The sequence below is a fragment of the Ciconia boyciana genome, chromosome 2 (genome assembly GCF_034638445.1).
Source record: "Ciconia boyciana chromosome 2, ASM3463844v1, whole genome shotgun sequence".
Taxonomy (NCBI): domain Eukaryota; kingdom Metazoa; phylum Chordata; class Aves; order Ciconiiformes; family Ciconiidae; genus Ciconia; species Ciconia boyciana.
The window spans coordinates 109,976,430-110,081,582 of record NC_132935.1 but is presented as its reverse complement, the minus strand read 5'-3'; the positions used below and the strand labels follow the sequence as shown (position 1 = coordinate 110,081,582).

General features: G+C 42.8%; 2 protein-coding genes across 3 annotated transcripts; one reads left to right on the top strand and one right to left on the bottom strand.

Moving 5' to 3' along the window:
* Positions 1-3,895: 3,895 nt before the first annotated feature.
* Positions 3,896-74,119, top strand: SLC66A2 (solute carrier family 66 member 2). Of its 2 annotated transcripts, XM_072853491.1 has the most exons (6): positions 3,896-4,034; positions 4,515-4,869; positions 14,662-14,795; positions 18,185-18,238; positions 50,399-50,615; positions 70,908-74,119. In XM_072853491.1, the coding sequence occupies exons 2-6, from the start codon at positions 4,667-4,669 to the stop codon at positions 71,113-71,115; spliced, it is 816 nt and encodes a 271-aa protein (XP_072709592.1). In that variant the 5' UTR covers positions 3,896-4,034; positions 4,515-4,666; the 3' UTR covers positions 71,116-74,119. The 2 variants fall into 2 exon arrangements, with proteins under 2 accessions (XP_072709592.1, XP_072709593.1); XM_072853492.1 differs by lacking the exon at positions 18,185-18,238.
* Positions 74,120-79,713: 5,594 nt separating this feature from the next.
* On the bottom strand, positions 79,714-103,330 carry KCNG2 (potassium voltage-gated channel modifier subfamily G member 2). Its single transcript, XM_072851400.1, has 2 exons — positions 102,575-103,330; positions 79,714-80,526 (listed from the first exon to the last, which is right to left on the bottom strand). The coding sequence occupies exons 1-2, from the start codon at positions 103,328-103,330 to the stop codon at positions 79,714-79,716; spliced, it is 1,569 nt and encodes a 522-aa protein (XP_072707501.1).
* Positions 103,331-105,153: the final 1,823 nt, after the last annotated feature.

Sequence of the window (105,153 nt, the reverse complement as noted above, 5' to 3'; positions counted from 1 at the left end):
CCTCCTAGGAAGTGGAGAGGGAGTTCCTTTGCATGCCAGTGGGTGCTTCACCCATGCTTATACTTAATGCTCTACCTTTATGAAGACCAGTGCAGAAGGAGAAAGAAAAAGTGGTGAAGATGCTCGATAAAAGTGTCTCCTGTTAACACTAGCTTGATTCTGTCCATCAGTTGCAAAAACAGGGGCTCATCAGTGTTTGAAGGGGCCAGGAGGTAGCTTCTGCCACCAGTTGCAGTGGGGTTGCTTTAGAAAATCAAAAGTGGAGAGGACAGCTGATTTAGCGATAATACATCTTGGTAGGAATGGCCAATTTCAAGGTACTTAAGACCTATTTACTTGTTTTATGAACAGTACAGTGAATATTTCTTTATAATCTCACTGTGGCTGTAGTTGTATAATGAGATATGTGATAATTGAAGGAAATTTGGCTGTAGGAATTCACATAATCCTTATGACAACATTTATTGTGCAATGTGTTCAGGCAGTGACTTAGAGCTTAGAGCTTATTTGCACTGTCTTTAGCCTACGTCTTGCAGGGACTTCCTATGCTTGCTTCAGTGCAACAGCATTTCTCTAATGTAGAATATAAAATAATTTTAATACTCATCTTTCAAAATCAATTGACAGAACAACAGACTGGTTAGAAGACTTGCAGCAATCTGCTATTTTTGCTACTGCACTAACTACAAGTGAAGCACCAACAGCCCCCCCCTCCTCCTGTAAAAAACTGCAGAGAAGTATCTAAGGCGTCAGTCTTGAAACTGGTCCAACTTGGGTGGTTGATTCCTGTGTTCTGTTGGCCCTAGTGTCCTTCTGTTAGGAATATGGCTACATGGAGCCAATTGTAGAAACAAGCCTCTGCTTACTCTTCTAATTCAGTGGACCTATTTGCAAACCAAAACCTTATATAATAATTTTTACTACCTCTACCAATGTTAAAATCCCTTTGAAAACATCCCATGTCCGTTCACCACTTTCAGGTTGCTTAAACTGTATCCAACAGTACTATAGGAACATTTCTTAACAGGTATAATATCTATCAGATTTCTTAATCTGGAATAAATCAAAGTTCTTGTTATGATTGGAGGTTTAGGGACTACACTGTCATCAAAATGTTAACTGCTAGGACCTAGTTTGTAACTGGGTGGCTAGAGCTGCTCACATACTCAATGTCAATTCTCTTACAGAAGTTGTCATAAAAAGATTAATATTAGCCTTCAAAGACCTGGTATGAAACATACCGCCTGCTTCTGTTTTCTGAATGGGTAATGCAGTTCTAGCAAATGGAGATTTTTTTTTTAAAGGGGGAATTTTGCCAGTCCGTGTGGAAAAATAAATGCACCTGTTCTTTTTCTCCTCACTCAAAAACACGAGGATTGCTGTCTGGCAGTGAAGTAGTACTGTTTCTATGGTAGGCTCTGCTTTTACACCAAGGAAGCACTCCTTTGAGCTCCCTCTCAGTTACTAACTACCAAACAAAGAAAACTAGCTTGATGTAAAGCCTCACAAGGCTAAGCATTCTCATCGGGCTGCACTCAGACCTGCAGATTGCAGAACTTTTCCTTGAGGAGGCAAGACTCTTCAAACACCTGTTATCTCCCAAGCTTTAGATAAATTTTCTCCAGGGTACTCTCCTACTGGAGTCTTGCTGGGTCTATTGTGGTTGGATATTTTGTGTGCTGGGCTGTATGTTATGCTGGAGCCAGTGAGCACCTCTGGATGGCACCACTGCCAAAGTTGCCCCTGGCTGCTTAGAATATTCTGAGACCTGAACGGTCCCTCCATGGTGCTGGCACAAGCTTTTGTGCAGCTGCTCAGCCTGAGGTGTTCAAGCCAACCTGTTGTTCCTCCCCCCACCCAGTGCCTGGCATCACTAGTCAGTTTAGCTCACATCAATGGATTAACTCCTAAACAACTAGGACATTTTTCAGTGACCAAAACTGAACTACATTCACACAGCAACATGTAGTAATTCAGCATTTTCACCCTTACAATTTCAAGTAAGGGTAAACAACCTAAGTTAAGGCAGTTGTCTGTTTCCAGTTGAGTACTTTAGAATCTTAATATTGTATGAAATTTGTTGTCACATAGACTTAAAAGTGTCCTGGAATTATTCTGGAAGCTAACCTGGAGAACTGGTGTCAGCCTGGGCAGTTTCTTCTACGTAGGTAACCATTACTTCAAAATATCTATTTTCTCAAGGTAATTTCTCAATGTTTTCTCAAAACACTTGTATCTACATGAACAAAAGTTGGCTGCCTAATCTGGGCTACTCTTATTTTCAGCCTGAGGCTTGTTTAGATCTTTGTGCTTAAGGAAAAATAATATGGCAAGGGCTCCCAATAAAAGTTTGGAAAGAAGTTGGCATAACTGCATGATTATAACAATGCACAAGTGATACATGGAATATGAGCCATTCAATAATAAAGTGTTTTAAATTATGCAGTTTATACATAATTTGCAGTTTATACATAACTGCATACAAAATATGCAGTCTATACTCTCTCTGAATGCATTAGATGCTCTGAAATCAAGCACTTCAGGCTCCTCATCCAAGAATCAGAATTAAAGACTTCCACTGTCTATTTTTAACTTTGACAATCAAACTTTCAGGTCTGTGGAATGAAGTAGAGCTTCATTCAAGTAGCAGAACTACTACTTCCCTGCAGGAAAGGTGAGTCCTAATGTTATCACTGGTCACCTCATCTACGTAGGAGAGTGTTTTGGATGTTTGTGTGATGGTACCCCAAAAATGGTCTTTGAAAAAATACACTCTGCAGTGATGTGCAGGTTCATCAGGTTCAGTGATGTGCTGCACGTACACAGCAAAAACCTGCCAGGTGGCAGAAACGGTTTGCAGTTGGGTATAGTGCTGCTATGCAGGAAGTAAACAAAAGGCTTCAGAAGCCCCAAAACAAGCATTTCTTTCTATTTTTAATTAGTTTCCTTTCCATTCAAGACTCACAACAAACCCTTACAGTTGCCGATATACGACACAAAAGAATACATCATTCAGTTGCAGGAAAACCCATCTCATTTCTCAACTGTGGGATGGGCAGCAGGAGCACATACAAGGAAGGAGGCAACACGGCTATGGAAGTATTATGGGAAGCCCAAGGAACAAGCTTCACAGTTGTGCAGCCACTTGTAAGGCTAAATGGATGAGCCATCCTTTTTAGTTTGCCACCACCTCAAGCAGCCATTTGAGGATCGGCTATCATCCATGCTATCCATCTCCTGGTAGCATCTGTGTGCAGCCCTTGTCCTTCCTGCTGGCCCAGCGCAAACAGCAGTAAAGACTTGCTGATCACTTTGGGTAGAAGACGCACGTTTTCCCTCCCCTGCCACCTTTTATCATTGTGGGGAAAAAAACCCCTCTCTCATAAGGACGATGTGCCGATTACAGTCGCGTGGCATACAGTTAAGGACCGACTGCAATTCTGAAAGCCACTGAAATGTAATTTTCAGGAAGCGTGACAGTTTCTCGTAACTCTTAAGGAAAAGGAAGAAGTCCGGGATAGGGCAGCAAGCTCCGCGACAGCGTCTGAGAACAGCGAGCGGAGAGAGAAGGGTCTGCAGGTACGGCCGGCGCCGCCTCTTTTCCGGGACAGCTGAGCACTCCTCACCCTCCCGGGGCGGGCGGGCCGCCTGCCGCCGCCGGATCGCCTTCCTGTGCGTGCCCGGGGAGCCGCACCAGTGGGGCGGCCAGGCAGTAACGGCCCAAGTAGCGGCGGCGGGGCCGGTACCGCCCGCGGGCAGCCTCCTCGGTGACACGGCGCCGGCAGCGACTGGTCCTCGGGGCTCGGCAAAGCAACGGGCCGCCTCCGCTAGCCCCGCGGCCGCGCGCGCTGGGACCCGGCGGCGCCGCGCGTGCGGAATCGGCGGGGCGGCCCTATCGCTCATTGGCGGGGGCGCAGCTGGTCATCGTGGCGTCACGGGCCGCCCGGGGCCCGCCGCTGCCGCCGGCCCGTGCCCCCAGTTGCGGAGCGGCGGCGGGCGGAGGGGGATGGCGGCGACCGGAGCTCGGGGAGCAGGTGGGGGGGCGGGCGGACAGACAGAGAGACAGACAGACAGACAGACGCGCGTGTTCGCGTGGCTCCGGATGAGCGGGGCGCGGCGGGCAACCGCCGGCGGGTGAGGGAGGCCTCCTCAAAGAAACGAGCCGGCAGCCGGGGGGGCGGGCGGGGGTGCCCGCCGGCGGAGGGGGCGTGTGTCCGTGCCCTGCCCGCCCCCTGCACCTCAGCCTGGCGCCCCCGGCCGTTGGCGGGAGGTCTCCTCAGCGGCGGAGCTGGGGCGGCTGCCACCCCCGGACCGTACCAGAGCCGGGGTTCCCCCTGTGGGGGAGCCCGTGTGAGGGCGGGAGCGTCGCGCCGGGTTGGGGTGGCGGAGCGGGGGCGGCCCGCGGGTCGCCTGTGGCAGGGCGGCGGTTTAGGTTCGCTAGTGCCCGCGGCTGGCTGGGAGCGGCTGGAGCAGCCCGCGGCAGAGCCAGGCTCACGTCCCCTCCCCTTCACCAGGTCCTGGCCCTGCGAGAGAGGGCGCAGTCATGGTGCCGCATCTCATCCAGGAGCCCGTGCGTGGCTAAAGCCGACCTCCGCCGGAGAACCGCAGCGGAAGGCGATCCCTCAGCGTGACTGCCCTCGGGGCAGCCTCCCCGCTTCCCCCCGTCATGGAGGCGGGTGGCTTGGAGTGGCTGCTGGTCCCAATGCACCAGCTGGTGTCGTGGGGTGCTGCGGGGGCCATGGTGTTCGGCGGCGTGGTGCCCTACATTCCCCAGTACAGAGACATCCGGCGGACGCAGAATGCAGAGGGCTTTTCCACCTACGTCTGCCTGGTGTTACTGGTCGCAAACATTTTGCGGATCCTTTTTTGGTAAGTTGGTTTTGTGTGTGTGTGTCTGCCCGGTTCTAAAGGTTCTTACTTGCTTGCTAGTTGTAAAGCTTTGATTTGGAATAGTTGAGGAAATAATGTGTTTTACATACTTTTCCCCCTCTCTTGAAGATCATGATACTGTCTTTCCTTAAGTGGGTGAATCTGCATTGAGTAAAATGAACTGGGCTCAGGAGCGCTGTCTGTTACCCTTGTCAGATCTGATTATCAGTGCTCTTATATTCCAGGATACAACTTTTTAACTTGTTGGTAAAAAAAAAAAGGGGGGTTTGTTCTAAGTCAGATTTTTTTTCTTGCGGACTGTGTTTTACATTTCCCTTGCCCCTCTAGCTCCGTTCTCAGAGTGAAGGCCCTGGTCTTGCACACTTATTCTAGCATCTAGTTGGTATTAACATCACTGGGACACTTGCCATATGTTCTTGCATTTTCCTGGGATGCCAGCTGGCTTCAGGGGGGTTCACTTTTAGAGCTCCATGCACAACTACAGATGAAAATATTCATTCTTTGATAAGCAGGTAAAAGGTGGGCTGTCTTTCAAAGCAAATTCTTTTTGTTTTCAACACCAGTTTCAATATTTAAAAGCAAGTCTGTTTCCGTATTTAGGTCTTGTGCTGCTGGAGAAAGAAAATGTTATTAGGGTGTGATTTCCGTGGATGAATTTTATTAACTTATTTTCCTCATTACTTCTCATAATATAGATGCTACAACACTGGGAGTGTACTTGAGAAACCAAAGATGAAATAGTCTGGGAAATTACTGCAACTAAGAACAGTTATTCTAATAATATTTTGACTACAAAATACTGCTTTGTAGTCCACAAAGAACTGATAGGTAACAGGTTACATCCTTTTGTTGGTTTCCAGTTTCTTTTTAAAGCTCCTCTGACTCTTTAAGTATAAGGAGCTTCCTGGATTCTTCTACAGCAAAATGCAACATGACAGGGCTGTGCTGGAGTGGAGAAAATGGGACCCTCTCTTGGGACCACAGCTGGCAGTCAAACTGAGGAGTCATCACTAGATCAGAGCTACTTGTTGCATTGGACCTATATTTTCCTGGGGAGAAGTGTATGGAGCAGCCGTTGGAGAAGGTGGAGAGCAGAAGGGAAGCAGAGGAACTGACGGGGAGGAGAAGTGAAAAGCCTGAGTTGACAGTTTGAGAAATAGAAATTGTCTAAATTTTTGTTTCACTGGAGGTAGTTGAAATATACAAATGATTTGCACCTGAGTGGAGATGCTGGCAGTTTCTAGGTAACCAGGCGAGTGCATCTGTTAAATGAGACTTGGACTGTGGAAGAACTGAAAGATCTTTAATTTGAATTGATTTTAAGTATATCTAGTTAAGAGATGTGCAAAAGAATAAATACTATGAGTAATGAAAAGTTATAATTTATGTCAATGTTAAGATTTGTCAACACTTCAAAAGAGAGAGAATGCAGTTTATATTGATAAGATTATATAATTTTTTACTGTGAGTATGTAAGCCACAGAATAGTATCACTCCCTGACACATACTAGCTCTGTGTAGGCTCTGGTCATCTTGGAGCTCAGTGATGCTTGGAGCACAGAATGGCTTCACACAGCATGTGCATAGGTGTGTCTGGCTACAGGGGGAGTGTAAGGCATGCTGCTGGCTTGTGGTACAGCCACTTCTATGGGGAAATGTTGCAGCCATGAGCCTGCAGAAACCTTTCTGTCTGTACTTAAAATGAATTGTCTCTTTCTAGTTCTGCTGAACTAAAAGACAGAAAAGAAAACTTGCATAATGATAATTCAGTGTTCCCTGAGAGAGAATATTTTGCTTCTTTACCTATAAAGATTAGGCATCCCTGGTAGTGCATTATAAACAACAGTAAGTCATGAAAGCAGCATTGAGGGTGGATATTACCCTTGGGTATATGGATGATTAAAGGAAGATAGCAGAGCGAGAGCCTCTGATTTCTGTGAACATGTTTAAAATGCACCCATAGAGCAGCTTGGCAGTCCAATTTTTGCGTTAGTTGTTTAATGTCACCTATGGCTGATGTATTATCTGGGACACAGCAGTCCAGATAATTTGACATAAACAGCAGAATTATTTTAATTGTGTATGTAATATTCATTGGAGGGAATCAGAAGGTTTTTGTTTATTTTGTTTTAAATCTATTAAATAATTTGATCCATTCTTCTGCCGAACAGAACTGTTCCTACAAGTAATTTTGTTTTGTGTATAATTTTTCCCCAATCTGACTTTCAAAGTACCAATTGATAAGATTACTCCTTCCCTTTAGCAAACCAGTCCAGACCTTAATCCAAGTCTCTCTTCTGAGAACTTTACCGACATATAGCTGCTGTTTTCAGTTGTTTTTAGTTTCTCCATTACCCCGGTTATTAAGCGTATGATTTGTGCCAGATTCATCCCTCCTAACTTCCTCTCCACCCTGATCCAAAGATAAGTACTTAAAGTGGTAGACCTTAAAAACTTTCAAGTTCTAATAGCGTTGCTTTTCAGGCCTTAATAATTTCTTAGGATGGCTCATATTTATTTGGGGGTTTTTTGTTTGTTTGTTTGGGGTTTTTTTTTAACTTCAAAGATATTTCTGTAATTTGTTTCTGTTGTTACTTCCAGATTTTCCCTGAATTTCATATATTCTTGAATTTGAGGCTCACTGAGTGGAATGTTACGTATTTCAGATGCATAGGCAACAGGAACAGACGGTTCCTGCCTTTTATGCCATATTTCCTCTGTATTTTCACTCTTGAGTAGTGCTGGTCTTTCTGTATCTCTGTCACTCATAACAGACCCATTCCCACCTTTCCCCTATGGCTCTACTATACTTTGTTCACCTCAGCTGTGGGGGCAATTCCCTCATTTCCTATTTGTGAATCGGCAGATTCCACATGTTCTAGAACTTTACTTCGTTATCTTAGAGGTTTGTGGTTTTGTGTTCTTTTTTTTTTTTTTTTAATGTCTGGTTTTGCAGTGGGTGAAGTTTGACCTTTCATCTCCCCTCCAAATAGAGTATTTACTTCGTAATCTTCTTGGCATGTTTTATGTGTCAAGAGAGTTGCAGCTGGTGTATTGTGCTGTGACAGTAGCCAATGAATGAAGTACCACTGAGATCAAGGATAACAATGCTGTTTCCAGTTACCTGTTTTCACAATTTCTCTTCCTCCAATTAGACTGTCTCCAATGGTAAGCCGTCTTTTAAAGTCAAGAGGACTCAGTGTAATGCCTCTCCTCCTTGTCTTCCTCCCACCTAGTCCCGCAGTTTCAGGGTGTGCTCAAAGAACTGTTTGCTAGTGATGACAGTAACACATTATCCATTAAGTAATTTTTCATGCTTCTCTGTTTCACAATGTCTCAAAATGTCATCTTCAAAGAGACATTTCTGCTTTCAGTTATGTGCGTTTGGCCTTGCTTAGTTCCAACAATGAGGTATATGCCAGAACTTTGTGGAAAAGCAGTGGGAGAAGACTGGTCTGCAAGAATGAAAACTGCATATAGATAGCAGTGGGCATGATTCTACTTTGCTTTGTTTATGCACACATGGCTTTTGTTTAGGCAAAAGAAAGTTTGACCATGCAAACTTGTGGTTCAGTGTGTTGACTGTGAAATCTTTGGCCCTTTTAAAGAGGATTCTGAAAAAAAAAATTTTTTTTGAGTAGACGGTCTGTGCTCACAGCATCACCAATGGGGTCTCCATTTACCAGAGTGAAAAGTAAATTTTGTGCTGTGACTAGACTTGATATCAAGTTAGCTTTATTTTTAGTAATAATCTAGTGTTATAATTTTATATAAAGCTTCAAAGCAGTGCTTATTTTGGGGTGCCAGTGTAGCTGCTGGTCATGATTCATGGTAGGTATCAGCTGCTCCTTTGTTCTAGTCTTCTGCCATTGTCACTGCTGCTTCTCCTGTCTGTCTTCTCCAGACCACATACGTCATTGTTTCTCACTCTCTAATCAGTTCAACTTCTGGACTGGTCAGCCTGGAGAAGTTCTGTGCTGTGGGTAAAGAGGAAAACTCAATGCCTTTGTGATTCTGGTACATACAAAGATGTATGGCATACTCCAAAAAACCTGATATCATTTTTTTCCCCTCTGCATTTTTAATAAAACACTTCATTACCATTTTTGTTAGCTAATGTCTTACTGTACTTGCTAGAGTTAGCTCTGATTTCTTGTTCAAGACTGGTTGTTAAAATATCCAAGGGATACCCCGAGTCTTACTGATGCTTGAGCTTTGAGGTGGTTAATCATCTGGTTAAGCTGTCCTAGGCTGTTTTGAAGTTGTGGGCTGGCTTCAGAGCACATTGTGGCACTTGAACTCAGTTGTGACTAAGACAGACATATCTTCTTGGTTCATGTGGCCTGCAGTCTGCCAGCTGACTAGCTTTGCATTGTCATGATCAAGAACAGGAACAAGAAGCAGGGCGAGAGTTGTGTAATCAGTTGCGGGTGGAGGATGCAGGAAAACTTATTTGTGAGTTCTCCCACTCCTCCCCCTCTCTCTCCCCCTTTCTGTTTTTAAAACAGAGCTTATGATGACATAAATTATGGCTTATTTTAATATTAAAATCAGAATAAATAGCTAGAGGAAAGGGAACTGCAGATTTCTTAGAAGTCAGCAGTAGGCATTTTTATTTGTATTTTGAGTCAGTTCAGCCAAAAGTACTTATGCTCCCTGCTATTCCCAGAGGTTTTTTGGACTTTTTTCAGTTTTGCAGTCCATAAAATGTTTTATGTAGTAGTATAATATGGTTTGTATATTTTCCAGGAAGACAATATTCTTTCCAAAAGTTTTGAGATGCAATTCTGTGGGCCGCTTGCCTAAACCTTGTATGGCAACAGCATACTGAGAAATCCAACAGCAGAAAATAAAACCATCCAATTTTGGAGCTGTTCTTACAAAATAGTTGCCTTAAGACAAATTATGGAAACAAGTTCTGACAGTCAGGGAAAAGGTGAAAACTATGGAGTGTGTTATTTTTGAGCAAAGGTAACCTTCTACTCATTCCACATCAGTTCACCTGAAACAAAGCAGGTTCTGAAAACGGTAATGTCAGTAGAACTGGGAGCTCTCTGTGCTGGAGTCAGTGGAAGAAGCTCCCTGTTATGAATAGAGGTTTACCGAGACAAGTATGTAGCTGGAGGTAATTTATAGGAAAATGTTGAACTTGCTGATGTCTGGGTAGATTCCTACATATTTATTTATTTTGCTGTAACACCTACAGTGCTACTCGTGGATCAGGTCCCTGCTGTCAGGTGTTGCTTTGGCTTCAGATAGTGGGCCAGTGGTGTCTGTCTGTAGGACTTCCTGTGGGAAGAAGAAACTTTTGCTTTTAAGACTTTTGTTACTAAAATGAATCTTGTTAGCTTTTACCATGTGGGAAAGGTGGGATGATGCTATAAACCAAGCTGACAGAATGACTACAACTTTGAAAGATTGTGTTACATATGGCCTGCTGGTGGAATCTTGCTCAGATACTGAGAGCGAAAGCATTATGCAATTCTCCTTCTTTATAAGAAGGAGTTTTTATAAATTTCTCACTAAATGCCAGAGAGCAAGGATAAAATGCACTGCTCTTTTGCACAAAAAGTAAAGATAAAGTAGGATTTTGTATGTCCAAGTGAGAAGCTTATTTTGGGTGCTCCATAAAATCCTGGAAGCTTACGTGTTAGGGAGAAACTTTCATATCAAGAGATCCTGTTGTAAAACTAGTTTGTTTCTTATTCTTCCTGCTGATTAAATTCTGTAATTGTATGGGCTGTCTTTCAAGACAGCTGCCATGCTGCTACACCAGGCTATCTGTCAGGGCCCTGGTGATGTGTGCAGTATCCTGCATTCTTTCCATCTTGCCTAGAATCTGTAACTGCCCAAAGAGCTAGAAAAGTCGATGCAGAGCGGTGAGGCCTGTAGTCACTTTGGTGGTTTCCACTCTTTGGTGAGTGGAACTGTCTCACTGAGCTGAGGCGGTGCTTTGTTAGGCCTGCCTGTGTACGGGCAGAGGACAGGCGAGAGGCCCTGGCCCAGGCAGGGCACCGCCTGAGACAGCAGCCAGTGGGTGGAAGCTGAAACGGTGTCCAGGAGTGTAGGAAGAAACAGTGCAGTCAGGGTGATGGTGATCTGGTTGCACCAACAGCGGTCAGTTTCTTTTCAGACATGCCTTAGGAAAGGAGATAAGCAAACCTTTGTGTTTGGTATAGCTCTCGCTTCTTTTGCACAATTGGCGTTTGCTGTTTTGAGTAGGCCCAGGACTATAGCAGGATTATTGCAAAAGGATTGAGTCGTACTGATGGAAGTACCTTGTTTTCTCCATGGCTACTTAGTCTCTGCTCTGACTTGAATGTTCACTTCTCTTGTCTTCATCAGCCTGACCATGCATTAATTGTTTTAAGGCTGTTGACATCCATTATTTGCTGTTGAGTATGTTGACATACTCCCCCCCTTTATTTGCACATTTGACTAGTAAAGGAAAAAAGAGTTATTTTGTTTTTACAATATTAAGTAAACAGTGAAAAACTCTTTGTCTCTTTTTAGTCTGACATATGAAGTCTAAGTTCCCTGAATACTGCAGATGTCATGGTTGCTCACTTTATGTCACATAACATTGTAGTTGTGGGGTGAAAATGCAAAATAATGATGGTGACCCCTTCATCCCCAGGACTTCAAAGTTGTTCTTTTCCACGAGCCTGTTCTAGTATCCTAAGGCTCTTAATCTTTCTCTTATAATCTACTTTAATGTTCCTCCCTTCCTGGCTCCTGTTTTGGCAAAGATAGGAATCACCTCTGCAAGGCAGAACGTAAACAGAAGATGGAACAGCGTGCTCTCCCTGCAGGGCTTGCATCTTGCAGTGCTCCTAGCTCAAGCTGGCATGAGGAGTCTTAAACTGAATTAGCGTTGCTTTAGCAGGCCCTAATAGTAAGCAGCTTGGAGTGGTGTTTGTTTCCATGATCCTGAGCAAAATGAGTGTTCTGGCTTTACTTTTAAAGCTTCAAGAACCTGATGGTGGTACTTGACACTGGTATTCCCTTCAGCCTTGTTGTCATGGTAGTGTGGTGTAGGCCATGTCCTGTTTGCTCTGCCTGTTGGTCTCCATGGCAGCTGTTTGATTTTCTATAGATGTGACCTAGCTTAGAGGCTTGTGTTGCCTGTGAGACTCAGTTTACGCATTGGTGTTTGGGGAGATGTATTTCACATGAGTATTGTTTTGTTGTGTAACCTTTGCCTTTGGCTGGAGGGTTGTAAAAAAAATCTACAGGTGTTCTGCATTGTTTGAAGTCCCTATAAGAATTTTTGAATTTCCAGTTTACCTCTCTTATGTGTTGTGAGTTTTGTTTTACTTTTTTTTTTCCCAATTTTTAAGGGGTAGAGGATCTGCAGCAATACTTCCAGTCTCATTTCCAGTAAGGCTGTGGTGATGGCAAGTTGTTATGATCAGGCAGCAGGTGGCCATGCTAATGTGTGTTTGTAGTGGATGGATGTTTATACTGCAAGCAATACTTTCATGAGGCACCCATTACTGAATGGCCACTAATCTCATCAGCAGGGAGAAAATAACCTTGCAGTGACCTGTGCTGGATTTACCATCATAATAGCTCCTAGCTTATTGTGCTGCTAGCTTAAATGCATTGCTATATTTTTACATGCAAATGCATTTGTAATTGGAGATGGTTTTTCTAAGCCTGATGTAAACAGTTTTAACAGCTCTGTAATTCTAAGTAAGTATTTCCCATTTTTTTTTTCCTCATTCCCTGAGTAAGAGACAAATATAACAGTAGTGTATTCCAGTAGTTCAGGGGAACTTGGCCACAGTCAGCAGCAGAGGCTGAATGAGCTTTGGGATCATGGGCATGGGGCATAGGTTGGGCCAAACTTTTGTTGTTCTCCTCTGCATTTTTTTCCTAATGCAGCGAAAGCCTTATCTAGAGAGCACTCTGCCTGTGATTACATGCATCAGTTGCGTTCTTTATTTCCTTCCTGGTAGTGTCCTCCACATTTGTTATAATAATAGCTCTCCTGTGGCCTACCACAAATCCATCAACAGTAGAAAGAAGGGGTGGGACTAAGGTACACGCAACTGCTGTTCTTCCAGTAGGTACTGGTGGTGTCTTTGGCAGTGGTGTGGAGGCTCAAGGCGTTGTCGAACTTCTCCTTAGCTGTATGCCAGTAGGCAGGAAATACTTGGCCGTTTTCATTGGTGTGGGCTGCTCGGCTGTTCTGCACAGGAAGATTTCCAAGGAAGCTAGTCAAAGACTTTCCAGTCTTTCTCCTGTTCCTTGTTAGTTGACTCATAACAAAAAAATCTCTCTCTGGTGAAATGGCTGTAGTGGAAATGCAGTATTGTGTGAGAGAGCATGATGGTGAACCTAGTTGGTTTTCACTAACACGGAGCTCTGCTATGAAAGTAGCCCAAGCATAAGAAATTATATTTTGCCAGGGTGCTATAAAACAGGAACTGTCAAGAAGAGGGCAGTGGTTGCCATGCCTGTGAGGCTGAGGACTCCAGCGGCATGATGTGCTCAGAGGATGGCATTAGTAACTTTGCTGTGAGGGAATTTAGGAGGCGTATGTGCCTAATGCTGCAGGCTGAAGGAGGTGGGGAGCATAGCAATGTGTTTTCACCAAATCCCTTCCTCAGCATCTCTGTCTTCAAAGCATGAAACCTGACAGAACTGAGCACAGAGAAGCAGCTCACTCACTGTGGTGTGCATGCAGCCTTCCTATTGTGAGTCTAATGTACTTTGAGGGCTGCACATGAAAAGCTTCCACCCTTTACCCTTAATGCACTTATTGAGAGTGTCTGGTGGGGATTGCCGAGCTTTCATCAAGTGATGCAGGAAGAGGAGCTTGGAGCATCACTGGTCTTCACTGAAGGGTCTCATTTTCCTGTGGGAGAACCTTGTGCAATCACATAAGAGTTAACTCTTCAGTCAAGCTTGGCCACAATCCACGTTCACCTCTCTTACGTGCAGGAAGGGCTCAGTAGTCCCCACCAAGCATCATCTGTGAGCAAGCAGAAATTACATTGGGGGAGGGAGGGAGGGCAGGAGAGGACAAATTATGTATGTTTGGTTCCCACATCTTGTGTATTTCCTTGCTTCCCCCAGCCTTGGTCCAAATTAGACACAAATTGATGAATTTGATTGGTGTGTTCTGCAGACCTGGTCTTTCCACTCAGTTGTCTAGAGGCAGACAAGGCAGGCAAAGCATAATACCTTTTTCTTCTCCCCCTGCCTCCCTCCCCCCCAGTAGGAAGATATTATATTAAACCTAGCAAGCTAATAGCTGTGGGTATTTATAGGGGAAATGCTCTTGGTTTTTATGACTTCACCTTAAAAATGAAAAATTGAGAGAGGTAAGTTTTGCACAGAAGTCCTTGGGAAATCTACAGAGTGTGTATGTGGAGAGGACACGTAACTGATACGAACACGATGTAACTCTCTGGTCTCTCTGTACTACCCTGACTGCTCAATGAATCTGCTTCTCCTTTCAAAATAATAGGTTTGCTGCTGGCTTTGGAAACAAAGACTTAACCTTCAGGTTTCAGAATTTCTAGGATCATTCCACAGGAATGTTATAGTAAGGTTCTGAGACACTCCTACAAGGGGATTGTGATTCTGAGCTACTGTATGTGCTGATGACTTTCTCTTTCTCAGCCTTTCATACCTGTTTCTGTTAGGACTTCCTTTTCCAGGTGCTTAGATAGGATCAAAGAATGAAAGTAACAGTACAACACTTGTCATCTTTGAAATGTTTTAATTATTTTCTTTTCTTTTTTTTTTTTTTTAATTTAGGTTTGGAAGGCGTTTTGAATCCCCTCTTTTGTGGCAAAGCATTATCATGATCATTACTATGTTACTGATGCTGAAACTGTGCACTGAAGTACGTGTGTCCAACGAGCTGAACGTAAAACGCCGCTCTTTTGCAGGTTAGTGGAGGAACTGGCTTTTGCAGGATAAATCTTTTTGAAAGCATGGTGCGCTGTATTTTGGACAAAAGTTCTGTCTAAATTGCAATCCAGTCTCCTTTCTTGATAATTCAGCGTAGCGCTTCCTGAACTTCTTTTTTGAAACTGCTTTTTTCCAGATAAATATGTAAAGCTGTAATTTTGTTTCAGATGGGCCTTGGTTCAGTCAAGAAATCAGAGTTCTCCTGTATATTCGGGGCGTGGTGTGAAATATTGAGCTGGCTGTTATGCCATTGTGCTAGCCTGGATTTTTTTTTAAGATCTTGGCCAGAATAAGTTATTTTCTTCAGCTGTACTTTCTAACAAGTTCTTAGGTATGATCATACACTGTTATCTGAAATTTTATTTTGCAATTGCAAACACTTGCTTTTGTACATAATTTATTTTCTACTTACTGAGTTATTGGCTGTCAGAATAGGAGATGCTGTCATATCATAGTTGCAAAATTATGTCTTTTTGTATACCATTTCCTTGGGCTTTAGTGTGGGATTAGTTGGGATTCATGGGAATTTTCACATATCTTTTTATTTCAATTATTTGTTAATTTTTAGGCACTGATAATTTCAGTCGGGTCCAGAGTATTATTCTTTATTTAATGAGTCGGGGCCAGAGTACTATTCTTTAATTGACTTAATTTAATTATTCAAGCTTTGTGGAAAGTCCCTGCTTTTTTTTCCCAGATAAGAAACATGAGTGGGGTAGTTTTTGTATTTCTCTGTGTTGACTTTCACTTAGAACATTTTATGTTACAGCTTATTACCAACAAGAACAGAATTAATGCTGTCAGCTTTTCGTCAGTTGTTTTGCCAATATGGATGTATAATTTATTCTCTCCATCTGTTCTCTTCCTTCACTCCCTAATAATTTGAGGGTCTGATCCAGTTCCAGATATCCACAGCCATCATTAGAAGGCAGCAGCTACTGGCTGTGCAGTAGGGTAATTTAGCTAATAGCTAAGGAAGCTACTTCCATTCCCGCTCATTGTGGAGTGTAGTGTGAAACTATTCAGGTAAGTGAATTCATGTGGAAGAGGAGCTGCAGTCCAGCTCCCAAACACAAGCTGCTGTGTTCACAAGGGTTGTTAGTCTGGCAGGATGAATGACTTAAAACCTCCTATCAGCCAGATTTAGCAGCAGTTAAAATCCAGGAAGCATTTGGGAGGGACATGTATGCTTTCTCCCTCCTTTGCTCTCTCTGCTAGCGTTTTGTGAAGTGGCAGAAAGGTTTCTCTGTTTGCCCTTTCTGAGGGGAAATTATTCTTGTGCACATTTACACACATGCTCTTGCAGGCTCCTTTGATAATTTTTGGACAAAAAGGGAGGCTATTTGGTTTAGTATCTAGCCCTCTTTAAACAGCTCTCCCTGAAAGACATACAGCCTCCTAAAGGATAATCAGTCTTTCCCTTACCAGGTAATGGAAACTCCTCAAGGTTGCGTTGTGTCATTTGATCCTTTTCCCTGAAACTCAGCTTGTCGTGTGTTTAATTAGCTAGAGCGACTGATTTTAACTACTTTGGGCCTTAATTGTTTTCATTGAAAGGCTTGCATCCTCCCACAAACTTTGAGAACAGCTAAAATCTTTTTCTTACCTGTGATTGATTTTTAGTAAGGCCAACTATAATGCGATGGCTCAAAATAAACATATAAATGCATACAAAGCTCCTTTCAAGCGAGGCAGAAAGATAGGTTTGTATTTCAAGCACAATATGAGTAGGAGCGATATCCGTGTTTCTAATCCTACTCCTAATCTTATCTCTTAAGTTTTACAGTGATCTAGGCAAGCTGATAAATCTGTGTACTTACTTTCTTTACGCATAGCTTACAGGGGCAGTGAGAAGCTAGGTTTGGAGTCAGTGTTTTTGATTAACCTTGCAGAATCCTGAGGGGAAGGTGCACAATTTCTGTATGATAATATAATTTATTAATTAAATATGAAGTGAGAGCTATGTGAAGGCGTCTTCAGATGAAATCAGCAGGTATGAACAATACCTCCTCATCTTTTATCCTTTATTTAACACCACTTTAATTGCATCTTGACTGTTTTAACACAGATCTCCTGGTACCATTGTTGTGGTAACAATAGCTCTCCTTATTCATTGCCCACTTTTAAATTGGTGTCCATGCAGCCATATGTGTGCTGTGTTGTTGGCTCAGTACAGAAAGGCTCAAGGTTCAGTGGTAGTTTTTTTTGTTCAAAGCGCTGTAGTATTTCTGGGGCATGATGGTGCTACCATGCTAGAGAGCTAAATATTGAAAAGCAAAATGTGTATGTGCCATGTCTTGACTCGAGAATCAAGAGGGGGCTGAAGCAAGGTGCTCACAGATACAGACAGCTAAAAACATCTGGTCACTCTTGAAAATGTTGGCAGGCCAGAGCAGTCTCTTCATATTCTTGGAGAGACAGACACTCTGTGAAGAACCCTTTTTTTCCCCCCAAATAAGCATTCCACCTGTCTCCAACAAAGATTCAATTTCAGTCATGCTGAAGACATTGTGACAGATTTCAAGCACACTGAATGTATGAACTATACTGAAAACCAGTGGACAGGTTTGTTAAAAACAGGGTCTTAGACGTCTCTTCTTATTATAGTACAGCCCAGGCTCCTTAAGTAGAACATGTGCTCTTGTGTTTTTACATGAAGATGATTTCCTCTGGTCATTCATCCAGTTTTGTCTTCCTTCCAACTGCTGGTTGGCTTAATCTGATTTATAACTTGTATCTTATTATAGCACTCTGATCCCTCGAAGACTGTTTTTGGCACTGGAAAGCACTCTTGCATAATACATGGTTTTCAACTGGCAGAGGAAGGCTAGAATGAAAAAATTTAGCATGCAGAATGGTTGCAGATGGGGTCTACTCTGTCCTTCTTGATACGATTGACTTAAGCTCAGGCTTTTTGAAACTATTTTAGAACAGCATTTTCCACAGGAGACAAGGCAACTATATTGTCTTAGTTGATTATACATACATATCTACACACTTAATGTTGCTGACGTAACAACTTGTTTTCTCTGATCATGAAAAGTATATAAAGTAAGAGTTAAGCTGTCTGTTTCACTGTTTTGAAGTCTTCCTTTTCTCCCCCTGGGTACGTTGCTCTTGGGTTGTGCATTGATACTGTTTGGGGACTTCCTACTGCTCGACCCTATCTTAACATCATGGGGTGAGAGCCTTGTAGAAAGCATGGAGACTAAACTTTCTGGCATGTTTTGCTTTGGCTATTATGTTTTTATAGGCAAACTGTACTAACTAACTAAACTGTAACTAAAAGACCCGTTGTTGCATTTAATCATACAAGTCTGTCTTTCCTTCCTTTTTTTTTTTTTCCCCTCAACTGTTTTTGATGTAGCTGCAGATAGTAAGGACGAAGAAATCAAAGCACCTCCCAAGAGATCCTATCTGGGTATGTACTTTACAAACCCATTCTGCATGAAGTTGTCCTCTCAACTACATATTTCATGCTTTGCTACTTTTTGTAACCATTTTTAGAAATGATTGCTTGATCATTTCTACAGAGAATGTTTGCATTACCTTTTCTTGACATACTAAAACCTGGTGCATGTTTTTGGTGTTTTGTTTTTTTTTTTTTTAATTTTCCCCTCCCCATTTTTAACTTTCATAGAGGAAAAGATGCTTTCAGCTCTATTTCAGAAAGCAGTTTTTTGAAGACAGTTGAATTCACTGCATTGTGTGTCTCAATGATACCTTCCTTTTTCCTTCCCCAAGCTAGACAAGCAAAATATTACATGATACAGGGATCCATCTCTTCAGACTCATATTCCTCTTCTTCCAGCTTTGACTCTGGAGGAAACTATGAAAAATACAGGAATATCTTTCAGCATTGTTCAGAATGCTAGATAAGAAATTTCCCACAACACTTGATGTTCAAGCAAAATGCCTGCATCCTTGTGAAATTTTCTGGCTTGTTCCTCTCTTTCATTAGAGCAGCCTCAAAATTGTTATTTGGGAATTAGTAGCACTTAAGGTGAGAGCTTCCAATCTTCAGTTTCAGAGTTGGAATCTATGTTCTTTAATTTGCATAAGGAAGAGGAACTATTAGGTGCAAACCAGCTTTGCAGTGTTTTCAACACCTAGTAGTTTGGAAAGACAGTTTTAGTCAAGTCATGGTAATTTTGTTTTTAAATTAGTTGGGGTATCGCATTAAGGAAGTTATACCAACTAGAGACACAGAAGTTCCCCAAAGTCAACTTGGACTGATTTTAATGGAACTGATTCAGAATCTCACATTGATACTAGTTATGCTCTGTTGCAATTCTCGAGTTAGTAAGGTCAACTGAAAAAATACAGGGTAAAGAAGAATATTACTGGTGCAAAAGGAGAGTCTCTAATTCTGTATTTGTAAACACGCACAGTTAATTAAACTGCAGTTAGCTCTGAGAAACACTGCCAAAGAGTAATATTAACCTGAGTGCTTTCTTGAAGCCCTAAGACCATTCCTGCTGAGGTTAAATAGGCTCTCTTTCAATGATTCATCTTCTGGATCTCCTCTTTCAGATTTAGGGGCAAAATGCACTCTTCGGGAAATTTACCTTTTTTGGTCTGAAACCAGTATTTTGCAAAGCACCTTTTCCTTTTGTGTTTTCAAAACATTTTTTTTCTGGACTTGGTGTCAAACTATTTTGTTTTCCTGTTTGTCTTTAATTCTAGTTTGTAGTCATTCTCACTGGCTTGCAACACTAACTGATGGAATGTGAACTTTTAAGCAGCCCTGTCTTTCTTGTGCCTATATTCCTGTTGTCTTTTACTAGTATTCAGCAATGCTTTATTTACAGCATCAGAGCTAGAAACAGCTGTCTGCTCCTAGTTATGATTGAGTGGATTATTTAAAAATGCTTCAAGTGGCTAAAATTAAACAGAAATAAATAACTTAATGTGACCTTGTAGTCATTTCAGATTTTTTTTTCCTTGTCTTTTTTTGGTTAAAAAGTCATTTGCTTGGTAGTTTGATAGCTTAAAAAGTTGAGGATTGTAGAAAAAAGCACTGTACCTCTTAATCCAACTGATTTAAGTCTGAAACATTTGGTTAATAATGTTACTTGAAGTTCATTTTGGAATTGCTTAGCAAAATGGGATGAATCGAATTATCACTAAGGAACAGTCTTACACTACTGCTCAGAAGTTTAAAGACTGGAGTGGACAAGTCTGTTGAAATGTGATAATTCTTACTGGTGTAAACCAGTTTCTGTTTTAGAAATGTTTTGAGATGTTCGTGTATAGTGTACATGCAGAAGTACGTCCTGGTGGTTTAAAGAGTGGGATGCATGGTGCTCTGTATTTATCTAACTTGTTAAATAAATAGAGAGGCATTTGTTTGATGCCTCTCTTTGAATAGGAACTGAGTTCCTGCTGTGCTCCCTGGGATTGCTTTTAGGTATGTTTTATTGTCAGTAATCCAACAAACCACTTAATGCCACTGTTTTTCCACATGTTATCTAAAAAAGCCTTTATCTGGCACATGACTCTGAAAACCGACTTTCTAGCAGTCAGTGCTGAGGGGAGTTGAGGGTGTGGGGAAAGGTTGCTGCAGTTTCACTGACCTAAGTAAAATAATTTACAGTATGATGGGCCCCAGAGTGTAGGGTTTCCTCAGTTCATACAGAAATAAAATTATTCCCCTCTTTTTCTAGGCAAAGGAAGGATTAAAAAGGATTAAGTAGCTCCAGTTCTGAAGGAATAATGCTTTATTCCCTTTGTTTTCTAATGCAAGTGTCTAGTTCTACGTAGTGCCTGCTAGCATTTGATGGCTATCACTGAGGCTGAGCAAAACTGCATTTGAGTGATGTTTTTTTTTTCTTGATGAGATGTTTTAGAACAAATGTGGATAAATGTCTTAATCTGTTACACTAAAATACAAGTTTCCTATATATATATTTTGAGCCCTGTGAGTGTTGGAGATTGTTGGGGCAGAAGTAACAAAACACTAAACAAGTCATTGCTCCAAAGAGGCTGTATCTTTTGAAGTTGTTTAGAGTGGTCTCGTTGGTGTGGCAGGCAAGTCTCAAAGTGAATGTGACTTGTTCGATTCCCCCCCCCCCCCCCCAGTAGATGTTTAAACATTTTGAAGGACACTTCTGGTAGATCACAAGGGTTTTCCTTCCTTCTCTGAAGCTGGTTTTAAAACTTGCCATATTACTGAACCTTGGTTTTAGCCTAAACAAAAAGTTATCCAAGTAACATTAAGTTTTAAAGCAGTAGTAATAAAATGACAAAAACTTAAATTCACCAAATACCTGTTGCAAAAATATTTAAAACTACTTTTTTTTTTTGAGGAAAAAATGTAAAATGTCTGTGTAGTTAACTTCACAGAGTTAGTATCTGCCTAATAATGAAGAGAAAATATTAATGTGAATTAGGCAGGTGCAGTCATCTGCTACATGGTTTCCACTGGCAGTGTGACAGCCTGGTAAATAACTCACACTTTCACCTCTTATTTTGTTCACACTCTTTATTAACTCAGGGCATCGGTTGGCTTGTGATAAATTAAGTGTTGGCATACTCTAGAACAGCACTAATACATTACATGTGCCATGAAGGATGTAAACTTTATTTAATTGGCTCTCTGGGTCCCTCTGTTCAGAGCGTTTAGTCTGTTTGGGTTCACCAGGGGCGTCTGGCTTGCAAACATGCAGATGTACGCTGTGATTTTCTGCGGGTGCTCTGTAAAAGTGCACAACGTGCTTCTCTGTCCAGGCCTTGACATCCTGAGCAGAGCTGAAGACAGAGCAGAGACACAGTTTCCTTTGGCCAGTTGTGGGCTGCACTTTGGTTTCATTGGAAGTATGTGACTTTTACACCATGCTCTCTAGTAGTTGAATTCCCTGTACAGCTGCTGTGCAGTTAAATACATAGAAAAAGCACGGTTGTTGCTGGGATACAGCTGCCACCACCTCTGTGCATAACTGCACATGGACGTGAAGGGATTTAGATCCCTTCTCCCCAGGATTATACATATCCTTGTTAGACTAACTGCAAAGTGCTTTTGTTGATCTTTTGGGGAGGCTGTTGTCGTGATTTAGCTTTAGTCGGCAACTAAGCACCACAGAGCCGCTCGCTCACCCTCCCCCTGCAGTGGGATGGGGGAGAGAATTGGAAGAACAAAAGTAAGAAGACTTGTGGGTTGAGATAAGAACTGTTTAATAATTGGGAAAAATAAAAAATATATAATAATAATAAATTGTACTGAAAAGGAAACAACGAGAGAGAGAGAGGAACAAAACCCAGGGAAAAAAAAAAACCAAGTGATACAACCGCTCACCACCCACTGACTGACGCCCAGTTAGTCCCCAAGCTGCGATCGCTACCCCCTGGTCAACTCCCCCCAGTTTATATACTGAGCATGACGTCATATGGTATGGAATAGCCCTTTGGCCATTTTGGATCAACTATCTTGGCTGTGCCCCCTCCCAGCTTCTTGTGCACCTGGCAGAGCATGGGAAGCTGAAAAGTCCTTGACTAGTGTAAATGTTACTTAGCAACAACTAAAACATCAGTGTGCTATCAACATTATTCTCATACTAAATCCAAAACACAGCACTATATCAGCTACTAGGAAGAAAATTAGCTCTATCCCAGCCAAAACCGTGACAGGTGTCCAGGAGAGAGGGTTTATAATCGTGTCTCTGTGTGAAACTAGGATGCCAAAAGGATTTTTTTTTTTGCTTATTAATGGAGTTTTTTAGGAATTCAGGTCTACTTTGCCTGAGGAAATGGCACCTGGCTGTAGTAGTAGTTCTGTATATGGTGGGAACAGTTATTTCCCCTCATCTTTCTCTGCATCAATATTTAGACCTTTTCAGGAGACAAAAGAAAATAAGAAATGGAGATTCTAAGGATGAAGTGGCAGTTTTCAGTCTCTTATAAGTAAATACTTAAGCTGAAAACTGTAGAATCTTTGGGGTTTTTTTACTACATAATTTTGGTTTCTTCTTAGTTGATGTTGCAGATGAAACAAGCAGAATTCTGGAAAATAATTTGTCTATCCAGTTATGGGTCTGTGCTGGAGGTCTAAATTACTATTCAGGCATTTCAGAATAATTCAGTCCAAGTAGAACACTATTAATTTTTTCTTAAAGGAATTTACAAATCTTTTGCATACTGAACAGGTAACTTTTTATTTTAACTACAGATGCAGACAGAGGGAATAGTTTCATTAAAAAGGTTGTTCTTTTATTTTCATGGGGAATTTATTTCCTGAACCATTGCAGAACCAATACTGAAATACTTTTCTTTCAGAAAACTTGAGAAAAATGGATTTGGGTCGGTCTGTTTTCTAGGGCCAATGTTATGTTTCTCAGTAGATACTCTCTTTCAAGCCTCAAAATTCCATTTAGTGTAAATCCTTCTTCAGCTCCTTGGGTTAATGGGCCTTGGATAAAAGTCGTACTGCGGCCTTTTCTGTCCTGTTGAAAAGTGTTGGAAGTTATTCAGGAGGACATACCTTTTTGCAGGCATGTCTAGTATTATTCAGAAGTTATAAAAGGAAAGAATAAGTTTATCTACTGAAATTCTATATTCCAGAGAGACATTTTCCTTTTAGAAAAGACAGCTGGGAAGGGAGGAACCCAAATAGTAGTTTATGATTGTTGAGGCTTCTGTACAACTATGATCCCCCCTCTGGTAGTTTGCCATTTCTTTACTGCGAGAGACCCAGAAACACACTCACATACCCCCCCCCCCCCCCCCCCCCCCCAGTGAGGTAGGTAGTGGGATGAGGCCAGTATATTTGCTGCATGCCTGTGTGCTTGTTACAGGGTGGAACATACAGGTCTATGTGAAAGCACATTCCTGGCCACAGTGCAATATTGGCTTTTCTTTTATTCCCCGATTTCCCCATGCTGGAGGCAACTGGGCCACATGGCTGTGTGGGGGAGCAAGGGAGGGCAGAAGGAGACTTGCGATAAATCTGTCCACAGACTTACAGATGCTGTGGTGAGGGATCCAGGTGGGCAGGTCTCTCTGGGAATGCATGGCATGTAGCAGGTTTATAGGTGAGAGAGAAGTGGTGAGATGCATGAGAGTAAAGGTGATCACCAGCTGTTTATTTTCATGGGAGACATGGATGAACTCGGCAATAGAAGGGGGAGAGACTGACATTACCTGCATGAGTGATACATGAAGTATGAGGCAATAACTTCTAAGTCTTAAGCTGATTTCAGATTTATTGCTCCATTCATGAACTACAGACATAACATTATTAGTTGTAGTAAAGCCACAGGGAATAACACACCTGTCCCTGTGTTGTGGGCTTACCCTGGTAGGCAGCTAAGCCCCACACAGCTGCTCGCTCACTCCCCCAGAGTGGGACGGAGGGCAGAATCAGAAGGGTAAAAGTGAGAAGACTCATGGGTTGAGATAAAGACAGTTTAATAGGTAAAGCAAAAGCTGCATGTACAGTCAAAGCAAAATAAGGAATTAATTCACTGCTTCCCATCAGTAGGCAAATGATCAGCCATTTCCAGGAAAGCAGGGCTTCATCATGGGTAACAGTTGCTTGGGAAGACAAACTCCATAACTCCAAACATCTCCCCTTCCTCCTCCTGAGTATACTGCTTACACTTTTTGTGATCACTTGATGAACATCTGCATAAAGGCCATTTGTCTAGACTGATTAAATACCAATATTACACTGAGTAGTCAGTTTTTAGACATTCAGGAATTCTTGCCTCAAATGGTTTGTCTTGAGTTTCCTCTTGGAGAAAGGTAAGGTGATGGAATGTGGTTTATATCCAAAAAAAGGTGGGTTCTTTCCAGAGACCAAGAAAGGCCAAGGACTCATGTCTTAATCCTGCTTTCTGCTTTATTAGTATGTGTGATCTGTGGAGAGCCTGTTACTTCATGCTAGCACATGGATCCTTCTTTTCAAGTTGCAGTCTTATACGGTTAGTCAGCACAGTTCATGCTGACTTCTTACTGGGCCTGACTGTCATCTGAAAGTGGAATGGCATATATCTGCCAGGTAGACTGCTCTTTTGCCTGCTGACCTGCTGTTCTTTTTGTGTAGGTAGCATAATTCAGGGAGGAGAGGGGTCTTGTTTGGGTGGTAGCACTTAATCCTATTTCCAGACTTTTGGTTAGCACAATGATGGTTGAACAGGTTCCTGCTGAATTCAGGCTTTGGTTTGGAACTTAGATATTTTATCTTCTTTTAAGATGAGACTAAGATTGGTAGGCAGAGAGGTAATGTCGTTTAACAGACTGCTTGGGGGAAAAATGCTTTCAGCTGTGCAAGCTCTTGTGCAGGTCTGAAACAGAAGCAGTGAGCTTCAAGCTCCATTCAGTTTGGAAGCTAGTTTTCTCCAAGTTTAACTTGTTTATTTTATCAGTTAGATCAGTTAAGTGAGAAGAATAGTTGCCACCTGTCAGGTTATTGTCCCCTGTGGGATGGAGAATGGGATAAACACCCACCATGGAATGTGGATGGGTGAGTTGCATTTCAGGAAATATTTTTAGCATGCAACAAAGCCAACGGTTTCAGAGTGTCTATAATTTTTGGTAGCCATTGATGAATTTTAGTTTCTAGGCTTGTCATTTGGCAACTTGACAGCAAAAATTTCTTCCTTGAGGCTTCCACTCAGAGATCAGAGATGGCGTCTTTGACAATGAAAACCTTATCTGGCAGGTAATGTTTCTCTCCTTTGAGTTTGTATGTGGGAGTTGGTGTATAGTGGTTGTTTCATATTCGCCACATGTTTTCCACCAGGCCATTTGATACACTGAATGAAATATTTTATGTTGAGTGATAAGTATAAGTAGCATCCCTGGACTTTGAGGGCTGTATTGGAAGGGTCATTGTAAAAAGTTTTTTTCAAAAGGCTTGAGAAACTGGAGCTGCCACCCACAACTTCTTTTGGTTCTTAAACTGAAACCTCCAAAGCCTTAAGGGCTGAAGGGATTATTCTTCTCTCATGCATAATGTGAGCAATAACATTTTACTTATATATTATTGTAGTGCACACAGTAACTTGTAGTTGAACTGGTTCATCATCATAGTTTTAAAAGTCTAGCCATTGTTGATCTGAAAGGTCCAAAGTACCACTTGGTAAAGTGAAATGTGCTCTGTTTTTAAATTTTAACAGGTTAGCTTTGAATAGGATACTGGACTAGACGTCCTGCAGAGGGCTCTTCCAATCCAAGCTGCTGTGGGATTGTAAATAAAATATTCTGCTGATGGTTTCCTGTGAGACCATTACATCCCATTTTAAAATACAGTCCTTTTGTTCCTTTTACTCACTTCGCCATTTCAGAGTAGGATATATATTTTATTAGCTAATGAAGACTACTTCTACAATAATCAGAAATACACTATCTTCTTAATTTTGTCAGCTGTATTAGCTTTGTAATGTTTTGCATCACACATGTTAATTTGTCTGGCTCCTGTCATTGGTGGTAATCAAACAGTATACATCTTCTCTATCTCTAGAACAGGGACTTAAGAAGAAGGTGTTACATGTGTTTACTAGTGATCAGGGCAGGGAACTTGGAGGATGGTTATGTTTTTGGGGCTACCACATTTTAAAATTATTATTTAGCTCCCTTTAAGTTTTCAGCTTACAGCCAGTAGGGAAAACAGCCAGCCAGAGACTTGTAAAATCTCTACTGAGTCAGAATGGTTTCAGTAAGATGTTATTTGGTGGTAGAGCAGTATGTTGAGTCCTGAGTTATGGGCCTTCTAACCTCTCCTTTTGCACAAGACTTGCTACTGCTTTTGAATGGCTTCAACATGAATGGCTTCCATGAAAATGGAAGCAGGCCATTCATTTTATTTACTTCTAATGCAGTTTAGAGTGCTTGTGTTTATAGTTTAAAATGATCTGCCAGGTTGAGTGTAGCAATTGAAGGGCCCATGCCTATTCTGAAAGCCTACCTGCTACAAGGAGAAAGAGCTGGGGGAAAGGTGGTTGGATGGGGATAGACAGGCAGGGCTTGGATCTAGGTTAGGTGGAGTGAGTGAGGCTTGTACAGTGGGGAGGCCTTTCCTTTGCCATGTAGCATGAAGTGCACACTGCAGTGGTTGGGGGAGCTGGGAAAGGAGTGCAGCAGTTGTTCTCTCAGCCTCTATTTATTTAACAAAAAAAAAAGGCAGGCAGGGAAAACAAAAAAATCCTTACCTGCTACCAGGAAATTATAGTTTTATCTTAAATTGAAGGAAAACTGTCCTTTAACGCTGGGAGAAAAGAGAGAGGTGGTAAAGGTGGCTCTCCAGCTTGGTGTGAGCAGTAATACCAAGAAGTATCATAGGAGGCAAGGCACAGCGCTGTGTTTCTGGAGTGTGCTGCATGGGGTTCTGGCTGGCTCTGACTGCTGATGCCCCTGCCCAGCCCTTCAGCAGTCCCTGTGAGGCCTATCATCCAGCTGTAGTCTTGTGGAAAGAAGACGACTTAAACAGGTTCTGTTGGAAGAACTGTGCAGCAGCAGAAATATTACTTCTGGCACAAGTACCACTTCTGGTCGGTGGTGTGGTGGGGAAATAAACCTGTGAATAAAATGCGAGTTTTGCTTGTGCTGCATGTGTTTTAACTGGAGGAAGGAGAGCTCATAGCAACATCTAGCCACATGAGGGTGCTCTTGGGTTTCCAAATCTTGCCTGCTGAGCCACGGAACTGGAATCTGGGAGGGAAGTCTGATCTTGCTTTTAGGGCTGCGGTGGTAACTGTAGAAATAGTGAATAAACAGAGATTTTTTGAAAAAATCTTTTCCTTCGTGGTGGAAGACAGAATAATGAGTTGCTTTAATAACATCAGCGATGAAACATTAAATGTTCAAATACAGCTGATTTATCTGCCCATCCTGCAGATCAGGGAATGCATAAGCAGTAAAGCTGCTGCTTCAGTTTGGTAGATGTGAGAAGCTTTTGCAGTTGTCTACTTCTTGAGCATGCTGCATGCTGTTGTATGCTTGGTCACGTCTAGATCCAAATGGTGAGATTTGTTCTTTAAACAAGGTCATAGAATAATTTGGCTTGGAAAGGACCTCTGACGTTATTTGGTCCATTTCCCTGCTTGAAACAGGTCCAATTAGATGAGGTTGCTCAGGGCCATGTCTGGCTGAGTTGTGAGTATCTCTAAAGCTGGAGAGTCCACAACCTCTCTGGCACCTGTGCTGGTATCTGATCGTCCTCATGGTGAGCTTTTCTTCCATCTAACTGGAATTTCCCTCGTTGTAACTCATGTCTGTTTCTTCCTGTCCTGTCACCATGTGTGTTCAAGAAGACCCTGTCACTGTCTTCTCTACACTCTCCCCTTAGATAGCTGTAGGCAGCAAGAAGTGTTTGCTTCTTAAAGCTGAACAAACTTGGTTCTCTTAGCCTCTTCATGTACACCACGTACCTTAGCCCTTTAATTATCTTCATGGCTCACTGCTAGGCTCATTCCAATAGGTCAATGTCTTTCTTGTACTTGGGAGCCCAAAACGGAACATATTACTCCAAGTACAGTCTTGCAGGTATTGAATAGAGAGGAATAAACACTTCCTTCCATCTGCTGACCACATACTTGCTCAACTGTACAGCCCAGTAAGTGATCAGCTGCCTTTGCCATGAGGACACACTGCTGACCTGTGCTCAAATTGTCTGCCAGGCTACCCTCCACTGGTCTACAAAGCTGCTCTCTAGTGAGTCAGCCCCCTGCACCTGTACTGTGGTATGGGTTAGTCCTTCCCAGCTGTGTGATAACCCTGAACTTCATGGTATTCCTGTCAGCCCATATGTCCAGACTAAGATCCCTTTGAATAGCAGTGCTGTCCCTCAGTTTATCATGCACTCGCCCTAATTTGGTATCATTCATGAATTTACTATCATCCAGGTTGTTAATAAAAGATGTTAAAGAGTGTTGGCCCTAGCATTGATCACTGTGGGCTGCCTTGTAACTGGTCATAAATTGTATGTCTTTCCTTTAAGAGGAAAAAGTCTTTGAGCCTGATGATTCAGCCAATTTTCTACCCTTTTTATTGTCCACTTACCAGTTGATATTTTGCTAATAAAGATACTGTAGGAGACTGTCAACAGCCTTGCTAGAGGCACTGTAAACAATATCCACTGCTCTCCTCTTGTCCTTAAAGCCGGTCATCTCGTAATAGAAGGCAATCAGGTTGGTCAGGTGCAGTTTGCTGTTGGTAAATCCATGCTGGCTGTTTCTAGTCATCTTCTTGCCCTTCCTGTGCTTTGAAATGACTTCTATGAGGATTTCTTCCATAACCATCCCAGGGATAAGGTTAGGCTTACTGGCCTGTAGTTCCCTGGATCCTCCTCCTTGAAGATAGGTGCGATTTTTTTTTTTCTTCTTTTCTTCCCTTGCCCCCGATTTTTTTTTTCTTCTTTTCTTCCCTTGCCCCCAGTCATAGAGAACCTCTCCCAATCACCATGACCTTTCAGAGATGATAGAGCAGCCTTGCAAAGACATCAGCCTGCACCCTCAACACCCTTAGATGCTTCCCTCTGTGTCCCATGATTTGCATAAATACATCAGTTTAGGTGCTCCCAAACTCTTACTTTCCTGTTCTGTGGGTATTGCTTCACTCCCTCAACTTTGCTAGTAGGGCTCAGGAACTGTAGGGGGCAGACCTTACCAGTGAAAGCACATTAAAGCATTATTAATATAAGAAGGCAATAGGTAAGTTTAAAGCCACGGTGAGAATTAGTTGGCTAGCTTTCATTGTGATATCCTACTTTTCTGCTTGTCTGATGTCTTTCAGTTTCTGTAAGCAAAACAGGTGAGAAGAGAAACGATTTTCTAGATTATGTCCAAGTTGCCAATTCAGTGCAAAAGGTATAAGTAATGAAACATTTAATGGGTAACTCGACTCCCCACAGACTTCAGAATAAACTTTCAAGTTGAGGTGGTTTTAGTTGTTAGATAAACTAACACTAACACAGATGCATTGATAGCTCACTTTTTTTTTTTCCTAAGTGGTTTGTGACACTGGATGACATGGTGTGTGCTTAAAGAAGTGCTGTTGCCCAGTGCTGCCTGCTCAGGGATAACGGATTGTCTAGACAGCTTGCTAGGCAAAAAAAATCTGGCTGCAGCACATTTTTAGGATTTTGTTATAGATCCTGGCACATTCACATTTTGTAGATTTCATGTATTTTTAAAGAATGTTATCTTTGCGTTTATGTAAGTGGTGTAGAATCAACAGTTCAGCACATGAAACACATCATCAGAGTCAACATATCAAGAATTATGTCCTGTACAGGAGATAGGGCATAGCTTGCACTCAGTTTCTGCTGCTGACTCTTGTAAATGGACTCCATATGAACGACAGACATACTGTCACTCTGGAAAGCTGCTTATTTCATATGTTGGGGCCCCGCGGGCATCATTTGCTCAGGACTTTTGCTTCTGTTTATAGTTTGTCTTTGTTGGAAATGAGCCCACTGAGATAACCATACCCACTGCAGTATATGGAGTGGGAGGAATGGACAATGAAGTGACCCAAAGTCTAATACTTAGAAGTGCTGAGCTGGGTGGCAGCTCTCATTTGGTCCCAGTTAAAATGGTGTTACAAGGGGCCCATGTGACACTAGGATGTCTGAGCTGACATAATATGCTCTGTGAACTATATGTGGAGGTGATGCTCAAGGTACAACCTGATTGTTGCACTCAGCCTGATTTATTTTTTCACTATATTTTATGTTCTATATGCTTTATTAGCCTTCTCTTCTTTAAAGTGCACTGGAAAAACAAAGTTACTGGTTTCTACTGAGCTTGAAATAGGGAATATATTTAATAAGTCTATGTTTCTAAAGATCTTGTTAACATGTCATTATTTATAAATAAGACATTTCCTTATGCTGGATATTGAAGGGCACTTATCACTGAAGCATCAGTGCTTTGCCATTTTCATTGCTGTATCAAGGGAAAACAAAATAAAATCTTTTCTATTTAGACACAAATGTCATGCTTTTAACCTGTAATGCACTGACCATTCTTGACTGAAAACAATTAGGGATAGCTTTATTTTACTGAAAGATTCCCACCTTGCCCGACTCCACACTCCCACTTTGCAAGCAGTGATGCACCAAAGATACATTTAGTAGAAAAGGGTTTTCAAGCCCTAGATGGACTTTTCAAGTGAGAAAGAAGAAAGATCTTTGCTACACTCCAGTTACCCAGTCTCCCTGGGCTGTTCACTTTTGGGAGATGACACAGGAAATTCCATTTTATGTCCCAGCTCTGAAGCAGGAAAACTAGGCAGTGGAACCTAGGTGCTCTGTATCTGTATCCCATGGGAGTGTTAAGCAAGGATGAATCAGGACTACACAGATGTCATGAGGTTATGCAGGGAGAAAATTAGAAGGGCCTAAGCCCAACTAGAACTTAATCTAGCTACTGCCATAAAAGACAATTAAGAATGTTTCTATAAATACATTAACAACAGAAGGAGGGCTAGGGAGAATCTCCATCCTTTATTGGATGCGAGGGAAACATAGTGACAAAGGATGAGGAAAAGGCTGAGGTACTTAATGCCTTCTTTGCCTCAGTCTTTAATAGTAAGACCAGTTGTTCTCTGGGTACCCAGCCCCCTGAACTGCAAGATAGGGACGGGGAGCAGAATGAAGCCCGTATGATCCAAGGGGAAATGGTTAGCGACCTGCTACACTACTTAGACACACACAAGTCTATGGGGTTGGATGGGATCCACCCAAGGGTACTGAGGGAGCTGGCAGAAGTGCTTACCAAGCCATTTTCAATCATTTATCAGCAGTCCTGGCTAACTGGGGAGGTCCCAGTTGACTGGAGGCTAGCAAATGTGATGCCCATCTACAAGAAGGGCTGGAAGGAGGATCCGGGAAACAACAGGCCTGTCAGCCTGACCTCAGTATCAGGGATGGTTATGGAGCAGATCATCTTGAGTGCCATCACATGGCATGTACAGCACAACCAGGTGATCAGGCCCAGTCAGCATGGGTTTATGAAAGGCAGGTCCTGCTTGACTAACCTGATCTCCCTCTGTGACAAGGTGACCTGCTTAGTGGATGAGGGAAAGGCTGTGGGCGTTGTCTACCTAGACTTTAGTAAAGCCTTTGACACTGTTTCCCACAGCATTCTCCTGGAGAAACTGGCTGCTCGTGGCTTGGACAGGCATACTCTTCACTAGGTAAAGAACTGGCTGGCTGGCTGGGTCCAAAGAGTTGTGGTGAATGGAGTTTACTCTGGTTGGCAGCCGGTCACAAGCGGTGTTCCCCAGGGCTCAGTGTTGGGCCCAGTTCTGTTTAATATCTTTATCAATGATCTGGATGAGGGCATTGAGTGCACCCTCAGTAAGTTTGCAGATGACACCAGGTTGTGTGGGAGTGTTGATCTGCTTGAGGGTAGGAAGGCTCCACAGAGGGACCTGGACAGGCTGGATCGATGGGCCAAGGTCAATTGTATGAGGTTCAACAAGGCTAAGTTCTGGGTCCTGCACTTGGGTCACAACAACCCCATGCAACAAAATGCTGGAAAGCTGCCCAGCAGAGAAGGACCTGGGGGTGTTGGTCGACAGCCAGCTGAATATGAGCCAGCAGTGTGCCCAGGTGGCCAAGAAGGCCAATAGCATCCTGACTTGTATCAGGAATAGTGTGTCCAGCAGGAGCAGGGAAGTGATTGTTCCCCTGTACTCAGCACTGGTGAGGCCGCACCTCGAATACTGTGTTCTGTTTTGGGTCTCTCAGTACAAGAGAGACATTGAGGTGCTGGAGCGTGTCCAAAGAAGGGCAACAAAGCTGGTGAAGGGCCTAGAGCACAAGTCTTATGAGGAGTGGCTGAAGGAACTGGGGTTGTTTAGCCTGGAGAAGCGGAGGCTGAGGGGAGACCTTATTGCTCTCTACAACTACCTGAAAGGAGGTTGTAGCAAGGTGAGTGTCAGTTTCTTCTCTCAAGTAACAAGCGATAGGAAAGAGGAAATGGCCTCAGGTTGTGCCAGGGGACATTTAGCTTGGATATTAGGAAATATTTCTTCACCAAAAGGGTGGTCAAGCATTGGAACAGGCTGCCCAGGGACATGGTTGAGTCACCATCCCTGGAGGTATTTAAAAGACTTGTAGATGTGGTGCTTAGGGACATGGTGTAGTGGTGGACTTGGCAGTGTTAGGTTAATGGTTGGACTCTATGATCTTAAAGGTCTTTTCCAACCTAAATGATTCTATGATTCTAGGGCAGGGGGCTTAGGTGCTCCTGCTTTCCTGTATGTTCTTGATCCCCTGTTGCTGTCATGAAAAGGATGCATGCAGTCGGCTCTGTTTTGCCCTCACTCCCCATTTAGTTTGTGTCTGCCTCTGCCCCTGAATGCTTTTAGCCTTGTAAAGGCTGGAGCTGAAACAGTATACCAACAGCTATAAGCCAGTATCATGGCACTCACATAGGTTATGACAGACTGAGGTGAAGGTTCCTGCTTGCACAGATAACTTGTAGTGTATCAGTCTGAGCAAAGGCTCTGATGGTCCCCTGGGAAGCCAGGCTGCAGGCAGGAGAGAGCGGCCGCAGTGGGATCCTGAAGCAAGCATGCTAGCTCTTAGGGTATTTACGTACTCAGGTTCCCTGTCTTTGAATGTGCATATCTGAAAGAGTGTGATTTCCTCCTGACTCGGAAAAGAGAAACATCTGAAATCTCAGTGTTTCCCATGAAAGAAAAAGGCCTCCTGTCTCGTTGTACCCTTGACTCCCCGAGTCCTCCACAGAAGCTGAAGGCAGGCCAGTCTCTCTCTATTGATTGCAAAGGGCCTGAATCCCTAGCTCAGGCTAGTGGATTGGACTCGAGATCTCTCAAGTCTGGCGAGATGAATACTGCCCTCTGTGGTGTTGAGATCAGCACTGCATCATGGAAAACTTCCCTTTGCCTCACTAAGTTTTACTCTAATTTTCTTTTGCGACAGTAAGTTTACAGTTCCCTTTATTTATGTTTAATTTTTTGAGTCTTTTTTTTATGAACCTGCAGGCTTAAGGCATGCTGAAGAACAAAAGCCAAACCAAACACCCTTCTGGTGTGAATGCCAAATTGTCACTTCTTATGTTTGGCACTTAACAGGTGCCCAAAGAATGACTTACAAATGCTGAAGAGAAGAAATTTGTTTATGAATTATTCATAGGTTCTGTTCCTGTGTGTTGGGGAGATGGGCATAGTTATGGAAAACAGCATAGACCTTGGCATTTAGTGCAGAGGCTGTTTGATGGGAATACTGCAGTAGCACAGACTTGGCCTATGTACAGAAGTTAATAACTAAACACTCTTGCTCTGTTGTACTTTCGACAATATAAGAAATTTGTTTCTTCTGAACTTTGTGTTTTAAGTGGCTTTTTCCTACGCCCATACTCTATCTCGTCTTCACTGAGACATGGTATCAACTTTCTAAGACAAGGCAATACATCATCTTCTCCCCCCCACTCCTCGCCCCTGGCTTGATACTTTTTACTATTGCAGGCACCCTAAATAGAGAAGAGGTGATTACGTTAGATATTGGGACAAATTAGACATTTAATGGTGTGACAGTGCAGAGTGTTCAGCAGCCCTGGCGTACAGCCACGTTCCAGATTGCAGCCTGGACTGCTGGAAGGTTGTACAGTTCATTGCGTCAAGGGAGAGACAGGATTAAGGTGGAAGGACTTTTTTGCAAGCCATATCAGTTCCTGAATTCACTTCAGAGTCTTGTCCCACAAGCAGTTATTCCTGCTTCAAGGCCCAAGCTGTCTCCCTTTGACTTCTGAAGACTCTAGTTCATTGAAGCTGTGATGAGGAAGTCTTACCTTGTAAAAGATTTTTTCCTCTTTCTTTGTGAGGGTGGTTGGGTTTGGAGCTGCCTTTGCAAATCATGATTTTAATTATCAAGTAAGAAATATAGGAATAAGAAAAATTATTTTGTATCTTTCATTTACTTTGCTAAAGAAAGCTTGGTTCATATGGTGATGTGTGTAGCAATATAGTAATTATGCTATAGGTTTTGTTGCTGATGAAAGAAATGTAATACCTATACATTCTAGTAATGATACAGCATAATATGTGATCTATTCAAATTACATTTCTTATCATGTTAAAAATACATTAAATGGTCATGTATTAGAATACTTTTACTTGTAACTTATATCAAGCCGTTTTGGTTGAAAATTGGTTTCAAATAGAAATGTGGAATAACTTACTTAAATTTTAAAAATGTAAATAAACTGCAGTGTTGTACTGAATTTCCATCTTGTGGAAACATGCTTTTTAAAAAAACAAATAAAGCAGGTATTATTCTTAGATAGATTTTTAGTAAAATTCATTTACTTTTTTTTTTTCTGGTCATCTCATCCTTTTATACTCAGTCATTGTTCAAAGACACAGAACAAAGCAGGTGTTACTCAGGTCCCAATCAGTTTCTTATTGTTTGAACAAATTAGATATTTTTATTAAGCTAAACTGAAAAAGTAAAAAATTGTTTTTGCAGAAGCAGACAAAGCTTTCTAAGCTCTGGTTCCAGTGCATCAGCCAGTAATTCTTTAGATTTAGTATTTGACTTGTTAAAGCTATGCAGTAGATGCTCAGTGATTTAAATGATATTAATAGATTGGCAAACACAGGCCTCATTAGAAGTGTGCCTAATCACATTTTAAAATTTTAATTTGTTTTATTTTTCAGAGTAAGTATTTTTAACTTCAAACTTTTATTTTATCTTGTTACTAAAATAATTATATACAGTCTCTATCTACATGAGAAGATTACATAATACTGACCAAAGTTGGGGAAGAAAGGATGTAAGTTAGCTGTTTATGAGAAGGTGCTTCCTGTATCCTCTTGAATCAACAGCAGAAAACGAGTAATTTTTTTGGTGAATCATGAATTTATAGTGAGGGTCAGGGTGTACGCAGTCTCCCTCCAGACACTCAGATTGCTAGTAATCAGCATGTTTCCCTCCTTGTGGAGGAACTATACCACCACTATTCCTGAAGTTACGAACGTCTCCTTTCATATGCGTTTATTATGTGCCCTACTTTCTCTTTGCTCTGCTCTGTGATCAGTATGCATTACATCTACTTCATCAGGATCCTATGTTCCCTCCCATGGGTAGGGGAAAAAATCCAAACCCCAGAATTCAGTTCTGGCAGATTTATTTTTACTTGTATTGTACATTTAAAAAAACGGGTCTTGTTCATCCTGGATGATTCCATGGAGACGTAGAAACTAGTGAAAAGAAGACAGAACCTGAGTATTTCAGGGAAACATTTCTTTATTTTTAATAGCTGCTTAAAGCGGTCTTTTTTACTATTACTCATTGCAACTCAAAAGCCTGATGAGAACTTGGGAGGTACAATATTTTAAATATTCAGAACATTGCTGTTTCTTTGCTTCAGGTATGAGTTTCAGGATTTTTTTCCCATCAAAATAATACACAGACTGCTTTGGTTTTTATACACACTTCAGTAGCCTTCACAAGCTTGCTGCATTTTCTGTATGTGCATGTGTGCACAATTAATCTTTAAAATTTGAAGTCTACCTTTATATTCATGATAATAAAAACTTTGCCATCCTCTCCTTACTTAAAGTGACTTTTTAGTAGGTTTCTTTGTAAATGTCACAAACTGTGCAGCTGTTGCTAGGTAATCTCCCCCCCCCCCCCCCAGTTTGTATAGCCTTTGAAAAGAAACGATGGCTGGTCTTGAAATTCTCTACTTGCTCTTGCCCCCAATTTTTTGTCCATTTATACAAACCACCAAAAACTTGGAATGACTCCTTGCTTATGTTAAGGTTTTACACTGCTGTCCTTTCTTGTCTTTGCACCCCTTGGCATGTAAAAATCAGGAGCAGTTATATCAGAAAATTTCTTTTGCCTTAAATTTTTTACTGTGTCTTCAGAGACACTATTTACTCCCTTGTGCCTTTCTTCACCCCCTTTTGGAAGCAGGTTGTAGTAGAAGAACAAGTAACTGCGCTCTCAGGGAACAGAGCAAACTTAATATCGAAGCGGCTTAAAATAGTCGTATCCGCAAGTTCCTAATTAAATTTCTGTGTACAGTAGATGTCAAAGAACTGCTCAGTCTTTGAAGAAATTTACTATTTCTTCACAGAAGAACACAGAAATTTAATGAGGAATTTGGGGATAGGACTATTGTTTGGCAGCTCATTGTTTATGGTTCACCTGTCATCATTCTTCCCCTCCCCTGTACTCCTGAGTACAGGATGTGTAAGGGACACAGCAACAGAGGGCAAATCTGTGCATCACTTAGCCAGGGAAAAAAGGACCATACCCTGTGGTGGCAAAGTCATCTCACTTGTGAACACTGCCAGTGCACTGTCTCCTGCCTGTTTTGGTGTGGAGTTTTTTTGTTGTCCTTTTTAAAACTAATGTTATTATAAAGGGACATAACAGCCAAAGTCTTTTGCCTCCGGCAGCAGCTGGGTGCCAGGATGTTTGGCAACAATGCCAGCCTAAGATATTCCTGATCCTCTTCCCCCCCCCCTTGCCCCCTGAGTTGTACTGAGAGAACAGTTTGTGGGATTATGTTTTGAACCAAATAAGGGAACAGATCTGGCTTAAAATACAGGCTTGTTCCTTTTTTTGTGTAAAATCTTAAAAAAAAAAAAAAGAAAAAAAAAAAGAACCCACGATTTGTGACTCCAGTGAGAAGCGCTTCAGGGAGCTAAACAGTTGTCTTGCTGTAGCTTGAGGGGGATGAGAGGGGGTTAAACCTCTGCTGGGAAATGTGAACAATTTGTGAGTGCACACCTATGTCACAACCAAACTCTTCATAACAGACCAACTTACTTAAATCTACTATCGTTACCTTTCTTTCCAGATCTTGAACATACGTTGACTATGGAGCATTACACTGCAGACATGAAGTGTTCAGAAACTGTGTGGTATGCAGAATTGCATCTTGCATAACAACCACTGCTCATGTCAAAGTAGGAATTTATCGTGGTCAAACTAAACAGCTGGGAAGTTGAAGGGAAAATTCTGTTTCAGGGTAGTTCTGTCTCATTTGGCTCCTCCAGTTACAAGTGCTGTAATCAGTAAGGCAGTCTGCAAGCACTCAAGTGAAACTCTGTACTGGTCTCCCTCCCTATAAATTCTTCCTGCTAATGCAGTGAAGTCATCTGTGTGGAAATTCCTCCTGTTTTGTTACTGTATACAGTAATTTAGATCTGTGCAGACTTGTTGTTGTAAATAGAGTGAGTTTTGGTTTAAAGGTTGTGAGAGAACACTGCAGGCATGTAGGTTCTGGAAAACGTTCTGCTACCAGAAGTCCTTTTTTTCTCTTTCCCTAGAAAGTCATATGGAGATTGAAATTATTCCCAGCTTCATCTACCTACATCTTTTTTTAAAAAGTGAATGAATTTCTGTAGTCAACTTTACAAATGTCAGTATGCTTAAATGATGTTTATGGTCGCAAATGAGAAATTACAAGTTGAGATTTTTCTGCTACTACTGGCCAGAAGTTTCTGAATTGATTGTTGGGGATAAGGGTTGTCGTTGGTGAATGGTCACATCTTCACAAACACACACATAAATTATTTCAATGAATTTGATCAAAATTGTTTTTTTGGAAAGGGCAGAATTTATGCTGAGAGGAAACGCTTCCTGACCTGACTGGGCAATAGCCTCATGACAGGGTGCTCCCTTAGGACATAGAAAAACCTAGGTGGAAGGTCCTTAATTCAAATCAGAGACATTAAAAACTTGAATATATTTCCCAAATCTCATCTGTGTGTTTGCCTCTCTCTTCATCCTCCCCCAGATTTTCCAAAGTCTTGCTTTTGTTCCAGCATAGAATAAAAATCCAGAAATACCAATTTTTTTTTTCAAAACAGGATTCTTGTTCACCAGTCTACCCTATTGTTCTTCACTACAATAGATATTTGAAAGGAAGCCCTATGAAATGGAGTAGATTGTGCAGTCATTTTGAGATATTAGTATCTTTGTAATGCAGTTCAGATAATTAAAGAAAACATGTCTGACATTTTTGTGTGTGTAGCAGGGACTGGGCAGAGGAGAGAGGCAAGTGAAAGAGCGAGCAGAAAGCTGCTTACAATTTCTTACATACTTGTGATAATTTTGAAGCGTTAAACTATCAATACTAAAATGGGTCATTTTGAGGTTAACTGAGGCAATTGCCAAGAGATGTTTAGCAGGCCACATGACATTATTTTAGCAAAGAAGGCAGCTGCACAAGGCATTATTCTGTTTGGATGCTAAATTAGTAGGGCCAGTTTGGGGGCTAGAATTTGTCTTGGCTGGTGGTGGGTTACCTAGGAAACAAGGATTAAACTTTCCCCAAAAAAATCCTAAATTAGGAGAGGAGTTTATATTTTTAGGAAGAGTGTTTAGCTTTGTGTTGTAGACATACTTACACATGCATGTATGCGTGCCTGACTTCAGTATCTGAAAAAAAAATCACATAAATGCTTTTTTTTGGGGGTGTCTTCACAATAGAGGAGAGAGGGTCTCAGGTACGTCAAGCTCAGAGAAGGCTGAAAAAGAGAAAGATCATTTATCTTTAGGCAAGTTACTGGCTATTCAGCATTTTCCCCAGAGATCCGCAGTTCAAAAGCAGCGGTGAAGTATTACCTGACAGTTACTTCCAGAGTTTCTGGGGGTAACTTGCTGTGTTATACATGCAACCTGGCATTGTAATCCCTGGCATGGTGCTATCTGAGGCAGCTTGCATCTGGGCTAATGCACAGCTTGGTTTTGTAATATTTAGAAGAACTTTAATTGCAGTCTTTGAATGAGAAGGAGTATGATAAGCGCATATTGTTTCTAGTATTATAGTAGTCTTGATATCTTTTGAGACTTAAACATTAAAGAATAAGTTTCAGTACTATTCAAAATAAATTAAACTGTTTTCATAGAGAGTTCATCACTCCCAACTACAAGAATTTGGAGCCAAGGCTGCCTGCTCTGCAGTGCTTAACTTACTCCATTTTAGTCTTTTGTCTGGAGGCCTTTGTGTACTGCCTGGTAGGGCTGTGGGTGATAGCTTAGATAAACCATGCTGAGGATACTGTAAAATATTGTTAAAACGATTGTAAAAATAGTAACTTGGTACCACACGTTCTTCTTGCTGTGACATTCTCACATCATCCCTGCTTAGCTTGCTGTCAGAAAAGGAAGTCTCTTTCTATAGTTAGTATAGGAAGGCGTATCTAGCCAAAAGAGTGAGCTTGGCTCTAATCTGCCGCCTCCATCATTAGCACAGTTGGGAGCAAAGGCCTTACTTCAGAGCTGTGCTTGCAGGTGAAGGGTTGGGGGATTTATTTCTTTAGTTTGACTTGCTTTGGGATTTTTGATGCTTTTGGCATAGGACATGAGCAAAATCAGGAGTGTTTGTAGTGAAAGCATTGGCCTCCCAGAGTCATCAAAACTCCGCTGTGGCGCTTCCTGGGCTTCCCATTTCACTCCCCATGCTGTGCCTTGAGAGGAGGACTTCCTCCTGAAGTCCATGCTCTCTCTGTCTCACATGGTTTCTAAAGCTGTTTATGCTGCTTTCACTCCACCTTTCAAATACATAGCTTATTTTCTGTAGCACTAATTCCTTTGGGCCACAGCTACCTCCTTCCAGTGGCTTTCTTAGCCTCATGGTCTGCCTAGTTATTAGGCTGTTCTCCTTCATCAGTCATCTTGTAAGTCAGCTAATAGCTGCTTTTGCCAGCTGTTGAGACAATCTCATGGAGACAGTGACTAAGAAGAATGGTCGATACATTGGAATAGAAAGAGGAGAAACTTCTGTACTGAACAGGCAAAAGTAGCAGTAACACAGTAGATAATTTCAGTAGTGATGTTGCTGAGGAGGCCAATCTTCACAGAGGAAATACAGTCCTATAATTACATTGATTTAGATATATCGAGGCTTAAGTTAAGAGCCTTCCCTAGTACCAACATTGGTATTTATCTGTGGTGGTGGTTGTCTTGTCTTTTTTCTTCTCCTAATCTTACTGGCCTGCTCTAGGCGTACAGACCTGGTGTTTCCTCTCAGCTGGACTTGGGAAGAAAACAGAGTTTGGGTGGCATATATTGCACAAGGTAAATTGGTAGGGGGTGGCAAGTGTACCCCCTGCAAGATTGCCTTGAAAGCGTCTGCCATCTGGAAAACTCCAAGAAATGTCCTTGCTTTGGAAGAGACTAGTCCAGAGTACACTTCTGCAGGCTTTTTTGGGGGGGGGAGCGGGGAAGGAGTTTGCTTCTGGCTCACCCAAAATTGGTTACACTTGTTCTGCAGTAATGTGCAGAGATGGCTGGGCTGAGCTGTACTGCTCCATGTGGATTTCCCAGCTCAGCTGGCATTTGCTAGCAGTCACTGAGCCCAACAGTTGGAGCCTTGTTCACAGATACCATACTTGCTAAAACTTCCTCTGTATTAGAACAAAAAAACTTTGTTCTCCCCTGCTTGCTTTTGTAGTTTTGCTTTCTTTTTAATGCTTATAACATTAGCAGTTGTACTGTGAGGAAGAGGTATGTATGTGTATGCAAGCATATTTAGGTGTATATATAAACACACAAATTAAAATTTTGATAGGGGCTGGTAACAGTGCAGTGCAAGTGATGTCAACAATTCTGCATTCTTTTGTAAGACAATGGAAGATGTCAAAGATGAGTTAAAGGTCAACCTAATTTTGTGGGTTTATATAACTTGCATTTTGCTCTGAAATGTTTTTTTCTCTTTACTGTGAGACTCCCATAAACTGAAGCTGTGTACAAAGCAAATTACACTGTGGATAGCGCAGCAAAGGCTGTCAGCTGCACAGGAGGTGCCCAGGGTATGAATATTGTTTTAGGTTTTCATTCTTACTTGTCCTGTGTGTTGTTAGCAGCAGGGGTAAAACTTTCAGACTAAGTGTAACTTTTCAATTGCTGTTCTTTAAGGTTCACAAAATGGTCAATATAGCTGTTATTGCTAATTATCTGTGGTCAAGACCACTGTGCTATGTGGTATTCAAAGGTTTCTCTTAAATCAAAGGCTGTAAAGTTAGGAAAGTAGCAAATTAATGGGAAAGGCAGGGTGTTATGAAATAGAGTGTGGATTGTTTGACTTCTTTATATATGCCAGTGCATTTGTATGTGGTTTTTTTTTAAGTAGTTGTAACTAACGTATCTCTTAACCTTGCAATTACTAATTCCATTTGGTGAGGAGGTAGAGTGGACCTTGTAGGACCTGAAGGGGGAGGGCAGAGCACTTTCTGATGCTTGAAGGTATGTTGTGCTGGGAGACAGTATGGAAGATGAGTGAGAAGCCCTGAGAGGGGGACAGTGCTGGAAAAATTTCAGCCCACTTATGTATAATTTTTTTGAGAAGGAGGAAGAAGAGTGGGTAATACCCTGATGGTGGGGAAAAAACATGAACTTGATGTGACAAAACAGAGACCCAGCATAAGAGATTTTAGAAGCTGGTGACACCACATAAAATGAGGCAAAGAAAACCAAGGCAAGTACTTGCCTTCAAACTAGAGGAAATGACTGAGGAAGACAGAGACAATGTTGATGTAGAGGAGGTTTCATCAGACTTGAGCTTCTAATCTCAGGTGTTCAACAGTCCTCCACCAAGTACCAAAACCTCCAGTGAGCTTTTAAAAACAAAGGTTCTTTGTATGAATCTTCAAGTTTTATTTGGGTCAGGCTTTCAGACTTTTTCTCTGCAATTAAGATTTGACATTTTTCCCCTCTCACATGAAAATCTACTGGTTACTTTTCATTAACGAAAAGAATTTGTGCTGGGCCTTTGAGGAGAGTCGAATACTAAGAGGATTGGCTCTATTGAAATTCTGACATCAGTCTAGATGTGGCCAAGGAAAGGCACTGTATGGGCCAAAGGATGTCAAAAATGGATTTCATTAAATGACAGTAATTTGTTTAGTATAGGCTGGGGTGATATTTTCAGAAAGTTCAAGACCCTTTGGAATATTTTGCTCCCATGTTAGAGTGCTGGAGAGGAAGAAGTGACAGTGTTTGGGTACTACCCCGTGTGAAGGCCAGATGACAATAGCCTGTAGACGGGAATGTTGTAAGGTAAAGGCGCATGGAGAGATGCTCAGGTACTGTGGTGACAGGGCTGTGGAGATACTTAAAAGTACACAGAGATGCAGAAATTCCTAGGTCACAGGCCTGAAGGAATGGAGATGGAGAATGGTGATATTAGCGTCTTTATAGAGACTATGCAAGATGGTGGATTCCTTAATATTTTTTCAAAAGGAGAGCGGTTTGGATCAGAGCCAGAAGTTTTTGGTGCTAAGCTCTCATTTCTTCTCTTTTGTACCATGAGTGAAACATAACAAGTCCCTTTTCAGTCCCAGTGAGTGTAAAAGAAATGCTGGCTTCAGACAGCATTTTGCAGGTTTCTATCACTTCTTAAAAAAAGGAAGAAAGAAAATCTAAATGTATCAGTTCTCACTGCCTGTCTTTAATGCTGCTTCCTTCCTTCTTTCTGGAAGGAAAGAAGAAAGTGCCTAGCTGGATATGTAGTTGATGAGAGTGAGAGAACAAGTTATGGATTGCCTGGTAACAGTCATGCAGAGCCTTCCTGCTCTTGTCACCCCAGTTATTTCCTGGGTGCCCTGTGGGATACGCAGCAATTTCAGAACAGAGGATCAGAGAAACCCACCTGCTGGCTGGGAGCTGTTCAGAATGAGCAAAGTGGGGAGTGCTAGCCAGCATGCTTCTCTGTAATCCTGCGCTGTCTTGAGATGAGGCATCTGAAATCAGGATTGCCAGGGAGACAGATAACGCCTGAGGCAAATGCCTGAGGATTTGCTGCAGCTGGAGGACTGCAAGTGTAAAAGTCTCCTTTTTCAGAATCCACTGCCTGGGCTGCACTTCCTGTGGCAGATGCCTCCCAAGTCCTCTTCAGAGGATGTGGCAAAATTTATTTATTTTAAGATGCTACTGCTGAGTCCAGTGCCTGTGCGTAGCTTAGAGCACTCACTCAAGGTGTTAGAGGTCTGAGTTAATTTCTCTTGTCAGCCTGGAGATACAAGTCTGCGTCTTCCAACTATCCAAAGAGTTGCCCTTGTTGCCAGGCTGGGATGAGGAAGGGCATTGTATTTGCCTGCTGCTTAGAGCTGAACTCCTTTTACAGCAGAGACTACAAGCTTCTTGAGACAAGCAAAAGAACAAGCGAGGGGGAGCCTGCCGCACTGTAGCCCAGTGGTTAAGACCCACAGGCAGGGCAGAGAGTTGTAGGTTCCAGCTCCTGTGTCTTTGAACTGCATGTACGTTTTACAGTAAACAGACCATGAATAATAACCTGAAATAATTCCCAGCCATTACTGCATTTTGTAACTGCTCCAGGTTGGCTGAATTACCATTATTAGGCTCTTTCACAGCATCTAAGCCCTCAGGTTTTGGATTCCAGTGTTGTTAAGGGAGGTGTTGGACATCTGACTGCTCAGGCTGGACTCCTTTGATTGTGTGCAGAAATAGGCTGTGACAGGAACAGTCAGGTCAGGTGAGCAGGCACCGTGGTCCATAGTTAGACGATGGAAACTGGAGGTTCTTTGAACAGTAGTTTCCCAAAGCACAAGACTTAGCTGTAACCTGGGGGGGAGGAGGATTAAGTAGCCAGGCATCTATTTAGGAAGGTGCTCAGGAGTAGAGACTGTCCAGCATGCTCTTAGAATGAGTTAGTAGTTTTAGTAGAATGAGTAGTGTTTTTTGTGCAGGAGGTCAAGGGTTTGATTATGGGACACAGTTTGGGTGAATGGCTATGAATTGATGGTGTTTATAAGGAGCAGGAGGGAGCACAGTAAAAGAAAACCAGTAGCCTTCATAAGGAAAGAGTTCATTTATTTGGTGAAGCTGTACAAAGGGCTCAAATGCAAACTCTCCCACCTTGAAAAGACAGGGAATGTAAATTGCAAGCTCTTCATTGAAGTCAAATGCAAGAAGGAATGAAACAAAAGTGGGAACTGGGTCAAATGACTAAAGACAAGTATGAGTGAATGTAGCACAAGGATGTAGGTACAGAATTAGAAAGGTCAAGGCACAAAATGGGATGCAACTAGCAAGAGAAATTGAGAGCTACAGTAAATAATTTTTAGGATGTCAAAGTCTTTGCTTCACTTTCCCAAAAGGAACTAACATGGTAGCTGACATGGTATTAAATGCTTCTTGACTAAAAATAATGTAACTGTTTGGACCTCTGTGTCATCCTTAAGTGAAACTTGATACTATGGACTCTTCTTTGTGTTACTTGGCATCTATCCCACACCAGAATCTTGAATTTTCTACTTGCATTTTGGCCTGACTAGTGCTAACCATGGTTATTTGCAATGCTGTTTCTGCCTGCTTTACATTTTTCGTATGTGACATGCAATGTGCCTCCCAGAGGAGGTGTTTTAATCTCATCTTTCTTCACCCTCAAGCTGTGTAGACTTTTCTTCAGTCAGTGCACAAAGAACCTACTGAGCTTCTCCTTCCCCGAGCATCAATAGGATTTTCCAGCGTAAATCTCTCATCTATCAGTGGATTAACATGTTTAAAATGCAACTCACTGAGTGGATTAAAGAGCTCAGGCATGGGTAATAAGATATAGTACCTTTCACTGCAGTAACGCCAGTTCAGATCAATCCAGGATGTTAGTGACTGGGAGTTACCATTTGAACTGCATCAACTGAGTATGGTTACAAAGTCATGTAATGAATTTCTCTCTGGGCAGGGTGGGGAGCTAGTGAATGGAGTGAGCTGTGCAAGCAGTGCCTTCCCATTTCAGGGAATAGAAAGATATGCATCCAGATTTAACTTGGACAGATTTTGAGACGTTTGATAGAAATAAATTGTGGTGTGGTGGGATTTCTTGCTTTGTCCTTTCTTAAAGGGGTGATGTTTGGGGGGGAGGGGCAAAAATCCCAATCTCGTCTTTACTAGTCATAATTTTCTTCAAATGTGAACAATGTTTGCCATAATATTTATAACTTTGTTCAGTTCTGCACCTCAGGTGACATGGCCCAGGGCACTGATTGGTGTCCTCTGCCTACCTTCTTGGGACAGTTGTGACTACATCTGCCTCTCCCCTCTGCTGCAGATTGCTCTGTAGGGAGAGGGGCAGGACTGGTCTGCACACACGTGGATTTTGTTCTGTTTTTAAAACTCCTCCTTTTTTTTTTTTTAAGGGACAGTTCCCTTTTGTTTTTAAGCATTTAAAAGCCTTTTTTGCATATATCTGTCCCAGTACTCAGCACAAGCAACATTTTTTGTTGCTTTGTGCTTTGTGTTGCTTTTGTTGCTTTGAATGTATATAGCTCCTGTTACAGAACTAATGTGTTTGGACCCCCTTGAGAAGGGAGCCACTTGGAAAAATGAGTCAGAGTTTATTTCCAGACCTTGAAGTGACGGGTATGTGATTCTTTTTCCCTCTGAATTTTTGAAACCATTTGTCAGAGAAGATAAGCTTCAGCCTTGGTTAAAAAGAAGCAATAATGTGGCAAAACAGTTTAGAAGTTCAACTAAGGGCCAGAGAAACTATGACCCATATGAAAGGTCAGGTGTGCTGTTCTCTACCTTTCTTTTTTTTTTTCTTTCTTCTTTTTAGTTCAGTCATTCTTTTACTTCTTCCTGGAAGTAGTTGGTAATGCTGAGTTTGGTGATGTGTAGTGTTCTAAAATAGACTTCTGCATGTCAAAAATACATCTGTTAAGTAGAGCAATTAGTGATTATGTATTGGGTTGTTTTTAAGATAATTCAGATGTTTTTCTGTAAGGCTATGTCCTTGTTTTGGCTGGGATAGAGTTAATTTTCTTCCTAGTAGCTGGTATAGTGCTCTGTTTTGGATTTTGATGAGAATAATGTTGATAACACACTGATGTTTTAGTTGTTGCTAAGTAGTGTTTACAGTAAGTCAAGGACTTTTCAGCTTCCCATGCTCTACTGACTGAGAAGGCTGGAGATGCACAAGAAGCTGGGAGGGGGCACAGCCAGGACAGCTGACCCAAAGTGGCCAAAGGGATATTCCATAACAATATAATGTCATGCTCAGTATATAAACTAGGGGAAAGCTGGCTGGGGGACACTGCTCAGGGACTGTCTGGGCATCGGTTGGTGGGTGGTAAGCATTGTGCATCACTCGCTTTGTGTATTCTTTATTATTATTATTATTATTATTACTACTACTACTACTACTACTATTACTATTTTATTTTATTTTATTTCAATTATTAAACTGTTCTTATCTCAACCCACGAGTCTTTTTTTTTTTTCACTTTTACCCTTCTGATTCTCTCCCCCATCCCACCAAGGGGGGAGTGAGCAAGTGGCTGTGTGGTGCTTAGTTGCTGTCTGGGGTTAAACCACAACAGGCTATTACCAAGGTTATAATTGTTCTCATCTCATTTTGTCTTTCTTTCTTTCAGGAAAACATTACCAAGGAAAATTTATAGCAGAAACTAGAACTTATTCATAATTAGTATAGTGAAATGGAGACTATATAGCATCATGATAGTTTTGAGCAAAAGAGAATCTCAGTCTTTTTCCTGTACTAGTAATTAACTCTCCTGCTTCAGCTGAAGTCCTATTTCACACAATAGTTTTCTCATCTGTGTATGTTATTATAATAGAAATAATACTTTAGATTTTCAGACAAAAGATGATGAGTAAATTATCATCATTATCAGATTTCTTGGCTGCCTAATACTAGGTTCAGGGACATTAGTGCTTACGTGAATGGAAATGGACTTCAATGCAGCAGTACTGAATACACGCATGAACAGCTGGCGTAGCAGGAGGTAATTGCATGTTTAAGTGTTTGCATGGGTCCATGGATTTTGTAGCTGACCTCACGGTAGCTGTGTGAACATTGACTGTTTTTGTTCAATGAACTTCTGAAATTTCCACACCCCCATGTAGATTTAATTCTTTCATTTCTATTATGAAAATGAACTTGGGGAAATAAGGATTTGGTGTGCAGGGATGGGTATTTTAAAAAGGATCCTTGAGCATGTGGAGAACGCAGGCGGAGAAACGCAGTGTATGCAGGGCAGCCCTGACAGCTGGTGGGAGGGTTTAATGAGTGAGGGGCCAAGGGTCCTGCATGGCCAAGGCAGCATGGCAACCAGATTGAGACTAATGCTGTCCAGTCCAGGATTAGACATGTAATGACTATATAGCTATCTTGAGAGCCAAGAGGGTCTCTTCTAGGGCTGGAACTGTCTGGAAGAGTGCGCTTCATGTGTTCCTGTCTATGGTTGCCACCAGTTGCCACCATAGTTTTCAGGTATTGGTCTGAGACAGTATCTGTTGAACAGTGTATCAAAGTTGAATGACCCTTGCTGGAAAATAAATGCAAGTTTTCCACCCAGCATATTTGAATGCGAGAGCTCTGAATTAAAATGAAACACTTTCCTTTTTAAGGGTTGAAAGCCAGTGCTTTAGGTGTCTGTGAAGAAACTAAAGGCTGTGTGAGAACATCTCAGAATCAAGGTTTAAAGAAATAATCTGGTAAAAGTAGCAGTTACATCTTACTGAAAAGCCATCAGTAGCTCTCCTTTTCCAGAATGGAGGTTGCTTTTTTAAATGGCCTGTAACCTCACCAATTTTATCTTTCTCTTCATCCTCTTTTCTTCTGCAGTTCATTATTCTGTCCCCATTGTAAGCCCAAATGCCTCTGTCCCAGAGAGCATCTCTTGCTAATATAACAGTTGTGTAGTGTCAGATTTGTTGTGTTGGGTCCGGTTATTTGCTTGGTATTGCTTATGAAGCTGGCAAAATTAGTGTGAATTTACTCTGTTATGCCTCTTGCTATTTTTTATTATACAGATGTAGGTCAGGCAGAGTGAAAGGAATGGGAGTTTTGGGTGTCTCTTATTCCTTCTACCTTGTCAGATGTTCTCATTGACTGCTCCTCTTCAGAAAATGCAATAGATATAAATTAAAATCGATAATGTTTTTCTGGCCTTTGTGGTTGTGGTTGTCTTGTGCCTTCTTTTTTCTGCTTCATTCTGTTTTGTTCTCCCTTCACCTCCACAAAGGAAAGCCTTCACAAAGCTCCAGAAATGCGTGATGCTCACATGCTGTGTAGGCTGTGCCAGCGCTGGGTCTACCTTTTATTTAGTCTCGTGTCCCTGAATTCTGAGGCTGAGGACCCAGTCCATAAAATACTGAAGGTCAATGTTACATTGACAGTGGCTTTGCCACAGATTATGTAATTCAGTTCTGGGTGATGGCTGACAATGCTACAGGTTGGCTATGGCTCCTGGCCAATTTTGCCTTCGTCTTTGTGTGGCAACGTAAAATGATTCAGCTGGTAATGATTCAGCTGATAATGATACGAAAGTGTGAAAGGATGCAGAAAATGAAACTATTATTTGGCATGTGTATGTATCCTTAGACAGCTAAGTGCCTGTATAGATTTATTCCCATTTCACTGAATTTGTTGTTAGTGTTGGTCAGTGGAGGTCAATGTCTTCCTTGCCTGAGTTAACAGTAGGACTTTCTTGTAGCATTCTGTACTTCTGCTGAGGAGGCAGCAACAGAAATCTTCTAGTGATGTGCTGGTGTGTTGCACATATTTGGGCTGTTAGAACGATGGTTCATCATTTTGATAATTCACAGAATCCAACTGGTCCGAGGTAGGTATTTTTAACTTCACGTGCTTTAAGAAAGGAAGACATGAACAGCATTTGCTAATGAACAGTTATTTCAGAGTTCTTCTTATTCAAAATGATGTTGTTATTTTGCTATACAGTCAATGGTAATGGGGTTGTATATTTTATTATTCATCACAAGATAGCTACATATCTTCCAGTGGTATGCTGTTAATGTGCCAAGCAAATGGCACAGTTGGTTTGTTCTTTCTCTCATTCTCTCAAGAGAGGATATTGTGTTTTGTGGTGTAGCATTTTGTTCTGATGGTTGTAGAAATGGGTGTGCACCCTGCGCTCATTGGTACTGGCAAAGGCAAGAGCGAAGTGCATTTTGCCTGTGGAGTGAAAAGTGGTGACATCTGTGGGAGGTGTTGTTCCAGGGGGGATTCTTGTCACAGTCTTGCAGCTATCTCAGTAAAGCTGTACCAGCTGCACATGGCAGCTTGCCCTTCACCACAGGCAGCTGCACTGCACCAGGGAACAGAGCTGTGGACTTTAGGTGACCTTCTAAGCAGCTTGGATTGAAGCAGTTTGAAGGTAGAGATAATGACCTAAGAGAGAGAGCACTTCCATTGATGTGCTTGGGGCCTGTACTTAGTATTGCGAAGTGTTTTGTGAAACACTTCCTGTGCCAATTCTGCTAGAGTCATATCCAGATTTCTTCATGTTTGATACCTGAAGGTTAATGCTTTCTCTTTAAAAGTCGTCTTCATAAATATTTTGGTAGTTTGCAAGTCTTTGTTTTATTGTTTCTTTATTGAACACCCCCACCAAAAAATGTTTTCCAAATCAAGACTCCTCTATTTTTTATTTTTCTTGCTTGTTTTGAGTTCGGGTGGTTTTTTTTTTTTTTTGGTTGTTCGTTTGTTTTGGTTTTATTTTTTTTAATCCCTCGTTTTCTACTTTCCCCTGCTCCCAAAGACTGACAGTGGCTCCCTCATGCTTCCCAATTCTCAATTCCACCCTGATTAACTTTGAGTCCAGTTGGCAAAACATATTTTATTCTTCTTCCATTCCTATTCTGTTGCAGATTTTGACTTGAACTATTTTTGGCACTGGAGCAAGTTTACAGACTACGTGCAGTGTGTCCTGACCTTCACTGGTGTGACCGGTTACATCACTTACCTCTGGCTTGACTCATCTCTCTTTGTGGAAACGCTGGGCTTCCTTGCAGTGTTCACTGAGGCTATGTTAGGCGTTCCCCAGCTCTACCGTAACTACCAGAATAGGTCTACAGAAGGAATGAGGTATGGTGTTTCTCTTAAGTAAAACAAGTGTGTGCATGTGCATGTAGGTAAATCTTTGTGTAGTATGGGAATACTTTTATAGGCAGGGCAATGTCATCTTTCTTTCTAAATTTTACTTGAAAATACAACAGCTGTCGGAGTACATTCTCTGTCAGTAGGAGCTGGTGCAGCACTGCTGAAGGCAGTGGAAGCTCCATTAAACCTCTGAGGTCTGACCCATTGTCCAAGTCCAGCTGGACAGTTCCAAGGTGAAACATGTTTTAGTAAAATAATAATGTAAAATTACTGCTGTTGCCATTAGCAACATATTGGAGTTCAACTCAAGCTGTACTACACTGGTAATTAGAAATGGACTAAAGAGATCTTGCATATCGAAAGTAATAAAGAGGAAGAAAATATTTTGTGCCTGCAGCAAATAACTCTTGTCAGTCTAACTCACATATTAGCTCATCACTTTTTCTCACATATCTACTCATCACTTTTTCGTAATACATTATTATGTATGTAGCAAATGACATCAGTATTTGTTTATGTGTAAAAGCTTGTAACTGTCCTTTAAAAAAGCTCAAATGAGATGTTTACAGTCATGACTGGGAAACCCTCTGTAAAAAAGTGTGGGACAGAAAACTTTAATCTTGTGCCCACTCTTGGGGCGTTAAACTAGATTATATTTTCATACTGTTTACTGGATATCTCAGTCGTAACACTAAGATTTCCAAATTGCAAAGGCAACTTGTAAAGCTTTTTAAGAGAGAAAATGTTCACTGTGGTGCATCAGAAACAGTACAGCAGCAAATTCAGTTCACGGAGTGCTGTGATCTTTTGTGACTGTAACTGTCTTCTCTTTCATTGTTTTGAAATGACTTCTCTTTCATTGCTTTTAAACTTTCTGGGATAATTTTTACTTTGGTCAAACAAAAAAAACCTTCCCACCACCCCCAAACCAAAGCAATTCTGCCCTTTGTCTGTTGACATTGTTCCCTTTACCTGTTTGGCGTGGAGACGCTTCTGCTAGCTACTTTAAGTTATTTGCTAGCTTGAAATGTTGTTGAGGGAATGTTCAGAAATTTGCTCTGATGCTTAAGGCATTTTTTGATTGGGAGCCCCTTCGGTACAGAGTGAGTCAGGATTTACTTCCAAAATATTGGGGTATTTTTCATGCACACACTGCCTTGGAAAATTCTGTACCTGTGATATCCAGAAGGCAGTTTACCTACTAGACCTTCTTTATGCTCTGGTTTGACTTTTCCCTTTATGTTTTTTATCTGTGAATCATAATGCCATAATGCCACATTACGGTAGCCGCTGCCAGATAGTGTTTTGCTTTTCTTTAGCTCCTCTCTGGGGACCTGAGTTTCAGTTTTCCAATTTCCTGTATATGCTATTTAGCAAAAGGAGAAAAAAACCCTTTGTGCTTCACAACAACACTTTCTTTGTAAAGCATTAAGCACAGAATTGCAGAATTCTTATCTAGAACTGCTTGGCAAGAGAGTGCTGTGTTTAGTCAAGAGAAAATAGCGTAAAAGCTCTTGTTCCCTTGCCATCAAACAGAACCAGGTCCAGGGATAGCCACCCTCCTTATTGGCTGTGCCCACAGGTTTTCCAGAATGCATTCCCCTCTCTGGTTCTACTCTTGAAGCAGTACTTTGTGTGGCATTGGACATCAATGGGTCTGGGTACTGATGAGACAATATACAGTTTATGCTGCTTTACTGCAGTTGGAGTATGTTCATGCAAATGCACATACTAGTACTCTTTCTTTTTTCAGGTTATATTGCAGTTTTATATATGTTGCAGGTACTACATATACTTTCTAGCACCATGCAATACTGAGTTGACTTGATGTTCTCTAAGCATTACCGGGCTGTTCCTACAGTGAGAGTGACTCCTGCTAGTGTATTACCTTCTGTTGAAGGAGCTGTTGGAAGTGTTTCCTCTGAACTTCCCTTCCTGTGCCTGCTTCTCTGTCTAAAAGCACATCAGAGAAGAGACTCCAGTCCTGGAAGCACTGAAGGGAGCATGTAACAGTCCAGCCAGGCTACTCATAGGACTAAGTTTATTAACTTGCATGGGTATTTACCAGATGGGGGCTAGTTGATGCCCACTGCTCTCTGCAGTTATTTACTGCTCAGTGCAGAAACAACGTGTATGTGGATGCACTGTCAGAAGCAATTGAACTGGTGATCCTCTGCCCATCAGCTGGGCCATAATGGCTGGCTGCCAGACATGCTCTTAGCAAGCCTTAGTGGCAAAGTAAAATAGATGAGTTTCAAGTGTCTTTGTGGCTTTAAGCTTAATGGGGAGAGCAATAAGAATTAAGCTGTTCTATTTAGTGACATTTTGGACAATTATCACATCCTGGTTGGAGACGGTAACTTCTTAAACAACAGTAGTTTTGTCACCTGTAGTCCATGAGTGGAGCCCAGGTCCCTGATAAACATCACAGGCTTTACTACTGCCAGAGAAGGGGTTGTTCAGAGGTCCTCATGGCTTGGCTGAGAAAAGCAGCAACATGCATCTGTCTCTCAGTTGGGGCAGAATGGGACACAGCAGCTGATATGTTAAGTCTGTTTCTACTTAGCAAATAATTCCTTTCCTAAATGTAAACTGACAAAATAGAAATGGAGACTAAGGTTACAGTACGTGGCCACATCTGATCAGGGTATCCTGCCAGACTGCTCAAACATTGTCTTCTTTCTGAAAAAAGGCGGCAAATAACCCTACAACCTCCCACCTCCCCCCAGTCACCCCTTTCTGTTTAAACGAGAAGTTGAGGATATCTCATGCTTGAGGTAGCAGTCATTTCCTGATAAACAAACTTGGAGACTAGAGGCCATGAGAGAGGTAAATGGGACAGGTGGCTGTGGTGGCAGGCAGGATAGCTGTTGTGAAAAGGGTCCCATCATGTTGCCTCTATTGCAGTCTGCTACTGCCTGAAAAGTCCCCTACTGAAAATGTGCTCAATGTAAACATCCAGAGGACATCTGCAGCTGAGTCAGTTATGTTTATTGTAACAGGGCATGGCTGGAGTGAAAGAATCACAGTTACATGCATTGTAGTACTCCTGAGAATGAGTCTTCCAGTTCTTTGGTATCTCTATTCTGATGGATAGAGCTCCTCACTTCTTATTTTTATTTATGTCTTCATTTCTCCCTACTTCTCTCATTTTCCTTCTTTTTGTACCAATATCACTACTAGGTCCTTTAGTTTCCTCCTCTGTTCTCTGAGAGAGCAGAGACCAAGGGAGAAGTTGGAAGGAAATGGAAACAATAAAAGCAGAAAGGAGATGTATGCTGAGTAACAGCTTTTATGGAGGGAAGATAGTGTAGTATGTCCTGGTGGGCTGATGATTGAAGGGTGGAAATTCTCCCATGATTAAGTAAACAGAACTAAGCCAGTCAAAGGAACAGAAATTTTCATGATGTTCTCTTTGGCAATTCATCTGATTACTTTTGGAATTAGTACTTCATAGAAACTTAGAGCTCTGTTCAAGCATTTAAGTACTTTTGAATAGTTGCAAACCTAAATAGTACAGTCATAGTTCTATTAATTATGGTACTAACCTTGAGAGAAGTGCTTTTGTAATGAACTGTGGTACAAGTTAATACCTATCAAGAAAATAATCACTTAATTTAATCTCCATTCACTTCAAGAACTAAACTAGTTCTGTCCTGTCACCTAGTAAAAGAGTAATTTAATGACAGTAATTGTTATCGGGATGGATTAGAATCATGAGTATGATTATGTTTGCATGGGTTAGAAAAAGGAGGAAAGCAACCTCAAAACTTAAGAGCTTTGGAATATAGGAGGCATCCTGTTATATGGGAAAAAAGCATTATGATATTAAAAGGTTGCTCATCACTTGTAAATTTTTTTTATATTATGTGGTAAAATATTTCAAGATCTTTATAGCAAAAACACCCCCCACCCCACCCCCACCCAGTCTTCCAGGACGCAGAGATGCTGACTCTGTTACAGTTGGGATCTGATGCTCGTATTGCTAACTGCTTTTGCTTTGTGACGAAAACCATACAGACAAGAACTTCCTCTGTCATTTATCTTTGTGTCCCTACTCCTTCTAAGATACTTGCCTCCTAGTCGCTTTCCCCTTTTAATAAACTGCGGTCATGAGAAAAGGTAGTGCTCAACGTGAGGCAGTGGAGATGGAGGGAAGGTTGGCTCTGGATCTGGCAGCAGCGCTGCTGCACACAGAGGTAGGGACCTGCTGGTCAGTTCACTGGGAGAATTGCATCCTTGTGGGGACAACAGCTTCTGTGGAGCTCCTGCAGGGGGGAAGCCTGTGCTTTTGTGCAGGCGTGGGGAGAACCTCGCCTCTGTGGGAGGCACAAGCTCATGCAGGCACTGTGCACCCTGTGCAGGTATTATGAACCCTTCATAATCCCATCAGATCTCCCTCCACCGAAGGAGGAGGGTGGAGAGTGTACCTCTGTGACAAAGCTGTAGGTGTGCTGTCCTACACAGGGATGTGTTAACCCTGGGACTGCACAAGGGTGGATTTCCTCCAGGACAGTCTGTTCCATTGTGCTCCTGTCTGATGCCCTGCCCTGCTCTGCTCTAGAAAAAATAACTGCCCTTTGTTGAAAGTTTTTCACAAAAGCTCATCAAAATCACCTGGCGGTGACCCTTTTTGACTGTCAGCTGCTGCTCCAACCCCATGGAGCAACGGTTTCTTTTCAGTCAGTACTTGGGGTTCAGAGCTGCTGGATGGCAGAATCTCCCCAGGTCCAAGAAAGAGGTCTGGCAGTAGGACTGAGCTGGGCCGTGTATCTTGAAGTCTCAGAAGCCACATTCCAGGTGATACTCAAATATGCCCATCAATGGTTAGCTTGGAAGCATGTGGGTCCAAAAAGCAAGGTCCCCTTGCAGCGGTTGTTGAGCTCCTGGTGTGCACTGTTGTCTCTTCCCCAGCTGCATGCTGGGCGCAAGGCAGCATGTGCTGTGCCTGGCTCAGGGCTGTGTGTGCAGCTGCAGGGTTGGAGGGACAGAACCAGGGAGGGGCTGTGTTGTCCCTCTGCGAGCTGTTTCCCAGGTCTCTCTTCTAGCCCGTGGCCAGTTTTCAGTCTGCTTGAAAGGAACCTCCTTTCTGCACATCTTCTGTCTTTTGTGTTTGGCTGACATTGGGTCAAAGGCTCACAACTTTGCCACTCAGAGACAGCTGGTACAAGTGCTTAAGTGTTGATATGAGCCTGTCTTGAGAAATCTGGCCTGAAAAGGCTGAATGAGGAGAATCTCAGTATTGCATTCAATCAGATTATTGTGTGATGAAATAAAGGAAATATTAATTTAGTCCCTCCTGTGGCAGTACTGGATCGATCATTGTGATTTCCTGTTTTAAAAACCACAAGTCATTGAAGGAGAAACAGTCGGCATTTATTGTCTCAGAAGCTGCTGGAGCCAAGAGTTGCAAATTTTAAGAATGCTTTTCCATTCAGAAGTGTTTTATAAGGTGTGCTGCAGCTGTGAGCTAGTTACGAGCAAGCGTTTATCTGAAATGTATCCAGTGAAATAAGTGCAGCGTAAAGAGATATGAAAGAAAGAAATGATATTAAATTATCATTTTAGAGAAATTATTTCCTCTTTTCCCCTATAGATAATATTAAAAATACTAGAAGACAGTATTTCTTAGGGAGATAAAATTTTGTTGTGGGGTGCTTTTATTTAGTACGGCTCTATAGCTTTTTCCTTTATGACACATGCAGCTCTTTGTATCATTTTTTAAGAGAAGCTTTTGACTTCTGAGGACAGCATTTGTCCCAGAGACAAATCCTAGCTCTATTCAAACTCTGTGAAGATTAATGTGAGCTTGCTAGATTTTTCTGCCTGTATTGGATTAGCCAGGTGCTGTGATGAACAGATGTAGAAGGCTTTATTCAGGACTGGCTAACCAATGTCTGGCTACCTCCTCTAGTGAGATTTTAGATATAAGGACATAGGGCAAGTGCTCTAAAAATGCCACTGCTGTGGTTTCTTGGGGTTTTTTAGCCTGAGGGAATTTTTGAATAGTGAATAGGTAAAACAGCTCCAGTGAGTTGCTTCCTTTGGAGTTCTGCTGTTTAAAAGAAAACAAAACCCTAAGCTAGAGAGAAGTAGCAAGAGTTGTGCATGTTTCTGCTCAGGCACTAACTATGCATTAGCTTCTTGACTAGAGAATAAATTTAGTTCCATTCAAAAGAGATGTTAGATGCAATTGACATCTGTTAGAGCAACTTTGTTACATATTTGTGCTTCTTTGAGGAGGTTCAGTAAAGGAGAAAGAGAAATTAACTGGTAAAGAACTTTAAAAGTGCTAAAAAGAAGGAAAGTTAAAAGAGGATGATGCAGGCAATGGCAGTATTGATTTTTTTTTTTTTTCCCAGCTCCTGTTTCTCACTGACAGAAATTGCATGGATGAGAGCAAAATCAAAGAAATAGGAGCAGGGATAATGGATGCCTACATGAGAGATTTCTTTTGCTGAGTATGCCATACACATAAAGCAGACACTGGCCAGTACAGTGGTGGCCTGAGTTAGTAGTGCATTGTGGCCGGTCCAGGACTAACACCGAGGAAGCTGCTGAAGAGAGAGAACTGTTTGTCTCAGGCTTTGGAATTGTAGCCTCCAGATGCTGATATAACAGTGCCTACTCTTATTCTTAAAATAGTAGCTGCTTATATATTAAACAGTCAAAATAGAGAAGGTAGAAGAGGGGTATGGGAAGTGGGAGCCATTTAGTTTAAAAGAAAAAAAAAAAAAGGCAGAATGGCTTTGTGGGTTCCAATCACCTGACCCAACTGAGAAGCAGTTTTTCATTACAGAAAACATTGTATAGACAATCATAAGGGACTAAGTTATAAAAGAGAATGTGGTTTTCAAGAGAATTATTAGGAACTAAAAGGTAAATCTGGGACCCTGGTAATGGAGAAATCAAGGTCTTAAGTGTGAGCAAGAAATACATTGGGTAAATGCAAAATTATTAGTGCTACTTAAAAGTGGTTTGTACTTAATGTTGTATAGGCCATTCCTTAGTTTCACTGCCTTTCCTATTGCACTAAGTTAATCAAAACTGTCTGTCAGTGTGCTTACAAATTGCCTACTTTAAACTATTCTTATAATTTACTGTGGTTCTGTGATTGTATTCATTTGTCTTCCTAAATGCTCTTTCTCTCTACTCAGATCTTTAGTTTTCTCTGTGGGCCTGCAAAAATTGTTGTCATTGCTTCTGAGGCTCCAGCCAGCATTCATACAGTTTTCTGGGGAAGTTTTACTTGTTTCATTGTTTTGCTTTGGTGACATTTCTTCTTTCACTACTGTGACACTGATCAGCTGCTTACTGTTGTCCTTTATGGTGGCCTTCATATAAAATAGTCTGGGGTTTCTCATTTTTGGACTTTGCATGCACATCCAGGTTTGCAGGAGTTTGGGGAGTAGTCAGTAAACAATTTTCATGACTGGATGGACCAGGTTTTGGTACAACTGTAAGGCTTACCACTTACAGCTTCTCTTCTATCTTACCCTTTTCATAGTGGTTGTAGTGGATACCAGGAACATCAGATTCCCTTCCTGAATCTGTCTGTTTTAAAGTTAAGAGGTTGAAGAAAGCGATCTCTAGTCCTCAGAAGTTTCCTGGTTTCTTCTCCCTTTGAAGTGTTACTACATCAGGAAAGTGAACAGGCTTGGTCTCTCTTTAGTGCATTCAGAATGAGGGCAGAGTCTGGTCAGCACGTGAACAGATAGATTGAAACCATTTTGTTCTGATCCCAGGAAGCAAACAGATTCTCTCCTCTTCTCCACACCCTCTTTTCAGTTACAGCAGACCTGTGATCTCTCTGCCTTTAATGCCATGTTTTTTCCCTTCCCTGTTCAGTGCTCCAGGTTCAAGGACCTGCACTTTCTGCTTGACTCTCTGCGGCCGTGTGGCCTGCGGGTTGCTGTGCTGGGGTCAGCACCGCATTCACCACCATGCTTGCCTGCTGTGTCTCCCCAGAGCTGTTCTCTCAAGGCCTGCAGCAGCACACTATGAGGCTCCAAAGACAGTTCTTTGTGCCCTATGCACTCAACACATCTGAGAATTTCAGGAACTGAAGGGAGAGGCAGGTGGAAAAACCCAGGAGGGAGTGGGAGACCTTCCTTCCCTCACCTTCCCAGCACTTCTGACAGTGTGAACAGCAATAGCCACTTCCCCTAAGCATCGTCCAGATTGTAGCACAGTGTGGACTGCTAACTCTCTTGCACATATTGAACCTCTGTCTCATTTCTCTTCCCTTGGCACCTCATCCCATCAGCTCAAAAAGTAAATTCAAAGCAAATTACTTCAAACCAAAAGCATTCATCTTCTACAAATAGTTTGGCTTCTTTACAGTAACAGGAATAAAGCACTGCTGGCATGTCTAATCAGTGCTCTCTTCAGTTGGTGCTTTTCTCTGTGCCCTGAAAATTTGAAATACAAGAGAAAATTTATTGTACTTCTGTTACAAAAACATTCCATTAAGTTTGGGCACTCCGTTTTCTGCTGGCAAGGAAGTGTCATGCAAGGTATTTTGCGTAGTTAAGGTCAGGTCTTGCCAAGTCATGAAAGGTCAGAGTTGAACTTATCATGAAGGCACCTGAGAGATGAAAGTTTTCTAAAAATGTCTTTTTCCTCTGTTACCTAACAAATTTGGGAACAAAAGTGCCTTGATTCTTGAAATTCCAGCACCGGTATTGTTTTGTCAGAGTTCACTGCAGCCAGTTGTGTGAGTGGGATAAGTTCTTATAAATCTACTTGATGTGGTTGCAGAATTGTCTCCCTCAGTGCAGTAGGACTGAGTGGGAATAGAAATATGGAGGTAAAATGAGATTTGGGTTTGGAGAAATGTAAATTGAGATGCAAGGATACAAATATCCATAATGGTAATACTGGTTGTGATGAAGATCTGTAAAGTGAGCAGAGTGGTGAGTAATTTAAGTGGTTAATAGATGAGCTAGAACAGCAGGAAAAAGAGGTTGGTGGAACTTAGGCGGGGATGTGACTTTGCAGGATGGTCCAGAAAGTTGGGAGATTTTCTGTTACAAGTTGACCTGCAATGGTGCATTTGGTCCCCTGCTCCTCAGACACAGAGGGACAAGCAAACAGAAGAAGAGTGGGAAGTGCAGTGGCTAACCTGTTGGATGATCTGCCTGAAAACTGAGACAGGAGAGGAAGTGCTTGTAGCATTTTTGAGTGGGATGTAGAAAGAAACGAAACTTGGTGTCAGAAAAAGATGTTTCAAGAAGTCTCAGAGGTAGGGTTTTAGTTTGTTCCAGGGAGGATGGCTGGGAATGATACATGTCCACATAAGGGAATGGAATTATATGCCAAGCAAGATGTGCTGGCATTGTCAGGTAAGCTTTCAGGGTAGTGGTGGAAGCCCTGTCCCTTCAGATACTAAATCTTGTATGAGAGAACTTCCTAAAACGGGATTCATAGTGTGCAAAGGGGCAGAAGGCAAGAGTTTGGGAATGAAGATAGGATAGGGGATGTCTGTCCTTTTTGAACTGCAAAGACCCTACTCGGGCTGAAATTTTAAGATTTGTGTCATGCTAGTGTGTGTGGGATGTGATTGTGATGCTTTTATTTCCTCCCTACGGCATTCAGTTCTTTCCACAGCAGGGCTTTAAGCACTGGTCCGCAACCACTGTGGATCAGTGGTAATGCTACACATGGGAAGTGGCTCAGAAGGCGTTGGTTTGTGGTGGCAATTTCTGACAAGGCACAGCTTTCCTGCTGGGCTTTGCTTTGAGAAACAGCACACACGTGTACGGTGCCTCACTGTCACCATGAACTTCACTTCTGTACCTCTGTGCATGCATGTGCATGTGGAAGGAAAGGGGAAAACCTGGCATTTAATATGAAGACTTAGGTGCTTCATATAGAGCTTGCCAGGGTTTATTTCCTTATAACAGTAAAGCGTTTTTGAGAAGAATGTGAGCTTTGTTTCTTGCAAAAATGTTACCTTATTTCCAGGCAGTAAGCTGACTGGAAGGTAGGACTTCGTCCCTGAGTGATCACTCTTATTTTACACACTAGTGTGTTTGGGGTTTACATTTCTCCAGTGTTTTCTTAGAATGTGAGAAGCATTTTACTAGCTGAAGGATGTGGTTCATTCATGAAAAGTAATGACTGTAATATAATTAGATTTTGTCCTCGGGGGTGCTGGCGTTGGAGACAACCACTGAACGCTAGTCATCTAGAACAAAGTAAGCGCTAGAGCTAGGACTGTTATCTTGTGTATGTTGACCGAAGTGATAATTGCAGTTATTGAATTGGACTACTAAAAGCGCGCTCAGGCTATGTACAGGTTACCATATGAAGATGAAGGGAAAAATGTGCTCAAATTACCTCAAGTTAAATTGGATGAAAAGTCTGATGATTTCTTTGTTGTCTAGGGCAGGAAGAAAGGAAGATTTAAAAGCGTTATGATTTGAGCCTTGGGATACACAGCTGTGCTGAAACAAAGGTCTATTCCCTCCTGTCTTTTTATTACCTCTCAAATTGAATGTGTCCCAAGTTATTTAGAACTAGAGAAGGAAATACATTGAATGGTGTTACACAGGGACATTATTTTGCCACCTCTTAGCACTGGCCTTGCAGGGTGTGGCAGTTGTGTCCCTCCTGGCACCAGGCAGGCTGCGGCAGCCATGGTGTGGGGGGCCAGTTTCCCCTGCAGGGAGGTGAGCCATGGGAAGGAGTGCTGCTTCCTGGGATTTGCTGCCGGCCGGCTGCATGGCAGCAGGGGCGTGGGGACGGCCCTTTCAGCATCCGCCTTTAGTGGGTGGTGTAGGGCTCCGGGGGTGGCAAGATGACTGGTTCAGCTAGCTGTGCCAAGTGGCTGGAGAGTAGATGGGCAGCATGAGAGCATCTAGAGCAGCATTAGCCAGCAGCTGTGCCTACAGCTCCATTGATTGTAATGCCTTGAGCAGGCGATGAGAGACAGGGAAAGGGGGACAGATACTCAAGAACAACTTCATGAGTGAGATGCTGAAAGGTGCTGTCATTTAGGTGCACTCTGCACCATTTCCATTAAGCTGACACTACTGTGTGCATTGGCAGCTGACTGTATTACTGCGAGCAGTGCAGGGCGTGATTTGCTGCCCCAGCACCTGAGGAAAGCTGCTCCCTGTCATGGCAGCAGGTCTCGAAGCTTCCAAATCCGCCAGCAGCAGAAGTAGAGTCCGTCTCATACATGTTTGTACGACATGTCTGAGCAGACCTCAGCTTTGCAGTCTGGCCAGCATCCATTTGTGTCTCCTGGCAGGAAGGGCACCGGTGTGAATTGCGGTTCAAGTCTTTCCTCTGATCCACAGAACAGATTTATTTGCACACCTGCTGCACAGACTTAGGGTGTTTGAGGCTGTTGAAACCTGTTGCCCTTCTTTCTGCAGCACAAATTGTACAGTACTAGAAATATTTTGTAGCTGTTAAGGGTTACCAGTTTCTGGACCTGTGCAGTCTAAACTTTAGGCATAGCTGCTTGAAATAGCCAGAGGCCATACCAGAGACCCTGAACTATCCACCACCCCCAGCCCCGTGTTGCATGTCTTGTAGTTTCCCCTTGACTCTCCTTTGACAGACACGTTCTAACAAATACTGGCTTTTGGGTGGGTGTGCTAAGCATGGTCAAAATGCCTGACACCCTTGGGAGTTTAGAAAACAGATGTTCATGACGAAAAAAAATTTACAAATACCTGTTTACCCTGTTTTTCCATAAAACCTTGTTGTTTATTTGTGAGTCTGCATAAAATGCATATATTAAAAAAGGAGCCACCAACAAACAAGCACTTTAGACTGCATCTTTCTGGATTTGTTTCCCTGACGCTGTTCCAGAGTGAAATCCTCCATTTCATCTTTCCTCAGTGATGTGTACAGTCCCTGAAAATCACAGGAGCTTTCAGATAGTTTGCTCTTGTATTGCAGCCCTCTGTGGTATCCATTGCTTGTGGGTGCGGCTTTAACTCAACTGCTTTAGCTCAGTTCCAGAGATCCAAAATAAATGCTGGATCTCTCTTGCTTGCATGCTCCTCTTAAAACCCGCTAGCATTGTGGGGCTGGACAAATGGCTCCCTCTGGAGATGGTCAGTGCTGCTCCAGCCTCAGAGGAATTGTTGAGAAGTGAGGTAAGGCACTCTGGCCGAGGCAGAGCACGTAGGACTGGTGAACAGTTTCATACTTGGATTCCCAGCTGGCTGTGCAGTATTTAAAAACAAGATCTATGCTTGCTCACACAGAAGGACCTGTCTTAGAGTATGCACGTTTAGTTTCCAGATTTTCAGACTTCAGACACTTTGGATATCTGATCCCAATGCTTTCTTCTTCTTCTTTTTTTTTTTTCCTTTGAGTAGTTTTTGGCAGGCTAAACAATTTTGTTAGCATCAGGAGAACTCCTTTTTTGTTAAGCCATATGGCTTTTTGTTAGGAAAAAATGCTCTATTTATTAATTTTTGTTTGTTTTGTGCAGTGTTAAAAATACCATAGCATTCAGGTTTCATGTTTTCTGGTCTGTGTTTCAGTGTTGAAGGCAGGCCAGCCTCCGATTGAAGTGCAGTGTTACAGATGCTTGCTGTCTTCTCTAAGTAGACTATTTTGGAGCTGCAAATGGGAGCTGAAAGTTTTCCAAAGTCAGGATGTTATAACTGAATCTGCTTTCTCTTACAGACATTCCCATGCAAATGGCTTGTGGGAGGTAACAGCTTAAAAGGTTGCAGGAGAGATACCTTCTGTACCCTCTTCCTCACTTCCCAAAACCAAATGCAGTGTTCAAAATACTCATTGACATGCTGTTTCGATGTGGACCTTTTTCCTGAAGGAAATACTAGCTTATCAGCTCTTAAATGATTTTATTCTGGTTTTATATCCTCAGTCATTTAAAGAACTGTCACCATTTTTTAACATATATAAAAGTGAAGTGCTCATATATGAAGAAATGTCTGAAACTGTGGCAATCTAAAAAGTCAGATTTTTGAATCTGGCATCACCTGTGTCTTGGTCTAGCACTTGGCCATGAGGTGGAGAAGTTGTGATCAATTTCCACTGATTCTTGAACAAAAAGAGTCCAGGCTAATTATCCTCCTTTCAGTTCCAGTTGCCTGGGATAGAAAGGAGAAAACAGCAACTTTCAAAGTAGATAAAGGTCAATAAATTATACTCATTTTTCTGTTATTGAAAATAACTTAGGATTTTTGAGTTCACTGACTGTCTGAGCACAATTAGCACTAAGTTTGTGGCTGTAGCAGGATGTAATTACATCAGGGCAACATGTACCCCCTGTTGCTATTTGTGCTGAAATGTCTGGTCAAACCACTACAGAATTTCTCAACGGAAGTCACTGTCTAATGTCTGATTCTCTTTGTGTCTTCCAGCTTGCAGGGTATTTTTGGGTTGTGTGTTAAGCTACAAACATGCAGAGTCATAACATCAATGTGAGAAAATCTGCAGTGCAAACAGGAAGCGAGTACTGCTGTGTCTTTCTTCTTGTGTAGGTTTTGTGCTAACTACCAGTGTGTGTTCTGCAGACTGCTGCTCTGCAGCTCTGCTAATATGCTACTGTTCGTAAGTTATTTTGATGGATGGTTGCAACTAGTCTTAAGACAGACTACCAGGTTTACCAGGGAGGAGGAAGAGGGGGCTTCACATCTCATGTTTTTTTACAAGATCCTTTTTTTGGTAGTTTTTGCTCTTTCAGATGAAGGAAGAAGAAAGGTGTAATGACTGAGAAGTGACTAATGCTGAGCAGGGTGTGCAAAGATTGCAATGGAAAATCAGAGACTTGAGACTGTCGCAGCCAGGTTTTGAGCAGAAGGAATGAAGATGCTGAAAAGCTTTGATTCGAGGAGCTCTAGTCCTGGATAAGGGGGGGTGAGCCTAAATATCTGGCTAATCTCATTGTTCTGTAAATTACTCAGCCTCTAGTACAGTTCCCCAAAGAGAAGCAACAGACAGTTTGGGTTTCTTTTTTCTTTTGAATGCCCTTTACAAGCTGAATAATTTCAGGATTATTCTGTAAAAATTACGGTTCATTGACTGCAGATATGGTGTACTAATAGGTGTTTTTTACCTCTAGTTGCTGTCACTTCAGAATTAATACACAATATACAAGGAACCTGAATGAAGTAAACTGTACCTTGAGAAAAGTGAATGCTGTTTTCCAGCATGCCATTTGTTTATTTAGCAAATGAAGATTGGTACAAAGTGTCTTTATCTACTATCAATGGTAGAGAACAGCAGCACTGTAGGGCATTTTTATATTACCATATTAAAAAATAGCTTTTAGCAACCCACCCCTAGTCTAGTGTCTGATCAGAAGTGATGGTGTCCTTCTGAGAATTAATTCCAACAGCAGAATAAATAAGTGCTCTTTCAGATTTTAAGACCAGTTGAAAAATACCAGCTTTTCCTCTTTGTGGTCAATTGCAATTTACACAGACTTGACACTGACTGTTACTACATTAGCAATTCCTTGTAATGAGCTCAACTGTAAGGAAGGCACTTGCTTTTAGGAGGTTTGTTGTCATTGGATACTGCAGTACTGATTTACATTACTGGGAAGTGCTATTTTTACCGCAAGTCTGCTTCAGCCTCTGGCAATACCAGCTATTTCAGCGCAGTTCCTGCCTCCTGCCCCTCCAGTTGGCATCTCTGTTGTCACACAACCAAATGCTGCCATTTGTTTATTTCTGCCTCCCCAAATTGCTCTGTGGCACTGCTCACCCCTAACCTGCTCCCTCATTTGTGCTAAGAGCAGTTGTGCTGTCCTCCTAGACTGTATCCTCCATATCAACAAGGTGAGCATTTCCTGCCTTCCATATCTCCCCAGCTTAGCTTTGGGCTATTTCAGGAAAGATGTCAATTTACTCCTAAATCCTGCTTTGCTGTGTAGCCAGTGCTGCGCAGAACAGCTTCACTCACGTGGCTTTGCAGATGTCAGGAAGATATAGCGTGAAGTTTGTGAGATAGGCTGGGAAATTTTTGCTGCATGCAGCCTCCTTGTGCTGTGCTGTCCAGTGTTGATGGTGGGCCCTGACTGCCTCTTGCAGCAAAGCCTCATCTACATTAACAGTGCAGCATTTTCTCTTGCGCCGTGAAGCCAAGAGCCAGACGTACGTGATGGGCTGTGATCTGCCACCCGGCGGCCCCTGGCACATGGCACTGCAAAGGAGCAGAGCCATGCAGAGGGCTTGTTCACCACTGTTGGCAGCCTGCATTTGAGCCGCTGCTGCGTCATGTGGCTTTCTGGGAGACTCATGCTGTTGCTGTGATCCCACAGATTTTCCATCACATGCCATGCAGAGTCCTGCAGGGGAAGAAAGCTGAGACTAGAGGGTTGCCCCCTTTGGTGTATTGGTAGCTTGTTAAAAATGAGGCTCACGTGTCTTACAGGGAGGGACTGGAGCTTCATTCAGCAAATGGAGGTTACGTCAGAGCAGTGGAAGGAGGGCTTGGGTGTGCTCTCTCCTTTTTCCTCTTCCTTCCCCACAACCAACTGAAAACTCCATTTCTTTTAGGCAATAAAACCTTCCCTTTCTGCACAGACACTGCTCTTTTCTCCTCCAGGGCAGGTAAGAGGCAGCTATCTGCCCAAGATAGGTTGGTTTCTTTCTCTTCTATCACAAAAGTAAGAATAAATACAAGAATTATCTCTCCTCCCCAAGTGAGTGGGTGAAGTTGAGAAGCTGCGGACAAAAACTGGCTTTTCTCTCCTGTGTGGCATCCTGAAGTGACACAATAGCTGGAAGTATAAGAGCAGTAATGGTGTATCCATGCGATCAGTCACGCATAGTCATGCACGCACCGTTGCATTATTGCAAATGGCATCTGCATATGTAGCAAGGACAAGGCAATTGCACAGCCCAAATAAGGGGGAAGGACCATTACTATTGTACCTGAGTGTCTGGAAATTAGGACGTGGCAGAAGCCATGCTGATGATGTAAACTTCATTCAGCCCCTCTCCCAGCCTCCTGAAGCACAGGCCTGTGATGTGGTAGTGGTGGCAGGGGCAGCTCTGTTCCCCCCTGAGATTCCATGCAGACACTTAATGGGTTTCTCACCAAGCTGAAACTTTCAGGCTGTCTGTGCAAATGGATGCTGGTTGAGATGGGGGAGAGCCGACAGCAGTTGTAGCTTTTCCCCTCCCTAGGGTGGGCACTGGAGGAGTGAGACACACCTAATTGGAGAGGGCACTGGGGGCATTCAGGGGTGCTTGCAGACATGACAATGATGAGGTGGGGGTCCTGGGCCAGCACACCCCTCTTCTGCTCATTCTCTAGTTTCACCCTTGTGATGGGTTGACCTTGGCTAGATGCCAGGTGTGCACCAAGCCACTCTATCACCCCCCCTCCTCAACTGGACAGGGGGAGAGAAAAATATAACAAAAGGCTCATGGGTTGAGATAAGGACAGGGAGATCACTCACCAATTACCATCACGGGCAAAAGACTCGACTCGGGGGAATTAATTTAGTTTATTGCCAATCAAAATCAGAGTAGGATAATGAGAAATAAACCCAAATCTTAAAACACCTTCCCCCCCCAGCCCTCCCTTCTTCCCAGGCTCAACTTCACTCCCAATGTCTCTACGTCCTTCCCCCGAGCGGCACAGGGGGACAGGGAATGCGGGTTGCAGTCAGTTCATTACACGTTGTCTCTGCCGCTCCTTCCTCCTCATGCTCTTCCACTGCTCCAGCGTGGGGTTCCTCCCACGGGAGTCAGTCCTCCACAAACTTCTCCAACGTGAGTCCTTCCCACAGGCTGCAGTTATTCAAGAACTGCTCCAGCATGGGTCCTTTCCACATGTCCTTTCCACGGGGTGCAGTCCTTCAGGAACAGACTTCTCCAGCATGGGTCCCCCACGGGGTCACAAGTCCTGCCAGCAAACCTGCTCCAGTGTGGGCTCGTCTCTCCACAGGTCCTGCCAGGAGCCTGCTCCAGCGTGGGCTTCCCATGGGATCACAGCCTCCTCCGGGCATCCACCTGCTCCGGTGTGGGGTCTTCCACGGGCTGCAGGTGAATATCTGCTCCACCGTTAACCTCCGTGGGCTGCAAGGAGACAGCCTGCCTCACCATGGTCTTCACCAGGGGCTGCAGGGGAATCTCTGCTCTGGTGCCTGGAGCACCTCCTCCCCCTCCTTCTTCACTGACCTTGGCATATGCAGGGCTGTTTCTCTCACATATTCTCACTCCTCCATCCCGGCTGCTGCTGTTGCGCAAGCAGTTTTTTCCCCCCTTCTTAAATATATTATCACAGAGGCACTACCGCCGTTGCTGATTGGCTCAGCTTTGGTCAGTGGCATGTCCATCTTGGAGCCGGCTGGCATTTGGCTCTATCAGACATAGGGGAAGCTTCTAGGAGCTTCTCACAGAAGCCACCCCTGTAGCCCCCGCACTACCAAAACCTTGCCACCCAAAACCCAATACCCAATACCAGTAACCCTGAACGTCCTTGTCCCAGGTTGTACTCCTCCATCTGTCCACCCCAAATTCAGGTCATTTCCAAGGTCTTGTGTCCCAGGTTCCCAGTTCTCTTCCATTCCTGTCATTCCCTGTCCTGCTCCAGCCTCCTTTTCCTACCCTCTTCTCATCTGACCAACCTCTCTGCTCCTCTGACGTCTCCTCAGCTTTCCTCTAGGGCTCTTCATTGCCTCTTCTCACTTCTTGTGTGACACTTGTCCCCATTTCCTAGCCAAGCTGTTTTCAGTTAGCCCACACACCTTTAGGTCTGTGCTGGACGTGCTCCTTTTGTCCAGTCCCAGCGTCTCCTCTGGAGAGCAGCTGGCACTCCCACAAGTCACTGCTTTGCATTAACTCTGGGCTTTGAGAACCTTGGTGCAGCTGCAGTACTAAGGTTTTGTGGAACATCAAGTGTTTTGTATATTTTTATTTTGCATTTTTATAGTACCTTGGTGTTTTGCAGGTTTTCTCTGCTGTTTTGTCCAACCTGCTGGACAGAGGAGCTGATTCAGTGACAGACCGGTGGTGTTAGCTCTTTAAACTATCAGTTACATTTTTTTATATCATTTTTGCCAAGGACAAGTTGAGATTTTCCTGTGTATAGAGCATTGTCATGTCCTAGTGAGAACCCCAGGCATGATGCTGATTTCCTTGAGTGTCTGATGTACGAGCTGAAGAGTGGGGCTCTGGAACTTGAAAAGGCTATTGGAGAATGCACCAAGTTAACCAGTTGGTATTGCAGGCTGTTGAGTTTACAGGTGGCTTCCTAGCAAAACCCACAATTGCTTTGGCAAACTGGGCACAGCATGTGACACAGCTAGAGGTGTGCTTCTAGTGCTTGGCTCCTACGGCGCTGCTGAACTGCATGTGTCCATAACGTTTCCCCCAGTGATTATTCTTTCTTTGAGGGACTAAACTCTTTTGTAGACTCTGCTTCTTCTGACAGTGTGTATTTTCTCCTCCACATCTGCACTGCACCATGGGGTCACTTCTAAAACCTAGCTAGCTTTCTCCATGGGCAATATGTGACAAATATCCTTTGCACATTAAATTCCTATTCAGATATTTCATGGCATCCCTGAATTGCCTTTCTGTCAACAACGAGCAGTTAGTTTGACCTGCCACGTTTAGCATGTGCTTTTAGTGAGGGTCCCCAGCCACGCCAGGACAGATTCACAATTAAATTGTGATCAGTTGCCCAGCAAACACTGATAAGCTTACAATCAGAGGATGAGGAATGTTGGCTGCCTGCAAGCAAGGTGCCAGTTTTATTACCCTCAGGGTTTATCGCCCTTCCTAATTAAAATCCCAAACAATCCCCTCCACCGCCTATGTCTGTAAACCTCCTGTAAGTGTGATGTAAGGTGACTTGGTGTGACTGGGAACATGCACAAGGCAGGTGTAGTGCAGGTTGTTTGGTCCGAGCACAAATGACACTGTGGGTTCAGCAGTTGTTTTCCTTCTCCAATTATTTATTTACATTTTTAGAATGACCCTGGGTAGGGAATGACTGCTCACTCAACCCCATGTCCTTGCTTGCACTTCCACACAGAGACTTTCTTTGGAACGTCCATAGGATTGTAGACCTGTTTTATGCTCTCAGTAATGTGACATGAGTTAGAAAAAGGCTTGTGTTTCTGTAGTGCAATGGGGCAGTATAAACTGATGCTCTTAGCCACCCTTCCCCTATGGGGAAAGAGTGGGCTGCAGCATTTGGCTTGCAATAGCACTATGTGCTTGTGTCCAAAATACAAATTGTGCTAGCTCCCTGCCTGAATGTTTGAGAAATGAACATTAAGTCCTACCCTGCTGCATGGGCGTGACTGCATTTGATGAATTGGAGTCAGTGCTGGCAAAACGTAATTGCTCACAATTGTGACAAATCATGTGCAATGCTCATACTGTGAACTACAAAGTGTTTGTCCACTACTGCTTATCCAGCTGCTTAAAAAGCTCTCCTGTTAAAGTGCATGAAGCTTGGCAACAGCCTTCAGGATCTGGTGGTTCACATTTTGTTGAGGGCACTGAAAAAAATTTGGTCTGTTTGAAGAACTTGCTTTTATTCCCCAGAGTTTCTCCTGATGTGGGGAAGCAGGAGCTGGACTGGGGGATGGCTCAGCAGTACAGCAAGATGAAAGCAAGGATGGCTATTAAAAGGAAGTCTGACCATTGCTCTTGATCTGTGTCCTTGATAAAAATCCCTAGTGATGTTCATCCTTCCAGTAACAGCTGCAGGCATGTCGTTTCCTCTCTTTCTGTATTACTGGACGATCTGTCTTTCTGGTTTTTTTTTGGTTTTGCATCTTCTGCAATAAGAAATGGTTTCTTGTATCTATCAGAAGCATTTGTTTCAGCAGATGCTAAAAAAATGTGCATGCATGAGAGAGCGCAGTCTATGTGTTACTTCACCTTGCGCGAGCACAAAATTGCACGCAGAAGTAACTGCTAGGATGAATTGCCTTTGTTTTCCATGCACTGTATTAACTTTGGTTTATGGTCAGTGCTGTCAGCATGTGGCAGTCATGTTTACTGGGCACCGCTGAGTCAAATATCCTAGCTGGATATTTTAAAATGTTGGATACCTTCATAGCCACAGGCATTTGGTGCTGTAATTGCTGAGATAAGAGTGCTTCAGTTTGTGGGGTACAGAATTTGATCCTCCCTTCCAAGTACAGTGCTACATGTCTTGGCTAGGCATGCTGTCTGCCCTCATCAAGGGGAGTCCCAGCCCACTGTTGAGTATAAACCCTCGCTGAAGTAGGTGGGATCACAGCAGGTCTAATCACAAGCCAAGTTCTTCTCAATAAATACTCTTCCCTTCTTTTCTGTCTTTTAGTGTCAAGATGGTGCTGATGTGGACCAGTGGGGACACGTTCAAGACTGTTTACTTCATCCTGAATCAGGCCCCTTTCCAGTTCTCCATCTGTGGACTCCTGCAGGTTTTTGTGGACATTGCTATCCTGTTGCAGGTTTACTTGTACAGCTACTACCCTCAGAAGCCCATGTCCCACACTGCACACCCAGCCAGCACCAAGGCCCTGTGAGGCACTTAGCTGCACAGGTTGCAGGTCAACGGCGCTGCGGAGTCAGCCATGGCAGCTCCTCTTCCGCTTGTAAATACTCCTGTGTTGCCAAGTTGAAAGCAGCAATGAGAACAAGGATTGAAAATCTGGCTGCACTTCCAGCTCGGGAGGTTTTATTTTAAATAACTTGCTCTCTCTGTTTTCAGACTTAGCTGTACAGAACTGTTTCTTGGTGGGGGGAGGGGCACTTTATTTTTGCATATGTACCTATGAGCCTTATCAATTCACAAATGTTTGTATGTTTAATCACAAGGGCTGGATGGTTTGTGTTTTTAATGCTATTTAAAAATGTTACACCACAGAAATTATAGGATATTTTGTCTGAAACTTTTACCTATTTATATAATATAATATCTATATATTGGCAGGAAGTTTGTGGCATATGCTAGCATTCACTATCTCCACGATGTAGGAAGAAGTATTGAAGAGCAAATGCAGGAGCTTTTTTCTTGTCTTTAAGAAGGTGCCTGGTGAGCAGAGAAGGTGCGGGCAGGAGGCCCTGCAAAGAAGTGAGTAGCCAGAAATGAACCAGTCATACACAGTGTAAAGCATCAATGTGCTAAAGAGTGAATGGCAGGTGTTCATCCCTACTGTGGGATCAGTGTGGCAGGTGGACACATCAAGGAGATGATGAAGGGGGTCTGAGTATGGACGATGCTGGAGCCATGTTTAGAGTAGGCACATCCAGTCAAGCAGTCAGCCAAAAGGAGGAGCTAACAGGAGACTGCAGGTAACTTAGGTAGTCGTGCTTTGAAACGATGGGGTTTGGGAACAGCCCGCCCTGCACTCAGGGGGCAGCACCGCTCCTGCAGCTGTCCACAGGACAGAGCTGGGCTGTAGGACGTCTTTCACAAACCAAGGGGCCAGCAGGTGCGTGTTGCCAGTATTGCCAGCCAAGTATTTCTAGATGGCGATTGAGCCACAAAGATAGAAGCAACTCCACTTCCATTGCCTCAGAAGAGGAAGTGAAAAAGTTTGAGACAGAAAAAGCCATATCCTATGGAGTAGGATTAGCATCTGACAGCTTGATTTGTTGAGGCTGAGATTCATGTTCATGTTGCTTAATGCCAAACAAGAACCAGTTTATGGTTTGGGGTGTTTCTTGCATTAACCCAAAAAGGAAGGAGTCCATGTTTTCCTTTTTCTGTTGCTTAAGATCTTCTAGGCTCTTAGAAGAATCAGCAGCCTATACTTAGAGGGACTGAGAAAGCTGAAAGAGCGGAGAGTTTATTTATAAATATAGATGTTGTCTATAATGGCTGTTTGCCAGCGTAGGTCACCATGCCCTTTCTGAGAACTGCACGTGTCTAGCAGCTGCAGGTGGTGTGGACCTGCAGGGGGCTGTGACCAAGCCCCTGGGCTTCTGCCAGTTGCCGTCATTAAACCACCCTGGTTGGAATGAGGTAGCCATAGCAAGATGCTTAGTCCCAGGAACAGCTATGCCTGCACTGCTTTCATCATGAGGCTCCCTCCCTGCTACCGGGTGAATGCCGTCTGACTGCAGGTAAGGTGTTAGATCTGTGACAGATTTTTGAGAATCATTTTTTCTCCAAGATTAGCCCAAGACCTTACGTTTTCTTGCTGATGGCAGCAAGGCTGAGGTTTAATAACTTCAGGGTGTAAATCAGATACTTCCCCTACCCTGTTTTATTTGGGAACCTCATGATTTGCTTCTGGACTGTCTTCATCAGTGGCAAACTGTCCTCTGGAGGGGAAGCGTCAGCAGGCTGCAGCAGTGGTTGCGTGACGCTTGGTGGGGAATGTCTGTCATAAGACAGGAAAGAGTGGGCTGTCCCTTCGCTGCTTTACAGACTTGTGCCCCTCCCACTCCCCAGGTAGCCCCAGGCTGACATCGGGGCTCCCACTGCATGTGCCGTTTGGTTTTGGAGCTGACATGTTGGTGGCGGAGGGCTGAGGCCTAAATCTGCAGGCAGAAGTCCTTCCCTGGGGCCAAGCCATCCTGCCCTTTGGCGGGGGCACTGCTGGAGGTGGAAGGAAGGGTGTCCTTGGGAAGTCCCTCCTGCCCCGGCAGATCCAGTCGGATCTGCGTGAGTAAAGCAGAGCTGAGGAGAGCTGCTGTTTCCGAGGGCTGGGCACAGAATGCTCTGCCTGGCCACTGACTCCACGCTCTTTGTTCGATACCATACTCTTTTAGGCCTGAAGTGACCTTACAAAGATGATGTACCTGGCATGGCAGCCTATGAATGTATCGTTCCTCTCTTTTCTCCAATGTTCTGGTTGTGTTACAGGAACATCTGGGCTTTTGTCTTTTTTAATTGAAAACTTACTTAACAACTGGCTTCTCTGGTATGCTGCTTTAATGAGGATTGTATTTCTACTGTATGCAAACAAACACTTTCTTGTGTGTTTTAATGGTCTGAAGGTTTTTTTAAATAACTTGTAATGATAAGATTTTTGTATATGGTGGTCTTTTTCTAATATTCTATGAAACGGGGATATAAGAAATAAATGGCTCTTAAGAAATATACTTCTGTATGTTATAGCTTCACCTGGGAGTGCACACTTTTGGCCACCTCTTTGGCTTTGAACTACAGGTATTACTGAGGATACAACAACTGTTGTTTTTCCTTTTGGGACTCTTCCCTGGGCAGATTCTTGAGTCTGTCATCAGCACCCAAACCAGCAAGCTCTGCAGCCCAGTCTTATTCACACCAGAGCTGCAAATGCTGGAAGAGAAGCCAGTGAAACCATGTCTAAAGTCATCTTCTGTATGTGGCATTTAGCAAGACAGGACTCTTGGCCAGGAACTCTTGAACTTCATCTTGCAAGATACTTTAGGGACAAAATGTTACAGAACTTTGTGTTTGTTCTTTAATTGTCAGGAAGTATCTGTATCAATGATCACCTCAGAGAATAAGAAATCAATTACTTTAAATAAATCTCTGAATGTATGGCACATTTCGTGGAGTTTATTTTCTCTGTCAGTTGCAATGGTTTTTTTAAAATAAAAATTACCTATTATATATAAATTGCAGTGTTGCTTTGTTTTGTTCAGATATAAGATGCGTGCTTCTTAACTCTTATTATAACTCGTCTTTAGAGCATCGTCTATAGGAATAATTAGCGTGCTTTTTCCTACTGATGGGTGGGTAAGCACAAGGCATAAATTGTCCTGAGGTCATGATGCACAACAGGGATTCTGGATTTCTGTCCCCCGCTCTTCCATACATCCTGGGGTAAACTTACCCTCATGACCACTTAACTCTTTTATGCTTGTGATGCTCACAGTAAAAGCAAATTACTAACAGATTATTATGTAGCTTTAAAAAAAACCCCTGTATCATGCAAACTACGTAACGAGGTTAAAGACAGGACACAGCTGAGGGACATGCTCTTTGCAGCCTCTGCACAGCAGATGAGGAAACTAAGTGTTACATCTGTGTGCCTCATCTCATGGCCAGCCGCTGTGCCAAGAGGAGTCTTGACCTCCCTCCCTGTTGATTCAGGATGTGAAAACAAGCCAAGACAGTCAGGACCAGCCTTGTGGCCGATGTGCGGATCCTGGGCCCTGCCAGGCTGCTGTTGCAGGCTGTTCGGCTGCTCCGGTGCGGAGACAGTTTGCTGTTGCTGTGTGCAGTGGCTGCGGAAGCTGGAGGACGGGAGTTGGTGAGGAGAGAGGGCTGGGGGCACAGGAGGGAGGGTCAGGAAGGGCAGGAGGACAGGTGGGAAAGACTGAGCTTGCTCAAATAATGGACTGAAGGGAGAGACTCCTCGAGGGGAGGGAATGAAGGAAAACCAAGACCTGGAAGGGCAAAGGTAGGTAAATCAGTGAAGTGGGTGTAAAGGAGGAGGAAAACGAGGGTGGGGAGTAAAACCTGCCTGCTCTGTTACAGTCGGCCGGCAGTGGAGACCATGGAGGGCAATGGCCCAAGCAGTTCCCACAACAGCTGAGCCTGCTCATTACTCATAGGGTACCATCTATCCCAAATAGTACTGGTGTTACTGGCTGCTGCTATGGCACTCACTGAGGGGAAGCTAATGGTGGGACTGGCCCTAAATGAAACAACGGGGAGCCCCTTCAGTAAACGGGAGCTCTCACAGCCACCTCTGGACACTGCAGCAGCCAGAGCAGCAGCAGGGTCCTTGTCCTGTTGGCTGGTGCAGCACTGGCCCGGGCTTCAGGGCAAAGCTCTCCCTCGGCCGTGCAAGGCAGGCAGTGTTCTGTGCCATGGCTGCATAGAGACAAATGTCATGGTTAGATGTTTGGGTGCATGTATCTACATATGTAGTTAGATGCAATTAAAAACATTTTAAGACAAAAAGCAAAGCTCAAATTCGGCACTGGGTAGTAAAGCAAAAGTTGGCCCACAGATGCTGTTTGTTAAATTTGGTTGTGATCCTTAGCTTGGGCTTGAGTGCCAAGAAGGCTTCAAGGACCTGACTGACAGCTGTAGCTTTGTTGGTGGCTTTCTATAACAGGAAGAAGCCATTAATGTGTAAGTCAACAATATGCCAATAAATAAACACTGCCAGGATACCTGTGCCAACAGCAGTAAATAAGAGACACAGACTAGAACAAAATGTGACGTGCACCCTGGAGCAGGGGCAGATCACCCTGTAAACAGCCTTGTAAAGCAGCCAGGTCCCAAGCGGACGTCAGCATCTGGAAATGCCCTGACAGCAAACACACACTTAGGACTTCAGACCCCCATCCTGCCGCTTCTGTATCCCAGTTTACGTGGATTTGGATCTTGTAGGTGCTGGCTTAGCTGTCCTGGGAGACCGAGGGGCTTTGCTCAGCCTCAGATGGGCCAGCAGAACCACGCTGGATTTCCCTACCCATCAGCCCCTCCATCCGCCTCTTTCCCCTTCCACCCCAAAGCTTCATACTCTTGTAAGGCTGTAGCTTGTAGGCGCCAAGCCCTGTGAGAGCCAAGGATACTTCGCCTCCATGAAGCATCTGCTGTGAGGCTGCCTTAGACTGTGCCTGTTCTGGCTTCATCAGTGTGAGACAGCAACCTCCATCCAGCTTACTGCTGAGGGGATGACACCAGTGTCATAGTTTTCTTATGATTAGTGCTTTTTCCTTAATTGAGGTTGCTATGAGGTAGGAGATGGCTGTGCACATGTGCTGTATGAGCTGAAAGAGTTGTGTTTGACTTTGTGCCATTCCCTCTAACTCTGTCCTTTACCAGTTACTGCATCCTTAGCTCTCAAACATAGTTATGGTTTTCAGATGATTATTGTTGCCAACTGCCAGAATTTGTATGTCCAGGCCCACGTGTGCTGCCACCAAGACGGCTGTGTAGAAGAGGCGGCTTTGCTCACATGTGTTGTGAGTGTCTGTTCCATAGAAGAGAGGAATTTTTTCTTCCTTGGGGCACAACCAATGTGCTACAATCATGAAGCACTAGATTGTGTTTCAAAGAAACAGGTGTAACTACCCACTGGCACCGGCATGCATGCAGACAGCAGTGTAGCATTTATTATAGTTAGAGATAAATGGCCTTAAATCATGTGTGTGCTGTGTCAAAAAAACCCCCAACAACCATACAAGCAAAACCAACACTTCTCCAGTGGCTGATCAAAAGTAATAAGCATCACCAATAACAACAGCTAACTCTGGGTGAAACTCGCTCTCCTCTGGGTATCTTTTATGTCTGGCAATGTGCGCATCATAACTTTATACAGCTTCCAAAAATAATTTGTTTAAAAGGTTCCTGGTTTATATGTGTTTCCTCATCTGTCATCTCAATAGATAAAATGGAACTTTATTAAAAGCCAGGCCTTGACTAACAGACATAATGAGTGGGTTTTGTCACTTTATTAAAACTGTGCGTGCTGGAATTAATTATGTGCCTTTTGAAAAATATAAAGAACTCACTGTTGTAGAACAATAGCAAGTTGATGGAGCACAGCAATAATATGGTGTGTGTCATCAGTCTGTTTTTCTACACAGCTGCTGAGCTGCAGTTAGCTGTGCCGGTGCTGGTTTTTTCATGCTGTGGGGCCAAAAGTGGCATTCATTCATGGTTATTTGCTAGCACTGCAAGTGTGAACCTCTTCATTCTGCATGGATGTCTACTCCAGCATGGCTCGTCTCAGAGTAAGCTAATGCTGCTGATCATTCGTGGGCCTCACCGCCTTGAGGAGATGTATTCTGCACCCTCCACACACACTAGCCATGATCACTGCATTCACACCAGAGATGTAGTGCTAAACAGCACTACATGCAAGGAACCAAAGTACCATGAAAGGTGAACTTGTGGGTTCACCTGGTGAATCTGTTGGGTCCCACCTGAAGACTGAGCACCTGAATGCCACCATAAAATGCACTGCTGCCCCTCAGCACCATGCCACACTTTGCTCCCACACACTGCTCACTCTGCTGGTTTGCATTTAGCTGGCTGCAAAGCTGTATCCCTGATGCCAAACCTTAATGCAAAAAATGCCTGCATCAGGATTAAAAAAATAATAAAACTATCTCATGAGTCACGGCAACCCAGTGCTGGTATTGCTTTGCCAGGAGTATGAGTCAGCCCAGGTGCCATCCTCCAGCCCTTGGCCCTGCTCACCTGGCACAAGGAGCGGATGCACTCCTGGTGGTGGTAGGCTGTCAACGATGGGCAGAGCCCTGGCATGTGTGGCTGCATTCGGTTTGCTTGTAGTTCAATACAGCTAGGGGTTTGGAGATCCAGATGCAGCCTGCAGGGTAGAGGGGCTCAGTTTTGCTACCTCCATCTCTCAGCACTCACCAGCGAGTGGTGTGTGTAACACACCTGCTGCTTCGAGTTGTGTAACCTGGCCCAGTGACCAGGCTGCGGTGCTCACAGCTGTCTGGCCTGGCTATGGCCAGGATCAGTATCAGGGAGCAGTATCAGGGCTGCTATGGGCCAGAGAGGGCCAGTGGCATGGGACCCTGGCTGGAGCACCAGCACGCATGGCTTCACATCAGCATGGTGAAACACCATCTCCCCCCGCACCCGAATCATCAGAGGCAAGCATTCAGCAACAAAGCTTCTAATTTTTATTAAAATAAAGTGTAACCTTTTACTTTCCCTTGCTCCATTCCTATAAGGAATGGCTTAATACTGGAGTTTGCTAATGTAGGATTGGTGTTACAACATATGCTGAGGCAAAAAACCCCCAAACCAGACAAATCCCATCTTCAATACATTGGCTTTTGTTCCCTTCCTGGCAGGAGGCGAATATGGAGGGCGACACTACATGGCTTTAATACAAGTGCAGGCATAGATACAAGACAGTTGTGCTCCACTTCCCTCCATCCCCTGATTGTATCCCACCTGTAGGAGCACTGAAAGACCCACATAGCACGCTGACTTGGACCAGCTACACAGCTCCTCCAGGGAGGGGGCTAGAGAGCTCATGGGGCTGGCATCGGTAAATGAATATGTAGATGCCACCATATGATTCATTTTCCCTTTAAATTGACTTAAATCTTTTGAGAATTAGGGAGAAGAGCAAGAACAATAATTCTAATTTTTAGATGACAGGAATGTCTTTTTCTTAGTAGGAAAAAAAAAAAGACTACTCCTAATGTAGAGCACAGCTGCTACGCTGCAGCTCGGGCCAGAGCCCACTGAAGGTGTCCATTGACTTCACTGGGTTTGGATTACTCCTGTTTGCACGACGGCAGTCAGTGCAGCCACCACTGCTGAGGAAGAATATGGAGAGCTGGGAGTTGCTGCTGGTTTAACAGCACCCTCCCCTTCTTGGGCTGCGTGTAGTTCAGGTTTAGTCATCTGTTAAACACATTTTTTGATACATGAGAGCTGGAAATAGATGGAATAGAAACAGAAAGTGGAGAAATGGTGTGATTTGTAAAGATATTTGTTATATTCAACTGTTAGCAAAGGAAAAAAAAACAAGTTAACATTCAGTACCATAGTCAGGAAGATTGTCTATGTATATTTCTGTCATGGGGCTAAGATACAAAGCTTAGGGTGGTAAATATGCATATTTACTAAATAATGCATACTGTGCTATGACACAAGTCAGAGCTGGCAGCTGGCAGCCCAGGCTGCACTGCCTGATCTGTAAAACAGACAAAACCAAGCCCCTGGGAAAGGTGAAGGGATGTTTCTGCTCTTCTCTTGCCCTCACACCTTTGCTTGTCTTGAGGTTTGCATTCCCTGGTGGAGCTGCTGAAACAAACCCCCTGTGCATGGGGCATCGCAGCACGGGGAGCTCCCTCATTCAGCCCCTCACACATGGAGTGTCACCGAGCAGGGAGAAGGTGGCACACTGGCTGCTCTGCCATATGGCACCCCAGCACAGGTTGTGCTTCACATTACGTTCTCCCGGCTGTCTACGTTCAACGGCTGCTCTTTGGGGGCTGCCAAAAATACTTGTTCAATAGAAAAGAAAAGCCCTACGAAAAGCGATGGAGCAGAGCTGTACTTGGTAGAGTTTCTAGGGGCACTTTTCAGAGGGCCCTTAAGATCAGAAGTTGGTCTTTGGAGACAACCTTGTGTGTGTCTGCTCCTCATTTATGCAGTTCAGGAGGTTCTTCTTGCAGAACTGACCCTCCTTGTCCACTGCTTCTTGTGCTGCGAACATATGCCTTCAGCTGTTGAGTCAACAACTTCTCTTGGCTTCCTGGTCCGCTGCGGGCTGACCCTCCTGCCCAGCAGCATCTGGTGGGAATGTGACACTGAGCCCCTGTGTACTGTCACCACCTGGGAGTTTGGTGGTCTCTTCTAGCTGGCGCATCTGCCTGCTTGCTGCTCGTTGCTGCTGCTCCTTCAGCTCACTGTAGGAACGGGAAAAAGTATGAAAGATGGATGTGACTGGGAAAGCCATCAGCAAAATCCCACTCAAGATACTGCTCAGGGCTACCACCTGTCCGGGGATGCTACGAGGCACCATGTCCCCGTAGCCAACAGTTGTCATGGAGATCACAGCCCACCAGTAACTGGTGGGGACGCTTGTGAATTCTTGCTTGGCTCCCAGTTCGCTCTCAGCCAAGTACACCAGCGGTGAGAAGAGGGCCATGGCGACACAAAGGAAAAGCAGGAGGAGCCCAAACTCCCTGGTGCACCGGCGCACAGTGAGCCCCAGTGTCTGCAGCCCCAGCGAGTGCCGTGCCAACCTCATCACGTACAGGATGCGCAGAGCCCGCAGGAAGCGCAGCACCAGCCCCACTCGTTCCAGGTACTTGTTCCCAGCTCCTCCACCGGGCTTGCTGCTGTTTTTTGTGGAGACCATATCCACAATGAGAGAGATATAGAAAGGCAAGATGGCCAGGATGTCAATGATGTTGAGCGGGGTTTTCAGGAAAGCACACTTGTTCTCTGCCTGGATGGATCGCAGCAGGAACTCAAATGAAAACCATGCCACACACACCGTCTCCAGCACAAAGATGTTATAGCACTTCCGTGAGCATTCGCCCTGAGGAGAAGAGGAGGGGGAAACACAGAAAAGGGGGGAGAAAAAGATTTAGCCAGAGAGTGAACCAAAGAAACAGAGAGTGGCAGTTCTGAAAGCACCACGTGAAATCGATATGAATTGTGAGGTACCAATGTAAATTCATCACTGCTAACAGCAGCTGGAATGGATAACTAAAACCAGAGCTACTAGCTACATGTTTGGCTGCAGGACAGGTCAACAATGCTCAGGAGTATCCCAAGGCTGCCAAGAATTTCGTGTGATCATATCAGCTGTCGGCCAGACAGCCCACTGCTGAAAGGCCAGTGTCTCACACCTCATTTCTAACCAAGCCTTTAACACGCTTTAGAAAGGATTAGTACAGGATTCATGGATTTTAATAAATGGGTGATCCCTCCCTCCCTTCCTGATCAATAATAAATTGCTTATAAATGGCTCATAAACACCTACAGCATTTTATGTTATGTGCTTGGAGTCATCTATAATCTATTATTCACAGAATATAGAATATTTTTTATATTCCAGTGAGCATTTATTAACACACTAGCCCTATAGTCAGAAGCTTATATAAAGTACTGTTAAATGTAGGTATTTCTAAAAGAAAAAGTACCACTAGAGGGAGGGTCTGGAGAGATAGGCATTTTTAATTACATCACCTGTAACAACTAATGACCACGATGCCCTTCCCAAGCATTCTGAGGCACTGGAAGAGGTGCTCTTCGCTGCAGGCTCACTTACTGGAAAATAAAGAGAACTCTGGTTCTTTAGTTATGATGCCTGTAAACAAGCCAGCCTTGGTGCATTGGAACAGCAATACACAATAATGCTGGTGATGGCTGCTCTTTGATTGTTAATTCAACAGCACAAATACTATGGCAATTCTCTGCTACATCACTGTTAGTAACTCCAGCTGAATAATAATCAGCTTCTCTAAATAAACAGTTTTTGATGTGGACAATTATAGGGCTAGTACTGTTTCCTCTGTAAATGCTCATATAAAAGTGTTAATGCTCTGGGGGCTTTGAGCGGAAGACAAGTGTATATTTATTTAACGGAAGTGTGTATTTATTCAGTGAGCCAGTTTGATTCCAAACAGTTCATGAAAACTCTTGTAAGCATGTAGGAGTCCCTCCATGCTAGTGGGGTGTGTGACTCCCACTGGATGCAACAGGTATTAGGTACCAATGTAAAACCTCATTTTGCTCACCTATGCTAAATTATAGCAATAAAATATCACTCAAGAGTGGCGAGTGTCAATCTGGTCCCCATTTCACCACTGGAGAATCTGAGAACTTGGCACATCTATAAACAGTTCTGCCCACATGCCCACCACAGGTGTCTTTTGCTAGGCAGAGCCAAGGAAATTTTTACTGCACAGCACCACATCCTAACTTCATCCCTCTCTAAGTGTTTATGCACAGTTTTTTCCCTGCTGTGAAAGAAAACAGCAAAGGAGTGATGAGACTTTCTCTCTTCGCTAACTACAGCTTTCCCCAAAATGTTGGGGAGTGACTGGATACATGTTTCAAGGGCTGCTGCACCGCCGGCAGCAAGAGCAGTGTCATCACATCGAGTATAAAGTCTTGAGTTACCTCAATATGATAACCAAAATGCTGAGGCACCCTCCTCATTTAACATTTAAGAAGAGATTGAGACAATGACTAAAGAGATGTCAATAGGAAGAAAAAATGTGAAAAGGAAACCTTAGAGCTGGCGTTTATGGTCCTTGTATTAAACACAATGAAAGGTTGTAGTGCCTTGTATTTATAGATTTTTTTTGTATTCCACGTTCAATTGGCATATGATGTTTCCCAGGGGGTCATGCTGATACAGAGAGAAAAATTACTTGTCCCATTGAAATTGCTGTCAAGATTTAAAGCATATTGCACGGAGGAAGGATAATCTTGTTTTACTAGTGTAGTAGCTCAGATAGCCTGTCTTTAACTTCCTAATTTTGATAGGTGTGAAGACTAGAAGGAGCTTAATTTATAACTGCCTCACCAAACTCATTTGGTCAAAAATAAGTATTTTTGTCACAATCATAGCACATAGGACAAAATATTTGGTTTTAGGGGCTTCGCTCCTATCACAGCATAATTAAGCTGTCAGGCTCTCCCATCAGATACGGACCCAAGATGCTTTCACACCACCGCACAAATCTGGCTCTGTGGGCCAGGGCCAAAGCTCACAAAGTCAGTGGAAGGACTCTTGCCTGTGCCACTGTAACTTCTCACCTTATTACCAAGAAACCAGCCATCAGACCAATACTGTCCCAAAGCTCTGCTGCCTGGGAATCTCTCATCGGGATATGCTTGATCTCACACCTAAGGGCAATGGTTGCAGGTGATCTGCAGCTCCTGATACTATCCTTGCACGTGCGCAAAAGGATCAGGCTGAGACATTAGGAAGAGAACCCATAGAAGAATAGCTATGGCTTGAGCAAAGCAGCAGCAATGGCAAGAAGGAAAAAACTCCAATGTGCAAATTTGCTTTCTCTGAAAGGTACATTACTACTTGGACCACCATGTATGGAATCTAAGATGTAGCTTGCCTTAAGAGACCTATCTGGCAGGAAGCATTCTAGATTCTGATGTGCATGTATATAATTTTTGTGCCACTAAAAATTTAAGGAAAGTCAGTGAAGCCTATGGAGAATTTAGCCTTGGAATAGACCTACAAAGACATTAAGGTGTTTAATAGCTAATTTGGCACCTAATTCCCCCAGCACTCTCTATTTGGTGCATAAGGAAAGGAAACTCTCCAAAGTCCTTCTGTGTATGAGTTTTGGTGTGGGAGCAAAGAGGAGTGAAAATTGTTCCTCATTAACGGACTACCAGTAGAGATGACTTTCAGAAGACTCCATCTGCCCTCCCACACTCTGACATGTTTATCCTGTGTAGGTTCACAAACCTACAGCTTTGCTATTTATGTCTCCCATCTTCCTGCAGAACTACATCAAAAACGCAGGCGCGAGAGCAGCCTGGCAACCTTCGCTCAGCTGAGCATAAGAGGCTTGGCAGTATCTGAAGCTCCGGTCATCCAACACAGAAGAACCAAGCTGGCATCTTTGCCTGCCACTGTAATGAAGAGCTGAAATACACACCATCCAGAGCTGATGGTGGGCTCTGGCTTTTCTCCACTCTTCCCACTATCAACAGCTGACAGCTAACATTGTGAATGCTGAAATGTTTACTTTCAGTAGAGTGGAGCGATAATGCTCTGCTACACAGAGTTCATTTTAATGGGATGAAACAATCCCCTCTTTTAGCTAATGCACAATTATTTTCAGCAAAGTGCTAGTCTTTCTCAGTATTGTTATTAACCTATTGCAATCTGAACAAGCCAGGCTCTGTCCGAAGGCTGTCCTGAGAATAAGAGGGTCTGAACAGGCTTTTAGAAAACAGATCTGTGTATCAATTAACCTGCCAGAGGCCTTTTTTTCACTAATTAAATGTCTTCCTGTCCCCTGGACCATGTTTCAATATCATCTAGGTATGACCTATTATTAGCCTCACATGAAATCAAAAACAGTAACAGCAAAAACATGTTTCATACTCTTTGCACTTTGCTTCTTTCAGCTGCAGCTGCTTTTCCTTGCAGTTTTTTCCCCTTGATTACAGCATTGTAAAAATAAACACCAAAAAAAAAGGCAATTTTTCTCTTTCTGAAACTTTTAACTATGTATTTGAGTCCAACCGGATGCTGTAACTCTGCTTAGGGTTTTGAGGTTTTTTTTCCATTCAAGAAAACAAAAAAAAAATGTGCAGAAAGACACACACACAGATGGAAAAAAGCAATCAAGAATTAATCAGCCATTGGAATAAGAGAAAAACAAGTCCGACCAGAATAGGATAGCATCCTGCCCAAAATCACAGAATCACAGAATCGTATAGGTTGGAAAAGACTTTTAAGATCATCGAGTCCAACCGTAAACCTAATGGTACCAAGACCACCACTAAACCATGTCCCTAAGCACCTCATCCAAATGTCTTTTAAATACTTCCAGGGATGGTGACTCAACCACTTCCCTGGGCAGCCTGTTCCAATGCTTGATAACCCCTTCAGTGAAGTAAAATTTCCTAATATCCAGTCTAAACCTCCCCTGGCGCAACTTGAGGCCATTTGCTCTCATCCTATCAAATAGGTCTCTATCAAAATAGGTCTGTATCAAACCTGTATATTCTCAAAAAAGATCAACCTATACCAACTCATGGCCATAAACATGTACATTAACAACTGCATACTGCTTTTTACTTTTTGTAAGCAAAATAGCTAGCTCTCATACTAACTAACTGGATTTCTTCATCTTGTAATCTAACAGATACATTTTTATGATTACATTTTCCTATGTAGCTTTATGAAACTGGGCCACAGGAAAACTTTTTTTTAGTTTTCATAACAATTTGATTTCTTTTTGTCTTTTAGAGTTCTAAACAAAAAATAGTATGAATGGCAATCACAAAGGACACCCCCATTGCACTTCTCTAGTATTAAAAGACTAGCATTTTTTTTTTAATGTGTGTATAACCATGCCATTAAATAAACAATATCTTAGGCTTTTGATTACAAAAAGCAGTGGTATAATGAAAATATATGGAAACAGTTGTTCTTTACAAGATGTATATGTTTATTTAAGTGTGTATATGTGTTTCTTTCAAACAGCAAGTAGATTTTTTTTTTCCTGTGCAGAAATTACTTGAGTATGGGGAAATATCTGCAGTTGCAGAGGATTTTGGGGCCATATACTAATGTCAACTCGGGGCACAAGACAAGAAACGAAGGAAGGTCTCAGTGAGTAATTCTATGCGGTCAAATTAAAGTGAGTCTCCTTCACTAGGATTTATAGAAATTTGCTGTCGAAAAGCCAACTGCAGTATCTTTCTTCTGGAGAAACATTTTCTTTGCCAAAGGTTTCTTTGGCAAAAGGAAAATTTCAAAAAGAAATGCTGGAGTTCAAATCCAGCTGGACTCGTTGAACTGTATGGTCTGTCTAAAAATTGCAGGCATCTTTCAGAAACATTTTGGTTTGGCTTGCAGGGTCCCTTTCACTGGTACTTCCCTGTACTGCGTACAGGGTCCCTTTCACTGGTACTTCCCTGTACAGGTACTTCCCTGTACCTCAGAAAAATTCTCCACTGTGTGTTGTGTGACTTCTTGACCCTGCCTTTGTCCTCTGGTCTCCTGAGAAGAAATTCTGACTCTCCTCTAGATTCTTGCAGGCTTTGATGCCATCTCCCTGCTCTGGCATTAGATGTCAAAAGCCAGATCACCTCTAAACACCCCAGTTCTTGTGTTGCTTTGCACACATATTTTTGTATGGTCAGCAGCTCCACAGTACTTTCAAGGAAGAAGTTTCAATGCTGCCCACTTCCCCCTGTAGTGAAGATTTCCCTCCCTGTCAAACGTATATGTTAAAAAAATAAAAAACCCTAAACATGAGAGGCATTGCATACAAAGATACTTACATAAGCTTCAAAATAATTATATTTCTAAAATTTTATTTTTGTTCTTCTCCACTTGGTCCTTGTTACTTGAGCCTTTTGGGCCATGTATTTCAAGTGTTTCTCTGTGCACATCAAATCAAACTCTTTCTTAACAAAAATGTGGAACTTGAAATTCTGACATAACCGAGGTCTCAGCACGAGAGATCAGCATTAAGGGACCTGCAGACAAAGTCCCTGAGACTGCTACACAAGGTCTGCCCACAGCCCGGGCACAGTGCTGCAAAGAGCGAGACAGTCCCCAGCCCAGTGGCTTAAGGTGTTCCCCTCGGATTTGGGCTTGAGGCTGAACCACCTGTTTCAGTGAATGTCTGCAGAGAGATTCAGAGGACAGACCTCCCACTTCCAATTATTCAGCAGCTCAGCACTTGGAGCACTTGCCTGTCTCGGGAGAGACCCAGCTCCTGCTCCGAAGCAGGCACCTGGCTCTGTCCCAGCCTGTGGGAGTGCCTGGAGCACCGGGTGCTGGGTCACTGCCCTCTCTTGTCCCAACTATTGCTGTGAAATGAAGAAGCCTTCCCTGAGAAAAATTCCCAGAAACGTGCCTCCCCAACAAAAACCCAAAGATTTTGCTCACACTGGCACTTTCTGATGAAAACCAATTTTCTGATGAAAAGTGGTTTTCTGATGAAAGCATCCAGCCAATTTTCACAGTAAGGATGAGTGCATGACTCTTGCGATGTGACCCACTGTTGGAAGGGCAGCGTCACACCCTGCCCTCAGGTGCAGGCATGCTCCCCTTGCCACTGAGGACCTACAGACTTGGGTGATTGTAATTCAGTACATCTGCCATTAAAGCTAGGGTCATGCTGAACTTGCTGCCAGCTTGCTCTGAGTATTTCTTGTGCTCCTGAGCAAAGATGATTCAGCTACTGCACAGTCTGTCCTCAAAGCTGGCTGGCTGTGAATTCAAAGTAACGGTTTCTGTTTTTAAAGTCGCCAAGGGGCCATGAAAGAGCCCTCTCCTTCTTGCTGTATACACTTTGATCTGCAAGTAGAGCCTAGTTCATGCTTCATCTTCAGCCCAGCTGCTAGATAAAGGTAACCAGAGCCTCACCCTCAGTGGGGAGGGTTGTCACTAATGGTTTGCAGTCATATTACGGTTTGCAGTCATATATCACAAGATAGCTCTTCTACAATTGTTCCTGTACAACTTGTCTTTGTTGAAGAGAAAGGGCAAGGAGGCGGGCAGGAGCTATACCTACTTTAGACTTATCTCTCTGTATTTCCTTTGATCATGAGACAGCACAGCCCCAAATCACCAGTTTTCAAAACCTGTCATTTTTATTCTGCCAGTGAAGGTGCAAATAAACATGGAACACTGACAGGAACAAGGGAGATGCCAAAAGACTATGGTAGCTGCTAGAAGGTAACTTCAGGGTGTGTTAAAATCCACAGCCAGCGTCTAATCAGCTCATAAAAATTACATGCTATGCTATTCAATTGCAGTCATGTTAGTCAAGGGGTTATGGAGATACAGCTACCTTCACGTGCCTTGCATTTCTTTCTTAAAGTGCTCTTCTGACATGCAACTACAAAGTCAAATGGCTATGTTCATGGAAAGCTCAGAAAAGGGTCTGGGAGTCAACGGGAGGGAAGAGAAGACCACGTGCATGAGGAGTTTACCCGTGCACTGTGGTAGCCTATGACCACCCTTGCAGACTAAATAGGTGGGAGACAGATGGCACTCATGATCCAGGAGGTTGCACAGGGAACCAGCTGTGTTTCCTTGAGTTACTCTGCCCAATCCACAAGCAGCCTGCTGCTTTGGGCCATCTCAGCCCCAAACTGCATGACCAGAATTAGATACTGTAGGTAGGACTTGGGTTTCTAAGCCATAAATACTGAGCCTTGAGACTTGTTCAGCTGTCACCTGTTTCCCTGCAAATGCTGTAGATGTCTTAACAGCTGTACTCTGCATGGATTTGGCATATACATCTGATTGTGGAGAAAGACACAGACACAGGGTATTCAATCACTTACCCACCAGGCAAGACTGTTGTTGCAATCCTAAGGGTGTCCTCCATTTCCCTGCCTCCTTCACTTACTGTCGCTGCCACATGCAGATATATTCTTCAATCTACTGTCCTGCTTCTTTTTGCCCCAGTAGAGTTGCTACAGATGCACAAAATGCCCTCTCATTAATATCATCTTCTCAACCAGCTTTTCTCACACCTCCATCCACTTTTAGCACACACTTCTCCAAAAGCAACAGTATTTGTTAGAAGGAAACAAATGTTGTCTGTCTCTACTTTATGGAATGTGACCAAAACCTAAAATCTGCAAGAAGCAAGAAACATAAAAAGAACAAACCAGACCATAAATACCTATGAAACAGAAAACCATCAACTTGCCTGATTTTCAGATGCCTACCAGGAACAGCACAGTACCTCACCCGGAGAAGCTTGGGGGGGTGCAAAGACATCTAACGTCTTAAAACTCCTCAGACTCTATGACTGCAGCTGGGACGAACTTGAGGGAACAGTATGCACTCCAGCAACCATCTGCTAGTATCTCCCAGTCTGATCATACCACACACTAGGAGAGAGGGGCTATACTATAACTTAGGGAGGAGCAATGTACCCTGGGTAACATTTTCTTTGAGGATACTTCTTAAGGCTCTGCTGCATTCTGACTGCCTAGTGACCTCCTCATGGGCTAGTATTCCCTTCACTTTGTATTTCTTTGGTTTTCTCATGTTTGTAATCTGCTTCACTACAATGAGTACACATAGCTTCTCACAACCTGTAGTTTTCACCCTTGAAACAAGCCTTGACATCAATTCCTTCTTGCTTACCAAATACACACATACAAAACAAACAACACTTGTATTTGGAGCTCGCTGATAGGTCCCAAACTATAAGTGAAGGATTTGTCCAAGAATCACCCATGTTCAACAAGGATGATTCAAACTGGAATGAGTTGGGAGAGTAACCCAAGGTTACTTGGGTGGCTAGTGGAATGGAAAACCTATCTTAAAAACAGACAATCAAGTGCATTTGACTTGTTTACCATCATCAAATGAAGACAGAGAAGAGGCATGTTTGCTGTCTGTAAATAAACCAAGGGGATGAAGAGAAGCACCGTTTAATGGCATGGTCAAATGTTCTCATTCAGGTCTGTCTGGATGTGCTGAAAGTACTGCTTTGTGTGTGTGTGTTTTACTCAGAACACTGATGTTCTCAGTGTTTCTGAGTAAAAATTACCTTGGAATTTCTATTTCCAGAATGTTTTTCTTGGTTTTGGCCCACTTTTTCACTGAAATTGAAAGTAAAAAAACCCCAAGAGAATAATTAAACACCAGAAGCCTCCTTGCTGACAAATGTCCCCCTCTCCCCCTGATTTCACATGAACTAGAAATCTTCCTCCTCAGCCCACTCTCTTTTCTAGCTCTGATAGAGGCATCATATCCCCCGAGGCTTGGAAACTACAATGCTTTTTTTAAAAATCCATTCTCTGTAAACCTAAGCAAATGCTTGATCCTGAGCTTTTACATGAAAAAGCCCAGTTACCTTGCAAATTAGCAAATCTCCTGATTTCTAGAGAATAATCCTCACTTGTGTTTTCTATCCTAGCGCTCGGAAAAAAAGACAGACTCAGTTCTTGCTTGAAAAAACTTGAACAATGCCACTTGGCACTTACAGCACACCTGCTTCTCATAAACATGGCAGGACTGCAAAAATAAAGATGGGGGTTATCTCCCATAAGTGACAGCATAAATCAAAACACTGCAGAACCAGAGCGGGGCTGAGTTCTCGCCAGGAGTACTTACGTGCCATTGGAACAGTTTCCCCAGGGAACTACAACACCTAGACCCAACAGTTTCCTCTGAAAGGACCAGCCCAAGAGCAACTGGGCTGTGTTACAAAGCAGTGGCATTCCCAACGCTTTCACACCTACCCAACACCTGGGAAAAGATGATGCTGTGGTGGCACCTGGCTGTGCTCACAGATACATGCAGATATACGGTATCTAGAACTGTGATCTTCCTAAATCCAGCGTCCTCTTTTCTTCTTCTTCTCCTCAAGCTTGTCTCACACTAAAAAAGAATCTCAGTCTTGTTTTCTCTCTCTCTCGAATTGTATTAAAAAGAACAACTGATTCTTAACAGCATTTTAAAGCATATTTCCCCTCTTATTTCCCCCAGTTTTCCCCTTCTTTCAATCCCTGTTTTAAAGGCTCTTCTCCTCCTCCTGCCTCCCACTCATTGCTGGTTTTATTTTACTGACCCACCCACATTAGTTTTACTGGTTCCTGCAACCCTGTAACCTGCTATAAAAGTGGGGGTGTCTGTTTTTTCTCTTGGAGGAAAGGAGGACAGAGTCAAGCTTACTCTTTTCCTCTTACATTTTTTTCCAAACCTGTTTTTTTCCCCCTCTCTTTCCCTTTATCCTATTATCTGAAAGCAAGTGAAGGATTTGCCTATGTTGCCTGTGGGTAGATTTGCTCTCCTGCTGGTAGTGGCTCAGTCGCAGCTGGCAGTCTGCTACCGCATTGCCCTTGCACTGAAATGCTGCAAGCTGGACTCCTGCACTTGCAAAGTGGATGAATTTTTGCAAGGTGGATCTGACCACTGAGAACCCCTGCACTCCCTCATGTTCTCTCTTTCTGCTCAGGGCAACAGTAACTGTTTTCTGTGACAGCAGTGCAGAATATAAGAACTGCATGATTTACCTTAAATTAGCCAATATTTCTACTGTGTACGAAGGCAACTAGCTGTGGACTGGGAGAAAATATCCACAGCTTCTGCCCACAGACACTTAGTGCGTGGACCTTTCAGGAGGGTGCTGCAACTTCTGTTCTGTCATCGTCTCTACCCAGTGCAGTGTATGCCAAGTTTCCAGTACAGCTCAGGATGTATTGGACGGCTGGGACCTTCACACTATTCTCTGCATTTCCTATTTGTATGCAGGCTCAGAAAACAAGCTGGAGCACAGGGAAAGGGAGTGTGTGTGTGTGTGTGTGTGTGTGTGCATGCGTGTGCCTGCATGGGAAGGAGAGGGTGCGAGGGCCCTGCCAGTGAATGGCGAGAGGTCTGGGCTAGCACGTATCCTGGTGAACAGCCTGTTCCGGCTGAGGCATCCTGCTTGTGAGTGACCCGCAAGCTCAAGTCTGAACAGCAGCTAACACTGGGACTAAGCCCCGCTGGTAACATGTCCCAGCCCCTGCAGCACCCCCTGCAAACCCAGTCAGTGCTGGACAAGATACCTTGGTCAGGGTCCTGCCTTCATGGGGCCAGACTCATGCCACGTCACTCCTCTCCAGAAAGCTTCCAGGCTTCTGAGGTTTTCTGGCTGCCCTCACCTTTAATCACAATTATGAACTGCCACTGCTCATTTCATCTTACTGATGACTTCAGGTCTGAATATACATGAGGGCCAAGGAAGTCTCAGATGTACAGCATCCTTGCTGGCACCTCTGGCACAGGGGGACAGCACTCCTGCACAAGTGAATTGGGGATGGGATGGCAATTGCTCACCGACCTGTAAGGCCAGGAGGGGCTCTTGAGCTAATCCCCTGCAGAGCAGAGGATCTCACCAAGTGGCTCATGAACCACATGCATAGTTTCATCTAAGCTGAAATGTAATGTTTAGAAGGACTAACAGAATGTATTTAAAAACTATATGAGATGTACTCAAGCTTCTCTAGATAAATCATTTTCATTGTTAATTGCCCACACTGTAATACACCTTATTTAGAGCATGAGTTTGTCTAGCTGCAGGTTCCAGTTATTGTTCACTGTTGTCCATAGGCATTCTCTTACTCTGCTGTTCAGTGCATTAAAAACTCTTTTAGTCCCACTATAAAGCAGAATTTTCAGATTTTAAATAATTCTTTTAACTTTTTTTTCAACTTACCTGCTTAATGGATACCAATCTGGACACAGTACCTGAAGCCTCATGTTTTGCCTCTTAACTAGCACGTCAGATGGGAAATCGTGTACAGCCAGTAGTTCACCAGGGTCTCTAAATCCTTTCTGAGTCCCCATTTTCCAAAAGAGTATTTTGTCCTGGGGTCTCTATGCTCTCTACACTTACAGGTTGCAGTCTCTGCTGATGAACATGCAGTTACCTGCTCAAATCAGTTCACCTTACTGTGCCAGATACTTCTGGTCCCTGACTAGTGTGTCATTTCTGTGCTACCTGTAAATTTAATTTGCAGTTGTTCTATGTTTTCTCCCAAATCACCAGCAAAACACCTAAGTAGCTCTGGGCCAACACCAGAGACACTTGCATGCCTTTCTGCATACACTGTCACCAGATGATGATTTCTCATGTTACTTTTCTGCTACTTCAAGATCTAAGAGAAATTTTTTAAAGATTTAATAAGGGAGGTAAGTTTTTGAAAAATGCAATTTTTATTAAGGAAGGATGTTGTGTGGCACTAATTCAAGTATCTTACAGAAGTACAAGAACCTACATCAAAAGTTATTTTTTTCAGAAAACTTTATAACCTCATAAAATTTATACTGTTTGACTAATGACTGGTGTTCTACATAGACTAGAATTAATTATGCTGTTGTCCTCAAAAATGTTGCCAATTACACTCAGTACTATGTTTTTCATGGTTTTACTTGGAACTAATATCATGCTTAACTTCAGAAAATCCAACAACCTTATAGTTTTCTCCTGGTCCTTTCTTAAGCTTTTGTTAAAAAACTATTGCAAAAAATTTTTTAATTTTTTTTTTTTTTCATTTGTATACCACTCTCCTGTCTTAATTTGTCTAGAATCTAAATGTCTCCATAGACATTGCAAAAAGTCCCTAATTTCAAAAACTTCTATATGTCACCTCAATCACCACATTTTAAGCAATGAAGATGTAAGCATTTATAATGTTAAATGATTTAATGCAATTTTCTAAGTGCTGTACACATGAATCAGCTCATTACCTCAGCCTAGCTATATGAGGTCTAGCCAAATGTAAATCTGGTTGCTTTCTTTCATTCCAAACCTCCAGAATTGATAGCAACATATCCTGGAGCTCTGAGATGAAATTTCCAGATGATATTTTTATTACAAATAAATGAAAGATTTCTCTCTTTCAGAACACCAGGACAGTACTCAATAAGCCCATACAGCACAAGCTCTCTTGCAAAAGGCAGTGGAGGAATCTATGGAGTAAAGAAGCTATGCTGTACCCTAAGGATATTACAGAGCAGGCTATACTGAGTAGTGTAGTAATTTTACAAACATGACTGGAGGCCAAGCAACTACTACCATGAGATTGCTTCAGAGACTCCGTGGATTATTTACCTGGAAGTTAGGAGAATAAACCCACTGGTAGGTATAGATAGTTATGGGGGTGGAACCAGAGAAATATTAAAATGAATTAAATATGGAGCATATTTTGCTGGGTGAGCCACATCGCACCAAACATAAACCAGTTAACAACGTGACAAAGTTACCAATGCTTTTATGGAAGAGTCTTAGCTGTTTAATTATTTATCACTAATGTTATATTGCAGCACATTTATACAATATTTAAAAGAAGACCTGGGCCTGCTATTTATTGATGAGAAGATATCCTGTACACTGAAAGCGTTCATTAGCACAGCACAAAATTATTAACAAGTCAACAGGAATTTTATCTTAGCCAACTCTTGCCTCATCCCCAAGCTAACAGTGCAGAGAAATAATCTCTCAATTTTTTGACTTCTAAGCCTAAAACACTGCATAGATTCTCGGGTGTTCCCAAAGTCTGTATTATAACCTACCATCCTCAAAATCTTCTTTGGGAAAAGCAGCTCAGGAAAAGATGCTGCAGTGAGACCCAAGGTTGCTAAGAGCCATAGCATGAACAGCTCAGGTGGTAACTTTGCTGAGATGGGAAATTTTGAGCAGAGGGTCTGCAGGCTCACTGTGGGACTCTGTGCAAACCTGTTCCACAGTGCCATGTCCCCACCCTCCAATCTAAAGGCAACTCTTAGTAAAAGAAAATACAACATTCCTCCTAACCCTCCTGATACAACAGAAAAAGATTTTCTTACTGGGACCATGTTTCCTTTATCTTCTCTTGAAGGAGCTGCCATGACAGAACAACTAGATATGTCTGCTAAAGTTTAAATAGCTTCAATCAAGCAGGAAGGCTGGATTTTTTTTTTCCTAGGGGAGGGAGGACTGCAGAAAGTAAATTCCCCCCCCCCTCCCCCGAGGAGCAAGCAAGCCAAGGAGAAGAAATGGCGAGAGCTCTCTGAAAGTAGTCATGACTAAATACAACTAGTTGTTATCCATCACTCTGTCCACGCAACCAATATCAAGAATAACCAATCATTCCTTCAAACATTTTCTATTCATTAACAGCTTAAGGTAGCCTTGCAAAGGGGAAGGGCTATCTCTGAAAAGAGTTGGCAAAGCTGGCGCGTGGTGTGCTATTTGACCAGGGGGTTTCCAGGCAGCTGGAGGCAGAGCAGGTGCAGTGGGCAGTGTGTTGTGCAATAGCGATGCCGAGGACTCACAGCACCAAATGTGTTTCCCTACTGTGTGAATACAACAATCCTGAACTAGGTAAAATAAACTGATACCAAGATATGCTCTCATGCCAACAGCTGGATTTGGACAACCAGTAAAGGAAAGATTTAGATTCAGATCCACGAAGGAAAGATTAATACATGTATTTCTTTTACATTAAGGACTGTATCATTCAGATGGTTCGCAGACAAGCACAGTTCCCACTAAAATGATCAAAGGACATGATCACCACTTCTTGGTATTTGCAGAGAACATTTTGCCATTAGTCTTATATTTGCAAATTCCATGGGAGTTAGATAAAAGATGCATACCACTCAAAAAACCCACACAACGCAACATTTAAGGTTTAGATTGAGCAGTGCGGAGGTTCTCAACTCCTTGATTTTAAAGTTCTGTGTGTGACCCACAGAAGCAACATCACTTTCACCTTTTAAACCTCATCACTTTCAACTGCTTTCAGACAAACCTGAGCTGTCTGAAAGGCAACATGCACAGCAAATTTCTCTGACCATCAGATAGGAGCTGGGACACTACACTATGATGACTCAGACTTGCACTGCAAAACTTTGCAGTTACTCCTCAGTTTTGGACTCTAAGGATATCATACAGTAATTGCATCTTGCATGAACTAAGTTGGTCTCACTTAAGAAAAGAAAAAAATTTCCTTGCTTAGAAACCAAGCTCACAGTCTGAGGCATGAGGAATGTGCCCATGTACCAGAATGTCAGCATAGATGTAATTTTTATTTCTGTTATGATGATGGTCATAGACGTTGTGTTTAAGACATTCTGTCCCAAAGCATTCACAATCTAAGTGCAGGAGTACATAGAACAGGTGATGAAACAACATGAGGCAGATTGAGCACATAAACCTCAAAGCAAACTTTTGCTCATTGCTGATGACTAAAGCTGTGGGTAAAGGATGCTCTCAAAGCTTGTAATTTGGACTGTGTGTTACCATTTTGATTTAAGTACCATCTGAGCAGAAAACCTACTTTAAGCTTATGAAAGAAAAAAATAAGAGACACCTTACTTTTAGTTAAAATACAGCTCTGCAGTGCTGTGAGTCCTACATCCCCTAAGCAAGAGCATGTGAACGTGAAGTGAACATGAGTCTCATGTGTCTACAGGAACTTCCTTGTGCACAATGTTGTAGAAAAGGCAGGTGACAATTGTTACTGAGCCATTTGGTCTTCCCATGGCCTCCAGCCAGCTGTGGCCTGAACTGCCCGGAGCAAACATAAAATACAAACCAGCAACGTAGGGGACAAGTACATCAGTTCAGATGCCATAACTGGTGATACTGTTTCAGCTCATGGTTTTTGCATTTAAACAGCAGAGCCGAGAGAATGGTATAATGAATTTTCAGATGATCCCCAGGGAAATTAGTTAGTCCAATTCCCCAAGATTCTTTTTATAAAAAGTCACCCTTGGTGCCTATATACTATAAATAGTTATCTGTAATACCATCAGGGAGATTTTTTTAAAAATACATGTTTTATGTTGACTGTGTCGTAATTTCTAGAACAGTTTATTCCACAAAGAAGGGAAAAACACAAGCTGCCATTTTATTAAGGACTTCATTCATGAAAACAAACCATCTATGCATCACATAAACATGTGGCTCAAAGTTAAAATCAAGAAGGTCTCAGTATCACATGCAGAAAAACAGCTGAACAGTCACAAAAGAGAGAAAGTGCTAAAAACAAGCTCTCCAGTAATGAAAAGCTTCATTCCAAAGTCTCAAGCAGAGTGCCATCTTAGGATAGATACCACCAACAATACTAACTGTTTTACTCCTTTACATTACTTTTCACTGAAATAAGTAAATGATTTAATGTAAGAATGACAGTTTTCCTCACCCAGAAGTACCTCAAACTGCAAGAGTTTGGAGACAAGATGATATCACTCATTCAGCAAAATGTTTGGCATTTCTGACACTCTGAGGCCCTGAATACTTATATTTCTTCCTATTTAGCTACCTATTTAGATTACAAACCTAAACAAATCCATAGTTATAACCACAGAATCACAGAATTGTTGAGGTTGGATGGGACCTCTGGAGGTCAAGTGGTCTAGCCCCCTCCACCTGTTCAAACAGGGCCACCTAGTTGCCCAGGACCATGTCCAGACAGCTTCTGAATATCTCCAAGGATGGAGACACCACGACCACCCTGGGCAACCTGTGCCAGTGTTCCGTCACCCTCACAGCGAAAAAGTGTTTCCTGATGTTCAGAGGGAACCTCCTGTGTTTGTGCCCATTGCCTCTGGTCCTGTCACTGGGCACCTGAAAAGAGCCTGGCTTTGTCCTCTTTGCACCCTCCCTTCAGATATTTATACACACTGATGAGAACCCCCCAGAGCATTCTCTTCTCCAGGCTAAACAGTCCCAGCTCTCTCAGATTTTCCTCATATGTGAGATGCTCCAGTCCCTTCATCATCTTCGTGGCCCTTTGTTGGACTTCTCCAGTATGCCCATATCTCTCTTGTACTGGGGAGCCCAGAACTGGACACAGTACTCCAGGTTTGACTTCACCAGTGCTGAGCAGAGGGGAAGGAGCACCTCCCTCAACCTGTTGGCAATACGTTGCCTAACGCAGCCCAGGATACTGGTAGCCTCCTTTGCTGCAAGGGCACGTTGCTGGCTCATGGTAAACTTGGTGTCTACCAGAACCCCCAGGTCCTTTTCTGCCAAGCTGCTTTCCAGCTGGGTGGCCCCCAGCATATACTGGTGCATGGGGTTGTTCCTCACCAGGTGCAGGACCCTGCATTTCTCCTTGCCGAGCTTTCCGAGGTTCCTGTCAGTCCATTTCTCCAGCCTATCAAGGTCATTCAGGATGGCAGCATGACCCTCTGGCCTATCAGTCACTCGTCCAAAGTTTGTGCCATCAGGAGACTTGCTGAGGGTACACTCTGCTCCATCCTCCAGATCCCTAATGAAAATGTTGAACAGGACTGGACCCAGTATGGACCCCTGGGGTACGCCACTAGTTACAGCCCTCCAACTAGACTTTGTGTCACTGATCACCACCCTCTGGGCCTGGCCATTCAGCCAGTTTTCAACCGACCTCACTGTTCATCCAGCCCCTACATCAACAGCTTGTATATGAAAAGCTGTTGAGAATCATAATACAAGACTCTCTTAATCTTGTCTGAAATTACTTTTGTGTGTACCTTTGTGAAATGAAATCTTTAGTCACAAGATCGTTTAAAACGCACATTCACAATTTATCTATTCCCCATCCTCACCAATATGAAAGTTGAAGCACAGTGTGTACATTAAGCTTAGAAGGTTAAATAGTTTCAGGCTTCTTTATGAGCTATTATTAACTTCATTATTTATGAGTCCCTCTCTTTATTGTAATGTTCTTCAGCTGAAGGTTATTGAACTGTAACTTCCTATCACAGCATCTTTAATTAGACTAGCTTTTCCCAATACGTTAGAAAGCACAGTGAAGAAGGAAGTATTCTCTGATCATCTTCTGTTTTACACTGTGGTACTACAAATGATTGAGCTTAGTGGGACTCAGGCCTATAAATGCTTTTGTGAATCAGGATAAAATGCTTGATGTTAATCTCTGAGTTCACCACCTTTTTTTCTGTGATGAGGAAGACTGTCTAACAAAAGAAAGAAGCTTTCTTCTTCAGACAGAAATGGCCAACATTTCTGTTTTCACCAAGAAAAAAATGAAGAGTCTAGTATGATGACCATCTGGCTTTTGGTTGAGACATTGAATCTCTCAATATCTTTTGGTTGTTCAGTTCTGTGTTGTTAAAGCTTTTGCTGTAGTGTATCCCAAACTGGTTTAAGACTCTTGTCATGTATTAGCTGCTTTCCTTGAGTCACTCATTATCTGCCATTTGTTTAGAGAGTTGAGAAGCCCACTTAAAGGTATCATATGCCTAAAATGCCCTAAGGATACTCTATGCCTCTGGCTATTTTTATGTCTCGGAGACCATTTTTGTGGTGGTCTCAAAAGAACTCAGTGCGTGAGGGCTCCTGCTATAATTTTGTCTCAGCAGTATTTTGCCTTAAGAGAGGACTTTTCACCATTAAATCTATATCTTGCATGGAAATCTCCCATTCTGAAAACTTTGAAATTAAAAATTAATTATTGCTTTGTTACATGGAAGAACCTGACTCTCTTCATAGGTTTGTTTTCTTTATACATTTGAAGTGTCCCTTTCCTGAAATTTCCAGAAGTAGCTATTATAGGCATTACTGGATTGGTGGTTTTTATTTAATTTAATCAGTAAATAAAAGCTAAATGAGAAAAAAAATTGACAAGATAAAATATATGTCCTAGTTTGGTAAGTAAAAGGTAGTTTAGGATTCGATTCTGTTAGCTTTATTCATAATTGTGCAGCATCTGAAATACATGATACTACTTCCAAAAAAGAGTAACGCTCGAGATGAATCAGGGTGACCATTAGTAAGAACAAGACAGCTACGGTACACAGGAACACCATCCTTCCCACTCTTGCTAAACCACTAGGGATTGCCACTGTCCTCTAGAACACCTGGAGAAGTTAATAATGTTAACAAAATGTATGATTCTTCTGTATTTTAAAAGAGAAAGGCAGGCACCCAAAATAATTTCCTCACCATTTGGTAATTACTTCTAACTTCTAAGGTCCCACACTTACATCTGTGTGAGGTCACTTATACCTCTACAGGACATCACTGGGTATAACAGCTGGTCCATTCAGATAACATTAAAGGATTGGAGTATGAAAAATTGTTCTCCAGCATGTTTTTTTTTCATGATTGGTTTCTCTCTCTTTCCCTGAAGCAATAACAGGACAGATAGGTGGCACATAAAGTTTTTGTTTTCTGGAAAATGCCAGGTCAAGGAAAAGACCACTGCTTGTTAGCCAGAGTATCTATGACAGCTCTGACACGGAACCCTAACAACAGTAATGCCAGCCAGATAGCCTGGAAAATGTACACACTCAGTACGGTGCGTCCTTGAAATAATATTTACTGTTTATTTGTTCCTTAGCCAGGAGGGATGCACATACATTTTCTGCTTGTTAGGAGACTGCAAAACTAGACCAAAGAGCTATCCCTGGGCACGAATTTTAAACTAGGTACTAGGGATACAGCTCAGAATGATTAACATGACTTTGAATTCACATAAGCTCACTTCTCTCCACACCTGTTATTTGATGAGCTGCATCAGCTTGCTAAGCCATGTACAGATGACACGCAAGGAGTTTGCAACCTACCTCTCTGATCCTACAAGCAATTCCATATGGGCAGATGCCTGACTCCTTGCCCAGCCTTACTGAGGCTGAAAAGATCTGCATGGGTATTTACATCCATTTGTGCAGGACCAAAATCAGTCACTGTGTATGACTCCTGGCATGACTAATTACAACTCAAATAGAGTGTTGACCTGCATTGATTCAGTAGCAGGCGAGGAACATTGGGGATGAACTAAGCTACCTAAGAAGTGATCCTTCACCTGTCCCCTGTGCTAGAGAACCACCTTTGTCTCAAACAAAATAACCATTTCCACTCTGTCCACAGACCTTCCCTGTGCAAAGGGCAGAACAAAGCCTATTCGCAGGAGCTCTGTGCTTTTAGAATTTAAGGGCACAGAAAAACATCAGATCATTTATTCTCATCTCCTCTGTATTGCAAGCATTTCACCTTTGTAACTTGAACTGAAATCAGTAATTTACTTTTGATTGTAGTAAAGTGTGTTTAGCAGAAGGCTACCTTCCAGAAGGGCACTGAGCTTTGAACTGAGAACATCAAAAAATACAAAATCTACTAATTCTCTTCCTAGTCTGCCCCAGTAATTAATCACCATGGTATTAAATATTGGCACCTAGTTTCCCATATGAATTTATCAGGATTCAGCTTTTAACCATGCATCCTCTCCCTGCTTAATTTAAAGGTCTTTTAGATGACACAGTTCTCCCCCCATAAAACCCACTTATTTGCTTAATCCACTCACCTTCCTTTTGATAATTTAAATAAACTGAAATGTTCAAGTTTCTTCTTGTATGGCATTTTCTCCAGGTGTCTAATATATATAGGTTTTTTCACGCTATACAATTTTTCAAAACACCATTTAAAAATACGAACATGAGAACTGACTGCATTATTCTAGTGTCAGTCTCACCAATGCCACATACAGGCACAAAATCATCTTCCAGCTTCTAATCACTACTCCCCAGCTTAGATATTCAAGGATCTGACTTTATGCTGCAACAGGAACTTACATTCAGTTGCTTGTACCCTAAATCCTATTTAGAGTCTCGTTTTAGGAATCAGACTCTTTGCTTTTGCAAGAGCAAGTCTGCATTCACCTTTATTGTACAATTTTGCATTTGACTATGAAGATGTGCTCCTTTTAATGCCCCAGCTTACCAAGAAATCCAGGCTTCTCTCATATGCTTGCTCTATCCTCATTATTACCCTCCTCCACCCAACAAATATTATTAGCCTATTATTATGAGTCTCTATTTATGTTCAGATCATTAGTAAAAATAAGGTGCCTAAACTCTGGTAATTCTGACAGCAGTTGTTCAACTCTCACTTAAACCCAGGAACATGTAAATACTAAATACATCTCAGTTTTCAACAGCAAAATATCCCTTGTGCTTAAAATTCCAGCACACTGGAGCACTATCGGTTAATTACAGTAAAAGGCATGTGTTTTGGAAATGATCTTTTCTTTAAATTATTAGGACAATATAGTTTTAACTAGTACCCAGTACTATTGTCCTCAAATTTTAGATCATGAAAAGCCTTTAAAACGAAGATCTTATTATAAATCAAATATCAAACAACATACCAAATGTTTTGTCTTTTTTCCTGGCTGCTACTGAATGAGTCTGATTCCAAATCAAACAACTCTCTTGATACCTAACCTGAGCATACCTCACAAGCAAAGGGTGGGTTTAACTGCACATGAGGTACTCAATCAAACACAGGGGTCTCTCTGGAGTTGTTGGAACCATTTTCCATCAGCATGCTTTTTACTTTCAACACTACAAAACAGTACATGCCTCCGGTCAGGTAATCACCGCGCTCTTTTCTGCTAGTGGCAGTGAGCGATGAGCCATTCAGCACCCGGCTGATGGCACACAAGAAGGGTTCTGCTTTTGGGAGAGCTCAGCCTTCATCTGAGAGGCAGAACTTGATGGGGTGGAGTACTGTCTTAGTAGCTGAAGTTCACAATCACATTTAATGGCCATGGGGCTGGAAAATAAGCCCAAACATTTAGCGTCAAGCTTGGATTTGAGTAAAACTAAAGAGGCCATGAAGCCTCTTTAGTTTTACTCAAAAGTCCCCACCCCCCCCAAGTCCCTTAGATTGCATTTCAGCACATTTTTAATGAAAATGTGAATGTCCTCCTCTATCAATCTTCAGATGAGCTCTCATTGGCCTACATACAGCTAATCCTAGGAAACTGAACTGCTTGCACAAATAAGGGACTAAACCCTTTCGAAATTTGTTGAACTAAAGAATAAACAAAGTATCCATAAGACTTGATTTTCAAAGGCATGAAGCATCCACAGCTTACGCTTACTTGAGAATACTAAGCATGTCTGAAAATGGGGACATTTGCTTTGTTTCTGCTGTTAAATTGCTGCCTCAGCTTCCCTGCCCTTTACCTCACCTATAGCATCAAAATATTTTAGATGTGGTTTTTACAGTGGGGTACTGAGAGTTCATCCAAAATGCCATGTTAAAGTACCTTTAAGGAAAATCGATCTGTTAGCTCTTAGCCTAACTTCAAAACATTAAGCCTGAAGCAAGGCTGATTTTTATACCCACAATAGCTAGTTTGTCATCTGGTTAGAGTTGTCAGAAAACAAATCTGTTGGCTAAAGCTGTCTGCTGGTGTGAACTGGCAAAGCTGTGCTGGCAAGGCAGAGTTTGGCCCAATCTTCCCTCAATATTACGTGATAGAATGCTTTCTGTGCTCTACCCCAGCCAGCCCTCCACATCATAAATACTGAATGCAATACCTGCATGATTGCTGGAGTGACTTTGCCTGTCACCTTCCCTGAGGAGACAACAATGCAAAACACACTTTACTCTGAGAAAAGCTGCACTCACCCGATCTTCTTCTTCTCTGACATCTGGCATGGTGCTGATGCAGAGGCTGACTGCAGTGATGGCAACAAAAGAGACTGAAATACAAGCAAAGATCTTTCCTGGGATCCCTGAGTGGGGGTTCTCCACCATATCCCTGAGCTTTTGCATGCACAAACTCAATCGGCTATTGTCCTGGAAGGCACATTGCGTAGTTTCACTAAATACCATCTCCCCTTCATACAGCCTGGCCTCAGCTGCCTCCTCCTCTTTCTGTCGCAATCTCTTTTTACAGCACCACTCCAGGTGGTCCTCTTCTATCCCCCAGTACACAAGCTCCTCCTGAAAAGAAAGAGCGCACATCTCCCTGAGAAGCCTCAGCTTCCCAGCTGTCAGGAAAGTCATGATCGTCCTGAAGGCACTAGGATTACGGTCAAAAAAAAATTCATTGCAGCTAACATCATAATCATCGCAGATGTTCATGATCTCATCATAATTGTTGCAAGATTTTAGCTTCCCAAGCCTGGTCAAGGGGCAGTTCTCCAAGGTGGTCCATGGAACTTTGTATTTAATACCACCTACGTTGATGATCACAAACCTGGTCCGGTCATCCAGGCGGGCTAAGCAGCACAAGTCTTCCCCAGGGTGCAGAAGTTTGGCCTTTTTGTAGAAGAATCCTTTCTTGGTTTGCACTTCACAAAGGTTTTCCAAGTTATTGAAGGAGTAGGAGCCGAACTCAGGATCTGCATTCCCAGTGAGCAATGCCATTTCGTGATACATTCGTTGAGTCCATAGGGAGGTCGCGGCTACTTAAACAAACACATCTGGAGCTTGACTGGAAAGTCAATCTGTAAAACAGAATTGTAAAATTACAATAAAATTAGGGCATCGCTAGATGAAAAACAATCCTATCTTCTCAATCCCAAGAAACTTTTCTCCATGGTATTATTTTTTCCCTTATTATTTTAGGACTATCTTTGCTTGATAATCGCTTGGGGAAAGAACTTAAGCTGCAATAAGGTCAGAAGCCACGTTTATACTTCTAGAGGGTTTAGTCAGTGAATGAATGGAAACAAAACCAGTGTATTATAATTTTCAGAAATTTCTTTTCTAGAGGTTCCCGCTATATCCTGGACATCAATGGATACTGGAAGGGAAAATGGGTCTTTTGGATAAATGGCAATTTACATTTTAGCAACTTAATAGAAACTTAGTTGCAAATGGTGTTTTGATTATTTTGACCAATCTACGTAATGTTTCTATTACAAAATGCCTATAGTGTGAGGATAAAATGGATACCTACAGTACAGTTACAAATGTGATAGCAGCAGTGCTGGTAATTCCCAATTTAAATTCACCAAGCTTAGGCACCAATAGCAATGAATATGTGGGAGATCAGAATCCAGCCTGCAGCCAGCACCCAAGCAGGTTTGGGTGCTTGAGCACAAAGCGTGTGCTACCAAGATTCACTTGCCACTGGTACCCCAACTAACTGAATTAAAGCTATACTGGGCATATCTACCTGAACAGCCCCACTTCTAAAAGGTAGAAAAGCTTTTGTTCTCGTGCTGGGGTGCCTGTCATCCAGGCTAGTGACATCTCCTGCAGGGAGGTGCGCATCCCGGGTCTGAGCGGAGACCAGAGCTCGCCTGGGATCCCGGAGCTGCTGGAGGCTCTGCTGTGGTATTGACTGGGTGCCCAGCAGCCTGGCAGCAGGTCTGAAACAGGAGACCGAACCTAAGAACAAAGCAGAGCTTGAAGTAACCCGCTTGCTGCTCTTACTTCTGGATAATGCAGAACCCAACCAGTCACATTCAGCAGCAATTATGCACATTATGCATAATTCCAGGATTTAATTTGTGCCTTCTGCTTATCCCTCCTTTACCACACCACAATCCACAGATCTCCTGAACACATTTTTTCACCTGACACATTGCTTCCTCACTTTCTCTAGAACTCTCCACCCATGTTCTACAAAGCTGTCTCTCCAAAGCAGTACTAGCAGTACTAGCATCCTAGCAGTACTAGGATGAAATGCTACTATGCAATTGCATTAGCGAATCACCCAAAACTTCCTGAATTGCTCGAATATGAAGTAGGAAACAAGAAATCGGAGTAGGACTGTTGGGACGCCACACAAAAGACCTGGACTGAGAATGGATGCAGTGATGGGGAACAATCTTAAGCAGGGGATGTAGAAACCTTACAAGTTGACAAGAGACAGAAGAAAAAGCTAAGTTGTGAAGGATAGTCTGACGTTATTGATGACAGGACGGTAACCATGAGGCAGTAACTCCATAAATTTTAAGCAACACTCTCCAATTCCCTTTGAATCTCATGCCTCAGCCTGGAGAGAACACCAAACAAGTGGGTGCTACAAAAAACTGGAGAGCACACACATTCAAACACATTCCCAGAGCAGCATCTTCCTTTATCCATAATCAGCTCACTAACTCTTAACTCATTAGACTTAGTCAAAACAATCTCCAACAGAAAGTGGCGAATACTTGCTACACACAGCCTTGTGTCACCCTCTAAATATTCTTACCAACCACTCTCAAACAACTGAATCACAGCAATAGCAGTGGTATTCCTGCTTCTAC

What these genes read in the sequence shown, in the direction of transcription:
- SLC66A2 (XM_072853491.1), top strand. Translation starts at nt 4,667, where the DNA reads ATGGAGGCGGGTGGCTTGGAGTGGCTGCTGGTCCCAATGCACCAGCTG. An exon ending in AAAACGCCGCTCTTTTGCAG is followed by an intron (nt 14,796 to 18,184) that starts GTTAGTGGAGGA and finishes TTTTTGATGTAG; the next exon opens with CTGCAGATAGTAAGGACGAA. An exon ending in AGGTCTACAGAAGGAATGAG is followed by an intron (nt 50,616 to 70,907) that starts GTATGGTGTTTC and finishes TCTGTCTTTTAG; the next exon opens with TGTCAAGATGGTGCTGATGT.
- KCNG2 (XM_072851400.1), bottom strand. Translation starts at nt 103,330, where the DNA reads ATGTATCACGAAATGGCATTGCTCACTGGGAATGCAGATCCTGAGTTC. An exon ending in TCAGAGAAGAAGAAGATCGG is followed by an intron (nt 80,527 to 102,574) that starts GTGAGTGCAGCT and finishes TCTTCTCCTCAG; the next exon opens with GGCGAATGCTCACGGAAGTG.